Below are 144,179 nucleotides of genomic sequence, written 5' to 3'. Positions count from 1 at the left end.
AGAACAAGACAAGGACGGCATCCGTCTGCTGCTCTAAAGACTAACAGAAAGCTTGTAGGCCTGCTGTTATGAATGCTATCAGACAGTTAACTTGTAGGCCTGCTGTTATGAATGCTATCTGACAGTTAGCTTGTAGGCCTGCTGTTATGAATGCTATCTGACAGTTAGCTTGTAGGCCTGCTGTTATGAACGCTATCAGACGGTTAGCTTGTAGGCCTGCTGTTATGAATGCTATCAGACAGTTAGCTTGTAGGCCTGCTGTTATGAATGCTATCAGATAGTTAACTTGTAGGCCTGCTGTTATGAATGCTATCAGATAGTTAGCTTGTAGGCCTGCTGTTATGAATTCTATCAGACAGTTAGCTTCTAGGCCTGCTGTTATGAATGCTATCAGATAGTTAGCTTATAGGCCTGCTGTTATGAATGCTATCTGACAGTTAGCTTGTAGGCCTGCTGTTATGAATGCTATCAGACAGTTAGCTTATAGGCCTGCTGTTATGAATGCTATCAGACAGTTAACTTGTAGGCCTGCTGTTATGAATGCTATCAGAAAGTTAGCTTGTAGGCCTGCTGTTATGAATGCTATCAGACAGTTAACTTGTAGGCCTGCTGTTATGAATGCTATCAGAAAGTTAGCTTGTAGGCCTGCTGTTATGAATGCTATCAGACAGTTAGCTTGTAGGCCTGCTGTTATGAATGCTATCAGACAGTTAGCTTATAGGCCTGCTGTTATGAATGCTATCTGACAGTTAGCTTATAGGCCTGCTGTTATGAATGCTATCTGACAGTTAGCTTTGCCAGCTGCTCTTTTCTTCAGTTATTCGGTGCAGATGGCCTATTAAGGCATGTTGTTTTGAAGCAGGTTACCATGGCTCCCCTATAAATGGGTCTTCCTGGTTGGAACCCTAATGGATCGTCAGGTCATGTGACTGTTCTTAGTTTAACTGTACGGTTGTGGACCCACCTTAAGCTGGACTTGGTTGGGTTTTGTAATTCAAGATGAAGCTGACGTAGAAGCCTTTTGGACTGGTGTGCTCTGGTGACTGGGTCCGTCGGGCCCATGCTGGATTGATTACATCACTGTGTTTCTGGTGTTCTAGAATACAGGGCCTGTCCTGGAACGGCCTTGGTCTCACCCCTATGGTCCACAATATGTCATTCTGCTCATGTTCTAGAATGAGCATGTCTGTACCCTTTTAGTTTTTAAGTAGTACCCTGGCCAGGGATTAGACCATGTTAGTAAAAGTTAATACATCTTACCCTTGGTTTAAAAAAATAATAATAATAAGAGGGGGAAGAAGGAACATCACAAGAGGTGTTAGGAAATATTTTCTGATCTCCAACTCAAAAAAACAAATAGCACATGTTTTATTTTTAGCTGACATCCGGAGAGAGACATAGTCATATCATTCATCTAAAACCACCCTCACAAACCGACTGCAGTCAACACTTCTGTTCTGCGTGTGCATGTGCCTAGGCGTGCAAGTGTACATGCATATTCTTATATACGTCTGGTAAATAATTGTTGAAGATGGGTGACGTGACGCTTCAGTTCCTCTGCCTGCCCTGTGGTGAGCAATGGTGGGTATTTTCTAGATTAGGTCACTCCAGAACACACTCACTAATGACTGTTGGGAAATGAAGTTTTCTAGATTAGGTCACTCCAGAACACACTCACTAATGACAGTTGGGAAATGAAGTTTTCTAGATTAGGTCACTCCAGAACACACTCACTAATGACAGTTGGGAAATGAAGTTTTCTAGATTAGGTCACTCCAGAACACACTCACTAATGACTGTTGGGAAATTAAGTTTTCTGGATTATTCTACATTGACATGACACTACAACATTCAGACGCATCAGATCCCAACCAGATCCATGTATTTAAGAGAGCTGGCAATGCTGAATATGGTCTCTAATTCTACACATTCGGTTATATAGCATTAGTGAAATATTCCAGTGGAATACTAAAAAATGTCCTATGTCATGTTAATGAGGACCGAACACATCTCGGATACAATCTCTCAAGCACAGGCTCTCTCTGTAGAGACAGAAACCTGACGCTAGTGCTTCCCATTTGGAGAATTTAGGTCACACCTCTGGGGAACCATTTACTGTGGATTAAACATTTAGGCTAGGTCGTCACAAAATGTGTCGCTCCTCACGCTCACTGTCTGCACCCTAAAGTATATCTCAGTCACTCACAATCTGGGCAGAACGATCCATGAGCCTCCGTAGCAGGAGATGGGTGTTTGTGTTTCATGTCATGTTTATTAACTAGTGTTGCTACTTTGATTCAAGCACTTTTTTTCTTCACTGTATCATATCAGGATATTTTTTGAAGGTAGCTACAGTTGAAATTTGAAGTTCACATACACCTTAGCCAAATACATTTAAACTGAGTTTATCACAATTCCTGACATTTAATCATAGTAACAATTCCCTGTTTTAGGTCAGTTAGGATTACCACTTTATTTTAAGAATGTGAAATGGCAAAATAACAGTAGAGAGAATGATTTATTTCAGCTTTTATTTCTTTCATCACATTCCCAGTGGGTCAGAAGTTTACATACACTCAATTAGTATTTGGTAGCATTGCCTTTAAATTGTTTAACTTGGGTCAAACGTTTCGGATAGCCTTCCTTAAGCTTCCCACAATAAGTTGGGTGAATTTTGTCCCATTCCCCCTAACAGAGCTGGTGTAACTGAGTCAGGTTTGTAGGCCTCCTTGCTCGCACACGCTTTTTCAGTTCTGCCCACAAATTTTCTACAGGATTGAGGTCAGGCCTTTGTGATGGCCACTTCAATACCGTGACATTGCTGTCCTTAAGCCAGTTTGCCACAACTTTGGAAGTATGCTTGGGGTCATTGTCCATTTGGAAGACCCATTTGCGACCAAGCTTTAACTTCCTGACTCAAGTCTTGAGATGTTGCTTCATTATATTCACATAATTTTCCTATCTCATGATGCCATCTATTTGGTGAAGTGCACCAGTCCCTTCTGCAGCAAAGCACCCCCACAACATGATGCTGCCACCCCTGTGCTTCATTTTTGGGATGGTGTTCTTCGGCTTGCAAGCCTCCCCCTTTTTCCTCCAAACATAACGATGGTCATTATGGCCAAACAGTTCTATTTTTGTTTCATCAGACCAGAGGACATTTCTCCAAAAAGTACGATATTTGTCCCCATGTGCAGTTGCAAACCGTAGTCTGGCTTTTTTATGGCAGTTTTGGAGCAGTGGCTTCTTCCTTGCTGAACGGCCTTTCAGGTTATGTCAATATAGGACTCATTTTACTGTGGATATAGATACTTTTATACCTGTTTCCTCCAACATCTTCACAAGGTCCTTTGCTGTTGTTCTGGAATTGATTTGCACTTTTTGCACCAAAGTACGTTCATCTCTAGGAGACAGAAGGCGTCTCCTTCCTGAGCAGTATAACAGCTGCGTGGTCCCATGGTGTTTATACTTGCGTACTATTGTTTGTACAGATGAACGTGTTATTTTTTGGAAATTTGGAATTTGGCATTTGGAAATTGCTCCCAAGGATGAACCAGACTTGTGGAGGTCTACAATTCTTTTTCTGAGGTCTTGGCTTATATCTTTTGATTTTCCCATGATGTCAAGCAAAGAGGCACTGAGTTTGAAGGTAGGCCTTCAGGCATTTGGAAATTGCTCCCAAGGATGAACCAGACTTGTGGAGGTCTACAATTCTTTTTCTGAGGTCTTGGCTTATATCTTTTGATTTTCCCATGATGTCAAGCAAAGAGGCACTGAGTTTGAAGGTAGGCCTTGAAATACATCCACAGGTACACCTCCAATTGACTCAAATCATGTCAATTAGCCTACCAGAAGCTTCTAAAGCCATGACATCATATTCTGGAATTTTCCAAGCTGTTTAAAGGCACAGTCAACTTAGTGTATGTAAACTTCTGACCCACTGGAATTGTGATACAGTGAATTATAAGTGAAATAATCTGTGTGTAAACAATTGTTGGAAAAATTACCTGTGTCGTTGCACAAAGTAGATGTCCTAACCGACTTGCTAAAACTATAGTTTGTTAACAAGAAATTTATGGAGTGGTTGAAAAACTAGTTTTAATGACTCTAACGTAAGTGTATGTAAACTTTCGACTTCAACTGTATGCTTTGCAGAAAAGTGTATAAATCACATATAGATAAGTACAGGCTCTCTGGTGTTGGGACTGGCTGTATAAATTGCTCTGGGTACAAGCCTTCGATGACATATTTAATACGTCATCAATAAATCACGTATCACAGTTTGGTGGCTTTTATTTGTGTATAATTTGGTTCAAGGCAGATTATTGACTGGTTTATAAGGTAGAAATCATTTGTTTATATAGGTGAGTTATGGTCTCTGTCTACACTCTATTAATGTTGAATATGAGTATTATGTTATTAAAAACCAATAAAAGTGACAATGTCTAAAACGCTATTATTTCTGTGTCGATGTGCGCACACATTTACAGGTGTCAGTGTATGGCCCATAGAGGGCAACTTGGAGCTACACAAACAGCAAAGTACAAAAACATTCAATGTTTTGAGGGGCACCAACTCAAATCCATTCCCCTTTTCCAGGTGTATAGTTTATGGAACAGCAGCAAAGATTTAGATTCAGAAGCTGGACATAATCTGGTATATAGCTTAAAGGATACGTATTGGTGCATTTAAATCAACACCTGTATGTGTCTTACTAGTGGAGGCAGGTGAGATGCCTTTGGATATATGGTGTAATAAATTGTCATTAGCTTATTGGGTTGAAAGGCTGTGAGGTTGAGCATCCCACTGCTACTGTTCTAGATGACTGTTGGGAATATACTAGGAGACAAGGCAGTGGTTTTGGTTGGACAGTTGGAAAGCTTGCTGATGACAGTGGTTTAAGGGAGTTGGAGGTTGGCCTTCTCTGTGTTGATAGAGGATGTTCCTCCATGGTTACTCCCAAATCCTGTTGTTGATCTAACCTTGGTAGAGAAAAGGAAATAAGTCAGTGATGAAGGGAAACTGGATCTAACCTTGGTAGAGAAAAGGGAAAGAAGTCAGTGATGAAGGGAAACTGGATCTAACCTTGGTAGAGAAAAGGAAAGAAGTCAGTGATGAAGGGAAACTGGATCTAACCTTGGTAGAGAAAAGGGAAAGAAGTCAGTGATGAAGGGAAACTGGATCTAACCTTGGTAGAGAAAAGGGAAAGAAGTCAGTGATGAAGGGAAACTGGATCTAACCTTGGTAGAGAAAATGGAAAGAAGTCAGTGATGAAGGGAAACTGGATCTAACCTTGGTAGAGAAAAGGGAAAGAAGTCAGTGATGAAGGGAAACTGGATCTAACCTTGGTAGAGAAAAGGGAAAGAAGTCAGTGATGAAGGGAAACTGGATCTAACCTTGGTAGAGAAAAGGAAAGAAGTCAGTGATGAAGGGAAACTGGATCTAACCTTGGTAGAGAAAAGGAAAGAAGTCAGTGATGAAGGGAAACTGGATCTAACCTTGGTAGAGAAAAAGGAAAGAAGTCAGTGATGAAGGGAAACTGGTTGACATTTACATTAGTAGAAGTTATGTTGTTTTACCGTAAAGATGGACAGATGGATCCAAGGACCCAGATAGTGGAGCCCAGGAGCCTTTACCTTCCTGGATGTGATGTGCAGATATGTAGAACCCAGATAGTGGAGCCCAGGAGCCTTTACCTTCCTGGATGTGATGTGCAGATATGTAGAACCCAGATAGTGGAGCCCAGGAGCCTTTACCTTCCTGGATGTGAAGATATGTAGAACCCAGATAGTGGAGCACAGGAGCGTTTACCTTCCTGGATGTGATGTGCAGATATGTAGAACCCAGATAGTGGAGCACGGGAGCCTTTACCTTCCTGGATGTGATGTGCAGATATGTAGGACCCAGATAGTGGAGCCCAGGAGCCTTTACCTTCCTGGATGTGATGTACAGATATGTAGAACCCAGATAGTGGAGCCCAGGAGCCTTTACCTTCCTGGATGTGATGTGCAGATATGTAGGACCCAGATAGTGGAGCCCAGGAGCCTTTACCTTCCTGGATGTGATGTGCAGATATGTAGAACCCAGATAGAGCCCAGGAGCCTTTACCTTCCTGGATGTGAGCCTTTACCTTCCTGGATGTGATGTGCAGATATGTAGAACCCAGATAGTGGAGCCCAGGAGCCTTTACCTTCCTGGATGTGATGTGCAGATATGTAGAACCCAGATAGTGGAGCCAGGAGCCTTTACCTTCCTGGATGTGATGTGCAGATATGTCCAGATAGTGGAGCCCAGGAGCCTTTACCTTCCTGGATGTGATGTGCAGATATGTAGAACCCAGATAGTGGAGCCCAGGAGCCTTTACCTTCCTGGATGTGATGTGCAGATATGTAGAACCCAGATAGTGGAGCCCAGGAGCCTTTACCTTCCCTGTAGGATGCCTTTAGCCTTTACCTTCCTGGATGTGCAGATATGTAGAACCCAGATAGTGGAGCCCAGGAGCCTTTACCTTCCTGGATGTGATGTGCAGATATGTAGAACCCAGATAGTGGAGCCCAGGAGCCTTTACCTTCCTGGATGTGATGTGCAGATATGTAGAACCCAGATAGTGGAGCCCAGGAGCCTTTACCTTCCTGGATGTGATGTGCAGATATGTAGAACCCAGATAGTGGAGCACAGGAGCGTTTACCTTCCTGGATGTGATGTGCAGATATGTAGAACCCAGATAGTGGAGCCCAGGAGCCTTTACCTTCCTGGATGTGATGTGCAGATTTACCTTTTCCTGGATGTGATGTGCAGATATGTAGAACCCAGATAGTGGAGCCCAGGAGCCTTTACCTTCCTGGATGTGATGTAGTGGAGCAGAGCCTTTACCTTCCTGGATGTGACCCAGATATGTAGAACCCAGTGGAGCCCAGGAGCCTTTACCTTCCTGGATGTGATGTGCAGATATGTAGAACCCAGATAGTGGAGCCCAGGAGCCTTTACCTTCCTGGATGTGATGTGCAGATATGTAGAACCCAGAACCCAGATAGTGGAGCCCAGGAGCCTTTACCTTCCTGGATGTGATGTGCAGATATGTAGAACCCAGATAGTGGAGCCCAGGAGCCTTTACCTTCCTGGATGTGATGTGCAGATATGTAGAACCCAGATAGTGGAGCCCACCTTCCTGGAGCCTTTACCTTCCTGGATGTGATGTGATGTAGAACCCAGATATGTAGAACCTTTACCTTCCTGGATGATGTGCAGATATGTAGAACCCAGATAGTGGAGCCCAGGAGCCTTTACCTTCCTGGATGTGATGTGCAGATATGTAGAACCCCAGATAGTGGAGTAGAGCCTTTACCTTCCTGGATGTGATGTAGATATGTAGAACCCAGATAGTGGAGCCCAGGAGCCTTTACCTTCCTGGATGTGATGTACCTTCCTGGATGTGATGTGCAGATATGTAGAACCCAGATAGTGGAGCCCAGGAGCCTTTACCTTCCTGGATGTGATGTGCAGATATGTAGAACCCAGATAGTGGAGCCCAGGAGCCTTTACCTTCCTGGATGTGATGTGCAGATATGTAGAACCCAGATAGTGGAGCCAGGAGCCTTTACCTTCCTGGATGTGATGTGCAGATATGTAGAACCCAGATAGTGGAGCCCAGGAGCCTTTACCTTCCTGGATGTGATGTGCAGATATGTAGAACCCAGATAGTGGAGCCCAGGCCTTTACCTTCCTGTATGTGATGTGCAGATATGTAGAACCCAGATTTACCTTCCTGGATGTGATGTGCAGATATGTAGAACCCAGATAGTGGAGCCCAGGAGCCTTTACCTTCCTGGATGTGATGTGCAGATATGTAGAACCCAGATAGTGGAGCCCAGGAGCCTTTACCTTCCTGGATGTGATGTGCAGATATGTAGAACCCAGATAGTGGAGCCCAGGAGCCTTTACCTTCCTGGATGTGATGTGCAGATATGTAGAACCCAGATAGTGGAGCCCAGGAGCCTTTACCTTCCTGGATGTGATGTGCAGATATGTAGAACCCAGATAGTGGAGCCCAGGAGCCTTTCCTGGATGTGATGTGCAGATATGTAGAACCCAGATAGTGGAGCCCAGGAGCCTTTACCTTCCTGGATTTGATGTGCAGATATGTAGAACTTCCAGATAGTGGAGCACAGGAGCGTTTACCTTCCTGGATGTGATGTGCAGATATGTAGAACCCAGATAGTGGAGCCCAGGAGCCTTTACCTTCCTGGATTTGATGTGCAGATATGTAGAACCCAGATAGTGGAGCCCAGGAGCCTTTACCTTCCTGGATGATTGATATGTAGAACCCAGATAGTGGAGCCCAGAGCCTTTACCTTCCTGGATTTGATGTGCAGATATGTAGAACCCAGATAGTGGAGCCCAGGAGCCTTTACCTTCCTGGATTTGATGTGCAGATATGTAGAACCCAGATAGTGGAGCCCAGGAGCCTTTACCTTCCTGGATTTGATGTGCAGATATGTAGAACCCAGATAGTGGAGCCCAGGAGCCTTTACCTTCCTGGATTTGATGTACAGATATGTAGAACCCAGATAGTGGAGCCCAGGAGCGTTTACCTTCCTGGATGTGATGTGCAGATATGTAGAACCCAGATAGTGGAGCCCAGGAGCCTTTACCTTCCTGGATGTGATGTGCAGATATGTAGAACCCAGATAGTGGAGCCCAGGAGCCTTTACCTTCCTGGATGTGATGTGCAGATATGTAGAACCCAGATAGTGGAGCCCAGGAGCCTTTACCTTCCTGGATTTGATGTGCAGATATGTAGGACCCAGATAGTGGAGCCCATGAGCGTTTACCTTCCTGGATGTGATGTGCAGATATGTAGAACCCAGATAGTGGAGCCCAGGAGCCTTTACCTTCCTGGATGTGATGTGCAGATATGTAGAACCCAGATAGTGGAGCACAGGAGTGTTTACCTTCCTGGATGTGATGTGCAGATATGTAGAACCCAGATAGTGGAGCACAGGAGCAGGCGTTTACCTTCCTGGATGTGATGTGCAGATATGTAGAACCCAGATAGTGGAGCACAGGAGCAGGCGTTTACCTTCCTGGATGTGATGTGCAGATATGTAGAACCCAGATAGTGGAGCCCAGGAGCGTTTACCTTCCTGGATTTGATGTGCAGATATGTAGAACCCAGATAGTGGAGAACAGGAGTGTTTACCTTCCTGGATGTGATGTGCAGATATGTAGAACCCAGATAGTGGAGCACAGGAGCAGGCGTTTACCTTCCTGGATTTGATGTGCAGATATGTAGAACCCAGATAGTGGAGCCCAGGAGCGTTTACCTTCCTGGATTTGATGTGCAGATATGTAGAACCCAGATAGTGGAGCACAGGAGTGTTTACCTTCCTGGATGTGCTGTGCAGATATGTAGAACCCAGATAGTGGAGCACAGGAGCAGGCGTTTACCTTCCTGGATTTGATGTGCAGATATGTAGAACCCAGATAGTGGAGCACAGGAGCAGGCGTTTACCTTCCTGGATTTGATGTGCAGATATGTAGAACCCAGATAGTGGAGCCCAGGAGCGTTTACCTTCCTGGATTTGATGTGCAGATATGTAGAACCCAGATAGTGGAGCCCAGGAGCGTTTACCTTCCTGGATTTGATGTGCAGATATGTAGAACCCAGATAGTGGAGCCCAGGAGCGTTTACCTTCCTGGATTTGATGTGCAGATATGTAGAACCCAGATAGTGGAGCACAGGAGCAGGCGTTTACCTTCCTGGATTTGATGTGCAGATATGTAGAACCCAGATAGTGGAGCACAGGAGCGTTTACCTTCCTGGATTTGATGTGCAGATATGTAGAACCCAGATAGTGGAGCACAGGAGCAGGCGTTTACCTTCTTGGATTTGGTGTGCAGATATGTAGAACCCAGATAGTGGAGCACAGGAGCAGGCGTTTACCTTCCTGGATTTGATGTGCAGATATGTAGAAGACTGACAGATGAACTGTCAGAACACTCAGTTGAACTGTTGCTGATAATAGTTGCCCTCTGGTGGGTGGAGGACGTACAACCTGTTAGAATTATAGGATGCTCAGATTCTCTGTCTGGATTGGATAGTTTTTCATCTGGTAAATCTGATAGGAGGGATTTACTATTGGAGGTATTCATGTTATTATGGAGAGTTGAGACACTGGGTGTGATAGTGAGATTATGCTGGGTCCCAGCACATTCAGGTGTGGAAGGGAATGAAATTGTAGACCAGTTAGCTAAAAGAGCTTTGAAACGAGACATAATATATATTAATGTTCCACTGGGTAGAGGTGAGACCAAAGTTAAGATCAGAGACATTTTGAGAGATGCAGAAGACATAATATATATTAATGTTCCACTGGGTAGAGCTGAGACCAAAGTTAAGATCAGAGACATTTTGAGAGATGGGACTCTGAGCCCAATGGCCGGCGTTTTATATGCCCTCCAAAGAAAGGTCGGTGGACCAAGATTCAAAGGTCAGATCAGGTGTTTGCTCGACAGCGCTTAGGACATTGTCCATTGAACTCGTCATTACAACTGGTTAGCAAGCAAATAGTTTGTGTCTGGTCACGAAACAATGGAGCATGTGTTGTTATATTGTTGTAAGTATTTTTTATTTTTTTTTACCTTTATTTAACGAGGCAAGTCAGTTAAGAACAAATTCTTATTTTCAATGACAGCCTAGGAACAGTGGGTTAACTGCCTGTTCAGGGGCAGAACAACAGATTTGTACCTTGTCAGCTCAGGGGTTTGAACTTGCAACCTTCCGGTTACTAGTCCAACGCTCTAACCACTAGGCTACCCTGCTGCCCCCTATGTTGAAGAGAGGGAAAAATTGAAGTGTGGGGTCATTGCGGTTGGGGGAGTGGGAAGGGGAGGGTCTATTTGAAGTTAGTAGGGTTAGGATTTAGAAATGTTGCAAACTGTGATTGACCACACACTCCAGCCCAGTAGGTGGCGGCATGCACCTTTAACGTTGGTTTGCGGACCGCCATTATATCGTAGAAGAAGAAGTCCATTCGTTGCGGACTATGGTTCCGGCTAAAGAAAAAGATGGCGGATGTGGATCCTGAGTTCGAATCAAGCAGCGCGTCGAGCCAAGTTGATGAAGACGAATGTTCTGAATGGACAACGGTAGTAGTGAAAACTGTAACAAAAAGGAAATTGGCTCAAATTGGAGTGGAGGATATGTCTATGAATGATAATGAATCGCTTCTTGTTGGGATGCATATGTGGGAAACCCGTTTGAGGTGTCGAAAATTGTGAAAACGCTGGGAAAAAGTGGAGTACAAATGTATTAATTGTTTTTCTGAAGAACAGAGGAAGATTGCAGTGAGCCTGAAAATAATCCGAACAACAGAAGATTTGGGTTTTGAACTTCGCTGTAGAGCACCCGTCAAAGGAGTCATCTCAAGGGTGACGACAGACGTTCAGTTTGAATACCATTTACCTGAAGAAAACTCCTGCTGTGGTTGGTTCCCGGGTCTCCTGCTGTGGTTGGTTCCCGGGTCTCCTGCTGTGGTTGGTTCCCGGGTCTCCTGCTGTGGTTGGTTCCCGGGTCTCCTGCTGTGGTTGGTTCCCGGGTCTCCTGCTGTGGTTGGTTCCCGGGTCTCCTGCTGTGGTTGGTTCCCGGTGTCTGCCACTGGGTGAATAAAAAGAAAGTCTGAGGGACCTGTCATTTTTTGATAAAGAGCTTGTCGGGCACGCTCATAGTGTACATGGGGCATTAGGCGGCCGAATATGGCGGCAGATCAACGACCTAAACTGACCAAGATGCACCTCCAACAACAACAACACACAAAACCTCACATAATTCTGCCCACAAACAATTACAATTTCTCTCAACCAGTGGCATATGAGCTTTTTAGGTGTGTGCTTATGCCGCATTTGATAAGCAGTACCCACTGCAACATATTTTGCTTGTCCATTCCCTGCGCACCTCTCCAGGGTGGAGGGACGCATCTCTTAAGCGCTCCACCAATGTTTTTCATTAATCTAACGTAAATCATGTAGCAGAAATAGGATATGGTAGAAAGAGTGTGGCCTTTTCTATTGCCTACAGACTGGAAATAAAAATATAAATAATGATGCAGACACTTTTTACATCATGCAGGTTTCTCCAGATCAAATACCGGAACCTAAATGGAACTCATATCCTAAAAACAGGACAGGTCAAAGTGAAATGGACAATATGGAATGGACCAATCACAACTGTTGTCCAGGAGTTTCACTCCCATTGTCATGATCAGTGGTTTCAAGTTTATATCGGTCAATGTTTGACAAGCTGATCATAGCGAAACAAGACAAATACTTCTACATTTCCCACTATGTGTAAACACATTGCAAAATAGGCTCGAGAACTCATGATGAAGTTGAGTAGCTGATTTCAGAGCTTAAATAGACAAATGAATTAGTCACAGGAATCAGGACTAATAAAGCCAATGCAACTTCCTGTTTTACAAATGGTGGGCCTACCACATGGATGGGCATTCATAAAATTCCATTGCTGGATGACATTGTAGGCCACACCCCAGTAAGCACAAGCCGACATCTAAGTTTCATAAAGAATGTCATTTTAGGCAACACTGTAAGTTATACCTCAGTTAGCACAGGAGGATGTCTTTTTTTGGTGCAGTTCCGAACAGGCCTTGATTTCAACGTCCACAGACATAGATTTTTGATCCGGACCAAATTTGAACAAATCATATGTTAGGTTCAGTTTTTGTCCAGTCTAGACCATTCTTGATTTGGCCCAAACATAGACGTATATAAATTACTTATTTTCAACTTTCATTCAGAACCTGAAAATGAACCTGATTTCAACATCCATAAAATATGTTTGTTTTTCTGGAAAAGATACCTTTTCAAAATCCTGGAAAATTTTATTTAAACATATGGAAAATACCTTTTCACCTTCCATTCAGAACCTAAATTGAACCTAACTTGGTCTTGTAAATACGTATTTTAGATGTCATTTTAACGTCATTATGCTTACTGGGACTATTCTAGTTTTGTGCGGGGGCGAATTTTTTTGGTCTCGCCTATTCCGGCATAACGCCAAGGACTGGTGTTGTGCCGAAAATCTCCCCCCTGCCAGAATCCCCCATTCGCCGGAACGCGCACGCACTCAATTCTTCATTGCTGCGATTTGCTTGCTAGTTGAGATTTCTGATCACGTTAGGCTACGCCCTGGTGAAGTGTAGACCTCGCCGTGAAATGATTATTTTCAAGCCTTTATTAACGAACAATGCAGTTTTCAGAAAATATAGTTAAGAAAATATTTACAAAATAAACTAATCCAGACATCCTGGAGTGCCCTGTAAACGTGAAGGAGATTGAGGTGACAAAAATCAGCGGTCAATCGAATCTTTTATGCAGAAGCGATAAACAGAATTGAGAAAATAAGTGATGCTAGTGAATATGTGGTTGTGGACGCATCACAGTCTGTAGTAAATGTTTGCTGCCAGCCAAAAGATAGCCTGTGCGTTAAAAGGGTGGATTTTGTGGCGTTCATTTCCACAGTTATAAACTGTGCGGCACAAGTCTCAAATAAGTATAATAATAAGAATAAGAAACTGGACATTATTGTGTTTGCGCCAGACATTTTTGGGACTTAAGGATCTTACTTCTGAAGGCCCGCCTTCCCAGATTCCCCGTGAGCCTATGTATGGATCATATGGTTTATTTTTTTAACAGAAAGGTTGTTTGATTTAGTTTATTTTTTGTTAGTTTTTTGTTGTTGTTGGTATTTTGTTCCATTTTGGGGAATCCTGTTTTCCATCCCGCACAGCAGGTTGCCGGATGCACATTAAATTGTGCGATCGTCAATATACCATAGAAGAAGTCCATTCCACAAATAGAACAATGAGACAGATATTTCACCAGATGTATAAATGTAAAGCATCCGCTTGACGTTTAAACTCCCTACCAAATATGGTAGTGAGAGGAAGCCCAGTGGCCGGCAGTGGTAGAAGACGCAACGAGATGGATTTTGGCCAACATTCTGCACATTTTCTCATCGATTAAACATTTTTATCTCAATACAGTTTTCTGTTCCCAAAACTAGAATCTGTTGTAAACAGAGTGGACTACGTTTTGTAGACTTTAACATTTGCCAAAGTTGTAAAAAAATGCATTGTTTAGAAGGAACGCAAAGACGAATTTAGTTATTGCACACGCGCACTTCACCGAGTAGGGTTTCCTAACGTGAATATGCAGATATCTGCTAGAACGGGCGAATAGGATCTCATCTCAATATGACTCATTTGTTCCCATTGCAAATGGCAGGCCCTGGTCTATCTTGGTTTAGTTATACAAATATTTGCCCCATTGCCTTTAGGGAGCGTTCGACCTGGTTATCATGTGATTTCACGAAAACGAGTGACGTTTGGAAAACACACGTGACCGAAAGAAACGAACAAATTGCTAGTATTCACAGCACGGTCAGACTGTTTATGTGTTTACATGTCTATTTTCTCTTCTGCTTTTACCCACGGGGGAAAATATCGGGTTCTTTGAAAGGGATTCATCAAGGAAGGCATATCTTCAGGTACAATTATTTATTAATGCCAGCATTTAGTTCGGATCAAGAAACGTGTAGGACAAGCGTAACGTTACCCCTTTTACAAGCGAAGTCATTATTAGAAACACTGTAGACTTGGAAGACGACACAAATCTCTATATTTTATTTTATTCATTAAAATTGTTTGTTGTGTTTTATCGTTTCAAGAGTTGCATACTGGTTGTAGACAACATATTTATATAAACACATAACAGTAGCCTAAAGTAAGCATAGATTGAGTCAAGTGTTGTTCACCTGTCCCAACGTTAGATCATACAACCTGGTCGTTATAGCAATAGACGCCACACAAACCTCACAGTACTGCATTACCTTTCCTTTTGTGTGAGTGAGAACTTCATTTTCACTTCTGTATTCAAATGTCTTTTGTTTTTCAGAACATTGACCAACAATGGACCAGTCCTCTCGATTATTTTTTTAAAGGTTTTAGGAATAAAAAAGATATGAAATATATCCTTCTATCTATTTATTTGATGTTGCAGTGTTTTTATGGTAAGTTGTCCACTGCTATTATGGGTTTATGAACAGGTTCAACGTAGCAGTGTTTACTGCTGAGCATGTTTACTGCTGAGCATGTTTACTTTACTGCTGAGCATGTTTACATGTTTACTGCTGAGCATGTTTACTGCTGAACATGTTTACTGCTGAGCATGTTTACTGCTGAACATGTTTACTGCTGAACATGTTTACAGCTGAACATGTTTACTACTGAGCATGTTTACTACTGCTGAGCATGTTTACTACTGCTGAACATGTTTACTACTGCTGAACATGTTTACTGCTGAACATGTTTACTGCTGAACATGTTTACTACTGCTGAGCGTGTTTACTGCTGAACATGTTTACTACTGCTGAACGTGTTTACTGCTGAACATGTTTACTGCTGAACATGTTTACTGCTGAACATGTTTACTGCTGAACATGTTTACTGCTGAACATGTTTACTGCTGAACGTGTTTTACTGCTGAACGTGTTTACTGCTGAGCGTGTTTACTGCTGAGCGTGTTTACTGCTGAGCGTGTTTACTGCTGAACATGTTTACTGCTGAACATGTTTACTGCTGAACGTGTTTACTGCTGAGCATGTTTACTGCTGAGCATGTTTACTGCTGAACATGTTTACTGCTGAACATGTTTACTACTGCTGAACATGTTTACTACTGCTGAACATGTTTACTGCTGAACATGTTTACTACTGCTGAGCGTGTTTACTGCTGAACATGTTTACTACTGCTGAGCATGTTTACTGCTGAGCGTGTTTACTGCTGAGCGTGTTTACTGCTGAGCGTGTTTACTGCTGAACGTGTTTACTGCTGAACATGTTTACTGCTGAACAGTGCTGAGTTTCCCAAACTAGGGGTCAAGTTGAAAATGCGGTCGCAAGACAAAATTTGGGGCAGATTCTAGATGCGGTTGTAATTAACAGACCGGTTTCTGTTTTCTTCCTATAAATGTGGCTCTCTCTTTTTAACGTTCTAAGCTTAACAACATTATGATGCCTTTCACTGAAAGACACGACTCCGGAACACTTGTTTCCAGCTACTATGCCCACAAGACGTTAGAATGGCGCGGACAAGACCAGGCTCCAAATCAGAGGAGGAAAGAACATTGTCAATGATGGTGTTATTTTCAACACAGAAGATCATACAACGTTATTGCCTGATGGTCTCCTGAACTTCTCAGTACCTTTCGGATGCATTTCAGGGGCGGCAGGGTAGCCTAGTGGTTAGAGCGGTTGGACTAGTAACCGGAAGGTTGCAAGTTCAAATCCCCAAGCTGACAAGGTACAAATCTGTCGTTCTGCCCCTGAACAGGCAGTTAACCCACTAGGCGTTCCTAGGCCGTCATTGAAAATAAGAATTTGTTCTTAACTGACTTGCCTAGTTAAAAAAAGGTAAAAACTTCAAACCATACTGTCTTTTAGACTGAAGACTGATTGGTAATAAACTGTCATAGTCAAATTAAGAAAGGAACCATTGGCCGTTGATTACATAACATAGTGGGGTTACTGGCGGCTAGGTAACAAGTTATTGATTTACTGTACCTTGGCTGGGATAAGATACTGAAGTCTCTAGTTGCTCTCAGACAGTCTGTGTCTGTGGGCAGTATAGTGTCTTGTACTGACATACTGTATGTTATCTTCATTTACGAGTTTAACGATACAGTCCCTCTCTGTATCCCCTTTTGCCATCATAGCCCTGTGTACCCTCCCTGCTCCGGTCAATGTTACCATCGATTCTCTCAACTTCCACCATGTTCTCCGCTGGATCCCTGGGCCAGGCACACCACCCGGGACCATGTACAAGATCTTACACAGGTTGTCACCTCATGATTTTGTTTGTGTTTATCATATTGAATAATTCTACTACTGCATTGTGGTTAAGGTTTATGGACTTTAGACGAATGATGGAGATCTGATTCCCATGACACTTGGTATGACTGGGTTGTAAACGTGTGTCAGACGTTAGGTGTAGTAATGATCATGTCTCCCTGTCATGGCTTTTGATCCATCAGTACAGATCCCAACACATCTTGACCACCAAAGTCCATTTGATGTCACAAATCTGTCCAGTACTTTAAAAATATCCTCTCCTGTTGTCCTGGTTTCCAGTGGTTTGCAGAAGAGGATGTCTTCCTTAATTGACCCCCCCGTAAGCATAACGGACACTCACCAGGAGCTGTGCCAGGCTCGCCACGTCTGTTGACTCATCCAGCTGTAACGCATAGAATTCACTGGCTTGTATGCGAAGCAGTAATTGTTTCAACACATCTCCTGCCATGTCATTGATGCGTCGTGAAACAGTGTTGTTTGATGAAGACACTGTCTGTATCGTTGTTTTGGGCCTTTTCCCCCAGCATTGTCCCAGCCCATATCCGCGGCAGCAGGAAGAATTAAGTCCTCCACAATAGTATGGGGCTTCCCTGTCCCAGCCACTCGGTAGCTCACCATATAAGATGTTTCTAGCCCCTTCTTATTAATGGTATCTGTTGCTTTTATACATGTCTTACTACTCGAAAGTCATCTTAATTCTCGCTCAAAAAACTCCTGTGGCTTATTTTTCGAATTGTCATGTTTCGGTTCTAAATGTCTGCGCAAGAGTGAAGGTTTCAATCGAGAGAGTAACTGTTAATGTGATTGGATGAGTAACGGTGAATGTGATTGGATGAGTAACTGTTAATGTGATTGGATGAGTAACGGTTAATGTGATTGGATGAGTAACGGTGAATGTGATTGGATGAGTAACTGTTAATGTGATTGGATGAGTAACGGTTAATGTGATTGGTTGAGTAACGGGTAATGTGATTGGATGAGTAACGGGTAATGTGATTGGATGAGTAACGGGTAATGTGATTGGATGAGTAACGGGTAATGTGATTGGATGAGTAACGGGTAATGTGATTGGATGAGTAACGGCTAATGTGATTGGATGAGTAACGGTTAATGTGATTGGATGAGTAACGGTAATGTGATTGGATGAGTAACGGTTAATGTGATTGGATGTTAATAATTTGACAAGGCTACCTGTATTTGACATTGTGTTGTTATTTCGCCAGATGGTTGATCTTATTTTTGGCAGTGAAATGAGGCTACTCAGGTGAGGGGGAGAAAAAAAAACTCACCCAAATGTATAGCCCCGTTGGAAAAATATAAAATGTGCTGTTTGATTATAATATTTTTGGTCTATGAATCACATTTTTATTTGGCGTACCCCCGACGGCATTGCAGGTTTGGGAAAACCTGATATAGAGGATATCGCCGTAGTCTAAAATCGGAATGAATGTAGACTGAATTATTTGTTTTCTGCTATTTAACGAAAGACATTCCCTATTCCTAAAGACCTCTTAACTAACTCATCAATTTGCTTTTTAGAAAGATAGCTTTTTTGTCAATTCAGATACCCGGATATGTATAACCCTGGACATGATCAATGTGGGCATCATCTAATGTACATATGGATAAATCAGATACATTTCCAATATGGATAAATCATCAGATACATTTCCAATATGGATAAATCATCAAGATACATTTCCAATATGGATAAATCATCAGATACATTTCCAATATGGATAAATCATCAGATACATTTCCAATATGGATAAATCATCAGATACATTTCCAATATGGATAAATCATTTTGGAATATAATATATGCATGGATAAATACTCGTAAGCCATTATGGAACAGGAAAGACTACTTTCTGGTTGGAAATGTGGTTACACAACACCACTCTGAGATAGAATATATCTTGTTGAGGTCTGAAGGCCACATTGATTCAAAATTATAATGATTTGGAATCCAAAATGAACTCGCTGTATTTTGTCAATGAAGTAATTTAACTGGGTCTACTTTGTAATTTTATTCGCTACATTAAACATGTACCTCCTCGTTTCTATCCTAACAGAGAAGACAACATGACCCTACAGCTACAGCATCAAACCAACATGACAAATCAGAAGCTGGATCTGAAGTACCCCAAAGAAGAATACAGATTGTGTGTTCGGGCTTCCCACGAGCTCTTCGAGTCGCCCCTGACCGTGATCACCTTCACCCCCTACACACAGAGTACGTCTGCTGGTCATTCTGTCTTGTTAATAGGTGGATGACTATACTTCTGCTAGGGATTTTAACCAGATGTTTGTGTGAGGGCCATTCTTTGACATCACATAACACAATCTAGGCATGTATTTGTGTGTCAATGTGTCTTATAATATGTAATATAATATGTTGTTGTAAAATTAAATAAAAACATTTAAAAAAGTAAAATATTTAATTGTGAAATGATGCTACAGTATCATATCTTCCACAGCTGTTATTGGTCCTCCGACATTGTCTTTGGATGGATGTGGCAATTGTCTGGTAATCAACATCACACTGCCTGAGATGGAAACCATTCAAAATGTCTATGGGAGCACCGTATCCTTTCAGATCGACTGGAAGAGCGCAGGAGAGACTCGGGTAAAAACAACAATGCCTATCCTTTCCTGCCTCTCCTTTCCCTGTGTTTCCTGCCTCTCCTTTCCCCGTCTTCATTGTAGTGTCAAATTCTATACATATATATATATATATATATTTTTTTTTATGTTTTTTTTTTTTTTTTTTTTACAAATGATGTCCATTTAATGAGAATGAGGACCATTTAATCAAAAAACGAATACTCTTCGATCATATTCATTTTCAGATAAAAGAGACCCGTACAACTAATTTAAGTTATATGCTGGAGAACTTGAATGTGGGCACAGAGTACTGTGTGAGGGTGCATACGATGATCACCACCAACCAAAAAACACAGCTTTCTGAGTGGAAGTGTGCACACACCAGTATTGTGGAGGCTAACAGAGGTGAATATTGTCTATAGTTATGTTAGTCAATGCTTCATCCTCAGTTTTACCATGCCAGATATTAGGTCATGTGTTGGCATTGTGTTACTATTTTAAATATATTGCATGGAATTCTTTCTGTTATCAGGATTATTCTGTTCATTCAGTGCACCTTGGATTGGGGTATAACCATGACTTGTCCTCCCCCCCCAGTCCCTGCTGTTGTAGCTGGGGTGTCGGTTCTCCTCATTGTGAGTGGGGCAGGCCTGATGGTTCTCATGTTTGTCTTGTTCTACACTGGGTTCTTGTGCAAGTTGAAGGCCCATCTGCCTAGATCACTGGTGAGAAATGGCTCTATCTTGTAGCTAACCACACCCTACACTCTCACTTCATTTGTTTCAATTTAAAGGGCTTTAGTGGCATGGGAAACATATGTTTACATTCATCAAACCCATTTCTCACAACTCTCTCACTGTTTGTCTATGATATTATTTGTTTGGCTTTGCCATTGTTGATTTGTTGGTCCTGGATGTGCGTTTGAGGAGCTTAAGAAATGCAAAGCCAAAGTAAATTCCTGCAAATAACATTAACTTCAACTCATGCCCTGTTGTCCACATAAAGTTAAATCAGCTTCAGGCAGTGACATCACTGTGCTTTTCTCTGTCTAACACAGCCTCTCTCTTCTCCCTCTCCCCTTGCAGACTGCCCTGGTTGAGGGCTACCTAGTCACCCCAGAGAGAACAGTTCCTGACCTGGTCTCCATATCCTCTGAGCCAGAGCAACAAGGGAAGGCCCTCACAACAAAAGCACACCACAACAGAGAGAACTCGAACCGAGCAGGGGAGGAAGAAGAGGAGGAGGATGATGAAGAGGAGGGGGGAAACGGCGCGGTCTACATGGACCGCGATGCGGGGCTCTCCTTTGATAGCAGCTCCAGCACCATACAGTCCCAGGAAGCATCAGGGGCTAATGTTGCCCTTCTTAATGTAGCAGGGCATTCTGGGGGGTTGAGTTTTGAGACCGCAGCTGAAGAGGAAGTTCCTGTGGGTGTGGTGGTGCTTGGAGGTCAGGGTCAGAGCGAGGTCAAAGGTGAACTAACGAAGGTCATTTCCAGCCTAGACAGAGATCAACCCAGACCTCTGGGACTTGTAGGGTTGGGTGGAGAGGAGGAGAAAGAGATGAGTGAGGTGGAGAAAGAGATGAGGGAGGAGACCTCTGGTAATGTCAATCTGTTCTCTGTGACTCTGGGGGCTTTAAAGAGGGAGGAGGAGGAGGAGCATGAGACAGATGTTTTATTAGGCTGTTCCAAACAGGAGCAGAAGCCTCTACTTCCCATAGACTCCTTACAGAGGACATTAGGACTGGACAGCATGGGATCACAGGGTGAGATACAGGAAGGTACAGGCCTAGTACTGTCACGGGCAGACTGCACACACACATACTTTGAATATTCAGATAGACATGCTGTCAGCTGTACAAAGGCATACTCTGACTGCCTGGTAATGCACACTGGCACTGTGCAGTCTCACAATGAGACGGAGGAGGAGGAGGAAGAAGAAGACTTCTCAGGCTATATGGGACATTGATGCGTGCGTGCATAGCGTGGTTCATTCTGCGTTGTGTACTTTTAATTAGGACGCTGCCACAACTGAAGGTCTGCTAGTTTAATTATTTTTATTTGCCCTGCACACGAAGAGACAACACACATTATGTTAACCCTTGGCACAGTCCTAGCTCTCAGGCACCTGCACATGAAGAGACAACACACATTATGTTAACCCTTGGCACAGTCCTAGCTCTCAGGCACCTGCACATGAAGAGACAACACACATTATGTTAACCCTTGGCACAGTCCTAGCTCTCAGGCACCTGCACATGAAGAGACAACACACATTATGTTAACAGTCCTAGCTCAGGCACCTAGCTCTGAAGAGCACCTTGCTATGTTAACCCTTGGCACAGGTCAGGCAAAAGAGAACAATAAGACCCTGGCGCAGTCCTAGCTCTCAGGCACCTGCACATGAAGAAATAACAGATAACCTTGCTATGCCGAAGGTCAGGCAAAAGAGAACAATAAGAGGGATGGGCCAAACCAAAATATACAAAACTTTTACAATCATATGTACAATATTGATATGAAAAAGTGTTTGTACACCAAAGAAAAACATTAGCTATGCAGCTGTAATTACTTTTAAAAAAATACACTGAATTATTATTATCAAATTATTAACATCCCCTCTTGACCTGGCCTATTTGAATTGGTCCTTGTGTGCAACTTGGTGCATAATCTAGGGGAACAACATCACACTGCTACACATGCGTGCTGTGTAGGCCTACAGTGCAAGTGTCTTAGCCGATAATTGCACAGATATTCCACTTGGTTGGATATGCCTTCTATCACGTCCATTCCTTCCCAAATATTGTCTTCTGTTGAGAATGTGTGTAAAACAAAGGTATTCACACTTTCCCGATCCTCACCCCAAAACAAGGCTACAGCCTTAAAATGTCTCTACGTGTTATCAGGATTCTGTTCATTCAGATACACTTGATTTTTGAAATGATCTTTCTCAAAAACGTTTGTATATTGTCCCATACTATAGCATGTACTATTAATTTGTATTTTTGTTTGTTATTTGGTTACATTAATGCAGTTCCTCCACCCCGACTTTGAATACCACTGATGTGTCCGTTTCATTCATTGTAATGTACGTGCAATTTTATGAAAGAAGAATATTAGAGCTCAATGATCAAATCGTGACCCGGTTTTTGTGTAGAATGTGTTTTTTTTTAAGCTATTGTTTCTAAAAGTTATTATGTGGGAAATTCCTTGATACGTCGAGACTTGTGTGTCATGTTAAAGTACACTGCTCTCTAAAAAAGAAATGCTTAGTGTGAAACAATGTCCCCCAGGAAAAGCCAGTCCGTTCTTATAAAGATCTGTGGTTGGTTGCGCAACATTGTCGTCATTTCCAGCAGCAGCGTTGTTATGCCGCGTTCAAAACAACTGGGAACTCGGAAAAATGTGAGGTCGATGATCTTCATGTGAGAAAATCTGATATCTAGAAAGAGGCCCGAGTTTCCGATTTGGATGACCGTCCGAAATGATTTTCCCAATCGTAACTCCTTTTTTTAACGCCTGTAAATCGGAGATTTACGAGTTCCCAGTTGATTTGAACGCGGCAAAAACCTTTTTGTATTTCTACAAGCTGGCAAGGCAGCAGTTACGGAAAGCACCCCAATTGTGGCAGAGGACTGGCTCTTCTTGTTTGACTTTCTGTTGCCAACCAGGCAGAAATGTGAAATGTCATCTCATAACGGTAGCTATGTTTTATTGTAATTGCATTATGCTTGGCGTTATCAAAGGATATTCACTGTTTGGCCTAGGCTTTGTTAGCGAGAAGCTAACGGAATCATGGCATTAGTGGAACCGACAGCTAACTGTTGTTTTACTAGCGGTTATCGTGTTTTGTTCTTACTATCTCTCTGCACGTTTATTTTGGTAATGTTGATGTAGCTAGTTGGCAGGGGTGTAAAACATACTTTGAAGTACCATTTAACGTTACCCCCGTAAAACGACTTATCTGTTTTACTATTTTATATTTTTTGACAACTTTTACTTCACTACATTCCTAAAGAAAATTATGTACTTTTTTTACTCCATACATTTTAACCCTGACAACCCTAAAGTACATGTTACATTTTGAATGCTTAGCCAGGACAGGAAAATGGTCCATTTCACGCACTTAATCAAGAGAACATCCCTGGTCCTCCCGCCTCTGATCTGCGGACTCACTAAACACAAATTATTCAGCTTGTAAATTATGTCTGGGTGTTGGAGTGTTCCCCTGACGATCCGTAAATAAAAACTATACATTTATGCTGTCTGGTTTGCTTAATATATGCAATTTTAAAAGATTTCTACTTCTGATACTGAAGTATATTTAAAGTCAAATACATTTAGACTTTTACTCAAGTAGTATTTTACTGGGTGAATTTTACCCGAGTCTTTTTCTATTGAGGTACTCTGTACTTTTACTCAAGTATCCACCTCTGCTAGTTGGCCACCTGAAACGAGAATATGTGATATCAACTAGTTATGCCACATAGCTACAAAAGTTCCCATTTCCATTATCACAAAGCAGCAGATTTCTGTAAAAAGAGTTAAGGAAAAGAAACACATTCTGACACCACCCTGGTTGCAATAGCCTAATGTAGCTTACCAAATTAGTCTGTTTTTCCTTTATCTTTCCAAAATTCCAGCACAATGTTGGTTTGAGTTGTGAATTATGAACCCCAGACGCCCTCAACCACATAAGAATGAACGCAGTTAAACAGTACATCCAAAAGTCAATCATCCGATCCTTTGAAACCAAGTGAACAAACACCACACCCAAAGAGACAATGAAGCCCGTCTGTCCTTTTCAGCTAGAAGAGGATGGACATGAGAGCCACTGCACAGTGGAGTCAAGGTGGAGGATGTACGTGTCAGCTTGATTGACATGACACACCGAGTGTTGTGGCAATGGTGTCATGTCTCCAGTGATATGGATGGTTACCTGGTTACTACAGGCACATTCAGGTGAGACATTTTTGAATAGCTTGTCGTCCCTCTGCATCTTGTACAATATATATTTTCCTCAGTAATGTTACGGCTTCATAATTGTAGTCATCATTACTGTATTTCCGAGTGACTGTCCAGTGTGATTTCTTAGAAATAATGACCTATAATTAATTACATTATGAGTGAAATAGCATTTTTTGGGGGGATGGAAAAATAAATATGTTAAAAATAATCTTTCCTGTGTTTGAATGGTGTGGCTGTACCCCAACAACAAAATGGTGTGGGTGTAGGCCTATACTTTAAGTTGCTTTTATCAATAAGGCCTGAGTGGGTGTGGCATATGCAATATGGCCCGAAGGGGTGCGGTATTTGGCCAATATAGCACGGCTAAAGACTGTTCTTACACACGACACGAAGTGGAGTGCCTGGATAAAACTCTTAGCTGTGGTATATTGCCCCCCCCCCCCCCGAGATGCCTTACTGCTATTATTAAAGACTGGTTACCAATGTAATTAGAGCAGTAAAACAAGTGATTTTTGTGTCATAGTATGCTGTGGTATACGGTCTGATATACCACAGGTTTTCAGCCAATCAGCATCCATGACCCAAACGACACACTAAATAAAATGTTCTTCTTCCTCAGCTGTGTGTGATCTGCCTGCTCCAGTCAATGTGACTCTCTCCTCCAGACATTTTGTCCACCAGCTGAGGTGGGACCCAGGCTCGGGGTCCCCCAGGAGCGTGTACTACCGCGTGATGATTTTCTCAAGCAGGTATGATATAGGTGTGTCATTCTGTATGATGTAGGTGTGTCATTCTGTATGAGTATCTCTCTCGCTCTTTGATCCTCTCAGTTAAATAGGTCAAACTGCTTTCCCTTGATGTGTTTGCTCTTTGAATGATTCAGTGTTGTAATCACAACATATTGTCTGATTCTGGGTTAAACTTAGACCATTGTTTATATTCAGAAGTATCTTGTTTCAAGGAGTGATAGCGACTGGTTTTTTGTTTTACATCAGAAGTTAATGGTTATCTGTAGGAGCCAGATGGCTTTGGAATGTGTTGGGTGGACGGGAGGAAGTCACAGGATTGCTATAGGGGATACGGGTGGTGATCTGTGGGTTAGGAAAATGAGGGGTTGAGGTCAGGTCAGGTCCCCTTAAAGGGAGAAATGATGCTTTATTGCCCTATTACTTCGTCTTCCCGTCAAACCATTATAGATGTAAGGATTAGAGAGAAGGAGTTGTGCCTAAATTGGAGTGTATATACTAGTGGTGGTGGTGGAAACATGTTTTGTCTAATGCAGTTGTATTGACCCTCTGGGAAGAATAAATTTGGTAAAGCTTTCATAATGAGAATTATAACCAAACTATCATATACCTAGGTGAAGATAGACTTGTCAGAATATGACTTGGGAGTGTCTTCTTGTATTTTAGCTCAATGATACACACACCATACTAACTACCGTAATTTCTGGACTATTAAGCGCACCTGAATATAAACCGCACCCACTGTATAAAATCAAAAAAAGTGTATTTTGTACATAAATAAGCTGCACATGTCTATAAGCCGCAGGTGCCTACCGGTACATTGAAACAAATGAACTTTACACAGCCTTTAAACGAAACACGGCTTGTAACAGAAATTTAAAAAAATAGCAGTAAACAGTAGCCTACCAAGAAAGTCATTGGTCACTATCTTCCTCCTCCTGTGCACTGAAACCACTGAAGTCATCTCCTTCGGTGTCGGAGTTGAATAGCCTCAGAATTGCTTCATCCGATGTTGGATCGCTGCCCTCTTCAACACGCAGCGGTCCAGCCTTTTCGAAACCCGTTGATGATAGTGGATTTTTTGACAAAGCTCCACGCTGTCAGCAGCTCTATTTCCTTTTCCAACAGCCAGATCGATCGCCTTCCACTTGAAAGCTGCATCATATGCATTTCTCCGTGTCTTTGACATGATGAGGGTGACAAAATGACTACCGTAATCAGAATGATGAAGTTTGAGCGCGCTCGATTTACGTCACATTATGTGACGGTGCTCAGTTTTTTTGGCGGCATGAATCTTGTGAAAGCGGGGAAAAATCCATAAATTAGCCGCGTCATTGTATAAACCGCGAGGTTCAAAGCGTGGGAATAAAGTAGTGGCTTATAGTCCGGAAATTACGGTACTGTGTAATGGCCAACAAGCAAACAAATCAACTAGACTTGAACTTCTCTCTCTCTGTCTATCATTACCTCTCTCTTTTTTCCCCCTCATTTAAATTAGGGGTGGCCAGTCTTGGGAGGTGGTGGCTGGTTGTGAGCACGTGGAGTCCCCTCTGGTGTGTAACCTGACTAAAGCATTCTCAAGCCGTAGTCACACCTACTACAACAGGGTGTTCGCTGTGTCTGGGAACGAAGTCTCACCCCCGGGCAACCAAAACGGCTTTAAACCCATCGATGGCAGTGAGTGTCAGCGTTTCCTCAGTCACGCCCGAAAAGGAGAGCAGGCCAGTGCTTATCAGGGTTGTGGGGGAAGGAGGGGCCGGGAATGGAGTTTGTAGGGTTAATGTTATAATACTTTGGAGTTGTGTTCAGGAGCGCTAGCAGAACAACTAGTAGGGTGACACGTTCTTCATTTAAAAAAACATGTTCTCCCCTTTCTGGAGAGACTTTAAAACTGCTTGGTTGAACAGCAGCCACTAAGTGCTGTTTGTCCCTCTGTGTGTCCTGTAGCCCTCCTGGACCCGCCCGTGGTGAGTGTTAAGGCCTGCGGCAGCACTCTGTGTGTGAACCTGAGGCCTCCTGTGGATGGCTTGTGGGATGTCTACGACAGTTTCCGCTACAGCTTAAGCATCACAAGCAGCAGGCATGGAGCTAAGGTGAGGACAGGAAGAGCCAAACCTTTTGAAAATCTAAAACATGCCTACGGGTTGGAGCTACATGGTTCATTTTGATATTGAGTGACAGATTCACACACAGTATAACATCATCACTGCGTCGTCAGAGATGCTTTACTTATTGCATGCCATGTTCTCATTTCAGTGCTGAATAACTCTGTGTATTCAAGCATGACGCATTGGTTTGATTGGTTTCTGTTGTGTGTCCAGTACTCTGAGGAGATGACGTCTCTGAAAGAAAAGATTCTAAATAACCTGGCTCCAGGCAGAGAGTACTGTGTCTCCGTCAGAATAAGGGACAGCGAGGAGAGAAGCGACAAGAACTCTTCCTACAGCCAACCACACTGTGCCTTCACAGCTGCCAAGTACAACGCAGGTACACTGTGTGTGTGTGTGTGTGTGTGTGTGTGTGTGCGCACGTGTGGTGTGTGCGCGTGAGCACATATGTGGTCTTTGTGTTCTGACTGTCGATCTCTCTCCACAGATGCAGAGATCTCAGTGGTTTTGTGTTTGCTTGTGTTGTCTGGGCTGTTAACTACTACCCTACTGTACCGTACTGGATTCCTCTGTCTTAGACGACACCTTCCAGAAGTACTGGTAAGCTATAGACTGATACAGATAGATCTATTCTAGCCCTGGTTTCAATCAATCAATAAAATCTATTTTATAAATATCTTTTAACAACAGCAGTTGTCACAAAGTGCTTCACAGATACCAGCCTAAAACCCCAGAGAGAAAGCAAAGCAGAAGCACAGAAACTAGGAAAAACACCCTAGAAGGCAGGACATGGTTGGAATACTCGATCAGAAGGAGTCTGGGACTGGCCTCCCGAGTGGCGCAGCGGTCTAAGGCACTGCATCACAGTGCTAGAGGCGTCACTACAGACCCGGGTTTGATCCCAGGCTGTGACGCATCTGGCCGAGACCCGGATGACCCATGAGGCGGCTCACAATTGGTCCAGGTTAGGGGAGGGTTTGGCGTAGTCCTTGTCCCATCGTGCTCTAGCGAATCCTTGCGGCGAGCCGGGTGCATGCACGCTGACTTTGGTCGCCAGCTGTACAGCTGGCGTGTGCAGGTGGCGTGTGCAGCTGGCTTCCGGGTTAACCAAGCAGTGTGTCAAGAAGCAGTGCGTCTTGGCTGGGTTATGTTTCGTAGGACGCATGGCTCTCGACCTTCGCCTCTCTTGAGGAGTTGCAGCGATGAGACAAGACTGTAACTACCAATTGGATACCATGAAATTGGGGAGAAAAAGAGGTCTGGAACAAGGTAGAACTGACTGAAGAGTGTTAGGTCACAAATCTTAACATTAGCTCATGCTAAAATGTCCACAGGAGGCTCAGACAGTGGAGATTGACAGCCCTGCACAATTGATTTTTTAATCTTCAACATAGAAAATGCTACTAAAAATAACCCATGATTCACCAAACTATATTTTGAAAGGGGAAGCAGAGTACTTTAAGCACGTGTTTTTGTTTTAGTCCACTAGCCGACGATAATTGTATGGATTTTTTTTCTACTATTAATGTAAAATTAACAACTGTACAGAAAGACTCATGTGAAGGCCAAATTACAAAGGATGAATTTCTTGACTCAATTAAAGGCTTTATGTCAGAGAACTCCAGGGTTGGATTGGCATACCAGTGGAAGTATACCACACTTTTTAATATAGTCAGATGACCACGATTAGCATGTTTTAATAGAAATGGTAGATTACCAGATACTCAACAAGGTGTGATTTCATTATTACTGAAACAGGACCCAGGTGGTAAATATAAAGATCCAGTCCATTTAAACAAAATTGGAGGCCCCTTTACATGTCCGTGTTCTAGTCAAATGCATAGTGCATAGAATTAAAAATGTATTGTTTGATATTATTCAACCTAATCAGACAGATTTTTTTTTACATTGACGATACAATGGAGATAATATAAGATAAATACTGGAAACAATAGAACACTATAAAAAATAATCTGGGAAACCAGGCCTGGTATTCATAACTGACTTTAAAAATGATTTTGATTAAGTATGCCTGGAATTTATAAGCGATGAGACAAGATAGTAGCTACTAAACAATTGGATACCACAAAATTGGGGAGAAAAAGGGGTCAAATAAAAAAAATTAAAGGAATCTCAGACGACACGAAATAGAGGTTGAACAGGCTAGTAATAGGGGTTGCAACAATTTCGGCAGATCATTTTAGAAAGAAAGGGTCTAGATTGTCTAGCCCGGCGGATTTGTATGGGTCCAGATTTTGCAGCTCTTTCAAAACATCAGCTGACTGGATTTGACCCTGCCTATACCTAACAACCTGTTTTTTAAAAATGATATCATCAAAAAATATTCAAGTTTATCTGAAATGGCAAATCAGACCAAATGAAACAGGATTATTTATATATTGAAGATGAATTCGGAGGGCAGAAATGATTAAATATTGAAGGATTAGACCTCTTACTTAGAGCTTCAGTCATACAAACGTTATTTTAAATCTAGACTGGTTCTCTAGCAAATTAGTAAGAATGTCTCACCCCATGTTCAAGAATGGCCTTTTTCCCTTTTCAGATTACGATCTATTACTTTCGGATATTTTAAAATGAAATAATCTCCAAAATATTGCTATATTTAAGACAAGCCTTAGAAAGTTGGTTGCAATTTCAGTTTAATCCACCAGAAAAGACAGAACAAATAATAAAACAGATATTGTGGTTAAACTCAAATATATTAATAGATTAAAAAAATTAAAAAACATTACAAAAAAAAGTAGTCTTTATAAATGATATCATAAATATGACTGGTAGAGTTAAGTCACACATGCAGTTTACAGAAATACATGGAAATGTCTGCTCTACCCAAAGTTACAATCAACTAATTGCAGCAAAATAACGGCGGATTCAAAACTTAGAATTTGTCTATTTAAATTAGTATACAAAATTTGAATAAATAATTTTGTACATGTGTAGATTGTTTTTGGTCGCAGGTCCAGGATGGTTGGAGAAGTGCAACATTGACTTGGAACTAACTCAGCAGTTAGCACTACTGGGTGATTTGATAAATAATATAGTAATACTTTTAGCAATTAAAAAACAAATATTTAATATACAATCAGTAGAAACTATGAGAATAAGAAAGATTCAAAACTTTTGTGAACATCATAGCACAGTTGAAAAATATATGGCAAGTAAGAAATACAAAAGTGATTTTCTGAGAGGGGTTGTGTGGAGCTGAAGGATGGGATTAGAAACTACAAGATAACTAATGTAAAATATACTTTGTCCGTGTATATAAGTTCAGAACTTTTGTGAAACATAACAGCACAGTTGAAAAATAGAAATAAAACTGGATGGACTTCAGAGATCGATGGGAGGGGTTCGTGGTAGCTGAAGGATGGGATTTAAAAAATAAAATAAAAAACACACACGATAACTATTGTAAAATACGTTGTGTCAAGTAAAATGTATATACAGTAGTAAAATGTATATACATTTATATAGTATGTATAAACTGGAAGTAGAAGCCTTAGTGTTGTTGTCCATTAGTTTACTCCAATTAGAGGAAGAGTGGTAAAGTTAGGGGGAAATAATAAAGGAAAATATAAATATATTTTAATATATACAGTACCAGTCAATGTCTTCATTATTATTCTACAATGTAGAAAATAGTAAAAAATAAAGAAAAACCCTTGAATGAGTAGGTGTCCAAACTTTTGACTGGTACTGTATATGTTTACAACAACAAAAATATACAGGGGGATTGGAAGTGATGCAGACAATTACATTGATAGAAGCTACAATCTGTCTGCACTGTTAAAGCGGATCTACACCCTAACAAAAAGAAAGACAGCCCTGCACAATGCCGGAAAGAGCTGCAAGTCACGCACACACACACACACACACACACACACACACACACCCACAACCAACTGTGATGCATGTAATTGTGCTGTGCTCACAAAGACTGAAACGGCACCGTGTTTACCAGACAGCTGCAGCCCCAGGCTGCTGCAACCAACTTGGTTCAAACAAACGCCCTCTTGTTTCTCTCCTAGTCTCTTTATCGGATACATTTGTATACGGTGCATTCAGAAAGCATTCGGACCCCTTGACTTTTTCCACATTTTGTTACGTTACAGCTGTATTCTAAAGTTTTTATTAAATAAAACATTTCCCTCATCAATCTACACCCCGTAATGACATCACAATACCCCATAATGACATCACAATACCCCATAATGACATCACAATACCCCATAATGACATCACAATACTCCATAATGACATCACAATACCCCATAATGACATCACAATACCCCATAATGACAAAGCAAAAAACAAGTTATGAAACATTTTTGCAAATGTATATAAAGAAACGTATTTACGTAAAGAATTCAGACCCTTGGCGATGAGACTCTGTTTAGGTCCGGTGCATTCTGTTTCTATTGATCATCCTTGAGATGTTTCGATTAACTTTACTGGAGTCCACCTGTGGTAAATTAAATTGATTGGGCATGATTTGGAAAGGCTCACACTTGTCTATTTAAGGTCCCACAGTAGGCGGTGCATGTCAGTTTTTGCTTTGTCATTATGGGGTATTGTGTGTAGATTGATGAGGGGAAAAAACTAACGTGATACATTTTAGAATAAGGCTGTAACGCAACTAAATGTGGAAAAACAGTAATCCAACTCGGGCCTCTTTCTACACCTTTGTCTCTGAAGATCAATGACGTCATTATTTGACCTTGTATTTTTCAAAGTTCCCAGTTGTTTTGAACACAGCATTAAACCACTGCGGAATTGACATTAATGTGTCGTACAGTGGAGGGGGAGGTCTGATTTAAACCACACAACTGAATTAACATATCACACAGTGGAGGGGGAGGTATGATTTAAACCACACAACTGAATTAACATATCACACAGTCACACAGGAGGGGGAGGTATGATTTAAACCACACAACTGAATTAACATATCACACAGTGGAGGGGGAGGTATGATTTAAACCACACAACTGAATTAACATATCACACAGTGGAGGGGGAGGTCTGATTTAAACCACACAACTGAATTAACATATCACACAGTGGAGGGGGAGGTCTGATTTAAACCACACAACTGAATTAACATATCACACAGTGGAGGGGGAGGTCTGATTTAAACCACACAACTGAATTAACATATCACACAGTGGAGGGGAGGTATGATTTAAACCACACAACTGAATTAACATATCACACAGTGGGAGGGGAGGTCTGATTTAAACCACACAGCTGAATTAACATATCACACAGTGGAGGCGGGGGGTCTGATTTAAACCACACAGCTGAATTAACATATCACACAGTGGAGGCGGGGGGTCTGATTTAAACCACACAACTGAATTAACATATCACACAGTGGAGGGGGGGTCTGATTTAAACCACACAGCTGAATTAACATATTTACATTTACATTTATTTACATTTAAGTCATTTAGCAGACGCTCTTATCCAGAGCGACTTACAAATTGGTGCGTTCACCTTATGACATCCAGTGGAACAGCCACTTTACAATAGTGCATCTAAATCTTTTAAGGGGGGTGAGAAGGATTACTTTATCCTATCCTAGGTATTCCTTAAAGAGGTGGGGTTTCAGGTGTCTCCGGAAGGTGGTGATTGACTCCGCTGTCCTGGCGTCGTGAGGGAGTTTGTTCCACCATTGGGGGGCCAGAGCAGCGAACAGTTTTGACTGGGCTGAGCGGGAACTGTACTTCCTCAGTGGTAGGGAGGCGAGCAGGCCAGAGGTGGATGAACGCAGTGCCCTTGTTTGGGTGTAGGGCCTGATCAGAGCCTGGAGGTACTGAGGTGCCGTTCCCCTCACAGCTCCGTAGGCAAGCACCATGGTCTTGTAGCGGATGCGAGCTTCAACTGGAAGCCAGTGGAGAGAGCGGAGGAGCGGGGTGACGTGAGAGAACTTGGGAAGGTCACACAGTGGAGGAGGGGGGGGTCTGATTTAAACCACACAGCTGAATTAACATCACACAGTGGAGGGGGGAGTCCAGGCTAACAATGTGCCAATGAAAGATAGGTTGTTTCCCATCTGCTCACTGTTTGATTTGTTCTATCAGGAAGTGTTGACCACAGCGGTGCTTTTAGTATTCATGAGGTGACCTTAGTCACAGGCTCACACATGGTGTCAAAAGAGGCGCAACGCTCTGTTGATTTAAGACTTGTTTTGTTTTTTTAGTCTACGTAATCTACGTATTTAAAAACATTTTCGGTAGCCAATGGTCTTATTCTGTGGTACGTGTCTGACTACTCACCTCACAGATGAACTCTTATCTCCCCTCTGCAGAGCTCAATACAACACCACGAGGAGAGCCTATACACCGTGCCCTGTGATGAGAAACCATGTCCCTCGGTGCTTCCAGTGCCACCATCGCCCCCTTCAGGAAGCACTGGGAAGGACACAGAGAGTGAGGAAGAAAGCGAGGCAGAGACAGAGCGAAGCAGTGAGGGAGGACAAGGATACAAGACACGAGGGATCACTGCTGGTCTGACCTCTCATAACCCCCTCTCTTCCTCCTCTTCCTCTAGAGCAGAGGTGTTCCTACACCCCTATCTAAGCACACGCTCTCTGGCATCTCCCACTGACACTCAGACCACCGCTGAGACGCAGTCCAACCGCCCTCGCGTTCCTCTCTTCATAACCAGCGACCGGCAGCCTGAATCTGTGCTCAGGCCTGACGGCCTCTCAATGTCTCTATCAAACAACCATCTACCGTCTGGACCCTCACAAACCAGTCAGCTTACAGAGCCAGCTCGATGTGCCTCACGGGGACAGGACTTGAGCTTCAGTCTTTCCTCAGAGAGGGACACAGGGGGATTTCATCCGGAGGAGGAGGAGAGCTGCTTGGATGTCAACCTGCTGTCTGTAACCCTAGGTAGACATGAGGAGATGAAGGATCCAGAACCCCGCTCTCTGGGGGAGCCCACCACTCCCTTCCTGCCCTCTGACACTAAGTGTTGGGCCACAGAGCCTGCCATAACACAGACGCACACTGCTACCTCTGAGGAGGAGGAGGAAGATGAGGAGTATTTTGGTTACATGAGGCGATGAGAGAAGTAATTTGTTGCACAATTAACCATTCCATTTTTTATTTGCCAGGAGTTTTTTTAATTTGTTAATGAAAGCCATATGGTACCTACCTGTGGACATTCAGTGTACTCTTCTGGCATAAATATCAAGGTCCCAAGGTAGCCTGAAGTGGCTTCCTTGTCCTTCCTTTATTTTTGTTATAACCTTTATTTTACTAGGCAAGTCAGTTAAGAACAAATTCTAATTTACAATGACCGTCTGCCCCGGGAACAGTGGGTTAACTGCCTTGTTCAGGGGCAGAACGACAGATTTTTACCTTGTCAGCTTGGGGATTCGATCCAGCAACTTTTCGGTTTCTAGTCCAACGCTCTAACCACTAGGCTACCGACTGCTCCTTTATCTGCATTAGGTGAAAATAACTGTTTTATCTCTCCATCATATTGCTTTGACTTCTCTTGTATTTTCAGACCAGTTGAAATTTAAAAGAGAAAGAGCCAATGTATTTGCCTGACTACCCAGACTCCTCGCACCGGCCATATGCTACGCCACGCCCACGGACGTTAGTTTCTTCTCCGCAATGAGTCTGGATCCGAGTACCTCCCCCAACGATTTCTAGAATGCAAACACTTTCTAACCATTCTGATTGGTCCCAGAAACTGATGGATTGGACCAGAGCCAGAACGAACACGTGGATAAAGCGCTGTTTAGAAAATGTGTCATTGGGTTTTTGATACTCTGATTGGTCAGAGATGATCCAATCGCTGATGACTTTGTTTTGTACAACACCCCCCCCCCCCCCCCCCCTTGTGATGTCAGTTTGACTGAAGTATGTAGCGAACGACAGAACAGCGGAAGTATTTAGTTTTGAGTCGGCGGCCAACCAATAGTATTGATATGGACTGTACTATATTATTGCAGTTTTTTTTAAAGTATTTAGACATATAGAATTATGTTTTTTTTTTTTTTACATCATTAAATTGTTAGTTTTTCCCAATTGCTAAAACACAATTTTGAAAACTAGGCTGGTTTTATCCAAATACTTAACACAATTCACAAAACCACACACCCAAACTGCAAAAGGAAGCACTGCAACAAACTACATATATCAAAATGAAACATTAGCACAAAATGGCACACACTTCATTCATATTACCAGATTTGTCTAACCAACTACACTGTTGGGCGTAATGAAAAGCACTCTCATCTTTAGGATGCTTTGCCATAATACTAAAATAGTTCAAATTCTAGAAGATTCTTCAGATGCACATAAATATTTGCAGATACACACACATGCTGTTGAAACATTTTATTTTTCACCAAAACAAGTCAGTGCAACATACGCACAGCAGATATATTTACATTGGACTGAACCAAAATATGCTCACAAAAAAAACAGTCAACTGAAAAAGAAAAGTGCTGAAAAAAATATATAGAAAAAAAGAGGCATGAAAAATAATTAGGCAGCATCTTGCCGCACAGCTGGGTCTGGCCACAACGCCTCGTCCACATCACAGGCAATATCTTCCCTTGCCAGACATCGAGGGAAGAAGCGCCTTGAGTGCCTTATCCCTCCCTGAATCACGCCCACATCAATCTCATCACATGCCTCTTCCATAGCCTGCACAAGAGGCCTGTGCACAAAGGGCTGCCGGTCGTACACCTTCCACCGCCATGCCGAAAATAACTCTTCTATGGGGTTCAGAAATGGTGAGTATGGTGGGAGGTATTGCACGAGACATGGTGGGTGGTCAGCAAACCAGTTTTGGACTGGGGCTGCACGATGAAAGCTCACGCTGTCCCATACTACAACGTACTGGGTTCTTTGATGATCTGCATTATTCATACGCTCTGGTGGTATGAGAATGTTGTGGAGTCTGTCCAGAAATGTGAGAATATGGGCTGTGTTGTATGGTCCAAGGTTGGCATGACGGTGGAGGACACCATGCGTATTGGAGATGGCAGCGCACATTGTGATGTTCCCACCACGTCGGCCAGGAACATCTATAACGGCTCTGTGGCCAATGACGTTTCTCTCACTTCTTCTGGTCTCTGCTAGGTTGAACCCAGCCTCATCTATAAAGATGAACTCGTGTGGGATTGCATGAGCATCCATTTCCAGTACTCCCTGAAAACAAAGAACAAAAGCAGTCAATATGGTGTTATCCAGTACACTGGGAAACAATGCTGTGTGTAGTGTACTGCAGTCAATATGGTGTTATCCAGTACACTGGGAAACAATGTTGTGTGTAGTGTACTGCAGTCAATATGGTGTTATCCAGTACACTGGGAAACAATGTTGTGTGTAGTGTACTGCAGTCAATATGGTGTTATCCAGTACACTGGGAAACAATGCTGTGTGTAGTGTACTGCAGTCAATATGGTGTTATCCAGTACACTGGGAAACAATGCTGTGTGTAGTGTACTGCAGTCAATATGGTGTTATCCAGTACACTGGGAAACCATGTTGCGTGTAGTGTACTGCAGTCAATATGGTGTTATCCAGTACACTGGGAAACCATGTTGCGTGTAGTGTACTGCAGTACTTACTGTAATTGTACTTACATCCACATATGATCGTCTGACCTCTTTGTTTCTTTGAGAGTTTCTCTCAAACGGCACCTTTTTATAAAGTTGTTTCATTGTGATTGGGTTTGGCGTGAGAATGTGGACAGACTGACTCGTTGAACATGGTGTTGTCTTGGATGATGTGGCTTTGAATTTCTCGTCATCTGATTTCATTATTTTCCAGAACCAAGTTTACAATGGCAGCTTCCTGTACCCCGGTGAATAATGGCCCCTACTTCCACCATGGTTGGCCCCTTCCTCCACCATGGTTGGCCCCTTCCTCCACCATGGTTGGCCCCTTCCTCCACCGTGGTTGGCCCCTTCCTCCACCGTGGTTGGCCCCTTCCTCCACCGTGGTTGGCCCCTTCCTCCACCATGGTTGGCCCCTTCCTCCACCATGGTTGGCCCCTTCCTCCACCGTGGTTGGCCCCTTCCTCCACCGTGGTTGGCCCCTTCCTCCACCGTGGTTGGCCCCTTCCTCCACCGTGGTTGGCCCCTTCCTCCACCATGGTTGGCCCCTACCTCCACCATGGTTGGCCCCTTCCTCCACCATGGTTGGCCCCTTCCTCCACCATGGTTGGCCCCTTCCTCCACCGTTGTTGGCCCCTTCTTCCACCGTTGTTGGCCCCTTCCTCCACCGTGGTTGGCCCCTTCCTCCACCGTGGTTGGCCCCTACCTCCACCGTGGTTGGCCCCTTCCTCCACCATGGTTGCGTCTCTCAGTCCTTTAGAAAAACAAAACAAATAGGGCTTGGACAATGCAGCCTAAAGGTATTTCCCCCACAGTAGAGTAAATTCTACAGGAAATGTGTGCAGTTAGTGTTTGACATCAGCTGTTCATGAAGTAACTGATACACTATGACGTGGGGTGTACTACATAGTGTGAAAGAAATGTTGGTTACATACCTGTACTCCAGTCTCAATGTCCGGAGGACACAGGCGACAGTAACACGGCTCAGGTTGGGCTGCGCTCTCTGTCCAGCCTCTCACATTGTCAGCCCATGGTTGATGGGCAGCAGGGTAGCCTAGTGGTTAGAGCGTTGGACTAGTAACCGGAAGGTTGAAGGTTGCGAGTTCAAAACCCCCGAGCTGACAAGGTACAAATCTGTTGTTCTGCCCTGAACAGGCAGTTAACCCACTGTTCCCAGGCCGTCATTGAAAATAAGAATTTGTTCTTAACTGACTTGCCTAGTTAAATAAAGGTAAAATAAATAAAAATAAAAACATGATCAACTAAGGTTGCTCTGATTTCATTTGAAAGTTGTCTTTGGCCATGAATTCCTCTATCAGTTCTACCCCTACCTCTCACTCTTCCTCCCCCTCTCATTCTCTCTTCCTCCCCCTCTCATTCTCACCCTTCCTCTACATCTCTCTGCAACGGCTTCCATTGTTGTAAAACAAAAGGTGCTCACCTGTGGTCTTTTCATGGTGCTTACTTCCTGATTTGAAGTTGTAACAATGAACCATTGAGGTGTTTGGCCAGGTGGCACGTATTGGCCAATTAGTTCATGTAGTGTCATTTTGAATGGCAGTGTTTTGAAATGGCAAACATGTGACTTTATGTCAGATTGTTGTGTCTTACGCAGAGAACCGTGTGAAGTGCATTTAAAACGTGCCATTTAGAATTACAAAATGTGTGTAATGCAGAAAATGTGTTTAGACTTTTGGAGACTTGAGAAGAAGGTTTTGCTCTCTGTGTGTCAGGTTAAATAATTGTGCTGTTGCATGTCGTTTTAGTGTGTTAGCAATGTAAAGTACATATTACCTCGGCGGAGTTCTCAAGTTGCTAACTTGAATGTGAGAGCCATTATCAAAAGTTTAAATTAGGTTTACAAGTACTTTGGGGTTATATTATCGATGTTCACAGACAGCATTAGCCAGTAGTACTAATGCTAACGGGCAAACGTCAAGGGCATCATTGGTCACGCTATACAATACAGTATTCTGTACTTATTCAGAAGGTCAACATACTTTTTAGTGTTTATGCGATCATCGTAGTAGTACTTCTTTACTTTCTTTTTGCTATACTGTAAGAAACATTTAATCTGTTACATATTCAGGAAAAAGTCGTCCTTTTGAAGTGTGTATTATACAAATTTTGCAATCAACGTTTATCTGTAAAATAAATGTAATATTTGTTTAACGCCAATTAATTTTTTATAAATCTTATACATTTAAAAAAAAATCCTTAATGTTGTATGTAATAAAATATTTTTCTACCATCTTAACATTTTGTTTTATCGTTTGTTATAAACACAGTTAAGAAACTATTCAGTACAACATTAGAAGCTTTATGTTCATGACAGATATCCTTCAAACCACAGGAACACAACTAATACAGCAGACACTTCAAAATATTACATCAAAATGGACAGCAAAGAAATACACGGAGTCTACAAAACATTAGGAACACCTTCCTAATATTGAGTTGCACCCCTCAGATCAGTCAATTCGTCGGGGCATGGCCTCCACATAGTGTCGAAAGCGTTCCACAGGGATGCTGGCCCATTTTGACTCCAATGCTTCCAACAGTTGTGTCAAGTTGGCTGGATTTCCTTTGGGTGGTTGGTCACTCTCTATACACACAGGAAACTGTTGAGTGTGAAAAGCCCAGCAGCGTTGCAGTTCTTGACACTCAAACCGGTGCGCCTGACACCTACTACCATACCCCGTTCAAAAGCACTTAAATATTTTGTCTTGCCCATTCACCATCTGAATGGCACACACAATGTATGTCTCAAGGCTTATAAATCCATCTTTAACACGTCTCCTTCCCTTCATCTACACTGATTGAAGTGGATTTAACAAGTGACATCAATAAGGGATCATAGCTTTAATCTGGATTCACTTGGCCAGTGTGTGTCATGGAAAGAGCAGCTTCCGTTACCTACAGTATCTTATCTTCATTGTTCTCTGAAACATCATTTTCTTGACATGTTTGATTTGTGTATTATCTCTGGTACTAATATTTTGCTCGACTATAATACCTGTCTCTCTGGCTGGTGTCCTATTTAATACCTGTCTCTCTGGCTGTCCTGTTTAATACCTGTCTCTCTGGCTGTCCTATTTAATACCTGTCTCTCTGGCTGGTGTCCTGTTTAATACCCGTCTCTCTGGCTGGTGTCCTATTTAATACCTGTCTCTCTGGCTGGTGTCCTATTTAATACCTGTCTCTCTGGCTGTCCTGTTTAATACCTGTCTCTCTGGCTGGTGTCCTGTTTAATACCCGTCTCTCTGGCTGTCCTGTTTAATACCTGTCTCTCTGGCTGGTGTCCTATTTAATACCTGTCTCTCTGGCTGTCCTGTTTAATACCTGTCTCTCTGGCTGTCCTGTTTAATACCTGTCTCTCTGGCTGGTGTCCTGTTTAATACCCGTCTCTCTGGCTGTCCTGTTTAATACCCGTCTCTCTGGCTGGTGTCCTGTTTAATACCCGTCTCTCTGGCTGTCCTGTTTAATACCTGTCTCTCTGGCTGGTGTCCTGTTTAATACCTGTCTCTCTGGCTGGTGTCCTGTTTAATACCTGTCTCTCTGGCTGGTGTCCTGTTTAATACCTGTCTCTCTGGCTGGTGTCCTGTTTAATACCTGTCTCTCTGGCTGTCCTGTTTAATACCCGTCTCTCTGGTGTCCTGTTTAATACCCGTCTCTCTGGCTGTCCTGTTTAATACCCGTCTCTCTGGCTGTCCTGTTTAATACCTGTCTCTCTGGCTGTCCTGTTTAATACCCGTCTCTCTGGCTGTCCTGTTTAATACCCGTCTCTCTGGCTGTCCTGTTTAATACCTGTCTTTCTGGCTGTCCTGTTCTGTGTGACTGTCTTATCATTTTATATTTGTTTGTCTGCGTCTCCCTCCCTCTCTCTCTATATGTCGATATGTTTCAGTGGTGTGCCTGCCCCCAGTCTTTAGCAACGTGTCCATTGTCTCCTTCAACCTTGAGCACACTCTGACCTGGCTGCCCTGTTCAGGGACTCCTGCCAACACCCACTTCACAGTTCAGAGCCTCAGGTACGCTCTTACTCTTCAGTCCCATGCTTTCCTTTTCCGATCCTTCTAGTGTAGCTGCTGAGTAAGTGCTTTCATTTCAGCTGGTTACGTGGTAAAGGCAAAATACTGACTCACTGCAGTCTAGGACAGGCACACCACTGGTAGAAATAGAGAGAAGGGGGAAAAAAAAGTGATTTAATCCATGTAAGGGCTGTAAACGTGAAGAAGGGGTCTGAATACTTTCCGAATGCACTGGATCTCCTTCATTTGGAGGTTGTTGTTGTTTTACAGTGTAGAGATACGTCAAAAGGTACATATACCTAGAAAAGAAAGCAAGTTCTGAGAATCTGGTCCAAACCCTCTCACATTTTCTTTTGAATAGAACCTGACAATAACACCAGGACTGAGGATGACAAAGTAGATCAGTATTTAGTCTAATATACTAATATATACTAACATCCGGCACATTTTTCCTCTCTGAGGGGTTCTTTACCTCGTACTGCAGATGTAGATACGTGTGGTTTTTTTCCCACTACTTCCTCTCACCAGAACACTCACTGTTTGTGTTCAAGGAAACTCACCTCTCACTCTAAGAATTACACCACCACAAGTTCAGGGGGAGGGGGCTAATCTCTAACCCACAGGTTCAGGGGAGGGGGCTCATCTCTAACCCACAGGTTCAGGGGGAGGGGGCTCATCTCTAAACCACAGGTTCAGGGGAGGGGGCTCATCTCTAACCCACAGGTTCAGGGGGAGGGGGCTCATCTCTAACCCACAGGTTCAGGGGAGGGGGCTCATCTCTAAACCACAGGTTCAGGGGAGGGGGCTCATCTCTAACCCACAGGGGAGAGGGCTCATCTCTAACCCACAGGTTCAGGGGGAGAGGGCTCATCTCTAACCCACAGGTTCAGGGGAGGGGGCTCATCTCTAACCCACAGGTTCAGGGGAGGGGGCTCATCTCTAACCCACAGGTTCAGGGGGAGGGGGCTCATCTCTAACCCACAGGTTCAGGGGGAGGGGGCTCATCTCTAACCCACAAGTTCAGGGGAGGGGCTCATCTCTAACCCACAGGTTCAGGGGAGGGGCTCATCTCTAACCCACAGGTTCAGGGGGAGGGGGCTCATCTCTAACCCACAGGTTCAGGGGGAGGGGGCTCATCTCTAACCCTCAGGGGGAGGGGGCTCATCTCTAACCCTCAGGTTTAGCGAGAGGGGGCTCATCTCCCATCTCTAACCCACAGGTTTAGCGGGAAGGGGCTCATCTCCCATCTCTAACCCACAGTTTATTTATCAATAGGGGCAGCAGGTAGCCTAATGTTAGAGCGTTGGGCCAGTAACCGAAAGGTTGCTGGATCGAATCCCCGAGCTTACATGGTAAAAATCTGTCGTTCTAAACAAGTCAGTTAACCCACTGGTCCCCGGTAGGCCGTCATTATAAATAAGAATTTGTTGTTGACTGACTTGCCTAGTTAATCAAATCAAAATGTGGTACAGATAGTGAATCTAATACACAACAACAATGAATGAACAAAAGTCATAGGACAAATACTGTATCTCATGGAATGGTATTATAGCTACACATGGCTACGAATCAGACCGTTATGATGAGAACGATCAATGTAGATTACCTATATATGTAGCATTGTAAACATGGCTATAAACATTAACTATATGAACATTGATTACCTATATATGTAGCATTGTAAAACATGGCTATAAACATTAACTATATGAACATTGTGGGTCACCTCTACTGAGGAGCCAGGGCCGGAGTATTGTGTGACCGTGACCCTCAGTCTGTCTGAGCTCCACTGTGACTTTACCAGTTCTACAGCAACCAGCACAGGTAATGTACCAGGACCCAACAGCACAGATCAGACCACAACAGTTAACATTTTACATTATAGCCCCTAAACCCTTGGTGTCTGTCAGTGGGTTTCTATTTCACCAGGTAGGCTAGTTGAGAACACCTTTATTTAACCAGGTAGGCTAGTTGAGAACACCTTTATTTAACCAGGTAGGCTAGTTGAGAACACCTTTATTTAACCAGGTAGGCTAGTTGAGAACACCTTTATTTAACCAGGTAGGCTAGTTGAGAACACCTTTATTTAACCAGGTAGGCTAGTTGAGAACACCTTTATTTAACCAGGTAGGCTAGTTGAGAACACCTTTATTTAACCAGGTAGGCTAGTTGAGAACAAGTTCTCATTTACAACTGCAACCTGGCCAAGATAAAGCATAGCAGTGTGAACAGACAACAACATAGAGTTACACATGGAGTAAACAATAAACAAGTCAATAACTCAGTAGAAAAAAAAGAGTCTATATATTGTGTGCAAAAGGCATGAGGAGGTAGGCGAATAATTACAATTTTGCAGATTAACACTGGAGTGATAAATTATCAAATGGTCATGTACAGGTAGAGATACTGGTGTGCAAAAGAGCAGAAAAGTAAATAAATATAAACAGTATGGGGATGAGGTAGGTAAAATGGGTGGGCTATTTACCGATAGACTATGTACAGCTGCAGCGATCGGTTAAGCTGCTCAGATAGCAGATGTTTGAAGTTGGTGAGGGAGATAAAAGTCTCCAACTTCAGCGATTTTTGCAATTCGTTCCAGTCACAGGCAGCAGAGAACTGGAACGAAAGGCGGCCAAATTAGGTATTGGCTTTAGGGATGATCAGTGAGATACACCTGCTGGAGCGCGTGCTACGGGTGGGTGTTGCCATCGTGACCAGTGAACTGAGATAAGGCGGAGCTTTACCTAGCATGGACTTGTAGATGACCTGGAGCCAGTGGGTCTGGCGACGAATATGTAGCGAGGGCCAGCCGACTAGAGCATACAGGTCGCAGTGGTGGGTGGTATAAGGTGCTTTAGTAACAAAACGGATGACACTGTGATAAACTGCATCCAGTTTGCTGAGTAGAGTATTGGAAGCTATTTTGTAGATGACATCGCCGAAGTCGAGGATCGGTAGGATAGTCAGTTTTACTAGGGTAAGTTTGGCGGCGTGAGTGAAGGAGGCTTTGTTGCAGAATAGAAAGCCGACTCTAGATTTGATTTTAGATTGGAGATGTTTGATACGAGTCTGGAAGGAGAGTTTACAGTCTAGCCAGACACCTAGGTACTTATAGATGTCCACATATTCTAGGTCAGAACCATCCAGGGTGGTGATGCTAGTCGGGCATGCGGGTGCAGGTAGCGAACGGTTGAAAAGCATGCATTTGGTTTTACTAGCGTTTAAGAGCAGTTGGAGGCCACGGAAGGAGTGTTGTATGGCATTGAAGCTCGTTTGGAGGTTAGATAGCACAGTGTCCAAGGAAGGGACGGAAGTATACAGAATGGTGTCATCTGCGTAGAGGTGGATCAGGGAATCGCCCGCAGCAAGAGCAACATCATTGATATATACAGAGAAAAGAGTCGGCCCGAGAATTGAACCCTGTGGCACCCCCATAGAGACTGCCAGAGGACCGGACAACATGCCGTCCGATTTGACACACTGAACTCTGTCTGCAAAGTAGTTGGTGAACCAGGCAAGACAGTCATTAGAAAAACCGAGGCTACTGAGTCTGCCGATAAGAATATGGTGATTGACAGAGTCGAAAGCCTTGTCCAGGTCGATGAAGACGGCTGCACAGTACTGTCTTTTATTGATGGCGGTTATGATATCGTTTAGTACCTTGAGCGTGGCTGAGGTGCACCCGTGACCGGCTCGGAAACCAGATTGCACAGCGGAGAAGGTACGGTGGGATTCGAGATGGTCAGTGACCTGTTGGTGTGTGGTACTGACCCTTGGTGTCTGTCTATCTCTCTCTCAGTGTCTGTGGTACTGACCCTTGGTGTCTGTCTGTCCCTCAGTGTCTGTGGTACCGACTTCAACTGTATATATAAACTCAGCAAAAAAAGAAATGTCCCTCTTTCAGGAGCCTGTCTTTAAACTAAGATTAGTATTTTGATTTCCTGTCACACTCACACAGTCGACTCCTTTCTTTTTGCTGGTAACCCAGGCTGAAAACACTCCTAAAGCACCAGGAATATTCCATATTCCTACCAAGAAGTACAGAATATTCTGTACTTCTTGGTAGGAACAAAACGAAAATATAAATTTAATAAATATTCTTGTTTGTTTCCCATTATTCCCTGTCTAATTTTGACACCATAAATGACAAACAAGTCGATTTCCGTTTTTCAAATTCGGGAACAATAAATTAGCCTTTTTCCGTTTTGACTCAGAAATCAAAGTAACGAATGTAACGTTACAAAGAAGCAAGGTGAAGCAGCAGTTCAGGCAATCTTGCAAGTCAGAACAATACTTGACAAATACATTTCATTTTTATATTTGAAAAATTACTTGACAAGCAGTAGGCATTTAGTATTGTAATGACCTGACTAGATCATAAATTAACAATTGTCCAGACAGAGGCTTGAGTTTGCGAATTGACGGTTTATTGAACCAACTTTACACAGGCTACTGTTTGGGCCGTAGCACACGCCAAATAGATGACAGATAACCCACAAGCCAATCGTGACCTTCTCTTGTGAAGCCCAGACGTAAGAGAGAGAGAACAAAGGCTGAACCTGGTCTTAACTTCCAATGCCCAACCCCCCTCCACGGCACTCCGCCAACCACCAGGATGCCTGGCATCAGAACATTCCAGGCATTCCCGTGATTGGCAGATAGCAGGTTGATTGACATGTCGGACCCCGCGAACACCGGGTACTGGTCAGTACAACACAACCACCTCCTAGCCTAGCACATAACACACAGCTGTCTGTGCGGGTCGCTACACAGCCCCCCCACCACAAAGTCCCTCGTCCCCGAGGGAACAAACAAAGTCTCTGAAGCGACCCGGAGGTCTCCTTTGCCTGCGTGGCCGTGATGGTCGCAGAGTGCCCCTCTGGGAACCAGGGGATGAAGGCAGGGATATGGGGGACAAGGAAGCGGAACGGGTAATACAGTCCGTGGTTCTGGGGAACCACGCGGTGACACAGGGGGAGACAGGGGAGTGGGCTGTCTGGAGCCTTGTCTGCGGCACCTGAGGGTGGGTGCCTGGAGAATGTCATTGCCAGAGAGGGGAATTGTGGGGGTTCCTGGGGTTTGGGGAGAAGAGGCCCCTCTGTATGGGGCTAACCTGTCCCGGTGCAGTGCCACCTTTCTCCCCTGGGAGGAAGCTGCACGCGGTACACAACCTCCCTACCCTCTCCAGGACACTGCAGGGTCCCACCCAGTGACTGTCCAACTTGGGGCATCTGCCTTTTTTTCCTTAGGGGCTGTAGACCCAGACCAGCTCCCCAGCCACAAAGTGCCTTCCCGGGTGTGCACGTCATAGTTCCTTTTCTGCCTCACACCTGCATTCACCAGCTGCTCTCTGGCGAAGGTGTGGGCTGTCTCCAGGCGGTCCTGGAGTCTCCGGGCATACTCCGGCCCCGGAGGAACATGAGGGCTATCCAGGGGCCGACCAACGCCATCTCCGCAGGGTGCGGATCTCTCCCCAGCATGAGGAGGGCAGGCGTGCAGGAGGTGGAGTCTTGGACAGCGGAGCGGCATGCCATGAGGACCATAGGCAGGTGCTTGTCCCAGTCACGCTGGTGTTTGGAAGAGACGATGGCCAGCTGCTGTCCAAGCGTTTTGTTGAAGCGCTCCACAAGGCCATCACTTTGAGGATGGAGAGGAGTAGTGCGGGTCTTGTGCATACCCAGCCTCTCACACATGGTGGCGAACACACGGGACTCAAAGTTTCTGCCTTGGTCGCTGTGGATGGACTCTGCAGCTCCAAACCTGCTGAACATCCCCGCTGTCAGGGCGTGCCGACGATGGTCTCTGCCTCCTGGTCAGGCAGAGCATAGGCCTCGGGCCATTTTGTGAAATAGTCCATGGCCGTGAGCACCCAGCGGTTTCCACTGTCTGTGGTGGGGAACGGCCCAACTACATCCACTCCCACCCTCTCCATGGGAGCCCCCACTGGGAACTGTTGGAGCTGAGCATGAGAGCGGCCTGGGGGCCCTTTCTCGCTGTGCAGTTGTCACAGCGGCGACAAAAGTCCTCCACATCCCTCTTGTGCTGCCCCCAGTAGAAGCCCTGACGGAGACGGCGCAGTGTTTTTGTGACCCCAAAGTGTCCAGTCCCCACCCCCCATGAGTACTCTGGAGCACAGCCTCCCGCAATGCTTTTGGGACCACCACCTGCCACCTCTCCTCTCCCGTAGCTGACTCCTTCCATGCCCGCTGTAGCACGCCATCAGCCAGCCGCAGTCTCTCAAACTTCGACCACAACCCTTTGGTCGCGAGTGAGAGCGCTGTCACGTCTTCCCATGGTGGCCTCACCTGCGCCTCTACCCACTGTAGCACTGGCTGTAGGTCTGTGTCCCGTCCCTGCTGCTGCCGCCATTCAGCCACGTCGACAGTCTGCAGCTCACAGCAGACAGGCCCGCTCGCCCGACACACTGTGGCACAGACACCCTCCTCTGCCCGCAGCTCTCTCTCCCGTCCCTCTCTCCGTTCACAGTGGCGGCAGCCGTCTGCAGTACAGGGCCGACGGGACATGGCGTCGGCGTTGGAGTGGCGTGCCCCTGCCCTGTGCACCACCGTGAAGTCATACGGCTGAAGCTCCTCCAACCAGCGTGCCACCTGCCCCTCTGGCTCTCTGAAAGACATGAGCCACTGGAGAGCAGAGTGGTCAGTCCTTACAGTAAAGGGCAGACCACCCAGGTAGTACTTGAAGTGTTTGACGGAAGCCACAACAGCCAAGAGCTCCCGCCGGGTGACACAGTAGCGGCGCTCATGTTTGTCAAATGTTTTGCTGAAGTACGCCACCACTCTCTCCCCCTCTGGCCCCACCTGGGCCAGCACCCCACCCATGCCCACATTGCTCGCGTCTGTGTCCAGGATAAAGGGCAAGGTGAGGTCGGGGGCGAGCACGGGGCCTCGATCAGTGCACGTTTGAGGGTGTTGAACGCCTCCTCACACTCCACTGTCCAAGTGAAAGCCTTGTCCTTAGGCAGCAGGCGGTTCAGTGGAGCAGCAACGCTTGAGAAGCCCCGTACAAACCTCCTGTAGTACGAGGCCAGGCCCAGGAAGCTCTTCAGCTGACGCTGGTCGGTGGGGGTGGGCCAGTCTCTGACAGCCCCTACCTTGTCCTCCATGGTGCTGATCCCCTCCTTCCCCACTCGGTGGCCCAAGAAGGACACCTCTCTCCTCATGAAGTGGCACTTCTCGGGGTGGAGCTTCAGACCTGCGGCAGCCACCCTCTCCAGCACACGCCGTAGCGCCCCCAGGGCTGACTGGAAGGAGCTGCCATGGGCCAGGATGTCATCGAGGTATACCAGACACTGCTGTCGGGGGATGCCATCCAGCACCCTGTCCATCAAACGCTCAAAAGTAGCTGGAGCGTTGCACAGGCCAAAGCACAGGACCTTGAACTGCCAGTGTCCTCTGTTAGTGGAGAACGCAGTTTTGGCTTTGGCCTCTGGGGAGAGGGGCACCTGCCAGTAGCCACTGCGGAGGTCTAGTGAGGAGAACCAGGAGGACCCCCTAACCAGGTCCAGCGACTCGTCGATACGTGGTATGGGGTATGAGTCCTTCCTGGTTACCTCATTCAGCCGCCTGTAGTCCGCACAGAACCTCAGCTTGCCCCCCTTCTTCGGAACCATGACGACTGGCACCGCCCAGGGGCTGTCTGAGGGCTCAATGAAGTCTGCCCGCTGCATCTCCAACACAGCCTTGTCTGCCGCCTCCTGGCGTGCCAGCGGGATACGGCGGGGACGCATCTTGATGGGTCGAGCATCACCTGTGTCGATCTCATGCTGCACCAGAAGAGTCTGACCCACCTCTTCCTCACTCAACGCAAAGCTGTCTCTGAATTCAAACAGCAACTGCCACAACCGTTCCTGCTGCTCAGGGTCAAGACCAACACAGTTCCTCCCCATATCTCCCTCACTGCAGACAGTGTCCTCTCCTCTCCCATCTGGGGTAGCTGGGCTGGGGGTGCGGCCCGGGCTCACAGAGGGCTGTGTCATGGAGGTAGCTGGGGAATGTAACACACCGCCGTAGGTGACAGGGGGACTGGGGAAAAGTCACACACAGCTGTGGGGGAGGGCGCAGCCATGAGTCTCTGCTGCTTTAACTGTTGGAGTAAAGGGTTTGTTGGGTTGAGTGAATGTGACATTAGGGGGCCATGGTGACTTCCGTCCCTCCCTGGAAGCTCAGTGTGCCCCTATTTAGGTCTAACTGGCAGCCTGTGCTCCTAAGAAAGTCCAACCCCAGGATACAAGGGTCCTGCACAGCCGCCACCCACACAGGATGACGCACAGTCCTGCCCCCTACTGTCAGAGTCATTATTCCCTTCCCTTTCATGGGTGCCAGCTCACCTGTGACTGTGCGGAGCTGCACAGTTGTAGGCTCACACTGAGTCCAACCTGGCACAATATCTGGCCTCACCAGGGTTACTGTGGACCCAGTGTCCACCAGGGCGGAGCAGGGCACCCCCTCCACAGTGACAGGGACATGACAAAAGTCCCCAACACAGGTCCGGCCCACCACAACAACAGGCTCCCTCCGCTTGCCCTCGTCTGCTTCTGGGGGAAGTGGAGCCTTGCTTCCCCGTCTGTGCCGGTGGGCTCCTCCTGAAGATGATGGTGGTTGGGATAGAAAGCCAGGGGTCCGCACTACCCGGTCTATGCGGACCCCGAGCCGTTTCCCTGAGCTCTGGGGGACATGGGGCAATCTCGGCGCAGATGGCCTGGCTGGCCACAACCCCAGCAGACCCTGGGACCAGGGCTTGTGTTTCGTGCCGCCTGTAGCGACACAGCCCGAATGAGTTCTGTCATTTCGGCCACCCAAGCAGGCTTTTCCGGCTCCGGGCTGCTCTGCCCCCCCAGCTCGCACAGAGGGTGTGTCTCCCTGCACCCCCACCAAAGCCCCAGCTGAAGCCCCAGGCCACACCAGCTCCCTCTCCAAAGCCATCTCCAAGGCTGTCTGCAATGACTCAGGATGAGCCAGCTGGGTCTGTATGCGCAGCTCCGTAGGGGAGAGCGCCTGTATGAACTGGTCCCGTGCTAGCTCGCTCTGCACGGAGGGGGGCATGTGAGCATACGCCCGCCGAGAGAGGCTCTCAATGTCATTAGCTAGCACCCGTAGAGGCTCTCCAGGCTGCCTGCGTCTATTCCTCAGTTCGGAGCGCAGTAGCCCGGGCTGTACACACTGTCCATAGCGCCTCCTCAGTGCGACGTGTTTCCATTGGTCCCCACTAGTGACAGTAAAAGTAGATTATGGAATGTGTTAAATAAATGTAGCCTATAAAAGACTGTGAAATTATCACGAAATATCAACAACAACAAGTTCGTAAACCAGTCGTGATATTGAATGGTTTCAAACATTCATCTACAATCAAAGCCAATCGATTGACAGCACGTTGGTAGTCAATCGACGCCCTGGCTCTAGTGAGCACCATAATCATGCCTGTCCTCGGGGCTAATCAATATCAAACAGGACAGAGCTTCATCCGTGAGGCATAAAGCCAACTGCAGTGCCCTTTCTTCATCCGACCACCCCCTAAAATGAGCTAACAGTTCAAACTGAGCATGAAAAGCTTCCCAATCCGCCTTACCGGAATACTTCGGGGTCTTAACAGATACGGACGCAGCCGGGAACTGGGCGCCGCCATGTTTGTTTACATCCTGAGCCCCAGATTCCTCGTCACGCCGCGTCGACGTCGCCACTTCGGTCCGCCCACCAGAATCCGCGCGAAATACACTCGACGAAGCACTCATGCCCGCTTCAGCCACCATCACTCTAACGTCCTCCCTCAAGCGGCCTCTGCGCTCCGACGCCCTGGCGATCTCCTCAGACAGAACCCCGACGTCCATTCACACGCACCTCCTTGGCCATAATCGTCCCCTACCTCCACCTTCACTTTCGGATTCCCTCGAAGCATTTTCAATCCCCGTTCTCACCTACGGTAGCTAGCCACATAAGTCAGCTAGCTAGCTGGCTAACTTGTATCAACGTTTTTACTTCTGACACCAATGTAATGACCTGACTAGATCATAAATTAACAATTGTCCAGACAGAGGCTTGAGTTTGCGAATTGACGGTTTATTGAACCAACTTTACACAGGCTACTGTTTGGGCCGTAGCACACGCCAAATAGATGACAGATAACCCACAAGCCAATCGTGACCTTCTCTTGTGAAGCCCAGACGTAAGAGAGAGAGAACAAAGGCTGAACCTGGTCTTAACTTCCAATGCCCAACCCCCCTCCACGGCACTCCGCCAACCACCAGGATGCCTGGCATCAGAACATTCCAGGCATTCCCGTGATTGGCAGATAGCAGGTTGATTGACATGTCGGACCCCGCGAACACCGGGTACTGGTCAGTACAACACAACCACCTCCTAGCCTAGCACATAACACACAGCTGTCTGTGCGGGTCGCTACAGTATGAAATGTGGAGTGAATCTATATAGTTATGGCGAAACATCACGTGCCCTGTTTTCTATCGAACGTATCAGGCAATCATTTACTCGAAAAACACTGCTCATTCAATCATAATTTGTCGCAATAAAGTAAGACAAAATAAAGATCCACCCCTTTCGAACGGATACACATTTTGTCGATCTTTTGAAAATGAATATTATATCTGCCGTTTCCATTAAGGTAAAACAAGCCTAAAGGTTTTTTCCGACATCGACTAAACTTGGTTCAATAGAAACCTGCCCGGGCTTCTTCTGTATTTATATCACTCAGCTTGGTTTCGCTTCCCCGCAATTCTCCGCCCTTTCAGAAAGTACACAATAAACTCTCAAGAGCGGCCTGAAGCAAATATAGCGGAACATTTCAGTGTCGCTGGACAGCACAGAACATCTATTGGGCAACATGCAATCTACGGTGTTTACTATCTCGTTTGTCAAACTATTCTGCTTAACTTTACATGGAATGACAGGTCAGTATTTCTCTTTCGACTTTACCACAGCATAGTCTACCAACGTGCTGTCAATCGATTGGCTTTGATTGTAGATGAATGTTTGAAACCATTCAATATCACGACTGGTTTACGAACTTGTTGTTGTTGATATTTCGTGATAATTTCACAGTCTTTTATAGGCTACATTTATTTAACACATTCCATAATCTACTTTTACTGTCACTAGTGGGGACCAATGGAAACACGTCGCATGTTGGTCTCTGTTAGATTGACATACTGATGATGTAGGCTAAATATACACATAGACATAGGCTTAAGGTTTCATATACTATATGTGGTCAAGAGTGTTCATCTCGAGGAAGTGCAATGGGCTTAATTTATTTCTCTCTAAAAAAAAAAAAACTCTTAAAATCGGCCAATACATATAAAATACAATTTTCCTCATCAGACTCAATACCCTTGTGTATCTAAAGCCTGTAATCCCCCTGAATGATGTGTATTTGTCAATATGTTCAACTGTGTATAACTGTGCTTTTACAGCAGTGTTAGCTGAACTTCCAAGTCCCAGTAACATCAGAATTACCTCCATCAACATGGGACTAGTGTTGGAGTGGGATCCCCCTCAGAACCACACGGGAAACCTCACCTACAGATCAGAATACAAGTGGTAATATGAACACAACCAAACAACACAACCAAGTGAGGGTGAACATTTAAATATGGCACACTTCCTGCTGGGAAAGAGGAGAAATGACACACCCACAAGTTGTCGTCCCCAGAAGAATCTGTGTCATACACCCTCACACACACACACGCACACACACACACACACACACACATCAACATACACATCAACATACACTCACTATATCTATAAGGAATAGGTGCAACTATTTCACTTTTTTTTTTTATTTTTTTTACACAATACTTGTCAGAACGGGTTTCAGGCATACAAACAGCGTACATACACTGAACAAACAAACCACTTACAAACACTGGTAACAATAGTATTTTTTTTTAAAAATGTTACCTTTATTTTACTAGGCAAGTCAGTTAAGAACAAATTCTTATTTTCAATGACGGCCTAGGAACAGTGGGTTAACTGCCTGTTCAGGGGCAGAACGACAGATTTGTACCTTGTCAGCTCGGGGATTCGAACTTGCAACCTTTCAGTTACTAGTCCAACACTCTTACCAATAGGCTACCTGCTGGTTACTAGTCCAACGCTCTAACCACTAGGCTACCTGCTGGTTACTAGTCCAACGCTCTAACCACTAGGCTACCTGCTGGTCACTAGTCCAACACTCTAACCACTAGGCTACCTGCTGGTCACTAGTCCAACGCTCTAACCACTAGGCTACCTGCTGGTTACTAGTCCAATGCTCTAACCACTAGGCTACCTGCTGGTTACTAGTCCAACACTCTTACCAATAGGCTACCTGCTGGTCACTAGTCCAACGCTCTAACCACTAGGCTACCTGCTGGTTACTAGTCCAACGCTCTAACTAGGCTACCTGCTGGTTACTAGTCCAATGCTCTAACCACTAGGCTACCTGCTGGTCACTAGTCCAACGCTCTAACCACTAGGCTACCTGCTGGTTACTAGTCCAACGCTCTAACTAGGCTACCTGCTGGTTACTAGTCCAATGCTCTAACCACTAGGCTACCTGCTGGTCACTAGTCCAACGCTCTAACCACTAGGCTACCTGCTGGTTACTAGTCCAACGCTCTAACCAATAGGCTACCTGCTGGTTACTAGTCCAACGCTCTAACCACTAGGCTACCTGCTGGTCACTAGTCCAACGCTCAAACCACTAGGCTACCTGCTGGTTACTAGTCCAATGCTCTAACCACTAGGCTACCTGCTGGTTACTAGTCCAATGCTCTAACCAATAGGCTACCTGCTGGTCACTAGTCCAACGCTCTAACCACTAGGCTACCTGCTGGTTACTAGTCCAACGCTCTAACTAGGCTACCTGCTGGTTACTAGTCCAATGCTCTAACCACTAGGCTACCTGCTGGTCACTAGTCCAACGCTCTAACCACTAGGCTACCTGCTGGTTACTAGTCCAACGCTCTAACCAATAGGCTACCTGCTGGTTACTAGTCCAACGCTCTAACCACTAGGCTACCTGCTGGTTACTAGTCCAATGCTCTAACCACTAGGCTACCTGCTGGTTACTAGTCCAACGCTCTAACCACTAGGCTACCTGCTGGTTACTAGTCCAACGCTCTAACCACTAGGCTACCTGCTGGTTACTAGTCCAACGCTCTAACCACTAGGCTACCTGCTGGTTACTAGTCCAACGCTCTAACCACTAGGCTACCTGCTGGTTACTAGTCCAACGCTCTAACCACTAGGCTACCTGCTGGTTACTAGTCCAACGCTCTAACCACTAGGCTACCTGCTGGCTAGTACGCTCTAACCAATAGGCTACCTGCTGGTTACTAGTCCAACGCTCTAACCAATAGGCTACCTGCTGGTTACTAGTCCAACGCTCTAACCAATAGGCTACCTGCTGGTTACTAGTCCAACGCTCTAACCACTAGGCTACCTGCTGGTTACTAGTCCAACGCTCTAACTAGGCTACCTGCTGGTTACTAGTCCAACGCTCTAACCACTAGGCTACCTGCTGGTCACTAGTCCAACACTCTAACCACTAGGCTACCTGCTGGTTACTAGTCCAACGCTCTAACCACTAGGCTACCTGCTGGTCACTAGTCCAACGCTCTAACCACTAGGCGACCTGCTGGTCACTAGTCCAACGCTCTAACCACTAGGCTACCTGCTGGTTACTAGTCCAACGCTCTAACCACTAGGCTACCTGCTGGTTACTAGTGTTGGCTCTAACAACTAGGCTAACTGCTGGTTACTAGTCCAACGCTCTAACCACTAGGCTACCTGCTGGTTACTAGTCCAACGCTCTAACCACTAGGCTACCTGCTGGTCACTAGTCCAACGCTCTAACCACTAGGCTACCTGCTGGTTACTAGTCCAACGCTCTAACCACTAGGCTACCTGCTGGTTACTAGTCCAACGCTCTAACTAGGCTACCTGCTGGTTACTAGTCCAACGCTCTAACCACTAGGCTACCTGCTGGTTACTAGTTCAACGCTCTAACCACTAGGCTACCTGCTGGTTACTAGTCCAACGCTCTAACTAGGCTACCTGCTGGTTACTAGTCCAACACTCTAACTAGGCTACCTGCTGGTTACTAGTCCAACGCTCTATCCGGCAGGGTAGCCTAGTGGTTAGAGCGTTGGACTAGTAACCAGAAGGTTGCAAGTTCAAACCCCCGAGCTGACAAGGTACAAATCTGTCGTTCTGCCCCTGAACAGGCAGTTAACCCACTGTTCCTAGGCCGTCATTGAAAATAAGAATTTAAATAAAGGTTTAAAAAATAAAAAATAAAAAACACTAGGCTACCTGCTGGTCACCAGTCCAACGCTCTAACCACTAGGCTACCTGCTGGTCACTAGTCCAACACTCTAACCACTAGGCTACCTGCTGGTCACTAGTCCAACACTCTAACCACTAGGCTACCTGCTGGTCACTAGTCCAACGCTCTAACCACTAGGCTACCTGCTGGTCACTAGTCCAACGCTCTAACCACTAGGCTACCTGCTGGTCACTAGTCCAACGCTCTAACCACTAGGCTACCTGCTGGTCACTAGTCCAACGCTCTAACCACTAGGCTACCTGCTGGTCACTAGTCCAACGCTCTAACCACTAGGCTACCTGCTGGTCACTAGTCCAACGCTCTAACCACTAGGCTACCTGCTGGTCACTAGTCCAACGCTCTAACCACTAGGCTACCTGCTGGTCACTAGTCCAACGCTCTAACCACTAGGCTACCTGCTGGTTACTAGTCCACTAGTCCAACACGCTGGTTACTAGTCCACTAGTCCAACACTCTAACCACTAGGCTACCTGCCACCCCTCCACTCTAACCACTAGGCTACCTGTCACCTCTCCACTCTAACCACTAGGCTACCTGCCACCCCTCCACTCTAACGACTAGGCTACCTGTCGCCCCTCCACTCTAACCACTAGGCTACCCTGCCGTCTACCCCAATAATAACACAGTGGTGTCTTGTTTTGAACACAGGAAGAGCATCAGGAACAGCTACCGGGTCGTATGTTTGGACACAACTGCCCTATGCTGTGACTTCACCAGACATCTAAACAAATTTGGAGTGTACACTTTGCAAGTGAGGGCAGAACGAGAGGGAGAGACATCTCACTGGGTGGAGACTAAGGAGTTTGTCATGGATGAACACAGTGAGTTCATAGTTACCCATCTGTAACTTCAATCTACATAAGGATTTCATAACACATTCATAACCTACCTAATACATACATGGGCATTTCATAGTATTTTTTTTTTTTGCAGTGCACTAGAGATGGGTATGACAATGTAATAACAGGTACTGTTAAACTAGAGGTCAGGGCAAAGCAGAGTGTATCATTACAGACTGGGGCCTGACAGCTTTTGCTCTTTAATGGACTATGGTGATCCGCTAGCAGATGCCATGTCATTTCTTTACCCCTGAGAGGTCGCCACTTCCTTTCGGTCACTTTCTTTCCCATGTCTCTCTGTCTCTCTCCACAGCCACTTTAGGCCCTCCCAGTGTGACTCTAGTCTCCAGTGGTGCGAACATTGAAGTGAGCATCGAAGACCCAGTGCTCAGGATCTCTGAGTTTAAAGAGATCTACAATCATGCAACCTTTAACATCACCTACTGGAAGGAGGGCCAGGAGAAGAAGGTATGGTGGCCATTTTACTTTCCATCTGGGATTATACATTTGAAGTGTAATGTCCACTGCCTACAACCAGGGGATCTGAGGAATGGCGAAACAAAGTAAAGCAGTTTGCCTGACCTTTCACATCTGATGTCATAGTGACAGTAGCCAATAAGGAGTATGAGATGCAGGTTTAGGGTCTGAGCACATAAACTACTTTCCATCTGCCAATGGTGAACTTGATAACCGTAGGGGTGATCATCTGGTGACACATTGAGTACGGTTACATGCACACAATAATGGGATTATTGTAGATAGATTAATATATAATGGGATTATTGTAGATAGATTAATATATAATGGGATTATTGTAGATAGATTAATATATAATGGGATTATTGTAGATAGATTAATATATAATGGGATTATTGTAGATAGATTAATATATAATGGGATTATTGTAGATAGATTAATATATAATGGGATTATAGATTAATATATAATGGATTAATATATATATGGGATTATTGTAGATAGATTAATATATAATGGGATTATTGTAGATAGATTAATATATAATGGGATTATTGTAGATAGATTAATATATAATGGGATTATTGTAGATAGATTAATATATAATGGGATTATTGTAGATAGATTAATATATAATGGGATTATTGTAGATTAATATAATAGTTTGATATAGAACGTTTACATGCTTTGCAAGAAGGAACGATTTCCCTAATAATCCTCTTTTAACTTAGATACATCTGAAATCAGACTACCGGATGGCGCTCTGATAAATGCAGAAAATCGTCAATCAAAAATAATATTATACCACAGCAATCATGTTTATTTTTGGGAAGTATATTTGAGTTTGGACGTATAAAGTTTGGCTAACGCTTTTTTATTTTAAGGGGGTCCTTATTACAGTGGTCCTTATTAGTGGTCCTTATTAGTGGTCCTTATTACAGTGGTCCTTATTAGTGGTCCTTATAACAGTGGTCCTTATTAGTGGTCCTTATTGGTGGTTCTTATTAGTGGTCCTTATTAGTGGTCCTTATTAGTGGTCCTTATTACAGTGGTCCTTATTAGTGGTCCTTATTACAGTGGTCCTTATTAGTGGTCCTTATTAGTGGTCCTTATTAGTGGTTCTTATTAGTGGTCCTTATTACAGTGGTCCTTATTAGTGGTCCTTATTAGTGGTCCTTATTACAGTGGTCCTTATTAGTGGTTCTTATTAGTGGTCCTTATTAGTGGTCCTTATTACAGTGGTCCTTATTAGTGGTTCTTATTAGTGGTCCTTATTACAGTGGTCCTTATTAGTGGTCCTTATTAGTGGTCCTTATTAGTGGTTCTTATTAGTGGTTCTTATTAGTGGTCCTTATTAGTGGTCCTTATTAGTGGTCCTTATTAGTGGTCCTTATTAGTGGTTCTTATTAGTGGTCCTTATTAGTAGTCCTTATTAGTGGTCCTTATTAGTAGTCCTTATTAGTGGTCCTTATTAGTAGTCCTTATTACAGTGGTCCTTATTAGTGGTCCTTATTAGTGGTTCTTATTAGTGGTCCTTATTAGTGGTCCTTATTACAGTGGTCCTTATTACAGTGGTCCTTATTAGTGGTCCTTATTACAGTGGTCCTTATTAGTGGTCCTTATTAGTGGTCCTTATTACAGTGGTCCTTATTAGTGTTCCTTATTAGAGGTGTAACAATGAATGTTTGTTTTCCATGCTTGTGATAAAAGGTCAGGTTGCCCAATACATTCACCAACTTAGTGTTTAGTTTCTTAACAGCTGCGTACAGTTACAACTGTCACAAAGGTTGTGACCCCTCGTCGGTGCGCTGGGTGTCTCAATAGATTTTTTTTTATTCAATAGGCTCTGATTACTTAGCCATGAAAATGCACTGTTGTAAATATATCTCCACTCAATGTTATTGCTAGCGGTTGCCACCAAAATAAAGTGTACCAATCTGGGTTAACTTGGTCATCCCAGATGAGGAATAAATACCCTGTTTCATAACATATAACATTTAAATGTCTGCCTAAGTACAATGTAATTACTAGGAGTTACACAGGATGTAGATACACTTCATTTGAACTATCTACATCCTGTCTAGAGGTGTACTTACTTGTAACTAATGTAATGTAACTAACTACAGTACATGATCCATACGGACAATCTGGCCCTCCATTTTAAAGCTTCCGGAAGTTTAATTCCAGAATTCACTTCATTTCTGTACCTTGTTGTGAAGGGAAACTTCCGGAAGCTTTAAAATGAGGGCCGCTCAAGATGAACTTAATTTTATCTAGCTACAGCCTGTGTAAAACCTTAGTAATTACATTGTACTTGGGCAAAACATTAAATGTACTATGCTTTGAAACAATGTGGGGGGTTTTTTCACAGCTGGGATGGCACCCATTATTAGATCCCAGTCAGTGAGATTGCCTTACTGATCTGTTTTTGCCAGCTCAACCAAGTTAACTTTATTTTGGAGTCAAGTGCTAGCAACAACACTGAGTGAAGACACAGTATAGGATGAACAGTGCACATTCAAGGGTAAGTAATTAGAGCCTATTGAGCATAGGCTCCCTCACAGTGCAGTATCACCGCAGTACACTGCAGTATAAAGGCAGTTATAGTGCAGTATGACCGCAGTACACTGCAGTATAAAGGCAGTTATAATGCAGTATCACCGCAGTACACTGCAGTATAAAGGCAGTTATAGTGCAGTATCACCGCAGTACACTGCAGTATAAAGGCAGTTATAATGCAGTATCACCGCAGTACACTGCAGTATAAAGGCAGTTATAGTGCAGTATCACCGCAGTACACTGCAGTATAAAGGCAGTTATAGTGCAGTATGACCGCAGTACACTGCAGTATAAAGGCAGTTATAGTGCAGTATGACCGCAGTACACTGCAGTATAAAGGCAGTTATAATGCAGTATCACCGCAGTACACTGCAGTATAAAGGCAGTTATAGTGCAGTATCACCGCAGTACACTGCAGTATAAAGGCAGTTATAGTGCAGTATGACCGCAGTACACTGCAGTATAAAGGCAGTTATAGTGCAGTATGACCGCAGTACACTGCAGTATAAAGGCAGTTATAGTGCAGTATCACCGCAGTACACTGCAGTATAAAGGCAGTTATAGTGCAGTATGACCGCAGTACACTGCAGTATAAAGGCAGTTATAATGCAGTATGACCGCAGTACACTGCAGTATAAAGGCAGTTATAGTGCAGTACGCTCCAAAATAAATAAATAACTTTTTTTACTGCAGTACTTTTGCAGTGTAACTGCAGTTGTTCTGCAATTAATGTGTCCAAAATACCACAGTCGACTGCAGTTATTGCACTTTTACTGTAGTTTCTCAGGCATCCAGCACACCGACGAGGGGGTCACAACCTTTGTGACAGTTATAACTGTATGCATCTGAGAAGAAACAGGACACTGCGTTGGTGAATGTGGTGGCACACCGACGAGGGGGTCACAACTTACAAACAGTTATAACTGTATGCATCTGAGAAGAAACACGACACTGCGTTGGTGAATGTGGTGGCACAACGACGAGGGGGTCACAACTTTTGTGACAGTTATAACTGTATGCATCTGAGAAGAAGTGAAAACACACAAAGTTGGTGAATTTAGTGGGAAACCTGCCCATTTGAAACAAGCATGGTAACAACCATTCATTGTTACACCTCTGTAATTACATACTGCAACTACTACTAGGAGTTGTTACTGTTAACTCTAATAGTTGTTACAGTGTAAATGCACGGTTGATTGCGGTGTAGTAAAGATCCCTTTAAAAGGAAGTGTTACCGAAGTTTGTACTACTGTATGTGAAAGCTACTTCTGAGACACATACATTCAGTTGTTCCCGAACTCACTTAAATCGCGCTGAGGGAGGACGGCTCGGATGGTGCTAGCCCACGCGCAGATCAATTACACTGCTGGATCGCCGATTTACATGTCCTAATCATTTAAAAGATGGCTCAGAAAAAAAACAGATATTTAAATCGGCGTATGCTTACTTTAATTTTGACCGTACGCCAATTTTTAAGATAATCAGAGTAAGGTGTTTACATGACTATTGCATAATGTGCCAGCTGCCAATCAGTTTAATATGAAAGAATTACAATGTGTGTAAAACATACTCATTGCGTGGTGCTCACTGCTTCCTTAATTCTCCTCTATCACCCCCTGCAGGTCAAACGGATGAATGGCATCCAACTGCATGAAGTGGTGTTGGAGCTGGAGCAATGGACCAGGTACTGTTTTCAGGTCTGGGTGGTAACCGAAAGGTTCTTCAAACAAAGCCAGCCCAGCAACGTTACGTGTGAGAGCACCGCTAAGGGTGAGCGCCATCTCTCTCTCTTTCTTGTCCTCCCTTTTTCTACATCTGTTAAAAAACACAAATTATGACTATTAGATTGTTGCCTTCAATGATTCTCCGAGTACAAGTCTACTCTTTGCTCAACTCAATTCTTCGTCCCCGGTGTCCACTTTCCCCAACCCCAAACCGTCTGCAGGCAAGGACAGGCCCTGGGTGATGGCCCTGGGGATGTTTGTGGTGATGGCTGTGTCTGTGCCCCTGGTGGTTCTAGCATTCTGGCACTGCTACAGGGTGGTCAGCTTCCTCAGACCCAAGGTCAAGCTGCCTGGACATTTCACAGTGGTCAGTATGGCGCATGATCAGTGTGTTTTAATGACTAATACACTGTGTGTTTCTTTGTGTGTAGTAACTGTATCATTTGTTCTTTTGCAAACCCGTAAATTACATGTTCATGCTGCTGTTTAGGGGAAGAAAATGTAAAAAAGGACTGTCAATGAGGCTCTGTCTTTGGCTGAGTTCCATGTAATCAGTGTGTCCTGTTATATCTTGACATAATAATGAATGGTTTTAGTCTAATCTCTTGTGGACAGACTGCTTAAACATAAATGTGCATCTGTTCTGCCAGTGTAATCGATGTGAAATGGCTAGCTAGTTAGCGGTGGTGCGCGCTAATAGCGTTTCAACCGGTGACGTCACTCGCTCTGAGACCTTAAAGTAGGTGTTCCCCTTGCTCTGCAAGTGCTGTCGCGGCGTTTGTGCGATGCTTCGTGGGTGTCAGTTGTCTATGTTTTTATTTTACTAGGCAAGTCAGTTAAGAACAAATTCTTATTTTCAATGACGGCCCAGGAACTGCCTGTTCAGCTCGGGGATTTGAACTTGCAACCTTCCGTATACTAGTCCAACGCCCTAACCACTAGGCTACCCTGCCGCCCCGTGTGCAGAGGGTGCGAGCGCGGGTTGGGGCGAGGGGACGGATGAAAGTTAAACTGTTACACACGAACCTGGGCCGCTCGTCTTTTCAGATCGCTGCAGCTAGCGACCTTGTCAGCTCGGGGATTTGAACTTGCAACCTTCCGTATACTAGTCCAACGCCCTAACCACTAGGCTACCCTGCCGCCCCGTGTGCAGAGGGTGCGAGCGCGGGTTGGGGCGAGGGGACGGATGAAAGTTAAACTGTTACACACGAACCTGGGCCGCTCGTCTTTTCAGATCGCTGCAGCTAGCGACTGGAACGAGCTGCAACAAACACTCAAACTGGACAATTTTATCTCAATCTCCTCATTCAAAGACTTAATCATGGACGCTCTTACTGACAGTTGTGACTGCTTTGGGTGATGTATTGTTGTCTCTACCTTCTTGCCATTTGCGCTGTTGTCTGTGCCCAACAATGTTTGTACCCTGTTTTGTGCTGCTACTGTGTTGTTGCTGCCATGCCATGTTATTGTCTTTAGGTCTCTCTTTATGTAGTGTAGCTCTGTTGTCGTGATGTGTGTTTTGTCCTATATTTAATCCCAGCCCCCGTCCCCGCAGGAGGCCTTTTGCCTTATGGTAGGCCGTCATTGTAAATAAGAATTGTTCTTATTTGACTTGCCTAGTTAAATAAATAAAATATGACCAAATTTCACAAGGTTTTTGGTTAATTGAGATTAGTCTGAAAGGCCTTTAAGGCGTCCTCATGCTTCCCAACCCGAAACAGTTCAGAATAGTTCGTGCATATATTACAACATTTTGTGACTTTTTCGTTCGGTTTAGTCTCCGTCAAGAGTTGTTGTTTTTTTGGCTCTTTGTGCGCACAGGATTTTTTCTCAAGGCAAGCCGAAGTTGGTAGCCTACACACCTTGTCTGTGATTGATCAACAGTAGGGATTCTTAAATTAAGTGTTTATTGTCTTTCAACAAGAGACAAAGCATGCACATTTTTTTCACTTGAGAAATTCTGCACCAAAGATCTTAGATGTAAAATTGCGTGACTAAGATCTCTTCTGCAAAATAATGTCAAAATGAATGTTATATCTCTTGAGTTATATTAGATTCATTCTGTCTATTAATTCTAGAATTCTATTTAGATAGACAAACAGAACTATTGGTGTTTTTGTTCCAATTTTTTAAGTGAATATCTTTTAATTAAGGGAGTATGCGAGCACACTAATTCGGTTTTCAAGCTGACGCCTTTAGTGTGACCACTGTCTCCTCTCCCCTCCCCTCCCCACCCCATGCAGTACTTGTTGGATCCTCAGTGCTCCTCCATCCTGGCCTTGCAGAGCAGCCCCCAGCCTGATGAGGTGTACCATGAGGTCAGCATCATGCCTGCGGGGACAGAGACAGAGAGAGAGCGCCCTCTGGTGGACAGAACATAAAGCACATAACCAGACTGACTGACAATACAAAAGAAAGGCAGTGTTCGAGAGCATCAACACCGCGACTGACAGGCCGATCTATAAATAATATTAAGTTGTTGTTTATGATGCAAGGTGATTGGTTGATCAGTCAGTCTTGACTCGCCTTTAATGTCGGCTGCACCCAATCACAAAGATCTTGAAGTGGATGGGGAAGATATGGGTGAAAGACTGATGTGAGGAAGAAACGAAGACATCAATGGATGGCAGAGAAGAGGACGTATCTCTTAGTGAGAAATAATAGTCTAACTGCCATCAGGGATTTAGTTATTTATTTATCCCTGTGATGAAATTCTAAGAGAGATAATTTAGTGTAATGCAGGTGTCATCTACTAGATTCAGCTGCAGGCCCGATTTTTATCTCTTGGGGGTTTGGAAAAAAGAATTACAAATCATTTGTGATCGTATGCAAATTAGCCGCAAGAACCCAAACAAATATATTTGACTGAAACAATCATTTCAGACCTTGTTTCCATTTGTATACAATCACATGTTCCTCTCTATGATGCCTAAAATCACTACGAGCTGATTTCCTGCTGTTAAAAATAAAATAAAACATTTGACTGAGAACTTGTGATATCGTGAGTATAGGGCAATGGAATGGTGACCCACTATTCCACCAGAGAGAGTTCTCATTATGAGCTGACTGATACGACACACTCCAAATAATTTTATGGAAAATCAAGACATCATGACATCATCAGCAATGGGTCTACAATGGATTCTGAAAGTATTCAGCCCCCTTCACTTTTTCCTCATTTTGTTGCATTACAGCCTTATTCTAAAATGTATTAAAAATATATATTTAAAAAATCCTCATCAATCTACACATTTTGTATTTGTATTTACTAGGGATCCCCATTAGTTCCTGCCAAGACTCTTCCTGGGGTTTATAATGGATCCCCCATTAGTTCCTGCCAAGACTCTTCCTGGGGTTTATAATGGATCCCCCATTAGTTCCTGCCAAGACTCTTCCTGGGGTTTATAATGGATCCCCATTAGTTCCTGCCAAGACTCTTCCTGGGGTTTATAATGGATCCCCATTAGTTCCTGCCAAGACTCTTCCTGGGGTTTATAATGGATCCCCATTAGCTGCTGCCAAGACTCTTCCTGGGGTTTATAATGGATCCCCATTAATTCCTGCCAAGACAGCAGCTACTCTTCCTGGGGTTTATAATGGATCCCCATTAGTTCCTGCCAAGACAGCAGCTACTCTTCCTGGGGTTTATAATGGATCCCCATTAGTTCCTGCCAAGACAGCAACTACTCTTACTGGGGTTTATTATGGATCCCCATTAGCTGCTGCCAAGACTCTTCCTGGGGTTTATAATGGATCCCCATTAGTTCCTACCAATACAGCAGCTACTCTTCCTGGGGTTTATTATGGATCTCCATTAGTTCCTGTCAAGGCAGCAGCTACTCTTCCTGGGGTTTATTATGGATCCCCATTAGTTCCTGCCAAGACAGCAGCTACTCTTCCTGGGGTTTATAATGGATCCCCATTAGTTCCTACCAATACAGCAGCTACTCTTCCTGGGGTTTATTATGGATCCCCATTAGTTCCTGCCAAGACAGAAGCTACTCTTCCTGGGGTTTATTATGGATCCCCATTAGTTCCTGCCAAGACAGCAGCTACTCTTCCTGGGGTTTATTATGGATCCCCATTAGTTCCTGCCAAGGCAGCAGCTACTCTTCCTGGGGTTTATTATGGATCTCCATTAGTTCCTGTCAAGGCAGCAGCTACTCTTCCTGGGGTTTATTATGGATCTCCACTAGTTCCTGTCAAGGCAGCAGCTACTCTTCCTGGGGTTTATTATGGATCTCCATTAGTTCCTGTCAAGGCAGCAGCTACTCTTCCTGGGGTTTATTATGGATCTCCATTAGTTCCTGTCAAGGCAGCAGCTACTCTTCCTGGGGTTTATTATGGATCTCCATTAGTTCCTGTCAAGGCAGCAGCTACTCTTCCTGGGGTTTATTATGGATCTCCATTAGTTCCTGTCAAGGCAGCAGCTACTCTTCCTGGGGTTTATTATGGATCTCCATTAGTTCCTGTCAAGGCAGCAGCTACTCTTCCTGGGGTCCAAAACACCCACATTACATATAAAATAACAGATAAAACAGTGAACTACGTTTGTACTGAATGAACTAAAGATAAAACAGGACATCATATAACATCCCTACACCACATGTCCACAACATGTTCAATACCACCATACAACATCCCTACACCACCACATGTCCACAACATGTTCAATACCACCATCCCTACACCACCACATGTCCACAACATGTTCAATACCACCATACAACATCCCTACACCACCACATGTCCACAACATGTTCAATACCACCATCCCTACACCACCACATGTCCACAACATGTTCAATACCACCATACAACATCCCTACACCACCACATGTCCACAACATGTTCAATACCACCATACAACATCCCTACACCACCACATGTCCACAACATGTTCAATACCACCATACAACATCCCTACAACACCACATGTCCACAACATGTTCAATACCACCATACAACATCCCTACACCACCACATGTCCACAACATGTTCAATACCACCATACAACATCCCTACAACACCACATGTCCACAACATGTTCAATACCACCATACAACATCCCTACACCACCACATGTCCACAACATGTTCAATACCACCATCCCTACACCACATGTCCACAACATGTTCAATACCACCATACAACATCCCTACACCACCACATGTCCACAACATGTTCAATACCACCATCCCTACACCACCACATGTCCACAACATGTTCAATACCACCATACAACATCCCTACACCACCACATGTCCACAACATGTTCAATACCACCATCCCTACACCACCACATGTCCACAACATGTTCAATACCACCATCCCTACACCACCACATGTCCACAACATGTTCAATACCACCATACAACATCCCTACACCACCACATGTCCACAACATGTTCAATACCACCATACAACATCCCTACACCACCACATGTCCACAACATGTTCAATACCACCATACAACATCCCTACAACACCACATGTCCACAACATGTTCAATACCACCATACAACATCCCTACACCACCACATGTCCACAACATGTTCAATACCACCATACAACATCCCTACACCACCACATGTCCACAACATGTTCAATACCACCATACAACATCCCTACACCACCACATGTCCACAACATGTTCAATACCACCATACAACAATGTGTGCGTACTGTTTACATGTGTCTGTACCTTTTGTGTCTCTTCACAGTCCCTGTTGTTCCGTGAGGTGTATTTTTACCTGCTTTTTAAATCTGATTCTACTGTTTGCATCAGTCATCAGATGTGGAATAGAGTTCCATGTAGTCATGGCTCTATGTAGTACTGTGGAATAGAGTTCCATGTAGTCATGGCTCTATGTAGTACTGTGGAATAGAGTTCCATGTAGTCATGGCTCTATGTAGTACTGTGGAATAGAGTTCCATGTAGTCATGGCTCTATGTAGTACTGTGGAATAGAGTTCCATGTAGTCGTGGCTCTATGTAGCACTGTGGAATAGAGTTCCATGTAGTCATGGCTCTATGTAGTACTGTGGAATAGAGTTCCATGTAGTCGTGGCTCTATGTAGTACTGTGGAATAGAGTTCCATGTAGTCGTGGCTCTATGTAGTACTGTGGAATAGAGTTCCATGTAGTCGTGGCTCTATGTAGTACTGTGGAATAGAGTTCCATGTAGTCATGGCTCTATGTAGTACTGTGGAATAGAGTTCCATGTAGTCATGGCTCTATGTAGTACTGTGGAATAGAGTTCCATGTAGTCATGGCTCTAAGTAGTACTGTGTGCCTCCCATAGTCTGTTCTGGACTTGGGGACTGTGAAGACACCTCTGGTGGCATGTCTTGTGCGGTATGCATGGGTGTCCGAGCTGTGTGCTAGTATTTTAGACAGCTCGGTACATTCAGCTTGTCAACACCTCTTACAAAAACAAGTAATGATGAAGTCCATCTGTCTTCCACTTTCAGCCAAGAGAGATTGACCTGCGTATTATTAATATTAGCTCTCTCTGTACATTTATGTGCCAGCCGTGCTGCTCTGTTCTGAGCCAACTGCAATTTTCCTAAGTCCCTCTTTCTGGCACCTGACCACACTACTGCACAGTTGCCTAGGTGCTACAAAACTAGGGCCTGTAGGACCTGCCTTGTTGATAGTGCTGTTAAGAAGGCAGAGCAGAGCTTTATTATGGACAGACTTATCCCCATCTTAGTTACTGTTGTATCAATATGTTTTGACCATGACAGTTTACAATCCAGAGTTACTCCAAGCAATTTAGTCACCTCAACTTGCTCAATTTTCACATTATTCATTACGAGACGTAGTTTAGTGAATGGTTTGTCCCAAATACAACTCTTTTAGTTTTGGAAATATGTAGGACTAATTTATTCCTTGCTACCCATTCCGAAACTAACTGCAGCACTTTGTTAAGTGTTGCAGTCATTTCAGTCACTGTAGTAGCTGACATGTATAGTGTTTAGTCATCCGCATACATAGACACACTGGCTTTACTCAAAGTCAGTGGCATGTCGTTAGTAAAGATTGAAAAAGTAAGGGGCCTAAACAGCTACCCTGGGGAATTCCTGATTCTACCTAGATTATGTTGGAGAGCATTCCATTAAAGAACACCCTCTGTATTCTTTTAGACAGGTAACTCTTTATCCACATTAGAGCAGGGGGTGTAAAGCCATAACACAAGTTTTTCCAGCAGCAGACTATGATCGATAATGTCAAAAGCTGCACTGAAGTCTAACAAGACAGCCCCCACAATCAGTTTATCATCAGTCATTTAAGTGCCGTGCTTGTTGAGTGTCCTTCCCTATAAGCGTGTTGAAAGTCTGTTGTCAATTTGTTTACTGTGAAATAACATTGTATCTGGTAAAACACAATTTTTTTCAGAAGTAAGGATTGGTAACAGGCTGAGTGGTTGGCTATTTGAGCCAGTAAAGGAGGATTTACTATTCTTGGGCAGCGGAATGACTTTAGCTTCCCTCCAGGCCTGAGGGCACATGCTCTCTAGTAGGCTTAAATTGAAGATGTGGCAATATCGTTCGCTATTATCCTCAGTAATTTTTCATCCAGATTGTCAGACCCCGGTGGCTTGTCATTCTTTTTATTTAGTTTAGTCACATTTCTTAATTTGCAGTATGTTTGCCAATCAGCTGTGCAGCCAGACTTATTTGCCATCCCTTTTGCCTCATCCCTCTCAACCATACCATTTTCAAATTCCTCATCAATCCAAGGAGATTGAACAGTTTTTAGTCATTTTCTTAACTGGTGCTTATTAGTAACTGGAATAAGTAGTTTCATAAATGTGTCAAGTGCAGCATCTGGTTGCTCCTCATTACACACTACAGACCAGCAGCATCTGGTTGCTCCTCATTACACACCAGACCAGCAGCATCTAGTTGCTCCTCATTACACACCAGACCATCAGCGTCTGGTTGCTCCTCATTACACACCACAGACCAGCAGCGTCTGGTTGCTCCTCATTACACACCACAGACCAGCAGCGTCTGGTTGCTCCTCATTACACACCACAGACCAGCAGCGTCTGGTTGCTCCTCATTACACACCACAGACCAGCAGCGTCTGGTTGCTCCTCATTACACACCACAGACCAGCAGCGTCTGGTTGCTCCTCATTACACACTACAGACCAGCAGCGTCTGGTGGCTCCTCATTACACACCAGAGACCAGCAGCGTCTGGTTGCTCCTCATTACACACTACAGACCAGCAGCATCTGGTTGCTCCTCATTACACACCAGACCAGCAGCATCTAGTTGCTCCTCATTACACACCAGACCATCAGCGTCTGGTTGCTCCTCATTACACACCACAGACCAGCAGCGTCTGGTTGCTCCTCATTACACACCACAGACCAGCAGCGTCTGGTTGCTCCTCATTACACACCACAGACCGGCAGCGTCTGGTTGCTCCTCATTACACACCACAGACCAGCAGCGTCTGGTTGCTCCTCATTACACACCACAGACCAGCAGCGTCTGGTTGATCCTCATTACACACCACAGACCAGCAGCGTCTGGTGGCTCCTCATTACACACCAGACCAGCAGCGTCTGGTTGCTCCTCATTACACACCACAGACCAGCAGCGTCTGGTTGCTCCTCATTACACACCACAGACCAGCAGCATCTGGTTGCTCCTCATTACACACCAGACCAGCAGCATCTGGTTGATCCTCATTACACACCAGACCAGCAGCGTCTGGTGGCTCCTCATTACACACCAGACCAGCAGCGTCTGGTGGCTCCTCATTACACACCACAGACCAGCAGCGTCTGGTGGCTCCTCATTACACACCAGATCAGCAGCGTCTGGTGGCTCCTCATTACACACCAGACCAGCAGCGTCTGGTGGCTCCTCATTACACACCACAGACCAGCAGCGTCTGGTGGCTCCTCATTACACACCACAGACCAGCAGCGTCTGGTTGCTCCTCATTACACACCAGACCAGCAGCGTCTGGTTGCTCCTCATTACACACCAGACCAGCAGCGTCTGGTTGCTCCTCATTACACACCAGACCAGCAGCGTCTGGTGGCTCCCCATTACACACCAGACCAGGAGCGTCTGGTGGCTCCTCATTACACACCACAGACCAGCAGCGTCTGGTGGCTCCTCATTACACACCACAGACCAGCAGCGTCTGGTGGCTCCTCATTACACACCAGATCAGCAGCGTCTGGTGGCTCCTCATTACACACCAGACCAGCAGCGTCTGGTGGCTCCTCATTACACACCACAGACCAGCAGCGTCTGGTGGCTCCTCATTACACACCACAGACCAGCAGCGTCTGGTTGCTCCTCATTACACACCAGACCAGCAGCGTCTGGTTGCTCCTCATTACACACCAGACCAGCAGCGTCTGGTTGCTCCTCATTACACACCAGACCAGCAGCGTCTGGTGGCTCCCCATTACACACCAGACCAGGAGCGTCTGGTGGCTCCTCATTACACACCACAGACCAGCAGCGTCTGGTGGCTCCTCATTACACACCACAGACCAGCAGCGTCTGGTGGCTCCTCATTACACACCAGACCAGCAGCGTCTGGTGGCTCCTCATTACACATCACAGACCAGCAGCGTCTGGTGGCTCCTCACTACACATCACAGACCAGCAGCGTCTGTTGGCTCCTCATTACACACCAGACCAGCAGCATCTGGTTGATCCTCATTACACACCAGACCAGCAGCGTCTGGTGGCTCCTCATTACACACCAGACCAGCAGCGTCTGGTGGCTCCTCATTACACACCACAGACCAGCAGCGTCTGGTGGCTCCTCATTACACACCACAGACCAGCAGCGTCTGGTTGCTCCTCATTACACACCAGACCAGCAGCGTCTGGTTGCTCCTCATTACACACCAGACCAGCAGCGTCTGGTTGCTCCTCATTACACACCAGACCAGCAGCGTCTGGTGGCTCCCCATTACACACCAGACCAGGAGCGTCTGGTGGCTCCTCATTACACACCACAGACCAGCAGCGTCTGGTGGCTCCTCATTACACACCACAGACCAGCAGCGTCTGGTGGCTCCTCATTACACACCACACCAGACCAGCAGCATCTGGTGGCTCCTCACTACACATCACAGACCAGCAGCGTCTGGTGGCTCCTCACTACACATCACAGACCAGCAGCGTCTGTTGGCTCCTCATTACACACCAGACCAGCAGCATCTGGTTGATCCTCATTACACACCAGACCAGCAGCGTCTGGTGGCTCCTCATTACACACCAGACCAGCAGCGTCTGGTGGCTCCTCATTACACACCAGACCAGCAGCGTCTGGTGGCTCCTCATTACACACCAGACCAGCAGCGTCTGGTGGCTCCTCATTACACACCACATACCAGCAGCGTCTGGTGGCTCCTCATTACACACCAGACCAGCAGTGTCTGGTTGCTCCTCATTACACACCACAGACCAGCAGCGTCTGGTGGCTCCTCATTACACACCACAGACCAGCAGCGTCTGGTTGCTCCTCATTACACACCAGATCAGCAGCGTCTGGTGGCTCCTCATTACACACCAGACCAGCAGCGTCTGGTGGCTCCTCATTACACACCACAGACCAGCAGCGTCTGGTTGCTCCTCATTACACACCACAGACCAGCAGCGTCTGGTTGCTCCTCATTACACACCAGACCAGCAGCGTCTGGTTGCTCCTCATTACACACCAGACCAGCAGCGTCTGGTTGCTCCTCATTACACACCAGACCAGCAGCGTCTGGTGGCTCCCCATTACACACCAGACCAGGAGCGTCTGGTGGCTCCTCATTACACACCACAGACCAGCAGCGTCTGGTGGCTCCTCATTACACACCACAGACCAGCAGCGTCTGGTGGCTCCTCATTACACACCAGACCAGCAGCGTCTGGTGGCTCCTCATTACACACCACAGACCAGCAGCGTCTGGTGGCTCCTCACTACACATCACAGACCAGCAGCATCTGGTGGCTCCTCATTACACACCAGACCAGCAGCGTCTGGTGGCTCCTCATTACACACCACACCAGACCAGCAGCATCTGGTGGCTCCTCACTACACATCACAGACCAGCAGCGTCTGGTGGCTCCTCACTACACATCACAGACCAGCAGCGTCTGGTGGCTCCTCATTACACACCACAGACCAGCACATATTCTTTACATCATCAACATGTGAATCACTACAAAATGTATTGTATGACCTCTTATACACTATATTAGGCCCAGCCTTTGAAACGTTGGTTTTCCTAGATATGGGCTTATTATTTTGTGATCACTACATCCTATGGATTTAGATACTGCTTTAAAGAAAATATCTGCAGAATTAGTAAAGATGATTTAATTCCTGTGCTGTTTGTAAATACCCTGGTAGGTTGATTGATGGACAACCTGAACCTGTCACGCCCTGGTCTTAGTATTTTGTGTTTTCTTTATTATTTTGGTTAGGCCAGGGTGTGACATGGGTTTATTATGTGGTGTGTTTTGTCTTGGGTTTTTTGTAGGTTATGTGATTGTGGTATAGTGGGGTTGTCTAGAAAAGTCTATGGTTGCCTGGAGTGGTTCTCAATCAGAGCAGGTGTTTATCGTTGTCTCTGATTGGGAACCATATTTAGGCAGCCATATTCTTTGAGTGTTTCGTGGGTGATTGTTCTTGTCTCTGTGTTTGTTTGCACCAGATAGGGCTGTTTAGGTTTCACGGTTTATTGTTTTTTGTATACTGTTTGTGGTTTCATCTTTATTAAAGATGTATACAAATAACCACGCTGCATTTTGGTCCTCCTCTCCTTCACCGGAAGAAAACCTTAACAGAACCAGGTTACAGGCATTGGTTACAGTTTGAAGTGTTTTCTTGAGTGGGCAGCTTGATAAGCCAGTCAATATTTAAAATCGCCCATAAAATATACCTCTGTTGATATCGCATACATTATCAAGCATTTCACACACATTATCCAGATACTGACTGTACACTTGATGGTCTACAGCAGCTTCCCACCAGAATGGGCTTTAGGGGAGGCAGAGATGAACCTGTAGCCATATTACTTCAACAGTATTTAACATTATCCAGATACTGACTGTTAACACTTGATGGTCTACAGCAGCTTCCCACCAGAATGGGCTTTAGGTGAGGCAGATGAAGTAATATGGCTACAGGTTCAACAGTATTTAACATTATATTGTCTCTAAAGCTTTACAGGAAAGTGTTTCTGGATATAGATCGCAACACCACCCCTGTTAACATTTCTTTATTTTACAGTAGATGTTATAACCATGTATTGCTACCACTGTATCATCAAAGGTATTATCTAGGTGAGTTTCAGAGATAGTCAGAGTATGAATGTCATCTGTTACAAGCAAGTTATTGACTTCATGGGCCTTGTTTCTCAGGCTGCATATGTAAATATGGGCTATTTTTAGCACTTCTCTGGGTTGCTTATCAGAGGTAGACTTACTCATGTTATTTACATTGGAACTGATAGTGCAGGGTGAGCTGCACAAAGTGGTCTTCTGTGTGATGGAGAAGCGATTGGTGTACACACACACACCATTTTGATTGAGCTGTTGATGGGGGAGTATTGTATATATATTTGAATATATAAAGCTGTCCCATAATGTATACTTTTGGTGACAGTACTGTTTTTCTTCCAGAATCGCTATGTAAATAAACACCCTTGAACAGAAGTACTGTTTCAGCTCCGCCATCATTTTATTTAATGGAGGTCAGGCTTTTTTTTTCTCCCAGTTTTGCCTTCTGGCCTGCTCTACATCTTCCTACAAGGGTACACCGTCTCAGTGTTAACAAATTGACCCTGAATCCAACACTAACAAACGCCTAACCTTTACCCTAACCTTATCCCCTAGCTTAGCTAACGTTAGCCAAAACAAATTGACCCTGAATCCAACACTAACAAACGCCTAACCTTTACCCTAACCTTATCCCCTAGCTTAGCTAACGTTAGCCAAAACAAATTGCAATTCGTAACATCTGAAATGGACATCCACAAATGAATACATACCATACGAAACGTAACGTATGATACTCATTTGATTGTTACAGCTTTACGTTTACTATGTTCCGTCTATCCCTGAGTCCAGGTTGGAAGGACCTGTGGAAATAGAGGGGAGAGAGGCTGTCAAGATCAGGGATGGAGATATGCTATTAAACCTATTTGCATGGCCAGCCTTCCACTTTGCAAACCCAAAGCCTTCCTCTTTGTAACAACAAGTTACATACAACTCTCCTTCTGTGGCCTCCAACTGCTCTTAAATGAAAGCAAAACTAAATGTATGCTCTTCAACCGATCGCTGACCACACCTACCCACCCATCCAGCATCACTATTTTATTTATTTTACCTTTATTTTACTAGGCAAGTCAGTTAAGAACAAATTCTTATTTTCAATTTCAAACTACTCTGGACAGTTCTGACTTGGTATTTGTAGTTGTCCACATATTCTAAGGTGTCTGGCTAGACTGTAAACTCTCCTTCCAGACTCACATTAAGCATCTCCAATCCAAAATTAAATCTAGAATCGCCTTTCTATTTCGCAACAAAGCATCCTTCACTCATGCTGCCAAACCCTCATAAAACTGACCATCCTACCGATACTTGACTTCGGCGATGTCATTTACAAAATAGCCCCCAACACTCTACTCGGCAAATTGGATGCAGTCTATCACAGTGCCATCCGTTTTGTCACCAAAGCCCCATATACTACCCACCACTGCAACCTGTATGCTCTCGTTGGCTGGCCCTCGCTTCATATTCATCGCCAAACCCACTGGCTCCCGATCATCTATAAGTCTCTGCAAGGTAAAGCCCCACCTTATCTCAGCTCACTGGTCACCATAGCAGCACCCACCCATAGCATGCACTCCAGCAGGTATATATCACTGGTCATCCCCAAAGCCAATTCCTCCTTCGGCCACCTTTCCTTCCAGTTCTCTGCTGCCAATGACTGGAACAAACTGCAAAAATCACTGAAGCTGGAGACTCATACCTCCCTCACTAGCTTTAAGCACCAGCTGTTAGAGCAGTTCACAGATCACTGCACCTGTACACAGCCCATCTGTAAATAGCCCATCCAACTACCTCATCACCATATTGTTATTTATTTATTTTGCTCCTTTGCACCCCAGTATCTCTACTTGCACACTCATCTTCTGCACATCTATCACCCCAGTGTTTAATTTGCCATACTGGAATAATTTCGCCACTATGGCCTATTTTTTTTTTTTTATTTCACCTTTATTTAACCAGGTAGGCAAGTTGAGAACAAGTTCTCATTTACAATTGCGACCTGGCCAAGATAAAGCAAAGCAGTTCGACACATACAACGACACAGAGTTACACATGGAGTAAAACAAACATACAGTCAATAATACAGTAAAAAAAACAAGTCTATATACAATGTGAGCAAATTAGGTGAGAAGGGAGGTAAAGGCAAAAAAGGCCATGGTGGCAAAGTAAATACAATATAGCAAGTAAAACACTGGAATGGTAGTTTTGCAATGGAAGAATGTGCAAAGTAGAAATAAAAATAATGGGGTGCAAAGGAGCAAAATAAATAAATAAATTAAATACAGTTGGGAAAGAGGTAGTTGTTTGGGCTAAATTATAGGTGGGCTATGTACAGGTGCAGTAATCTGTAAGATGCTCTGACAGTTGGTGCTTAAAGCTAGTGAGGGAGATAAGTGTTTCCAATTTAAGAGATTTTTGTAGTTCGTTCCAGTCATTGGCAGCAGAGAACTGGAAGGAGAGGCGGCCAAAGAAAGAATTGGTTTTGGGGTGACTAGAGAGATATACCTGCTGGAGCGTGTGCTACAGGTGGGAGATGCTATGGTGACCAGCGAGCTGAGATAAGGGGGACTTTACCTAGCAGGGTCTTGTAGATGACATGGAGCCAGTGGGTTTGGCGACGAGTATGAAGCGAGGGCCAGCCAACGAGAGCGTACAGGTCGCAATGGTGGGTAGTATATGGGGCTTTGGTGACAAAACGGATTGCACTGTGATAGACTGCATCCAATTTGTTGAGTAGGGTATTGGAGGCTATTTTGTAAATGACATCGCCAAAGTCGAGGATTGGTAGGATGGTCAATTTTACAAGGGTATGTTTGGCAGCATGAGTGAAGGATGCTTTGTTGCGAAATAGGAAGCCAATTCTAGATTTAACTTTGGATTGGAGATGTTTGATATGGGTCTGGAAGGAGAGTTTACAGTCTAACCAGACACCTAAGTATTTGTAGTTGTCCACGTATTCTAAGTCAGAGCTGTCCAGAGTAGTGATGTTGGACAGGCGGGTAGGTGCAGGTAGCGATCGGTTGAAGAGCATGCATTTAGTTTTACTTGTATTTAAGAGCAATTGGAGGCCATGGAAGGAGAGTTGTATGGCATTGAAGCTTGCCTGGAGGGTTGTTAACACAGTGTCCAAAGAAGGGCCGGAAGTATACAGAATGGTGTCGTCTGCGTAGAGGTGGATCAGAGACTCACCAGCAGCAAGAGCGACCTCATTGATGTATACAGAGAAGAGAGTCGGTCCAAGAATTGAACCCTGTGGCACCCCCATAGAGACTGCCAGAGGTCCGGACAGCAGACCCTCCGATTTGACACACTGAACTCTATCAGAGAAGTAGTTGGTGAACCAGGCGAGGCAATCATTTGAGAAACCAAGGCTGTCGAGTCTGCCGATGAGGATGCGGTGGTTGACAGAGTCGAAAGCCTTGGCCAGATCAATGAATACGGCTGCACAGTAATGTTTCTTATCGATGGCGGTTAAGATATCGTTTAGGACCTTGAGCGTGGCTGAGGTGCACCCATGACCAGCTCTGAAACCAGATTGCATAGCAGAGAAGGTATGGTGAGATTCGAAATGGTCGGTAATCTGTTTGTTGACTTGGCTTTCGAAGACCTTAGAAAGGCATGGTAGGATGGATATAGGTCTGTAGCAGTTTGGGTCAAGAGTGTCCCCCCTTTGAAGGGGGATGACCGCAGCTGCTTTCCAATCTTTGGGAATCTCAGATGACACGAAAGAGAGGTTGAACAGGCTAGTAATAGGGGTGGCAACAATTTCGGCAGATAATTTTAGAAAGAAAGGGTCCAGATTGTCTAGCCCGGCTGATTTGTAGGGGTCCAGATTTTTCAGCTCTTTCAGAACTTCAGCTGAATGGATTTGGGAGAAGGAGAAATGGGGAAGGCTTGGGCGAGTTGCTGTTGGGGGTGCAGTGCTGTTGACCGGGGTAGGAGTTGCCAGGTGGAAAGCATGGCCAGCCGTAGAAAAATGCTTATTGAAATTCTCAATTATGGTGGATTTATCAGTGGTGACAGTGTTTCCTATCTTCAGTGCAGTGGGCAGCTGGGAGGAGGTGTTCTTATTCTCCATGGACTTTACAGTGTCCCAGAACTTTTTAGAGTTAGTGTTGCAGGAAGCAAATTTCTGCTTGAAAAAGCTAGCCTTGGCTTTTCTAACTGCCTGTGTATAACGGTTTCTAGCTTCCCTGAACAGCTGCATATCACGGGGGCTGTTCGATGCTAATGCAGAACGCCATAGGATGTTTTTGTGTTGGTTAAGGGCAGTCAGGTCTGGGGAGAACCAAGGGCTATATCTGTTCCTGGTTCTAATTTTCTTGAATGGGGCATGTTTATTTAAGATTGTTAGGAAGGCATTTAAAAAAAAAAATATCCAGGCATCCTCTACTGACGGGATGAGATCAATATCCTTCCAGGACACCCCGGCCAGGTCGATTAGAAAGGCCTGCTCGCTGAAGTGTTTCAGGGAGCGTTTTACAGTGATGAGTGGAGGTCGTTTGACCGCTGACCCATTACGGATGCAGGCAATGAGGCAGTGATCGCTGAGATCTTGGTTGAAGACAGCAGAGGTGTATTTAGAGGGGAAGTTGGTTAGGATGATATCTATGAGGGTGCCCGTGTTTAAGGCTTTGGGGGGGTACCTGGTAGGTTCATTGATAATTTGTGTGAGATTGAGGGCATCAAGTTTAGATTGTAGGATGGCTGGGGTGTTAAGCATGTTCCAGTTTAGGTCGCCTAGCAGCACGAGCTCTGAAGATAGATGGGGGCAATCAGTTCACATATGGTGTCCAGAGCACAGCTGGGGGCAGAGGGTGGTCTATAGCAGGCGGCAACGGTGAGAGACTTGTTTTTAGAGAGGTGGATTTTTAAAAGTAGAAGTTCAAATTGTTTGGGTACAGACCTGGATAGTAGGACAGAACTCTGCAGGCTATCTTTGCAGTAGATTGCAACACCGCCCCCTTTGGCAGTTCTATCTTGTCTGAAAATGTTGTAGTTTGGAATTAAAATTTCTGAATTTTTGGTGGTCTTCCTAAGCCAGGATTCAGACACAGCTAGAACATCCGGGTTGGCAGAGTGTGCTAAAGCAGTGAAAAGAACAAACTTAGGGAGGAGGCTTCTAATGTTAACATGCATGAAACCAAGGCTATTACGGTTACAGAAGTCATCAAAAGAGAGCGCCTGGGGAATAGGAGTGGAGCTAGGCACTGCAGGGCCTGGATTCACCTCTACATCGCCAGAGGAACATAGGAGGAGAAGAATAAGGGTACGGTAAAAGCAATAAGAATTGGTCGTCTAGAACGTCTGGAACAGAGAGTAAAAGGAGGTTTCTGGGGGCGATAAAATAACATCAAGATATAATGTACAGACAAAGGTATGGTAGGATGTGAATACAGTGGAGGTAAACCTAGGTATTGAGTGATGAAGAGAGATATATTGTCTCTAGAAACATCATTGAAACCAGGAGATGTCATTGCATGTGTGGGTGGTGGAACTAATAAGTTGGATAAGGTATAGTGAGCAGGACTAGAGGCTCTACAGTGAAATAAGCCAATAAACACTAACCAGAACAGCAATGGACAAGACATATTGACATTAAGGAGAGGCATTACCCCCCTTATCCTACCTCATTTGCACACACTGTATATAGACTTTCTCTATTGTATTATTTGACTGTATGTTTGTTTATTCCATGTGTAACTCTGTGTTGTTGTTTGTGTTGCTTTGCTTTATCTTATCCAGGTCGCAGTTGTAAATGAGAACTTGTTCTCAACTAGCTAGTGAATCTAAAGGCAATATTGGTCGTGCATATAGTACATTCGTCAAGTATTCAGACCACTTAACATTTTCCACATTTTGTTAATCCCTCAATCTACACAATAATGACAAAGCTAAAACAGGTTTGTAGAATTTTGTACAAATTCATAAAGTAACTTTTTACATAAGTGTTCAGACCCTTTACTTAATACTTTGTTGAAGCACCTTTGGCAGCGAATACAGCCTCGAGTCTTATTGTGTATGACGCTACAAGCTTGGCACATCTGTATTTGGGGAGTTTCTCCCATTCTTCTCTGTAGATCCTCTCAAGCTCTGTCAGGTTGGATGGGGAGCGTTGCTGCACAGCTATTTTCAGGTCTCTCCAGAGATGTTTGATCGGGTTCAAGTCCGGGCTCTGGCTGGGCCAACTCAAGGACATTCAGAGACTTGCAAAAATGTCTAAAACCCTGTTTTCGCTTTGTTATTATGGGGTATCCTAGGGGCATTGGCAAACACAATGTAAGTAACTTAATTGATGTCTCCCTAATTGCCCTGAATTCCTCTGATCCTACAGCTATTATATGCAGGAATCATGAGCCTATGAACCAGAGTTATACTGTTTTGGCTAACGTTAGCTAAGCTAGGGGATAAGGTTAGGGTAAAGGTTAGGCGTTTGTTAGTGTTGGATTCAGGGTCAATTTGTTTTGGCTAACGTTAGCTAAGCTAGGGGATAAGGTTAGGCGTTTGTTAGTGTTGGATTCAGGGTCAATTTGTTTTGGCTAACGTTAGCTAAGCTAGGGGATAAGGTTAGGGTAAAGGTTAGGCGTTTGTTAGTGTTGGATTCAGGGTCAATTTGTTTTGGCTAACGTTAGCTAAGCTAGGGGATAGGTTAGGCGTTTGTTAGTGTTGGCTTCAGGGTCAATTTGTTTTGGCTAACGTTAGCTAAGCTAGGGGATAAGGTTAGGGTAAAGGTTAGGCGTTTGTTAGTGTTGGATTCAGGGTCTAGGTCTAGTGTTGGGTCTAGGAGCTACTTTAACCATCATAGTTGGGTTGGGGTTAGCTGCTTTATTGGCTAATGCACCATATGAAAGAGGATAGATGTTATAATTGTACTCTAAACAACATGTTGAAAGCGTTGATGTGAAAGCATATACAGTACTGAGTTACCTTAAGAGGATCTAGAGGTGTGGCAATGGAGGAGATGGGGAACAAAGTGAAAATGACATGACTTGGGAACGCCTCTCAGAACCTCGGGCCGGAAGGGTAAGACTGGGCGAAAGCATGAGGTGTCTTCATTTTTGTGGAATCCAGCAGAAAAGTATAGAGTCAGGTGAAGAGAGAGTGAGAATCGTCATGATCTCAGACTTTGGTTTTCATGCATATATAATTATGCATTGCTTATCACGTTGTTAATACTGTTATGTTTTGTGTGTCTTTTTGTTGTTGTTTTCCAAGTCTTGTGCGACTCTTAGGAACCAGAAGAAGAGAAAAGGAGAAACACAAAAGCGTTCCAGCTGACACGGAACAAGACAGCAGGTTCAGCTGGAATGTCATTTTGCTGTGGGATGAGAGACGGAAATAAAATTGTGTGTGGTGTGATCATAGAACAGAGGCCATAAGGCTCTAAGCCTGTAAACCTCACGGCAAATGTTTGTCATCATTGTTTGTTCATTTATGATCATTTGTTCATGTTTTATTATCATTGTGCTTCTACACCTGCATTGTTGCTGTTGGGGGTTTTAGGCTGGGTTTCTGTACAGCACTTTGAGATATCAGCTGATGTACGAAGGGCTATATAAATACATTTGATTTGATGATTGTTTGTCCATTTATATGTAATTTCCAAGTTTATGTAAATTGAACATTAGGAAGCTATCTTTCCATAGGAGGGATTTGGGGAAACGTTGAACAGTGTTATACGCATAAACATAGTAGATAAATGAGTGGAAGAGACTGGGTTTTATGTCAGAGGTGAATGGTTCTCTGTAGAGAGAGAGAGAGGCTGTGGAATGTGCTGGGTGGACGGGAGGGAGTCAAGGTAGTGCGATAGGTGATACGGGTGGAAAGCTTTGGATTAGACGTCAAGGGGGTTGAAGACAGGTCAGGTCACCTTAAGGGAGACAGAACGGTTTATTACTCTATCACTTCGTCTTCCTGTCGAAACATAAGATGTAAGGATTAGAGGAGTACATACTTGAAGTCGTTGGATTCATTAAAACTTGTTTTTCAAACACAAATTTGTTAACAAACTATAGTTTTGGCAAGTTGGTTAGGACATCTACTTTGTGCATGACAAGTAATTTTTCCAACAATAGTTTAGACATATTTTTTCACTTATAATTTACTGTATCACAATTCCAGTGGGTCAGAAGTTTCCATACACTAACTTGACTGCTTTTAAACAGCTTGGAAAATTCCAGGAAATTATGTCATGGCTTTAGAAGCTTCTGATAGTGTATTTAACCATTTTAGTCAATTAGAGGTGTACCTGTGGTTGTATTTCAAGGCCTACCTTCAAACTCAGGGCCTCTTTGCTTGACATCATGGGAAAATCAAAAGAAATCAGCCAAGACCTCAGAAAATGGAAGACCTCCACAAGTCTGGTTCATCCTTGGGATCAATTTCCAAACGCCTGAAGGTATCACATTCATCTGTACAACCAATAGTACGCAAGTATAAACACCATGGGACCATGCAGCCGCAATACCGCTCAGGAAGGAGACACGTTGTCTCCTAGAGATGAGCGTACCTTGGTGCGAAAGTGCAAATCAATCCCAGAACAGCAGCAAAGGACCTTGTGAAGATGGTACAAAAGTATCTATATCCACAGTAAAACGAGTCCTATAATCGACATAACCTGAAAGGCTTCTCAGCAAGGAAGAAGCCATTGCTCCAAAACCGCCATAAAAAAAGCCAGACTACGGTTTGCAACTGCACATGGGGACAAAGATCGTATTTTTTAGAGAAATGTTCTCTGGTCTGATGAAACAAAAATAGAACTGTTTGGCCATAATGACCATCGTCGTGTTGAGGAAAAAGGGGAGGCTTGCAAGCCGAAGAACACCATCCCAACCGTGAAGCATGGGGGTGGCAGCACCATGTCGTGGGGGTGCTTTGCTGCAGGAGGGACTGGTGCACTTCACAAAATAGATAACATAATGAGGGATGAAAATGTGGTTATATCGAAGCAAGATCAAGACATCAGTCAGGAAGTTAAAGCTTGGTCGCAAATGCATTTTCCAAATGGACAATGACTCCAAGAATACTTCCAAAGTTGTGGCAAAATGGCTTGAGGACAACAAAGTCAAGGTATTGGAGTGGCCATCACAAAGCCCTGACCTCAGTCCTATAGAGAGTTTGTGGGCAGAACTGAAAAAGCGTGTGAATGGCCGACAAACCTGACTCAGTTATACCACTGTCAGGAGGAATGGGGCAAAATTCACCCAACTTATTGTGGGAAGTTTGTGGAAGGCTACCCAAAACATTTGACACAAGTTAAACAATTTAAAGGCAATGCTACCAAATACTAATGGAGTGCATGTAAACTTCGGACCCACTGGGAATGTGATGAAAGAAATAAAAGCTGAAATAATGTCCTCCACTATTATTCTGACATTTCACATTCTTAAAATAAAGTGGATGATCCTAACTGACCTAAAACATGGAATATTTACTGGGATTAAATGTCAGGAATTGTGAAAAATAGAATTTAAATGTATTTGGCTAAGGTGTATGTAAAACTTCAACTTCAAGTGTGTGTGTGTGTAATATGCACACACACAATCCAAATGTTGGCACTCCTTCTCACCAAACCTTACATCTATTATGGTTTGACAGAAAGGTAATAAACCATCATTTCTACTTTAAGGCAATCTGACCTCAACCCCTCATTTCAAAACACGTTTCCACCACCACCACCACTAGTATATACACTCCAATTTAGGCACAACTCCTTCTCTCTAATCCTTACATCTATTATGGTTTGACGGGAAGACGAAGTAATAGGGCAATAAAGCATTATTTCTCCCTTAAAGGGGACCTGACCTGACCTCAACCCCTCATTTTCCTAACCCACAGATCACCATCCGTATCCCCTATTTTTTTTTTTTTTTTTACCTTTATTTAACCAGGCAAGTCAGTTAAGAACACATTCTTATTTTCAATGACGGCCTGGGAACAGTGGGTTAACTGCCTGTTCAGGGGCAGAACGACAGATTTGTACCTTGTCAGCTCGGGGGTTTGAACTTGCAACCTTCCGGTTACTAGTCCAACGCTCTAACCACTAGGCTACGCTCACTTCCTCCCGTCCACCCAATACATTCCAAAGCCATCTGGCTCCTACAGATAACCATTAACTTCTGATGTAAAACAAAAACCAGTCGCTATCACTCCTTAAAACAAGATACTTCTGAGTTTAACAATGTTCCAAGTTGAACCCAGAACCTATCAATAACCTACGTGCGGCAACATGTTCACAATCACATCTTCCCGCCCCTGTGTGATTAATAAATTAACAGACTACACAGAAATATCTGTACAGTGTCAGTATACAATAAAAGGCCTGGGGCAAAGGGTAATGAGATGAGAGATACTTTCTTTAATATGAATGCAACTCCATTTGGAAGCAATAGTTTACAGCATGTTCAGTATTGTACAGCATGCCCAACGATATAAATTGCCACAATATTTTGGGAACACCATTCACTACTTAACTCACATTAGGTAAATATCACTCTGCGTCAGACGTCAGCTTGGTATAAAGCGGAGACGATAAACATTTGCATTGGCTGTGGTTATGAGGCTTTGACAGATGCAAGGTATGGTGATTTGTTAATGCATTTGGTTTCATGTCACTTCTTATCCAAATGTTATGCTGATTATTTCCTTGTTGAACTTTGACAAAACGTGGTGGAAAAACCTCTAGGCCAGGGCTGTTTATTGATGTCTCTCTTCCTGGAGATCTACCGTCCTCTAGGCCAGGGCTGTTTACTGATGTCTCTCTTCCTGGAGATCTACCGTCCTCTAGGCCAGGGCTGTTTACTGATGTAGATCTCCAGGAAGAGAGACCGTCCTCTAGGCCAGGGCTGTTTACTGATGTCTCTCTTCCTGGAGATCTACCGTCCTCTAGGCCAGGGCTGTTTACTGATGTCTCTCTTCCTGGAGATCTACCGTCCTCTAGGCCAGGGCTGTTTACTGATGTAGATCTCCAGGAAGAGAGACCGTCCTCTAGGCCAGGGCTGTTTACTGATGTCTCTCTTCCTGGAGATCTACCGTCCTCTAGGCCAGGGCTGTTTACTGATGTCTCTCTTCCTGGAGATCTACCGTCCTCTAGGCCAGGGCTGTTTACTGATGTCTCTCTTCCTGGAGATCTACCGTCCTCTAGGCCAGGGCTGTTTACTGATGTCTCTCTTCCTGGAGATCTACCGTCCTCTAGGCCAGGGCTGTTTACTGATGTCTCTCTTCCTGGAGATCTACCGTCCTCTAGGCCAGGGCTGTTTACTGATGTCTCTCTTCCTGGAGATCTACCGTCCTCTAGGCCAGGGCTGTTTACTGATGTCTCTCTTCCTGGAGATCTACCGTCCTCTAGGCCAGGGCTGTTTACTGATGTCTCTCTTCCTGGAGATCTACCGTCCTCTAGGCCAGGGCTGTTTACTGATGTCTCTCTTCCTGGAGATCTACCGTCCTCTAGGCCAGGGCTGTTTACTGATGTCTCTCTTCCTGGAGATCTACCGTCCTCTAGGCCAGGGCTGTTTACTGATGTCTCTCTTCCTGGAGATCTACCGTCCTCTAGGCCAGGGCTGTTTACTGATGTCTCTCCTCCTCTCCTCTCCTCCTCCTTATCCTCTGGATAAGAGCGTCTGCTAAATGACTTAAATGTAAATGTAAAGAGGGTTGGGCAGCCCTGCTCTAGGTGGAAGTTGTTCCACCTCAGCGAACAAACCATCAGAAAGAGGAAGAGAGACATCAATAAACATAGACCTTCAGGGATTCAGTTCTTGTTTAAGACCCAGGGGCCCAATCAGTAACAGTTGGACCAAAGCACCTTTCAAAACAAAGATGAAGTCAAATAATAAGGTATCAGAGAGAAAACATGACACTTCCTGATGTCAGATTCTATAAGAATCATAAAAGGACAAAACTAATTAAATGTTTCTAAAAGTAACACAATAATTTTTTAAAAAAAACAACAGGCACTCAGATGTGACTATGTACACACAGGACATTCAGTACTTACACTGACACACACACACCAAATACGCTACTGCCAATGTACTGTCTATCATCTATACTAAGCACGCACACACACAGGACTCTCATAGACATTCAGTACTTACACTGACAACACACGCCCACACACGAAATGCACTGCTGCCAATGTACCGTCTTATCTATCCAAGGCACACACACACACGACAGGATTAGTTTTGAAGATGAATTAACCAGAACCATTCCTTTTCAAGAAAATGTCTTGACAGGAAAAATAGGTAGATTTTTTGGGGGATTGAAATGGTTAAAACTGATACCCTGTTGTTTAAACACAATGAGCTACCCTGTTTCCCCCTGGATTCACACACTTCACAGGACGCTAAAATGGAGCGACGGTCTCAGATTTCACTGGGAACAGAAAGTACGCCCTTGGCTGTGACCAGCCGAGTCTTGAGATGAGATAAACGTGTTCCAAACTACACTAAAACATAAGGTGAATGCACCAATTTGTAAGTCGCTCTGGATAAGAGCGTCTGCTAAATGACTTAAATGTAATGTAAATGTAAAACATGTCCGTCATTACACCGGCCATCGAAAAGCAAGATGGACTGGGGTCTTTTAGACAACTTGAAGTCAAATGGTCCTCCCCCCCATACTAAATCTGACATTTTAAAGCTTGTTTCTATACCCTTGAAAAAAAAAAACACAGCTACATGGGATTCATTAAGTCCACTGATGATACAGTCCCAAAATGCTTTGCATGTCAACAGATACGTTTTCTAAATATTGGGACTTTCAAGAAGCAAAGTGTCACTTGGCACACAATGATGCATTTTACATCATGTGACACTTTGCTTCTTGAAAGTCCAATATTTTGAAAACGTATCTGTTGACATGCAAAACATTTTGGGACTGTATCAACAGTGCACTTAATGGAACAATATCATAAGATAGTTTTGGAGTAGATGTTTCCTTTAATGAAGGCAGGACAGGTGACGATGAGTCTTTGGCTCAGAGACGTCATCGTCTTCAGTGTCCTTTGAGGAAAAGCAGCAAGACGGAGACTTGAGAACATTCTGTGCAACCATTCTCATTTCCTCATTACAAATCGCCAACCATCATTGATGCTTTCCACTCAGCTCTCCTCTCTCCATTTCTCCTCAGACGCAAACATCCACAATCCCCTCGTCCAGATCTCTTTCGTCAGCCGACTCTCTCCCCATCTCCTCCATCTTGACCTGCTCTAGTGTCTGCCAGGAGTCCACTTCCTGGTCTCTCCTGATTGGCTCCCCACCACTACAACCCTGCTGGGCGGAGCCTCCCTCTGTGGAGTAGATTCCAGAGTCTCCGCTGTCCTGGCGGATGTGCCTGCCGCTGTCCTGCTCCAGCTCTGAGGGGGGCGCTGTGAGGGGAGGAGGGACGTGTATCTCCAGTAGCACCACCTCAGGATAGATGGTCAGCTTATCACAGCACAGCTCCGCCTCTGAATCAGCAGTGAGGAGGCGGGGCATGTCGGAGCCAGGGGAGGAGTCACAGAGGTACTGGGGGGAGGGGAAGAGCGAAAGATAAATTGTCATTGCTTATTCCCAACCACCCTGAAACACACAGACACACCCACCAACCAAGAGGATGAACGGTACACCTGGATATGACTGTTATAATGTTTACTGTTGAGTAAGCGTTTGAGGCCTACCTCCTGGATGTGTGCAGGCAGCTGGATAGAGGGGTAAAAGGTGTTTTTGAGGACTCTGTAGAACCTGAAGAAGGCGTAGGAGGGAAGCAACACGAGCAGGAAACACACCATCATGGAGACCAGGAAGTACAGGAAGATCTGCCAGTACGGGGTGTCACCTGAGGACGAGAACAGTCACACTTTAGTGGCCTTATTATGCAATTACTCCTGTAAAACACGCTCTCTGGCATCTCTACACACACATTATACAGGTAGGTAATTTGTCAAGCAATTTGGAAACCAATCTCCAAGCCTTTAGTGTGAAGTGTTCATTCCTACCCTCCGTCTGCATGCACTGGGGTTCTGTGTAGCTGCTAGTCTTGTTGTAGTAGTCGTAGCGAGACTGGATCATGACACAGTACCACGTCCAGGCCTCCAGCTCAGGCAGCGTCACCAGGTTGTTGCTAGAGTCCAACACTTTAGGCTTCAGACCCTGAACATCCAATAAGAACACGTTATAAAATCAGACAGTGTTGGGATACGCTGCCCTCTCTTGCACTACCCCCCCCAGATGTTCCACTTATTTCACCCATTCCAGTAGGAGCACATGGATTCTAGTGGTGAACTCATCATCAAGCCCTTCACAAGTTGAATCAGATGTGCTAGTCCTGAATACGCCTCAACAAGTGGAACGGTTGGGGGTACTCCAGGAACGGTTTGGGACATAGAGATGATATATAAATCTGGTGTAACACAGGGACACAGCAGAAGGGTTATTGATGTTGTTTCAACTGGAAGAGTTCCAGAGAACATGGAACAACTGACATAGAACACTTCAAAACCTTCCAGAATACAAAGCACCAACCAGTTCCCTGCATACAAATTTGTCGTTCTGCCCCGAACAGGCAGTTAACCCAATGTTCCTAGGCCGTCATTGAAAATAAGAATTTGTTCTTAACTGACTTGCCTAGTTAAATAAAAAAGGTAAAATAAAAATTAATAATGCTAAATAACTCACGGACACTAGAGAAGCTAAACCAAGTTTAATTCTCCCCAAAGGGTCGTTACAGCGGTGATTCGGACAACAACAACAAAAACACAAGCATCTCCTAGGCTGAGTCTCCTCTTCCACAACCTAACAGCCAATGCATCTCTGTTGTTAGACAGAACCTTGGTGATATCGGTTCTTCCTCACCTCATCTGACCTGACCTCTACCCCAAAGTGCTCACTCCTCCCCAACTCACGGCTGTCATGGTTATTGATACCAGACTGTGTCTCTTCTCCTCCCAGAGGATCCCTGATGGCTAACAATAACATATCCTGACATAATGTAAACGTTACGTTACCCTCTCTCCCTCAGTGACATATCCTGACAATGTAAACATTACATTACCCTCTCTCCCGCAGTGACATTGTTAGGTTCTAAGATCTCCACCCATCTCCCCTTATCAATGCCTGCCACATGTAATCACTCAACAGGGGCGGCCGGATAGCCTAGTGGTTAGAGCGTTGGACTAGTAACCGAAGCTGACAAGGTACAAATCTGTCGTTCTGCCCCTGAACAGGCAGTTAACCCACTGTTCCTAGGCAGTCATTGAAAACAAGAATTTGTTCTTAACTGACTTGCCTAGTAAAATAAAAAAATATTCCAAGCTTATAGTTGTCTTACTAGAGAGACCCATTAACTCCTCACTCCTTTACATACTACGAGTCTGATCTATCATGTCTTTAATATCGCAATGTTCAAAGTCTACCCCCAATCCAACAATAGGAACACAAGTGTGTTTTTCTATCTTTAAGTGTGTTGTTTAGAATGTTACATGTTGTAGTTTCTGGTATTTTATAGCAGTTACAGGGTTACTGAGGGGAGGCCCAGGTTACAGCAGTCCCAGGGTTACTGAGGGGAGGCCCAGGTGACAGCAGTCCCAGGGTTACTGAGGGGAGGCCCAGGTGACAGCAGTCCCAGGGTTACTGAGGGGAGGCCCAGGTGACAGCAGTCCCAGGGTTACTGAGGGAGGCCCAGGTGACAGCAGTCCCAGGGTTACTGAGGGGAGGCCCAGGTTACAGCAGTCCCAGGGTTACTGAGGGGAGGCCCAGGTTACAGCAGTCCCAGGGTTACTGAGGGGAGGCCCAGGTGACAGCAGTCCCAGGGTTACTGAGGGGAGGCCCAGGTGACAGCAGTCCCAGGGTTACTGAGGGGAGGCCCAGGTGAAAGCAGTCCCAGGGTTACTGAGGGGAGGCCCAGGTGACAGCAGTCCCAGGGTTACTGAGGGGAGGCCCAGGAGTCTTTAGAGGCCACAAAACAAGGCAGAAGGTTGTGCCAGTACCTGAGGGTCATCAGAGCGGCTCCAGTACAGGATGCGGTAGTACAGGTAGAGGACGTGTTCCTTCATGGAGTGCTGGGTGCTGCTCACGGGGTCAGAGATGGTCACGTCCAGCAGGTTCCCCACAGGAGCCATCGTCACCCTGGACGGTGGGCCCAACGAAGCTAGACAGGGGGAAGAACAGATAAGACCTAAATAAACTCAAGAGTTACAATACAGCCAACTCCAGAGTCCTGGGAATGATTGTTGGTGAATGACAGATAAACTGTTTGTGAGTGAGTGTAGTTGTGTGTGTGCGCGAGGATAGTGTTGTGTGTGTGTGTGTGTGTGAACACTTCACTCTGACCATTGTACTCGCCCTAGCAGAGCTGGTTAGGCTGGTTTCATGTTATCCAGAGCGTTGGTGACTAACTACGCTAATGGAAAGAATGTAATTATGCTTTTTTTTTTTGCGGACGTTTACTGACACCGGTGTTCAACAGGTATTACGAGTTCATAAATTCATCATTTATTCTGCGCTCTGGCACAAGAGTGCTCTGAAATCGGAGTAGCTAGCCAGAGTGAATTAACAATGTCCATTGAGAACGCACAATGACTATAGCACTTAGCTAAGCATGACGTGAATAATCAAGTCAATAAACGTTAGGTAGTTAGATAGAATATAGTTAATATACTGGCAAGTCCAATGTATTAGTAGCCAACTAAAGTTAGGTAGCTAGCTAAGCTCACAAACCAGTACATACTGCTTTAATATGCTATGTGGTTCGTAAGGATAGCGTAGCTAACAAAATGTGTAACTTTTTTGAAAAGTAATTACTTTATGACATTACTCAACATTTGTCATAATTAGTTAAAGCATTGAATTGGTATCCTCTCTCGTCAGACCTCGGCTGCATATTTTCCACCATTTACTACAAATCTGAAAATGTTGTGAAGCCACACCCCCTTTTCTGAGGAATTGCATTATGGGCCCTAAAAGCACAGAAATGGTTTTCTACTGCTTGTATACTTTGTTTAAAATTCAGTACAACATCCGGGAACTTTTGGCATACCAACTACATCCACACTATGACCAATAAGCAGACTACATACTCAATTTAAGTCACTGATAGTACAGTTCGATCAGTCTGTATGAGTATTCGAACACAGCTTAAGTGTCACAAGTTACAGATACATTTGAAGATTAGAAACAACTGCAGCTATCACAAACAGTGTCGTCGCTCAGCGTCTTAAAAACAGGCAAAGACACTAACTCCCATAACTTTAATATCTTTCGAAGCATATTTCAGGATGAAGGCATTAAGGGAAAAAGATGCCTTCCCCACCTCAGATCTTAGGAACAGACAAGGACCGCAGCGACTGAACGAAGACTGTATTGAGTGACTGATCTGGTCAGTAATGAACAGAGATACAAAGGGAGTTGTGTACCAGTGTACCAGTGCTTTAGCCTCCTGGTGGAGAGGTACATTGCACCATGGGTAATTGATGTAGCATTTGTCATGAATCTTGAAGCACCATGATACACTCTGGACTTAATGTAAGGTACTTGGAGGCCTGCATATAGACAATATCACCATAAATCGAGGACCGATAGATAAAGTGCTTTGAACAAGATCCTTTCTGACAGACATTGAAAAGCAAGATTTGTTCCTAAAATAGAAACCCAATTTCAACGTCAGTTTCTTCGTCTGGTTATCAATATTGTTTCAAATTCAGCTTTTCATCTAACCAATTCCCAAGATACTTATAGGTGACCCTATCAAATGTGACGCCATCTGTTAACTTGAAGAGAAGAAAAATAATCATACATTTAGTTTCTTGCATTAAGCACAAGTGTCAATTTGAAAAGATGCCTCTGAATAACATCAAAAGCCAACTATAAGTCCTGAAAAGCGATCTCAATATTATCATTGTGATTTATAGTGATATATGTGCATGCAGAGCAAACAACAAGCTACACCAGAACTCACTACTGTAATGGTCCAGGTTACACAGTGGCTCACTACTGTAATGGTCCAGGTTACAGTGGCTCAGTGGCTCACTACTGTAATGGTCCAGGTTACACAGTGACTCACTACTGTAATGGTCCAGGTTACACAGTGACTCACTACTGTAATGGTCCAGGTTACACAGTGACTCACTACTGTAATGGTCCAGGTTACACAGTGACTCACTACTGTAATGGTCCAGGTTACACAGTGACTCACTACTGTAATGGTCCAGGTTACACAGTGACTCACTACTGTAATGTTCCAGGTTACACAGTGACTCACTACTGTAATGTTCCAGGTTACATAGTGACTCACTACTGTAATGTTCCAGGTTACATAGTGACTCACTACTGTAATGTTCCAGGTTACATAGTGACTCACTACTGTAATGTTCCAGGTTACAAAGTGGCTCAGTGACTCACTACTGTAATGTTCCAGGTTACAAAGTGGCTCAGTGACTCACTACTGTAATGGTCCAGGTTACAAAGTGGCTCACTACTGTAATGGTCCAGGTTACAAAGTGGCTCAGTGGCTCACTACTGTAATGGTCCAGGTTACATAGTGGCTCACTACTGTAATGGTCCAGGTTACATAGTGACTCACTACTGTAATGGTCCAGGTTACATAGTGACTCACTACTGTAATGGTCCAGGTTACATAGTGACTCACTACTGTAATGGTCCAGGTTACATAGTGACTCACTACTGTAATGGTCCAGGTTACATAGTGACTCACTACTGTAATGGTCCAGGTTACATAGTGGCTCAGTGACTCACTACTGTAATGGTCCAGGTTACAAAGTGGCTCAGTGACTCACTACTATAATGGTCCAGGTTACAAAGTGACTCACTACTGTAATGGTCCAGGTTACAAAGTGACTCAGTGACTCACTACTATAATGGTCCAGGTTACAAAGTGACTCACTACTGTAATGGTCCAGGTTACAAAGTGGCTCAGTGACTCACTACTGTAATGGTCCAGGTTACAAAGTGGCTCAGTGACTCACTACTGTAATGGTCCAGGTTACAAAGTGACTCACTACTGTAATGGTCCAGGTTACAAAGTGACTCACTACTGTAATGGTCCAAGTTACATAGTGACTCACTACTGTAATGGTCCAGGTTACAAAGTGACTCAGTGACTCACTACTGTAATGGTCCAGCTTACATAGTGACTCACTACTGTAATGGTCCAGGTTACACAGTGGCTCAGTCACTCACTACTGTAATGGTCCAGGTTACACAGTGGCTCAGTGACTCACTACTGTAATGGTCCAGGTTACAAAGTGGCTCAGTGACTCACTACTGTAATGGTCCAGCTTACATAGTGACTCACTACTGTAATGGTCCAGGTTACAGTGGCTCAGTGACTCACTACTATAATGGTCCAGGTTACAAAGTGACTCACTACTGTAATGGTCCAGGTTACATAGTGACTCACTACTGTAATGGTCCAGGTTACAAAGTGACTCAGTGACTCGTGTTTGCATCTCAATGTGAAAAATGAAAAAAAAAAAAAAAAACTGTTTGCATGTTCTTCACAAAGAGGGCAACAGATGCTACTGAGCCACATGTCTGTGTCAGGGAAGAAGCTCCAGGTGGTATCTGATTTTAAGTACCTTGGCATCATACTTGATTCCAACCTCTTTTAAAAAAAGCATGTGAAAAAGTTCATTCAAATAACCAAATTCAACCTAGCTCATTTCCGATTTATACAAAATTGTTTGACTACAGAGGTAGCAAAACTGTACTTCAAATCTATGATACTCCCCCACTTAACATACTGCTTGACTAGTTGGGCCCAAGCTTGCTGTACAACAGACCTATTCAGTCTGTCAAAAAGCAGGCTCTCCAAGTGCTTGATAGAAAGCCCAATAGCCATCATCACTGTTACATCCTCAGAAAGCATGAGCTCCTGAGTTGGGAAAATCTTGTGCAATACACCAACGCATGTCTTGTATTCAAGATCCTAAATGGCCTGGCTCCTCCCCCTCTGACTCAGTACTTCTGTTAAACAGAAAACCCAAACATATGGCAGCAGATCCACAAGGTCTGCCATGAGAGGTGACTGTATAGTTTCCTTAAGGAAAAGCACCTTTAGTAAATCAGTTTCCTCTGTGAGAGCTTCCCATGTCTGGAATACACTGCCATCAGACACACATAACTGCACCACATATATCACACTTTCACAAAATGCTTGAAGACATGGCTAAATGTCAATCAGACTAGTGAACATAATCCCTAGCTGTGTATTACCGCTTTCCATGTTGTCTGTAGCTTGTGAGGTATGGAAACACTGTTGCTTTTATGAATTTTGTCTTGTTGCTTTTTGTCCTATGTTGCTCTGTCTGTATGCCACGTCTTGCTTGTCCTATGTTGCTAGTCTATATTGTAATTGTTTTTAATAACCTGCCCAGGGACTGCGGTTGAAAATTAGCCGGCTGGCTAAAACCGGCACTTTCACTGAAACGTTGATTAATGTGCACTGTCCCTGTAAAAAATAAAATAAACTCAAACTCAATCAACACACACTTGTGGCTGTTGGTGTGTTAGTGAGTAGGTGTTGGTGTTTAAATGTGTGAATGTTCGCAACTGTGTTGATTTTCTTCTCTCATTTAGTTTTTCCATCTGTGCCCAAGTCTGTCTGCCTTCTCCCATTCCTCTCACCATCGATATCAGGGCAGAAGTCTTTGTTGACCCAGTCCGAGTTGACTCCGCCTGCGCTGGCTCGGACTCTGAGCACGTACATTCCCAGGTAGTGCAGATCAGAACCTGTGAGGTCACAGCGGGTGCGTGTGGTCCTTTCACACACACGGCTCCAGTTCTTCTTCTTCATCTTCATCTTGTACTTCCTGTTGGGGAGTGAGCGAGAGGGTCAGTGATGAGAGGCAGTCTTGGCCTACTACCAGATCGTGACTCTCATGGTGGTAAAATAAAGCAGACGAGTCACTGTTTGGGTGTAGGAGGTGAACTACAGTATCATGTGACATGTAGGAGGTGAACTACAGTATCATGTGACATGTAGGAGGGGGAGGTGAACTACAGTACAGTATGTGACATGTAGGAGGGGGGGTGAACTACAGTATGTGACATGTAGGAGGGGGTGAACTACAGTATGTGACATGTAGGAGGGGGGTGAACTACAGTATGTGACATGTAGGAGGGGGTGAACTACAGTATGTGACATGTAGGGGGGAGGTGAACTACAGTATGTGACATGTAGGAGGGGGGGAGGTGAACTACAGTATGTGACATGTAGGAGGGGAGGTGAACTACAGTATGTGACATGTAGGAGGGGAGGTGAACTACAGTATGTGACATGTAGGAGGGGAGGTGAACTACAGTATGTGACATGTAGGAGGGGAGGTGAACTACAGTATGTGACATGTAGGAGGGGAGGTGAACTACAGTATGTGACATGTAGGAGGTGAACTACAGTATGCCATGTAGGAGGTGAACTACAGTATGACATGTAGGAGGTGAACTACAGTGTATGACATGTAGGAGGTGAACTACAGTATGTGACATGTAGGAGGGGGAGGTGAACTACAGTATGTGACATGTAGGAGGGGGAGGTGAACTACAGTATGACATGTAGGAGGGGAGGTAAACTACAGTATGACATGTAGGAGGGGGAGGTGAACTACAGTATGTGACATGTAGGAGGGGAGGTGAACTACAGTATGTGACATGTAGGAGGGGGAGGTGAACTACAGTATGTGACATGTAGGAGGGGAGGTGAACTACAGTATGTGACATGTAGGAGGGGGAGGTGAGCTACAGTATGTGACATGTAGGAGGGGGAGGTGAGCTACAGTATGTGACATGTAGGAGGGGGAGGTGAGCTACAGTATGTGACATGTATGTGACATGTAGGAGGGGGAGGTGAGCTACAGTATGTGACATGTAGGAGGGGGAGGTGAACTACAGTATGTGACATGTAGGAGGGGAGGTGAACTACAGTATGTGACATGTAGGAGGGGAGGTGAACTACAGTATGTGACATGTAGGAGGGGAGGTGAACTACAGTATGTGACATGTAGGAGGGGGAGGTGAACTACAGTATGTGACATGTAGGAGGGGAGGTGAACTACAGTACAGTATGTGACATGTAGGAGGGGAAGGTGAACTACAGTATGTGACATGTAGGAGGGGGAGGTGAACTACAGTATGTGACATGTAGGAGGGGGAGGTGAACTACAGTACAGTATGTGACATGTAGGAGGGGAAGGTGAACTACAGTATGTGACATGTAGGAGGGGGAGGTGGATGTGACATGTAGGGGGAGGTGAACTACAGTATGTGACATGTAGGAGGGGAGGTGAACTACAGTGTGACATGTAGGAGGGGGAGGTGAACTACAGTGTGACATGTAGGAGGGGGAGGTGAACTACAGTATGTGACATGTAGGAGGGGGAGGTGAACTACAGTATGTGACATGTAGGAGGGGAGGTGAACTACAGTATGTGACATGTAGGAGGGGAGGTGAGCTACAGTATGTGACATGTAGGAGGGGGAGGTGAGCTACAGTATGTGACATGTAGGAGGGGGAGGTGAACTACAGTATGTGACATGTAGGAGGGGAGGTGAACTACAGTATGTGACATGTAGGAGGGGGAGGTGAACTACAGTATGTGACATGTAGGAGGGGAGGTGAGCTACAGTATGTGACATGTAGGAGGGGGGAGGTGAGCTACAGTATGTGACATGTAGGAGGGGGAGGTGAGCTACAGTATGTGACATGTAGGAGGGGGAGGTGAGCTACAGTATGTGACATGTAGGAGGGGGAGGTGAGCTACAGTATGTGACATGTAGGAGGGGGAGGTGAACTACAGTATGTGACATGTAGGAGGGGAGGTGAACTACAGTATGTGACATGTAGGAGGGGGAGGTGAGCTACAGTATGTGACATGTAGGAGGGGGAGGTGAGCTACAGTATGTGACATGTAGGAGGGGAGGTGAGCTACAGTATGTGACATGTAGGAGGGGAGGTGAGCTACAGTATGTGACATGTAGGAGGGGGAGGTGAGCTACAGTATGTGACATGTAGGAGGGGAGGTGAGCTACAGTATGTGACATGTAGGAGGGGGGAGGTGAACTACAGTATGTGACATGTAGGAGGGGGAGGTGAACTACAGTATGTGACATGTAGGAGGGGAGGTGAACTACAGTATGTGACATGGAGGGGAGGTGAACTACAGTATGTGACATGTAGGAGGGGAGGTGAACAACAGTATGTGACATGTAGGAGGGGGGGAGGTGAACTACAGTATGTGACATGTAGGAGGGGAGGTGAACTACAGTACAGTATGTGACATGTAGGAGGGGAAGGTGAACTACAGTATGTGACATGTAGGAGGGGAGGTGAACTACAGTATGTGACATGTAGGAGGGAGGTGAACTACTATGTGACATGTAGGAGGGGAGGTGAACTACAGTATGTGACATGTAGGAGGGGAGGTGAACTACAGTATGTGACATGTAGGAGGGGGAGGTGAACTACAGTATGTGACATGTAGGAGGGGAGGTGAGCTACAGTATGTGACATGTAGGAGGGGAGGTGAGCTACAGTATGTGACATGTAGGAGGGGAGGTGAGCTACAGTATGTGACATGTAGGAGGGGAGGTGAACTACAGTATGTGACATGTAGGAGGGGAGGTGAACTACAGTATGTGACATGTAGGAGGGGGAGGTGGACTACAGTATGTGACATGTAGGAGGGGGAGGTGAGCTACAGTATGTGACATGTAGGAGGGGAGGTGAGCTACAGTATGTGACATGTAGGAGGGGGAGGTGAGCTACAGTATGTGACATGTAGGAGGGGGAGGTGAGCTACAGTATGTGACATGTAGGAGGGGGAAGTGAGCTACAGTATGTGACATGTAGGAGGGGGAGGTGAACTACAGTATGTGACATGTAGGAGGGGGAGGTGAACTACAGTATGTGACATGTAGGAGGGAGGTGAACTACAGTATGTGACATGTAGGAGGGGGAGGTGAACTACAGTATGACATGTAGGAGGTGAACTACAGTATGTGACATGTAGGAGGGGGAGGTGAACTACAGTATGTGACATGTAGGAGGGGGAGGTGAACTACAGTACAGTATGTGACATGTAGGAGGGGAAGGTGAACTACAGTATGTGACATGTAGGAGGGGGAGGTGAACTACAGTATGTGACATGTAGGAGGGGAGGTGAACTACAGTATGTGACATGTAGGAGGGGAGGTGAACTACAGTGTGACATGTAGGAGGGAGAGGTGAACTACAGTATGTGACATGTAGGAGGGGAGGTGAACTACAGTATGTGACATGTAGGAGGGGAGGTGAACTACAGTATGTGACATGTAGGAGGGGAGGTGAGCTACAGTATGTGACATGTAGGAGGGGAGGTGAGCTACAGTATGTGACATGTAGGAGGGGGAGGTGAGCTACAGTATGTGACATGTAGGAGGGGGAGGTGAGCTACAGTATGTGACATGTAGGAGGGGAGGTGAACTACAGTATGTGACATGTAGGAGGGGAGGTGAGCTACAGTATGTGACATGTAGGAGGGGGAGGTGAACTACAGTATGTGACATGTAGGAGGGGGAGGTGAACTACAGTATGACATGTAGGAGGGGGAGGTGAACTACAGTATGACATGTAGGAGGGGGAGGTGAACTACAGTATGACATGTAGGAGGGGGAGGTGAACTACAGTATGACATGTAGGAGGGGGAGGTGAACTACAGTATGTGACATGTAGGAGGGGAGGTGAACTACAGTATGTGACATGTAGGAGGGGGAGGTGAACTACAGTATGTGACATGTAGGAGGGGGAGGTGAACTACAGTATGTGACATGGAGGTGAACTACAATATAGTATGTGACATGTAGGAGGGGGAGGTGAACTACAGTATGTGACATGTAGGAGGTGAACTACAGTATGTGACATGTAGGAGGTGAACTACAGTACAGTATGTGACATGTAGGAGGGGAGGTGAACTACAGTATGTGACATGTAGGAGGGGGAGGTGAACTACTGTACAGTATGTGACATGTAGGAGGGGGAGGTGAACTACTGTATGTGACATGTAGGAGGGGGAGGTGAACTACAGTATGTGACATGTAGGTGGTGAACTACAGTACAGTAGGTGACATGTAGGAGGGGGAGGTGAACTACAGTACAGTATGTGACATGTAGGAGGGGGAGGTGAACTACAGTACAGTATGTGACATGTAGGAGGTGAACTACAGTATGTGACATGTAGGAGGTGAACTACAGTATGACATGTAGGAGGGAGGTGAACTACAGTATGACATGTAGGAGGGGGAGGTGAACTACAGTATGTGACATGTAGAAGGGGGGTGAACTACAGTATGACATGTAGGAGGGGAGGTGAACTACAGTATGTGACATGTAGAAGGGGGGTGAACTACAGTATGACATGTAGGAGGGGGAGGTGAACTACAGTATGTGACATGTAGGAGGGGAGGTGAACTACAGTACAGTATGTGACATGTAGGAGGGGGAGGTGAACTACAGTACAGTATGTGACATGTAGGAGGGGAGGTGAACTACAGTATGTGACGTGTAGGAGGGGGAGGTGAACTACAGTACAGTATGTGACATGTAGGAGGGGGAGGTGAACTACAGTACAGTATGTGACATGTAGGAGGGGAGGTGAACTACAGTATGACATGTAGGAAGGGGAGGTGAACTACAGTACAGTATGTGACATGTAGGAGGGGGAGGTGAACTACAGTATGTGACATGTAGGAGGGGGAGGTGAACTACAGTATGTGACATGTAGGAGGGGAGGTGAACTACAGTATGTGACATGTAGGAGGGGGAGGTGAAATACAGTATGTGACATGTAGGAGGGGGAGGTGAACTACAGTACAGTATGTGACATGTAGGAGGGGGAGGTGAACTACAGTATGACATGTAGGAAGGGGGTGAACTACAGTATGACATGTAGGAGGGGAGGTGAACTACAGTATGACATGTAGGAGGGGAGGTGAACTACAGTATGTGACATGTAGGAGGGGAGGTGAACTACAGTATGACATGTAGGAGTGGGAGGTGAACTACAGTATGTGACATGTAGGAGTGGGAGGTGAACTACAGTATGTGACATGTAGGAGTGGGAGGTGAACTACAGTACAGTATGTGACATGTAGGAGGGGAGGTGAACTACAGTATGTGACATGTAGGAGGGGGTGAACTACAGTATGACATGTAGGAGGGGAGGTGAACTACAGTATGTGACATGTAGGAGGGGGAGGTGAACTACAGTATGTGACATGTAGGAGGTGGGAGGTGAACTACAGTATGTGACATGTAGGAGGGGGGGTGAACTACAGTATGACATGTAGGAGGGGGAGGTGAACTACAGTATGTGACATGTAGGAGGGGGAGGTGAACTACAGTATGTGACATGTAGGAGGGGTCTGCGGGGGTGGTGTGAGTGCATCTGGTGACTTACGCCATGTACTCTACAGTGAAGGTAACAGAGTTGCCTGTGGTCGTCTGGTCCCAGTCCCACGTCAGTACATACTGTGTGTTCAGGGTGAGCAGAGTCAGGTTCTGAGGTTGAGGCAGTTCTGCAAGCACTGGAACACAGAGAGGAAAACAAGCAGACCGGGTCACTGAATAGTTCTTCACTGTTTGGTACAGTGTTGTTTACATGGTACATGATGGGAGTTGGATATAATCAACTGATTCAGCCGCAAACTTTGAAGTTAAAATAGACTAAACATTTGCATAACTTAGGCTGTTGGCCAGGGTGTAGGTTTATGACAGTCAAATACCTCTTTCCCCCTTTTTCCTCTCTCCACCCTACTGATGTTACATATGCAAACCCATTTGGAAAACAGAGATTCTGGGAACATCAGAAGGTGGGGGGAAATGAACTATATTCAGGTAATCTGACCAATTGAACATATGCGGTGGTACTTAATGAATATGATGTCAGTTCAGTTGTCATCTCAGACATTCTCATCAATGATAAGATGACAAACTCTACAGTGGAAAGTCTACACATCAGAGTTATCGGATTAACATGGAATTGTTGTTCAATTTAAAATGTTTGAATAAGAAATTATTAATGATGGGATGAAATGTGATTTTGGCTTCTAAAATGTGAGATTTGGGTTTCCATAAGGTAGGGCTCTGCTCAATCAGTGGCCCTCCCCTGTGAAGGTACATGGACTATAAAACTTTTCAAAAACACCCTCCTCTCCCTTCCTATATAAAGCCTTAACGACAATATAACCTCCTGTTCCGAGGATGTGAGGACGACGGTCCGATGTCAGAATGGTTCAGGTAATAACTACAGAACGAAGCCAACATCAGCGTGAGCTTTGGTTGCGAATGGTATGACCTTTGAACTCTTATTCACTACAGAAGTGATACCTCCTAGGCGTTGAGTTAGCAACAGCAGCTGCAAACGCAGGTTAGGAAGGAACAGACAGAGTATCCCATCTACCACACAACAACGTATCCAATTTACCAGCAGAGACATTCTTCAAAGGACTCGGTTGGGCAACACGGCCTTCCATCTACCACCAACCTACCGAAGCTCAGAGTAAATATTTATTGTATTTTCCTTTTCCAAATGGGCAGTAATTTATAATGCATAAGATACTGTATTTACGATAGCATAGCTTCACCCTTTGTTCCACAGTCTTCCCGCTGTTTCACTCAAACCCAGCCCCTTTTCTTTTGTGTAACCAGCTGTCATATCTGTTCCGCCCGCTTAGGGATGTTTTCCTTTATGACGTAATTTGTCATCAAGTTATGATTTAATTATGTGTATGTGTAATTCTGTGTGATTAGTTAGGTATTTAGTAAATAAATAATTAAACCCAATTTTGTATTGCTGATTCAACTTGTTAGCCAGGGTTCGTGCAGATAACCAAGAATTTACAACTTTCAGATGAGACTGAATTAAGATGATTAAATATTGACTGCTATTGATGTAAAATATTACTAGGTCTTTAAGAGTTTATTTGGAAGATAACCGCTCTATAAATATTCTTTCGTGGTGCCCCGACTCTCTAGTTAATTACATTTACATGATTAGCTCAATCAGGTAATATTAATTACGGAGAAATTATTTTATAGAATAGCATAGTCATAATATCACTTAATCCGGCATAGCCAAATACACGACACTGTATTTCTTCACAGCCAACCACCAATTCACATGTCCTGTGGACAACATGAAATATTCAACAAAGAGGAATTGATCCAATATTTAAAAATCTCTGAAGAACAAATAAGCAAACACACCCGTGGTGAGAAAGAAACAATAGACTGGCAACAATGACAGTGACCTCACTAGCCAGCCAGCGTTTCTATTGGCCGATTCCACGCCTGGGTTTCTATTGGCCGATTCCACGCCAACGAGAAATATTTTCAGTATGTCAGAATGTTCTTGTAATTCTCACATAGGAACAGCATTGGGAGGAAGGATGTTTAAAATGCGGTTTACCTATGTAGCAAACTATTATTATTATCATTTAAACATGATTAAAGTGGCCATTTAAGACCCTAATGATCTGTAAACCGTACATTGTAGACATCTTGGCGTCATTATAACTCCTTGTTGTGTTCTCTCAAATATGGAGTATGTCTAGACTATTTTAAATAAAAATAATTGTCACATTTAATCAACATTAAAAATACTGATATCTCAAAGGACACTTTTCGATTTAGCTTATTTTTTTAGAGACATACCGTTTGTAAACAATATACTCCTCTTCAGAAAAAACATTTCCAAAGTAGTACTTTTAATGATATGATCCATCTATTACATAGAAATGGACATTATAGATCATTAACCAATCACAGCCCTCCTTTAGGATTGCAAATTCAGCAAGTCACCAGCAGATGGATAGACTTTGAATCCATTTTCCCATTCACTGTGTTGGTGGTGCTCATAAACAGATTCACACAGAATTAGCAGAGCCCACTCTGGAAATTTGATGTACTTGTGGAGTGTTCAAATTGGTCGGAAGCCGAAAAAGGAAATTCCTGAGGACAACAATGCGAACTCCACCTATGCTCTCCAGTAAACATTAAATCACATGGTTTTATCTGGTTGCTCTGTGACTGCAATAACGTGAGAACAAAATTTGACTTCAATAAAGTTGCCAATGTCTTTGCAAATGATCCAAAACAAGCCACGTATAGCAACATGCTTCAAATGAAAACTCAAGATGGAACAGCAGGCTATAGGCTCATTACACACGAAAGAGAATTGTCTACATATCGAACCCAAGACCGTCATATCCCAGGGCAGTGACGCTAGGCGGTACGCTACAAACCCTGTAATAGATGCATCAACTTGATTTAAAAATTGTCCGTCTGGTGATGACAGCACATTTTTTTCCAAAAAGTTGGGTTTTCAGTACTGATTGAATGTTTAGTCATCTTTGGTTATTTATTTTTTCCTTAAAAACAGTTGTTGGGTTCAAAGACACTCATTTTATCACATCGCTAACAAAGTTAGTAAGCGTGGAGTTTGACTGCACACGTCACACGAGCAAGGGATGAATATTATGATGTTTGACCATCTTTGAGATGTTTCTGCAACTTGGGAGTCCACTTGACTGGACAAGATTTGGAAAGGCACACCTGTCTAGATAAAGGACCCACAGTTGATAGAGCATGCCAGAGCAAAAAAACAAGCCATGAGGTCAAAAAGGAGCTCAGAGACAGGACTGTGTCAAGCCACAGATCTAGGGAAGGGTCCCAACAGAAATTCTGGTCCCCAAGAACACTGTGGCCTCCATCATTCTTAAATTAAAGAAGTTTGGAACTACCAAGACTCTTCCTAAAAGGTGGCAGCCCGGCCAAACTGAGCAATCGGGGATCTGACCAAGAACCTGATGGTCACTGACAGGTCTCCAGAGTTCCTCTGTGGAGATGGTTGTCCTTTTGGAAGGTTCTTCCATCTCCGCAGCACTCCACCAATCAGGCCTTTACAGTAGTGGCCAGACAAAAATAAAAGGCACATGACAGCCCGCTTGCAGTTTGCCAAAAGGCACCTAAAGGACTGACAATGAGAAACAAGATTCTCTGATCTGATGAAACCAAGATTGAGCTTTATGGCCTGAATGCCAAATGTCTGGAGGAAACCTAGCACCATCCCCACGGTGAAGCATGGTCGTGGCAGGATAATGCTGTGAGGATGTTTTTCAGCACCAAAGACTGGGAGTCTAGTCAGGAGAGGCAAAGATGAATGGAGCAAAGTACAGAGAGATCCTTAATGAAAACCTGCTCCAGAGCCCTCAGCACCTCAGACTGGGGCGAAGGTTCACCTTCCAACAGGACAACGACCATAAGCACACAGCCAAGACAACACAGTAGTGGCTTCGAGACAAGTCTCTGAATGTCCTTGAGTGGCTCAGACAGAGCCCGGACTTGAACCCGATTGAATATCTCTGGAGAGACCTGAAAATAGCTGTGCAGCAACACTCCCCATCCAACCTGAGAGCTTGAGAGGATCTGGAGAGAAGAATGGGAGAAACTCCCCAAATACAGGTGTGCCAAGCTTGTAGCATCAAACCCAAGACGACTAGAGGCTGTAATCGCTGCCAAAGCTGCTTCAACAAAGTACTGAGTAAAGGGTCTGAAAAATTGCTTTGTCATTATTGGGTATTGTGTAAACGGATTAAATTGTAAAAAAAAAAAAAATCATCAATCTTCCTTTGCATCTCATCCAACTGGTGTTACCTAGATAGTTGCTTACGCAACAGTATCAGCTAGCATCTGAGTTGGTCGACCGGTTTAGAACTCTGAGATAGGGCTGAAAGATGTCAGCATTGTTAGGAATGCTAAAAAAAAGTTTAGTTAGTTTTAGTTTTTAAATGATCAGAAATGTGCCCATGAGAGAGACACATTGTGAATTTAATAAAAATGGTTGCACCAAAAACCTGTTCAGTTCAAATGGATTTACTCTCTATATATAAAAAAAAATATATATTTTTATAAGTGCCCGAATACCCTAATGCTAGCGACCTTGTCCGAATACCCTAATGCCTGCGACCTTGCCCGAATACCCTAATGCTAGCGACCTTGCCCGAATACCCTAATGCTAGCGACCTTGCCCGAATACCCTAATGCTAGCGACCTTGCCCGAATACCCTAATGCTAGCGACCTTGCCCGAATACCCTAATGCTAGCGACCTTGCCCGAATACCCTAATGCTAGCGACCTTGCCCGAATACCCTAATGCTAGCGACCTTGCCAGAATACCCTAATGCTAGCGGCCTTGTCCGAATACCCTAATGCTAGCGGCCTTGTCCGAATACCCTAATGCTAGCGGCCTTGTCCGAATACCCTAATGCTAGCGGCCTTGTCAGAATACCCTAATGCTAGCGGCCTTGCCCGAATACCCTAATGCTAGAGACCTTGCCCGAATACCCTAATGCTAGCGACCTTGCCCGAATACCCTAATGCTAGCGACCTTGCCCGAATACCCTAATGCTAGCGACCTTGCCCGAATACCCTAATGCTAGCGACCTTGTCCGAATACCCTAATGCTAGCGACCTTGCCAAAAATCTGGTATAATGGTTCTCTGTAACAGCCGGACGGATCATGACGAGAGGCGGTGTTTCGTGTTCCGCCTGTCAAGTTGATTTGCAAATGTTCATGGATATTGGTGTCATATTGGCTTAGATTTGACAGTAGAGAGATTTTAATTTAACAATTGAACTGCAAAAACAATGCACACTATAGTTGAGCCAACAGAAACGACTATAATATTGTTCCAGAAAAAGGGGGTGTTTCTATTGATATATATTTTTATATATATTAACAAATTCATATTAACATTTTTACTTAAGAATCAAGACAGGCTTCTCCATATGTTAGAGTACACTATAAGGAGTATAATGATACAGTCATCATAAGGCATGTATATATATCTTAAAACAGCCTAAATTTGCCACTTTCATCATAATCCCCCCCCCCAAAAAGTGTACAAATTTAAAAAGCATTTCAAACCTTCTTTCCCCCCCCCCCCCAAATAATGTACTTGAGAATGTGTGTGCGAGAATGGCCAGAACAAAAGCAGAGATATTCTCCTGCTGGTGTGGAAAAACCTTGTAGAGCTTGCTTGACTGAGACCCAATGCCTCAACAGGATGTTGCATCAGATGGGGGGGGGGCATCTAATTTAGAGGGAACAGTTCCCCTAACATCTGTGTGTGCTAAGCTTCAGTGCACCCTCGGACTCAAATCTGTATCTTTTTTTCCTCTTTCTAAATCAAGGGGGGGGGGCACAGCCTGCTAAACCAAGTATAACTATAAGAAATCTAAGATGTGTCAAATTATATCCAGCTCAGGGTCTCCAGCTATGCATTTGATTTGCTAACTAAGTGGCTAGATGTCAAGATTAAGTTTATTGGTCACTGTGGAGACATTCAATCCAATCCTGGATCGAGATCCTCCTGTTGCCTCATTTGTTCTGTGCATGACTATGACTGGTTATGACGTTTCCTCTAACTCAGCCTTTGCACTCCGAAACAGAGTCCACGGTGTTGGGAGTTATAAAAAAAGTATGAGGGTGTGACAGAAAGCTAACCATGGTTTCGGGAATCATCCCAGGTTATAAATAGCTGGTCTACAATGAAACCAGTTAAACTGCTGATGACAATGTAAATAACAGTACATTGAACATGAAGTATGACACATCCAAGATCCAGAAAGTGACTCAACCATAAAGGAATTGTACAGCGTGGAGAACAGCATAACTTTCCAAACTGTCACTGGAGCACTGAAACAGATTTGGAACATTGGAATTCAGGAAACACTAGGCTAAGGGTCTGCTGACTTTAGTTCCTCTTCCCTGACCTAACCTCTCCAAGTCTATTAAAAGGTTGCTAGAGGGTCTTAGGCTACAGGGCAATTCCACGGTGACAGCATTAAACTGTGACTCAAGATTTTTCACTTAAAAATGAATGCCAAATGAATGCCAAATGAATGCCAAATGACTATTGAACTACAGTAAATAAAGTGGATTTACACCCAGTAACAGAATTTAATTACAGGTCTCTGGTCTGTACTACACAGAAATGCATAATTAATTATGGATATGAATGTTATTCTCTTCATGGTGATGTATCCTATGCAGGGCTCTACAGTGTCGACCATTTTACGCGCATATGGGAATAAATATTTTGCTATGTGACGAGGATCGTTTTTACACCGGAGCACCAATGCGCAAATATCCTAAAATATGTGTGTTGTCCGGACCAAATCTGAACCAAGCATCGACATCTATGTTTTACAATTTTGGCCATAAAAGTACAGCTCCGGCGGCAGGGTAGCCTAGTGGTTAGAGCATTGGACCAGTAAGTGAAAGGTTGCAAGTTCAAATCCCTGAGCTGACAAGGTAAAAATCTGTTGTTCTGCCCCTGAACAAGGTAGTTAACCCACTGTTCCTAGGCCATCATTGAAAAGAAGAATTTGTTCTTAACGGACTTGCCTAGTAAAATAAAGGTAAAAAAAAACACACACAAAACACAGTGTACTCAACTCGTGTGATCTAATGTGTACTGTAATGTACTGCTTTATTGTACTCTACTGTGCTGTCCAAATTTGTGAACCCAACAATGGTGTGACTATGAATTCCAAATGTAGCCAATTCAATGGCAGAAATTCCATTACCGATTTGGTCATGGAACTGTTTTAATCAATGAATAATTCCTAAACAAAATATCAGTAAAACAAATTGATAGTAACAAGTAAAGTTAGAACTTCTGTGACCTTTCATTATCCTCCCTCATGAAAGACACATTTTAAAATACACCACATGGCCAAAGGTATGTGGACACCTGCTAGTCAAACATCTCATTCCAAAATCATGGGCATTAATATGTTGTTGGTTCCCCCTTTGTTATAGCAGCAGTCTCCACTCTTCTGGGAAAGGGTTCCACTAGATGTTGGAACATTGCTGCGGGGACTTGCTTTCATTCAGCCACAAGAGCACTTGTGAGGTCGGGCACTGATGTTGGGCGATCAGGCCTGGCTTGCAGTCGGCATTCCAATTCATCCCAAAGGTGATCGATGGGGTTGAGGTCAGGGCTCCATGCAGGTCAGTCAAGTTCTTCCACACGATCAACAAGCCATTTCTGTATGAACCTCAGTCTCCCGAGTGGCGCAGCGGTCTAAGGCACTGCATCTCAGTGCTAGAGGCGTCACTACAGACCCTGGTTCAATTTCAGGCTGTATCACAACCGGCCGTGATTGGGAGTCCCATAGGGCGGCGCACAATTGGCCCAGCGTCGTCCGGGTTTGGCTGTCATTGCAATTGTTGCAACCCCTATTACTAGCCTGTTCAACCTCTCATATCGTCTGAGAGACCCAAAGATTGGAAAGCTGCCGCGGTCATCCCCCTCTTCAAAGGGGGAGACACCCTAGACCCAAACTGTTACAGACCTAGATCTATCTTACCCTGCCTTTCGAAGGTCTTCCAAAGCCAAGTCAACAAACAGATCACTGACCATTTCGAATCCCACCGTACCTTCTCCACTATGCAATCTGGTTTCAGAGCTGGTCATGGGTGCACCTCAGCCACGGTCAAGGTCCTAAACGATATCTTAACCGTCATCGATAAAAGAGAATACCGTGCAGCTGTATTCGTCGACCTGGCCAAGGCTTTCGACTCTGTCAATCACAACATTCTTATCGGTAGACTCAACAGCCTTGGTTTCTGCCTCGCCTGGTTCACCAACTACTTCTCAGATAGAGTTTGCATGGCTTGTTGTCCGGACCTCTGGCAGTCTCTATGGGGGTGTCACAGGGTTCAATTCACATGCAGACTTTTCTCTGTATACATAAAACAACATCGCTCTTGTGGCTGGTGATTCTCTGATCCACCTCTACGCAGACGACACCATTCTGTACACCTCTACCCTAGTAAAACTTCGTAAAGACTTAGGCGTTGTCATTTACAAAATAGCCTCCAACACTCTACTCAGCAAATTGGATGCTGTCTATCACAGTGCCATCCGTTTTGTCACCAAAAGCCACATATACTACCCACCACTGCGACCTGTATGCTCTCGTTGGCTGGCCCTCACTACATATTCGTCGCCAAACCCACTGGCTCCAGGTCATCTATAGGTCTTCGCTAGGTAAAGCCCCGCCTTATCTCAGCTCACTGGTCACCATAGCAGCACCCACGCGTAGCACGTGCTCCAGCAGGTATATTATTTCACTATATTGTTTTTTTGTTGCTCCTTTGCACCCCAGTATCTCTACTTGCACATATTTCACTCCAGTGTTTAATTGCTAAATTGTAATTTAACTCTTTAAAAAAAAAAAACGTTATTTAACTAGGCAAGTCAGTTAAGAACAAATTCGTATTTTCAATGACGGCCTAGGAACAGAAGGTTAACTGCCTGTTCAGGGGCAGAACGACAGTCAGCTCGGGGATTTGAACTTGCAACCTTCAGGTTATTAGCCCAACGTTCTAACCACTAGGCTACCCTGACGCCCCGACTGACTCTGTGTTGTTGTTTATGTCACACTGCTTTGCTTTATCTTGGCCAGATCGCAGATGTAAATGAGAACTTGTTCTCAACTGGCCTACCTGGTTAAATAAAAGGTGAAAGAAGAAAAAATAAAATTAAAAAAACTCAATGTAAGCGTGAATCGATTCCCAATTGCGGCACGGTTCTAGAAACAAATCCATTTACTTGCATATCACATCAAAATCAATACTTACTGTACACGGTTTTAAAAGGTGAACGCAGTTGCAGCCGACATTATTTTTCAGTGTATAAACAAAGACAGACGCCGCAAATGTGTAAACACAGTTGTTCAGAGAAGCTGATAGCGAGCTACTTAGCACGGGTAACGTCAGTCTGTCCGTTTCCCGTTAACAAGCGCTGTAACGTGAAAATATGGCCGTCTGGCTAACAGACTAAGCAGCTCTGCTAGGGCGAAAGAAAAATGGTCAGAAGGAAGAAGTAACTAGCATGTGTGGTCTGAATGCTTGGAGCAACCCTTACACCTCGAACCAGAGCACTCCGAATGTATTAAAAAGGTACATCTGACAATGCTCTGAATTTTCTAAACCACAGTGAATTTACTTACACTCCCAGTGTAGGCGAAGACATAACAATATTGTATCCATATACATCATCGGGTCGACATCTATATTCATGTAGTTAACACACGGGTTTCAGCCACTGACGTACCACCCGCCATTAGAAACGAATGTTTAAATAGCTCTGTTATTACAAATCAAGTCGATATAAACCCACCGAGTTTGACCTAAGGCAACGTTAGCTATCCATTTACAGGGATCTCTAACTACAGCTAAGCTAGCTAGTTGCTGTACTTACCATTGGTTATTGGGAGAGACCAGAGGAGAACGAGTGCAAAGCCCACCTTCATGATGAATAATGATTATTTAACAAGTAATCCAACGGTACGTTTTCCCCCAAAAAACTACATTCGCAGATCGTTCATCTTCCCACTCCCAGCTTTAGTTGCTGTGGCCAGTTGATTTGGTCCCGGTTCAAGGGAACATCACCGGATAAACAATCCGATATGGACGCCAACGAAATGACTTATATGGAGACGTATGAATGACGTCGAAACTCAGTAACTTTACTCTGATTGGTCCTACGTGATTACGTTTTTTGTACGTAGTTTGCGACACAGTCGTCAAGACATGGATGAGATCAATGGATAATCAGATATTGGTAAACACATAGAAGGATAGTTAGATATATAGCTAGCTAGTTAGTTTGCAACAATAGTTTAATTTATTTTATTTTATGCTTGGTAGATTATTTTGTTTAGTTTTACAAGGTTGGTGAAATTCAGGAGGGAGAATGTAACAGTTGTTAAAATGCTTTGTGAATTTCACCAGGTTCATATATTAATATAGCATGTTGATTTGTTATTATGCATGCTTGCAAAAATAATTAAAGAGCAGCAGTAAAATAACAGTAGCGAGGCTATATACAGAGGGTACCAGTACAGGGTCAATGTGTGGGGGCACAGGTTAGTTGAGGTAATTGAGGTAATATGTACAAGTAGGTAGAGTTAAAGTGACTATGCATAGATAATAAACAGAGAGTAGCAGCAGTGTAAAAAAAGGGGGAGGGGCAATGCAAATAGTCTGGGTAGCCATTTGATTCGCTGTTCAGGAGTCTTATGGCTGGGGGGGTAGAAGCTGTTAAGAAGCCTTTTGGACCTAGACTTGGAGCTCCGGTACCGCTTGCCGTGCTGTAGCAGAGAGAACAGTCTATGACTAGGGTGGCTGGAGACTTTGACAATTCTTAGGGCCTTCCTCTGACACCGCCTGGTATAGAGGTCCTGGATGGCAGGAAGCTTGGCCACTTCCTTAATATTAGATTTCATGCAACAGCTGTTATTTACAAATGGACACAGGCCGCCACCCCTTGTCTTACCCGATACAGCTGTTCTATATTGCTGATGCACCGAAAACCGAGCCAGCTGTATGTTATCCATGTCGTCGTTCAGCCACAACTCAGTGAAACATAAGATATTACTGTTTAATGTCCCGTTGGTAGGATAGTTTTGATCGGAGCTCATCCATTTTATTACACAATGATTGCATGTTGGCTAATAGGACTGATGATAGAGGAAGATTACTCACTCGCTGTCGGATCCTTACAAAAACCCCAACCTACTTCCCAGATATCTTCGTCATAAGAATGATGGGGATTTGGGCCTTGTCGTGTGTCTGAAGTAAATCTTTTGCGTCCGACTCGTTAAAGAAAACATCTTGTCCAGTACGAGGTGAGTGATCGCTGTCCTGATTTCCAGAAGCTCTTTTCGGTCATAAGAGATGGTGGCAGAAAGATTATATTCAAAATAACTTTTTGATTAGCACAATTGATTAGTAGCCCCCGTAAAACAGCAGCCAGCAGCAGCACCGACAGTATATCCAGCACAATACTGTGACTTCGTACAACAAGAGGCTGTTGAACGAGAGCAACTTACCAACCCCAGCGCCTACAAAGAGAGGTAGTTGAAATGAAGGCTACATGTAATGCAGATGCTGTAGTATATTTAAGCAATAAGGCCTGAGGGGGTTTGTGGTATATGGTCAATATACCACGGCTAAGGGCTGTTGTTATTGCACGACGCAATGAGGAGAGCCTGGATACAGGCCTTAGCCGTGGTATATTGGCAATATACCACAAGCCCCCAAGGTTTCTTATTGCTATTATAAACTGGTTACCAACTTAATTAGAGCAGTAAAAATACATGTTTTGTCATGCCCGTGGTATACGGTCTGATATACCATGGCTTTCGGCCAATTAGCATTCAGGGCTCGAAACACCCAGTTTATAATGTCCATTATTAAACCCTTAACCATCACCCCAACGATGCTCATGTCTTCATTTGGAGAATTTTAAGAATGGTATTTCTTTGTACATTACCAAAAAGGGTAAAATTTTGACTTCAAAGACACTGTTTATCATGTACAATGCCTGGATTAAAATAAAGAACATGAACGGATTGAACATTGCAGTATGAACAACTGCAAAAGAAAGTCATTTCACATTTATTACAGCACCTACTGGGGTAAAAATATTACTATATTATGTTGACTTGAAATGTGTATCTAATGACTGTTATTAAAATGCCTGCATGTGGGTTCAATCCCTTTTGTAGGGAATTTAACAAAAGTGGCATTCACAAGAGTTGCATGGCCACACCTCTCCTCACTCTCCCTAGTTATTTAACATACAGTTCATGACACTGTTCAGTGAACTACAAGATATCCTGTCCTTTTATCGATGTGATCTAAATACCCTAAGCCGGCCCAGCGTCGTCCAGGTTTGGGCGGGGTAGGCCGTCATTGTAAATAAGAATTTGTTCTTAACTGAATTAAAAAGAATGACATTCCCAGGTTATATTCAAAGGGAATGTGAGTGGGTTTGACCACATTCTCAGAACTTGCTTTCTTTTCTAGGTATATTCCACTCGGAAAGTATTCAGACCCCTTGACTTTTTCCACATTTCGTTACGTTACAGACTCATTCTAAAATTGATTTAAAAAAATGTTTTTTAACGTCAATCTCACCTGAGTATTTTGTCCCTGGCGCACCTCATTAGAAGTCACCTAATTTTGAACGACCAAGGCCTACCTGAGCCCCGTCACTAGTCCGACGCATCTGGCAGGTGATCTCCCTGAAGAGGAGCTGTGTGTGTGTGTGTGTGTGTGTGTGTGTGTGTGGGGGGGGGGGGGGCAGAGAGCGCTGTAGGCCCCTGGATGTAAGGGGAGTGACCTGCAGTGACCAGGCAGTTCCCACAGCCTGACACGGACACCACTAGAGCAGACTAAAGTTTCACTCAGTTGGACTTCTGGCTAAGGGTGAAGGCCTGAACACGGGCCTGACAGTAACAGAAGGAATCCTTGAACTTGTTAAAGAGGTCATATGGCTGGTTGGTCTTCAACCTGGCACAATCCTTCACATGAGTTCTTCCTGGAGGAGGGAACGAGAGACAAAGTGAAATAGAGTAACCGAGAGTGAGATATAGAGGGGAAAATAAAGCTAAGGACAATCAAATCTAAACTGTCCTAGATTGTATCACTGCAATTGTGCAGTATTTTGCCTTTACCACGTAACCAGCTGAAAGGAAAGCACTTACTCAGCAGCTACACGAGAAGGATCGAAAAAGGAAAGCACTTAACTCAGCAGCTACACTAGAAGGATCGAAAAAGGAAAGCACTTACTCAGCAGCTACACGAGAAGGATCGAAAAAGGAAAGCACTTACTCAGCAGCTACACGAGAAGGATTGAAAAAGGAAAGCACTTACTCAGCAGCTACACTAGAAGGATAGAACAAGGAAAGCATGGGACTGAAGAGTAAGAGCGTACCTGAGGCTCTGAACTGTGAAGTGGGTGTTGGCAGGAGTCCCTGAACAGGGCAGTCAGGTCAGAGTGTGCTCAAGGTTGAAGGAGACAATGGACACGTTGCTAAAGACTGGGGGCAGGCACACCACTGGAACATATAGACATATAGAGAGAGAGGGAGGGAGACGCAGACAAAAAAAATATAAAATGATAGACGTAAAGAAAATGTTTCAGAGAATACAAAGAATGAAGATAAGGTAGGTAACGGAAGCTGCTCTTTCCATGACACACACTGGCCAAGTGAATCCAGATTAAAGCTATGATCCTTTATTGATGTCACTTGTTAAATCCACTTCAATCAGTGTAGATGAAGGGGAGGAGACGTGTTAAAGATGGATTTATAAGCCTTGAGACAATTGAGACATGTATTGTGTGTGTGCCATTCAGAGGGTGAATGGGCAAGACAAAATATTTAAATGCCTTTGAACAGGGTATGGTAGTAGGTGTCAGGTGCACTGGTTTGAGTGTGTCAAGAACTGCAATGCAGCTAGGTTTTTCACGCTCAACAGTTTCCTGTGTGTATCAAGAATGACCAACCACCCAAAACATAAATAAATAAATAAAACTGGCAAGTGTCTACACTGACATTTTCAACCTCTCCCTGACCGAGTCTGTAATACCTACATGTTTCAAGCAGACCACCATTGTCCCTGTGCCCAAGGAAGTGAAGGTAACCTGCCTAACTGGCTACAGACCCGTAGTACTCACGTCGGTAGCCAAGACGTGCTTTGAAAGGCTGGTCATGGCTTACATCAACACCATCATCCAGGAAACCCTAGACCCACTCCAATTCACATACCACCCCAACAGATCCACAGATGATGCAATCTCAAATCACACTGCCCTTTCCCACCTGGACAAAAGGAACACCTATGTGAGAACACTGTTCATCGAGAGGTATTGCCATGTTGAATGCACCGAGCTGTCTGTCTAAACTACTGGCACACAGCTCTGACACTCATGCATAGCCCACAAGACATGCCACAAGAGGTCTCTTCAGTCCCCAAGTCCAGAACAGACTATGGGAGGCACACAGTACTACATAGAGCCATGACTACATGGAACTCTATTCCACAGTTCTACACAGAGTCATGACTACATGGAACTCTATTCCACAGTTCTACACAGAGTCATGACTACATGGAACTCTATTCCACAGTACTACATAGAGCCATGACTACATGGAACTCTATTCCACAGTTCTACACAGAGTCATGACTACATGGAACTCTATTCCACAGTTCTACACAGAGTCATGACTACATGGAACTCTATTCCACAGTACTACATAGAGCCATGACTACATGGAACTCTATTCCACAGTTCTACACAGAGTCATGACTACATGGAACTCTATTCCACAGTTCTACACAGAGTCATGACTACATGGAACTCTATTCCACAGTACTACATAGAGCCATGACTACATGGAACTCTATTCCACAGTTCTACACAGAGTCATGACTACATGGAACTCTATTCCACAGTTCTACACAGAGTCATGACTACATGGAACTCTATTCCACAGTTCTACACAGAGTCATGACTACATGGAACTCTATTCCACAGTTCTACACAGAGTCATGACTACATGGAACTCTATTCCACAGTTCTACACAGAGTCATGACTACATGGAACTCTATTCCACAGTACTACATAGAGCCATGACTACATGGAACTCTATTCCACAGTTCTACACAGAGTCATGACTACATGGAACTCTATTCCACAGTTCTACACAGAGTCATGACTACATGGAACTCTATTCCACAGTTCTACATAGAGCCATGACTACATGGAACTCTATTCCACAGTTCTACACAGAGTCATGACTACATGGAACTCTATTCCACAGTTCTACACAGAGTCATGACTACATGGAACTCTATTCCACAGTTCTACACAGAGTCATGACTACATGGAACTCTATTCCACAGTTCTACACAGAGTCATGACTACATGGAACTCTATTCCACAGTTCTACACAGAGTCATGACTACATGGAACTCTATTCCACAGTTCTACATAGAGTCATGACTACATGGAACTCTATTCCACAGTTCTACACAGAGTCATGACTACATGGAACTCTATTCCACAGTTCTACATAGAGTCATGACTACATGGAACTCTATTCCACAGTTCTACACAGAGTCATGACTACATGGAACTCTATTCCACAGTACTACATAGAGCCATGACTACATGGAACTCTATTCCACAGTACTACATAGAGCCATGACTACATGGAACTCTATTCCACAGTTCTACACAGAGTCATGACTACATGGAACTCTATTCCACAGTTCTACACAGAGTCATGACTACATGGAACTCTATTCCACAGTACTACATAGAGCCATGACTACATGGAACTCTATTCCACAGTTCTACACAGAGTCATGACTACATGGAACTCTATTCCACAGTACTACATAGAGTCATGACTACATGGAACTCTATTCCACAGTTCTACACAGAGTCATGACTACATGGAACTCTATTCCACAGTTCTACACAGAGTCATGACTACATGGAACTCTATTCCACAGTTCTACACAGAGTCATGACTACATGGAACTCTATTCCACAGTTCTACATAGAGTCATGACTACATGGAACTCTATTCCACAGTACTACATAGAGTCATGACTACATGGAACTCTATTCCACAGTTCTACATAGAGTCATGACTACATGGAACTCTATTCCACAGTACTACATAGAGTCATGACTACATGGAACTCTATTCCACAGTTCTACATAGAGTCATGACTACATGGAACTCTATTCCACAGTACTACATAGAGTCATGACTACATGGAACTCTATTCCACAGTACTACATAGAGTCATGACTACATGGAACTCTATTCCACAGTTCTACATAGAGTCATGACTACATGGAACTCTATTCCACAGTACTACATAGAGTCATGACTACATGGAACTCTATTCCACAGTTCTACATAGAGTCATGACTACATGGAACTCTATTCCACAGTTCTACACAGAGTCATGACTACATGGAACTCTATTCCACAGTTCTACACAGAGTCATGACTACATGGAACTCTATTCCACAGTTCTACACAGAGTCATGACTACATGGAACTCTATTCCACAGTTCTACATAGAGTCATGACTACATGGAACTCTATTCCACAGTTCTACACAGAGTCATGACTACATGGAACTCTATTCCACAGTTCTACATAGAGTCATGACTACATGGAACTCTATTCCACAGTTCTACACAGAGTCATGACTACATGGAACTCTATTCCACAGTTCTACATAGAGTCATGACTACATGGAACTCTATTCCACAGTTCTACACAGAGTCATGACTACATGGAACTCTATTCCACAGTTCTACATAGAGTCATGACTACATGGAACTCTATTCCACAGTTCTACACAGAGTCATGACTACATGGAACTCTATTCCACATCAAGTAACTGATTCAAGCAGTAAAATTACATTTAAAAAACAGATAAAAAACACCTTATGAAACAGCGGGGACTGTGAAGCAACACCAACATTTGGCATAGACACACACACACGATAACATACACATGGATTTAGTACTGTAGATATGTGGTAGTGGTGGAGTAGGGGCCTGAGGGCACACAGTGTGTTGTGAAATCTGTGAATGTATTGTAATGTTTTAAATTGGTATATAATTGCCTTAATTTTTATGGACCCTAGGAAGAGTAGCTAATGCTTTGGCAGCAGCAATTTTTTTTATTGTTATTATTTTTTATTTTACTAGGCAAGTCAGTTAAGAACAAATTCTTATTTTCAATGATGGCCTAGGAACAGTAGGTTAACTGCCTATTCAGGGGCAGAACAACAGATTTGTACCTTGTGAGCTCGGGGGTTTGAACCTGCAACCTTCCGGTTACTAGTCCAACGCCCTAACCACTAGGCTACCCTGGCATATCAGGAGATGTATCCACAACTTTAAGCTACATAGTAATTTGACAGAGGTAATGAACTGGCTATTGTTCAGTAAAGCAATTGATAAAACAGGACCATGTTGGAAAAACAAGTTTATGTCAATATTACACAGGTAAACTAACTGTTACAGAAACCAGGAATACAGACCGGCTGTATGTTATATACCTACTGACCAAAGAAGATGTTTTAAAATCTATTCATTTTTTTCAATGAATATATTGTTAAAGTAAAGGTTTAACAAAGAAATGCAGACAGGGACAACATTGCTACAAGACAAAACGGCTCACTCAATCATGCCTAATAGTGTTGTAAGTATAAAAGCAATGCTTGCTTTCATAAAATCAAAAAAGCTTGGAAAGGTAGTGGAATTGGGTAGGATGAATGCAATACATTACCTTCTATGCAGCACAAAACACATTATTGTGGGAGCACCTCTAAGACTATGAATTTGGCTGTTTTCTTTTATTAAGGTTTGAATCCTAAGCAACTTTCCTACACATCGTTTGAAGTACAATAAACCAACATAGCTACTTTAGTAGATCAACGTTGTGTGCTGGAAATCCTTTGTAGAGCATGGGTGGAGAACGCATTGCGGTGCTCAGGAATTCTCTTTTTCGGCTTCAGACCCATGCTTACTTTTAACTTTAATGTTGTTTTTTTTGTTTTGTTTTTATACTCTACATCACATGCCCAGAGTCGGTTCTCTCTGTTTATGAACACCACCAACACAGTGAATGGGAAAATGGATTCAAACTCTATCCATCTGCTGGTGACTTGCTGAATGTGCAATCCTAAAGGAGGGCTGTGATTGGTTAATGATCTATAATGTCCATTTCTATGTAATAGAATTTTCGGCTTCCGACCAATTTGAATACTCCACAAGTACATCAAATTTCCAGAGTGGGCTCTGCTAATTCTGTGTGAATCTGTTTATGAACACCACCAACTCAGTGAATGGGAAAATGGATTCAAACTCTATCCATCTGCTGGTGACTTGTTGAATGTGCTATTTTTATTTTGTTTAACCTTTTCTTTTACAAGGCAGTTAAGAACAAATTCTTATTTTCAACGACGGCCTAGGAACAGTGGGTTAACTTCCTGTTCAAGGGCAGAACGACAGATTTGTACCTTGTCAGCTCGCGGATTTGAACTTGCAACCTTTCGGTTACTACTCTAACCACTAGGCTACCCTGCTGCCCCAATCCTAAAGGTGGGCTGTGATTGGTTAATGACCTACAGTGCATTTAGAAAGTATTCAGACCCCTTGACTTTACCACATTCTGTTACGTTACAGCCTTATTCTAAAATGGATTAATTAAACATGTTCCTCATCAATCTACACACAATATGAAGCAGAAGGTAGCCTATTGGTTAGAGCGTTGGGCTAGTAACCAGCAGGTAGCCTATTGGTTAGAGCGTTGGGCTAGTAACCAGCAGGTAGCCTAGTGGTTAGAGCGTTGGGCTAGTAACCAGAAGGTAGCCTAGTGGTTAGAGCGTTGGGCTAGTAACCAGCAGGTAGCCTAGTGGTTAGAGTGTTGGGCTAGTAACCAGCAGGTAGCCTAGTGGTTAGAGCGTTGGGCTAGTAACCAGAAGGTAGCCTAGTGGTTAGAGCGTTGGGCTAGTAACCAGCAGGTAGCCTAGTGGTTAGAGTGTTGGGCTAGTAACCAGCAGGTAGCCTAGTGGTTAGAGCGTTGGGCTAGTAACCAGAAGGTAGCCTAGTGGTTAGAGCGTTGGGCTAGTAACCAGCAGGTAGCCTAGTGGTTAGAGTGTTGGGCTAGTAACCAGCAGGTAGCCTAGTGGTTAGAGCGTTGGGCTAGTAACCAGCAGGTAGCCTAGTGGTTAGAGCGTTGGGCTAGTAACCAGAAGGTAGCCTAGTGGTTAGAGCGTTGGGCTAGTAACCAGCAGGTAGCCTAGTGGTTAGAGCGTTGGGCTAGTAACCCGAAAAGTTGCTAGATTGAATCCCCGAGCTGACAAGGTAAAAATTTGTCGTTCTGCCCCTGAACAAGGCAGTTAACCCACTGTTCCTAGGCCATCATTGTAAATAAGAATTTGTTCTTAACTGACTTGCCTAGTTAAATAAAGGTAAAAATTGTGTTTGCTTATTGGTTCTTCAGAGATTTTAAATATGGTATCAATTCCTCTTTTTTTGTATATTTCATATTGTCCACAGGACATGTGAATTGGTGGTTGGCTGTGAAGTAGTGATGAAATACAAAGCCTAAAGTATGCAAATGTTTAGTCTATTTTAACTTCAAAGTTTGCTGCTGAATCAGTTGATAATATCCAACTCCCATCATGTACCATGTAAACAACACGGTACCAAACAGTGAAGAACTATTCAGTGACCCGGTCTGCCTGTTTTGTGTTCCAGTGCTTGCAGAGCTGCCTCAACCTCAGAACCTGACTCTGCTCACCCTGAACACACAGTATGTACTGACGTGGGACTGGGACCAGACGACCACAGGCAACTCCGTTACCTTCACTGTAGAGTACATGGCGTAAGTCACCAGATGCACTCACACCACCCCCGCAGACCCCTCCTACATGTCACATACTGTAGTTCACCTCCCCTCCTACATGTCACATACTGTAGTTCACCTCCCCTTCCTACATGTCACATACTGTAGTTCACCTCCCCTTCCTACATGTCACATACTGTAGTTCACCTCCCCTCCTACATGTCACATACTGTAGTTCACCTCCCCCTCCTACATGTCACATACTGTAGTTCACCTCCCCCTCCTACATGTCACATACTGTAGTTCACCTCCTACATGTCACATACTGTAGTTCACCTCCCCCTCCTACATGTCACATACTGTAGTTCACCTCCCCCTCCTACATGTCACATACTGTAGTTCACCTCCCCCTCCTACATGTCACATACTGTAGTTCACCTCCCCTCCTACATGTCACATACTGTAGTTCACCTCCCCCTCCTACATGTCACATACTGTAGTTCACCTCCCCTCCTACATGTCACATACTGTAGTTCACCTCCCCCTCCTACATGTCACATACTGTAGTTCACCTCCCCCTCCTACATGTCACATACTGTAGTTCACCTCCCCCTCCTACATGTCACATACTGTAGTTCACCTCCCCCTCCTACATGTCACATACTGTAGTTCACCTCCCCTCCTACATGTCACATACTGTAGTTCACCTCCCCCTCCTACATGTCATACTGTAGTTCACCTCCCCTCCTACATGTCACATACTGTAGTTCACCTCCTACATGTCACATACTGTAGTTCACCTACATGTCATACTGTAGTTCACCTCCCCCTCCTACATGTCATACTGTAGTTCACCTCCCCCTCCTACATGTCATACTGTAGTTCACCTCCCCTCCTACATGTCATACTGTAGTTCACCTCCCCTTCCTACATGTCACATACTGTAGTTCACCTCCTACATGTCACATACTGTAGTTCACCTCCCCCTCCTACATGTCACATACTGTAGTTCACCTCCCCTCCTACATGTCATACTGTAGTTCACCTCCTACATTACATACTGTAGTTCACCTCCCCCTCCTACATGTCATACTGTAGTTCACCTCCCCTTCCTACATGTCATACTGTAGTTCACCTCCCCTCCTACATGTCACATACTGTAGTTCACCTCCCCTCCTACATGTCACATACTGTAGTTCACCTCCTACATGTCACATACTGTAGTTCACCTCCCCCACCTACATGTCATACTGTAGTTCACCTCCCCCTCCTACATGTCACATACTGTAGTTCACCTCCCCTCCTACATGTCACATACTGTAGTTCACCTCCTACATGTCACATACTGTAGTTCACCTCCCCTCCTACATGTCATACTGTAGTTCACCTCCCCCTCCTACATGTCATACTGTAGTTCACCTCCCCCCTCCTACATGTCACATACTGTAGTTCACCTCCCCCTCCTACATGTCACATACTGTAGTTCACCTCCTACATGTCACATACTGTAGTTCACCTCCCCCTCCTACATGTCATACTGTAGTTCACCTCCCCTCCTACATGTCACATACTGTAGTTCACCTCCCCCTCCTACATGTCACATCAGTTCACCTCCTACATGTCACATACTGTAGTTCACCTCCCCTCCTACATGTCATACTGTAGTTCACCTCCCCCCTCCTACACATACTGTAGTTCACCTCCCCCTCCTACATGTCACATACTGTAGTTCACCTCCCCTCCTACATGTCACATACTGTAGTTCACCTCCCCTCCTACATGTCACATACTGTAGTTCACCTCCCCTCCTACATGTCACATACTGTAGTTCACCTCCTCCTCCTACATGTCACATACTGTAGTTCACCTCCTACATGTCACATACTGTAGTTCACCTCCCCCTCCTACATGTCATACTGTAGTTCACCTCCTACATGTCACATACTGTAGTTCACCTCCCCTCCTACATGTCACATACTGTAGTTCACCTCCCCCTCCTACATGTCACATACTGTAGTTCACCTCCCCCTCCTACATGTCATACTGTAGTTCACCTCCCCCTCCTACATGTCATACTGTAGTTCACCTCCCCTCCTACATGTCACATACTGTAGTTCACCTCCCCCTTCTACATGTCATACTGTAGTTCACCTCCCCTTCCTACATGTCATACTGTAGTTCACCTCCCCTTCCTACATGTCATACTGTAGTTCACCTCCCCTTCCTACATGTCACATACTGTAGTTCACCTCCTACATGTCACATACTGTAGTTCACCTCCTACATGTCACATACTGTAGTTCACCTCCCCTCCTACATGTCACATACTGTAGTTCACCTCCTCCTCCTACATGTCACATACTGTAGTTCACCTCCTCCTCCTACATGTCACATACTGTAGTTCACATACTGTAGTTCCCTCCTACATGTCACATACTGTAGTTCACCTCCCCTCCTACATGTCACATACTGTAGTTCACCTCCCCCTCCTACATGTCACATACTGTAGTTCACCTCCCCCCTCCTACATGTCACATACTGTAGTTCACCTCCCCCCACCTACATGTCACCTGTAGTTCACCTCCCCCACCTACATGTCCTGTAGTTCACCTCCCCCTCCTACATGTCACATACTGTAGTTCACCTCCCCTCCTACATGTCACATACTGTAGTTCACCTCCCCTCCTACATGTCACATACTGTAGTTCACCTCCCCTCCTACATGTCACATACTGTAGTTCACCTCCCCCTCCTACATGTCACATACTGTAGTTCACCTCCCCCTCCTACATGTCACATACTGTAGTTCACCTCCCCTCCTACATGTCACATACTGTAGTTCACCTCCCCCTCCTACATGTCACATACTGTAGTTCACCTCCCCTCCTACATGTCACATACTGTAGTTCACCTCCCCTCCTACATGTCACATACTGTAGTTCACCTCCCCTCCTACATGTCACATACTGTAGTTCACCTCCCCCTACTACTAGTTCATGTCCTACATGTCACACTGTAGTTCACCTCCCCTCCTACATGTCACATACTGTAGTTCACCTCCCCCTCCTACATGTCACATACTGTAGTTCACCTCCCCTCCTACATGTCACATACTGTAGTTCACCTCCCCCTCCTACATGTCACATACTGTAGTTCACCTCCCCCTCCTACATGTCACATACTGTAGTTCACCTCCCCCTCCTACATGTCACATACTGTAGTTCACCTCCCCTCCTACATGTCACATACTGTAGTTCACCTCCCCCTCCTACATGTCATACATGTAGTTCACCTCCCCTCCTACATGTCACATACTGTAGTTCACTGTACTGTTCACCTCCCCTCCTACATGTCACATACTGTAGTTCACCTCCCCTCCTACATGTCACATACTGTAGTTCACCTCCCCTCCTACATGTCACATACTGTAGTTCACCTCCTCCTCCTACATGTCACATACTGTAGTTCACCTCCTCCTACATGTCACATACTGTAGTTCACCTCCCCTCCTACATGTCACATACTGTAGTTCACCTCCCCTCCTACATGTCACATACTGTAGTTCACCTCCCCCTCCTACATGTCACATACTGTAGTTCACCTCCCCCTCCTACATGTCACATACTGTAGTTCACCTCCCCTCCTACATGTCACATACTGTAGTTCACCTCCCCTCCTACATGTCACATACTGTAGTTCACCTCCCCCCTCCTACATGTCTCCTACATGTCACAGTTAGTTCACCTCCCCCTCCTACATGTCACATACTGTAGTTCACCTCCCCTCCTACATGTCATACAGTTCACCTCCCCTCCTACATGTCACATACTGTAGTTCACCTCCCCCTCCTACATGTCATACTGTAGTTCACCTCCCCCTCCTACATGTCATACTGTAGTTCACCTCCCCTCCTACATGTCATACTGTAGTTCACCTCCCCCCTCCTACATGTCACATACTGTAGTTCACCTCCCCTCCTACATGTCACATACTGTAGTTCACCTCCCCTCCTACATGTCACATACTGTAGTTCACCTCCCCTCCTACATGTCACATACTGTAGTTCACCTCCCCTCCTACATGTCACATACTGTAGTTCACCTCCCCCTCCTACATGTCACATACTGTAGTTCACCTCCCCCTCCTACATGTCACATACTGTAGTTCACCTCCCCTCCTACATGTCACATACTGTAGTTCACCTCCCCTCCTACCTCACCTACATGTCTGTAGTTCACCTCCCCTCCACATGTCACATACTGTAGTTCACCTCCCCTCCTACATGTCACATACTGTAGTTCACCTCCCCTCCTACATGTCACATACTGTAGTTCACCTCCCCCCTCCTACATGTCACATACTGTAGTTCACCTCCCCTCCTACATGTCACATACTGTAGTTCACCCTCCCCCCTCCTACATGTCACATACTGTAGTTCCTCCCTCCTACATGTCACATACTGTAGTTCACCTCCCCTCCTACATGTCACATACTGTAGTTCACCTCCCCTCCTACATGTCACATACTGTAGTTCCTCCCCTCCTACATGTTCACATACTGTAGTTCTCCCTCATACTGTAGTTCACCTCCCCCTCCTCACATACTGTAGTTCACCTCCCCCTCCTACATGTCACATACTGTAGTTCACCTCCCCCTCCTACATGTCACATACTGTAGTTCACCTCCCATGTCCTGTAGTTCACCTCCCCCTCCTACATGTCACATACTGTAGTTCACCTCCCCTCCTACATGTCATACTGTTCCTCCCCTCCTACATGTCACATACTGTAGTTCACCTCCCTCCTACATGTCATACTGTAGTTCCCTCCTACATGTCCTACTAGTTCACCTCCCCTGTCATGTCATACTGTAGTTCACCTCCCCTCCTACATGTCATACTGTAGTTCACCTCCCCCTCCTACATGTCATACTGTAGTTCACCTCCCCTCCTACATGTCACATACTGTAGTTCACCTCCTACATGTCACATACATGTTCACACTATACTGTAGTTCTACATGTCAGTTCACCTCCCCTCCTACATGTCATACTGTAGTTCACCTCCCCCTCCTACATGTCATACTGTAGTTCACCTCCCCCTCCTACATGTCACATACTGTAGTTCACCTCCCCTCCTACATGTCACATACTGTAGTTCACCTCCCCTCCTACATGTCACATACTGTAGTTCACCTCCCCTCCTACATGTCACATACTGTAGTTCACCTCCCCCTCCTACATGTCACATACTGTAGTTCACCTCCCCTCCTACATGTCACATACTGTAGTTCACCTCCCCCTCCTACATGTCACATACTGTAGTTCACCTCCCCCCCTCCTACATGTCACATACTGTAGTTCACCTCCCCTCCACATGTCACCTGTAGTTCTCCTACATGTCACATACTGTAGTTCACCTCCCCCCTCCTACATGTCATACTGTAGTTCACCTCCCCCTCCTACATGTCATACTGTAGTTCACCTCCTACATGTCACCTGTAGTTCACCTCCCCCTCCACATGTCACATACTGTAGTTCACCTCCCCTCCTACATGTCACATACTGTAGTTCACCTCCTGTAGTTCCCTCCCCTACATGTCACATACTGTAGTTCACCTCCCCTTCCTACATGTCACATACTGTAGTTCACCTCCTCCCATGTCACATGTCACATACTGTAGTTCACCTCCCCTCCTACATGTCACATACTGTAGTTCACCTCCCCCTCCTACATGTCACATACTGTAGTTCACCTCCCCTCCTACATGTCACATACTGTAGTTCACTCCCCTCCTAGTTCACCTCACCTCCCCCTCCTACATGTCACATACTGTAGTTCACCTCCCCTCCTACATGTCACATACTGTAGTTCACCTCCCCCTCCTACATGTCACATACTGTAGTTCACCTCCCCTCCTACATGTCACATACTGTAGTTCACATGTCACTCCCCTCCTACATGTCACATACTGTAGTTCACCTCCCCTCCTACATGTCACATACTGTAGTTCACCTCCCCTCCTACATGTCACATACTGTAGTTCACCTCCCCTCCTACATGTCACATACTGTAGTTCCCCCCCCACCTACATGTCACATACTGTAGTTCCCCCCCCACCTACATGTCACACTGTAGTTCACCTCCCCCTCCTACATGTCACATACTGTAGTTCACCTCCCCCACCTACATGTCACATACTGTAGTTCACCTCCCCCCTCCTACATGTCACATACTGTAGTTCACCTCCCCCTCCTACATGTCACATACTGTAGTTCACCTCCCCTCCTACATGTCACATACTGTAGTTCCCCTCCCCCACCTACATGTCACATACTGTAGTTCACCTCCCCCACCTACATGTCATACTGTAGTTCACCTCCCCCTCCTACATGTCACATACTGTAGTTCACCTCCCCTCCTACATGTCATACTGTATTTCACCTCCCCTCCTACATGTCATACTGTATTTCACCTCCCCCTCCTACATGTCACATACTGTACTGTAGTTCACCTCCCCTCCTACATGTCACATACTGTAGTTCACCTCCTCCTCCTACATGTCACATACTGTAGTTCACCTCCCCTCCTACATGTCACATACTGTAGTTCACCTCCCCTCCAACATGTCATACTGTAGTTCACCTCCCCTTCCTACATGTCATACTGTAGTTCACCTCCCCCTCCTACATGTCACATACTGTACTGTAGTTCACCTCCCCTCCTACATGTCACATACTGTAGTTCACCTCCCTCTCCTACATGTCACATACTGTAGTTCACCTCCCCTCCTACATGTCACATACTGTAGTTCACCTCCCCTCCTACATGTCACATACTGTAGTTCACCTCCCCTCCTACATGTCACATACTGTAGTTCCCCTCCCCCACCTACATGTCACATACTGTAGTTCCCCTCCCCCACCTACATGTCACACTGTAGTTCACCTCCCCCTCCTACATGTCACATACTGTAGTTCACCTCCCCCACCTACATGTCACATACTGTAGTTCACCTCCCCCTCCTACATGTCACATACTGTAGTTCACCTCCCCTCCTACATGTCACATACTGTAGTTCCCCTCCCCACCTACATGTCACATACTGTAGTTCACCTCCCCCCACCTACATGTCATACTGTAGTTCACTCCCCCTCCTACATGTCACATACTGTAGTTCACCTCCCCTCCTACATGTCATACTGTATTTCACCTCCCCTCCTACATGTCATACTGTATTTCACCTCCCCTTCTACATGTCACATACTGTACTGTAGTTCACCTCCCCTCCTACATGTCACATACTGTAGTTCACCTCCTCCTCCTACATGTCACATACTGTAGTTCACCTCCCCTCCTACATGTCACATACTGTAGTTCACCTCCCCTCCAACATGTCATACTGTAGTTCACCTCCCCTTCCTACATGTCATACTGTAGTTCACCTCCCCCTCCTACATGTCACATACTGTACTGTAGTTCACCTCTCCTCCTACATGTCACATACTGTAGTTCACCTCCTCCTCCTACATGTCACATACTGTAGTTCACCTCCCCTCCTACATGTCACATACTGTAGTTCACCTCCCCTCCTACATGTCACATACTGTAGTTCCCCCCCCCTCCTACATGTCACACACTGTAGTTCACCTCCTACATGTCACATACTGTAGTTCACCTCCCCCTCCTACATGTCATACTGTAGTTCACCTCCCCCTCCTACATGTCACATACTGTAGTTCACCTCCCCCTCCTACATGTCACATACTGTAGTTCACCTCCCCCTCCTACATGTCATACTGTAGTTCACCTCCCCCTCCTACATGTCATACTGTAGTTCACCTCCCCCTCCTACATGTCACATACTGTAGTTCACCTCCCCCTCCTACATGTCACATACTGTAGTTCACCTCCTACATGTCACATACTGTAGTTCACTTCCTACATGTCACATACTGTAGTTCACCTCCCCTCCTACATGTCATACTGTATTTCACCTCCCCTCCTACATGTCATACTGTATTTCACCTCCCCCTCCTACATGTCACATACTGTAGTTCACCTCCCCCTCCTACATGTCACATACTGTAGTTCACCTCCCCTCCTACATGTCACATACTGTAGTTCACCTCCCCCTCCTACATGTCATACTGTAGTTCACCTCCCCTTCCTACATGTCACATACTGTAGTTCACCTCCTACATGTCACATACTGTAGTTCACCTCCTACATGTCACATACTGTAGTTCACCTCCCCCTCCTACATGTCACATACTGTAGTTCACCTCCCCTCCTACATGTCACATACTGTAGTTCACCTCCTCCTACATGTCACATACTGTAGTTCACCTCCCCTCCTACATGTCACATACTGTAGTTCACCTCCCCTCCTACATGTCACATACTGTAGTTCACCTCCCCCTCCTACATGTCATACTGTAGTTCACCTCCCCTTCCTACATGTCACATACTGTAGTTCACCTCCTACATGTCACATACTGTAGTTCACCTCCTACATGTCACATACTGTAGTTCACCTCCTACATGTCACATACTGTAGTTCACCTCCTACATGTCACATACTGTAGTTCACCTCCCCCTCCTACATGTCATACTGTAGTTCACCTCCCCCTCCTACATGTCATACTGTAGTTCACCTCCCCCTCCTACATGTCATACTGTAGTTCACCTCCTACATGTCATACTGTAGTTCACCTCCTACATGTCACATACTGTAGTTCACCTCCTACATGTCACATACTGTAGTTCACCTCCTACATGTCACATACTGTAGTTCACCTCCTACATGTCACATACTGTAGTTCACCTCCTACATGTCACATACTGTAGTTCACCTCCTACATGTCACATACTGTAGTTCACCTCCTACATGTCACATACTGTAGTTCACCTCCTACATGTCACATACTGTAGTTCACCTCCTACATGTCATACTGTAGTTCACCTCCTACATGTCATACTGTAGTTCACCTCCTACATGTCATACTGTAGTTCACCTCCTACATGTCATACTGTAGTTCACCTCCCCCTCCTACATGTCATACTGTAGTTCACCTCCCCCTCCTACATGTCACATACTGTAGTTCACCTCCTACATGTCATACTGTAGTTCACCTCCTACATGTCATACTGTAGTTCACCTCCCCCTCCTACATGTCACATACTGTAGTTCACCTCCCCCTCCTACATGTCACATACTGTAGTTCACCTCCCCCTCCTCCATGTCATACTGTAGTTCACCTCCCCCTCCTACATGTCATACTGTAGTTCACCTCCCCCTCCTACATGTCATACTGTAGTTCACCTCCTACATGTCACATACTGTAGTTCACCTCCTCCTCCTACATGTCATACTGTAGTTCACCTCCCCCTCCTACATGTCACATACTGTACTGTAGTTCACCTCCTACACCCAAACAGTGACTCGTCTGCTTTATTTTACCACCATGAGAGTCATGATCTGGTATTAGGCCAAGACTGCCTCTCATCACTGACCCTCTCGCTCGCTCCCCAACAGGAAGTACAAGATGAAGATGAAGATTCAGAACTGGAGCCGTGTGTGTGAAAGGACCACACTCACCCGCTGTGACCTCACAGGTTCTAATCTGCGCTACCTGGGCGCGTACGTGCTCCGAGTCCAAGCCAGCGCAGGCGGAGTCAACTCGGACTGGGTCAACAAAGACTTCTGTCCTGATAAAAACGGTGAGAGGAATGGGAGAAGGCAGACAGACTTGGGCACAGATGGAAAAAATAAACTAAATGAGAGACGAAAATAAACACAGTTGCAGACAGTCACATTTAAACACCAACAAAACAGGCTATTTTAAATCACCCATATTGAAAAAAATGTAGAACAATTAGACACCCGATAACCCACAACTACACACTCATGTATCAATCTGATTGTTGGATTGTGTTGTTGAACAAACTCCCTCACGACGCCAGGACAGCGGAGTCAATCACCACCTTCCGGAGACACCTGAAACCCCACCTCTTTAAGGAATACCTAGGATAGGATAAAGTAATCCTTCTCACCCCCCCCCTTAAAAGATTTAGATGCACTATTGTAAAGTGGCTGTTCCACTGGATGTCATAAGATGAACGCACCAATTTGTAAGTCGCTCTGGATAAGAGCGTCTGCTAAATGACTTAAATGTAAATGTAAACACACACAGCCACACACACACACACACAGCCACACACACACACACACACACAGCCACACACACACACAGCCACACACGTCAGAGTTAGTTATAAAAGTCCATCTTTAATTATATGAGCTCTTATCACAATCCTGTGACTCTCAGATAAATTCAGTGTCTCCCCAGTGAATTTTCTGAGAGTCCCCTTACAATGCAACTGAGTTCCTTTAATAGCAAAGACACCCATAGTCAGACAGCATAGACATAATTCATCGTTCAGCTTTGTCTCCTTTCATAAACCAAATCCTCCATATCAACAGGCATATATCAAATTGTCATTGATGTACAACCCACTCTAAACACAAACTCACGGATAGGAGAGTGACCCTACAGGTCAACAAAGAGGGAGCATAGAATGATTCCAGACACTGCAACCCCTCCTTTCCCCACTGGGAAAGTTAGGGAGTATAAGATATGTTTACACATGATGACACTTTGACCTCTCCCCTCTCATGTGGCCCATGCAACTTAGTCCTGACATAGAACAGATAACTGCCAATGGCCACCACTATAGTACAACAAAATACATTCTTATGAGAAGTAACTTACACACATTTGATGAATATTAAACATCTTACAAATGTTACCAACATATTCTGATAATTCCACGACAATTCACAACAAGTGTAGCTTTAATTCAGTACCATACATGTGTATTTTAATGAACGTTTGAGTTTTAACGAGTGTTATTAGCATTTAGCGTAGCCCATTTGCATTTCCAGATGTCTAGATGGGACGCCTGCGTGTCGGATAGGAGCAAGAGGTTAAGCATGTATTTACTGTAGCAAAAATGACTTAACTAATTTTTGACCAAATGAGCAGTTACTGCCAGTTTTGCTTGGTAGGGCAGTATAGTACAATTACTGCAATAATGTTGTTGTTTTTTCTTCTAGATGCTCACTTTCTATTGACTTGTCAAAGGCCTTTGACACTATTGACCATGCCCTGCTGTTGAATAGACTAAATAAATGTTTAAGTGTTGATGCATTGTATTGGTTCCAAAACTACCTTTTGACAGAACAGTGTGTAGCACAGCAGGGTATGGAATCTGAGTTTCGAAGGCTTATGATAGGCGTCCCCCAGGGCTCCACTTTATGTCCGATCTTTTTTACACTATATAAATTACATAGGGAAGACTGACTGCAAATCTGTATGCTGATGACACAATGACTTATTCTTGCACATTTGAGATCGCTTTTCTGGACTTATAGTTGGCTTTTGATGTTATTCAGAGACATCTTTTCAAATTGAAGCTTGTGCATTTTTTTCTTAAATTTAGTTGGAGTCACTTTCAGATTTTAACTATGAAAGGCAAATTGATAGGGTCACCTCCTATAAGTATCTTGGGAATTAGTTGGATGAAAAGCTGAATTTTAAACAGCACATTGATAACATTGACGAAGAAACTGTAGTTGCAATTGGGTTTCTATTTTAGGAACAAATCTTGCTTTTCAATGTCTGTCAGAAAGGATCTTGTTCAAAGCACTTTGTTATCGGTCCTCGATTATGGTGATATTGTCTATATGCAGGCCTCCACAAGTACCTTAAACTCTGGACACAGTGTATCATGGTGATTTAAGATACGAAACAAATGCTACATCAATTACCCATGGTGCAATGTACCTCTCCACCAGGAGGCTAAAGCACTGGTACACTTTTGTATACAAAGCATTGATGGGACAACTCCCTTTGTATCTCTGTTCGTCGCTGACCAGATCAGTCACTCAATACAGTCTTCCTTCACAGTCGCTGCTGTCCTTGTCTATTCCTAAGGCTAGAACTGAGGTGGGGGAGGCTAGGACCGAGGTGGGGGAGGCTAGGACCGAGGTGGGGGAGGCTAGGACCGAGGTGGGGAAAGCCCCATAATGCCTTTATCCTGGAATATGCTTTGAAAGATATTAAAGTTATGGGAGTTAGTGTCTTTGCCTGTTTTTAAGACGCTGATCGACGACACTCTTTGTGATAGCTGCATTTGTTTCTAATCTTCAAATGTATACACTGCTCCAAAAAATAAAGGGAACACTAAAATAACACATCCTAGATCTGAATGAATGAAATATTCTTAAATACTTTTTTCTTTACATAGTTGAATGTGCTGACAACAAAATCACACAAATTATCAATGGAAATCAAATTTATCAACCCATGGAGGTCTGGATTTTGAGTCACACTCAAAATTAAAGTGGAAAACCACACTACAGACTGATCCAACTTTGATGTAATGTCCTTAAAACAAGTCAAAATGAGGCTCAGTAGTGTGTGTGGCCTCCACGTGCCTGTATGACCTCCCTACAAAGCCTGGGCATGCTCCTGATGAGGTGGCGGATGGTCTCCTGAGGGATCTCCTCCCAGACCTGGACTAAAGCATCCGCCAACTCCTGGACAGTCTGGTGCAACGTGGGGTTGGTGGATCAAATCAAATCAAATTTTATTTGTCACATACACATGGTTAGCAGATGTTAGTGCGAGTGTAGCGAAATGCTTGTGCTTCTAGTTCCGACAATGCAGTGATAACCAACAAGTAATCTAGCTAACAATTCCAAAACTACTACCTTTATAGACAAGTGTAAGGGGATAAAGAATATGTACATAAAGATATATGAATGAGTGATGGTACAGAGCGGCATAGGCAAGATACAGTAGATGGTATTGAGTGCAGTATATACATATGAGATGAGTATGTAAACAAAGTGGCATAGTTAAAGTGGCTAGTGATACATGTATTACATAAGGATGCAGTAGATGATAGACTACAGTATATACGTATACATATGAGATGAATAATGTAGGGTATGTAAACATTATATTAGGTAGCATTGTTTAAAGTGGCTAGTGATATATTTTACATCCTTTCCCATCAATTCCCATTATTAAAGTGGCTGGAGTTGAGTCAGTGTGTTGGCAGCAGCCACTCAATGTTAGTGGTGGCTGTTTAACAGTCTGATGGCCTTGAGATAGAAGCTGTTTTTCAGTCTCTCGGTCCCAGCGTTGATGCACCTGTACTGACCTCGCCTTCTGGATGATAGCTGGGTGAACAGGCAGTGGCTCGGGTGGTTGCTGTCCTTGATGATCTTTATGGCCTTCCTGTGACATCGGGTGGTATAGGTGTCCTGGAGGGCAGGTAGTTTGCCCCCGGTGATGCGTTGTGCAGACCTCACTACCCTCTGGAGAGCCTTACGGTTGTGGGCGGAGCAGTTGCCGTACCAGGCGGTGATACAGCCCGACAGGATGCTCTCGATTGTGCATCTGTAGAAGTTTGAGTGCTTTTGGTGACAAGCCGAATTTCTTCAGCCTCCTGAGGTTGAAGAGGCGCTGCTGCGCCTTCTTCACGATGCTGTCTGTGTGGGTGGACCAATTCAGTTTGTCTGTGATGTGTACGCCGAGGAACTTAACTTACTACCCTCTCCACTACTGTTCCATCGATGTGGATAGGGGGGTGTTCCCTCTGCTGTTTCCTGAAGTCCACAATCATCTTCTTAGTTTTGTTGACGTTGAGTGTGAGGTTATTTTCCTGACACCACACTCCGAGGGCCCTCACCTCCTCCCTGTAGGCCGTCTCGTCGTTGTTGGTAATCAAGCCTACCACTGTTGTGTCGTCCGCAAACTTGATGATTGAGTTGGAGGCGTGCGTGGCCACGCAGTCGTGGGTGAACAGGGAGTACAGGAGAGGGCTCAGAACGCACCCTTGTGGGGCCCCAGTGTTGAGGATCAGCGGGGTGGGGATGTTGTTGCCTACCCTCACCACCTGGGGGCGGCCCGTCAGGAAGTCCAGTACCCAGTTGCACAGGGCGGGGTCGAGACCCAGGGTCTCGAGCTTGATGACGAGCTTGGAGGGCACTATGGTGTTAAATGCCGAGCTGTAGTCGATGAACAGCATTCTCACATAGGTATTCCTCTTGTCCAGATGGGTTAGGGCAGTGTGCAGTGTGGTTGAGATTGCATCGTCTGTGGACCTATTTGGGCGGTAAGCAAATTGGAGTGGGTCTAGGGTGTCAGGTAGGGTGGAGGTGATATGGTCCTTGACTAGTCTCTCAAAGCACTTCATGATGACGGAAGTGAGTGCTACGGGGAGGTAGTCGTTTAGCTCAGTTACCTTAGCTTTCTTTGGAACAGGAACAATGGTGGCCCTCTTGAAGCATGTGGGAACAACAGACTGGGATAGGGATTGATTGAATATGTCTGTAAACACACCAGCCAGCTGGTCTGCGCATGCTCTGAGGGCGCGGCTGGGGATGCCGTCTGGGCCTGCAGCCTTGCGAGGGTTGACACGTTTAAATGTTTTCCTCACGTCGGCTGCAGTGAAGGAGAGTCTGCATGTTTTAGTTGCGTGCAGTGTCAGTGGCACTGTATTATCCTCAAAGCGGGCAAAAAAGTTATTTAGTCTGCCTGGGAGCAAGACATCCTGGTCCGTGACTGTGCTGGTTTTCTTTTTGTAATCCGTGATTGACTGTAGACCCTGCCACATACCTCTTGTGTCTGAGCCGTTGAATTGAGATTCTACTTTGTCTCTATACTGACGCTTGTTTGATTGCGTTGCGGAGGGAATAGTTACACTGTTTGTATTCGGTCATGTTTCCAGTCACCTTGCCCTGATTAAAAGCAGTGGTTCGCGCTTTCAGTTTCACGCGAATGCTGCCATCAATACACGGTTTCTGGTTTGGGAATGTTTTAATCGTTGCTATGGGAACGACATCTTCAACGCACGTTCTAATGAACTCGCACACCGAATCAGTGTATTCGTCAATGTTGTCGTCTGACGCAATACGGAACATATCCTAGTCCACGTGATGGAAGCAGTCTTGGAGTGTGGAATCAGATTGGTCGGACCAGCGTTGAACAGACCTCAGTGTGGGAGCTTCTTGTTTTAGTTTCTGTCTGTAGGCAGGGATCAACAAAATGGAGTCGTGGTCAGCTTTTCCGAAAGGAGGGCGGGGCAGGGCCTTATATGCGTCGCGGAAGTTGGAATAGCAATGATCCAAGGTTTTTCCAGCCCTGGTTGCGCAATCGATATGCTGATAAAATTTAGGGAGTCTTGTTTTCAGATTAGCCTTAAAATCCCCAGCTACAATGAATGCAGCCTCCGGATATATGGATTCCACTTTGCAAAGAGTCAAATAAAGTCAAATAAAGTTTGTTCAGAGCCATCGATGTGTCTGCCTGGGGTGGAATATATATATATATATATATACAGCTGTGATTATAATCGAAGAGAATTCCCTTGGTAGATAATGCGGTCTACATTTGATTGTGAGGAATTCTAAATCAGGTGAACAGAAGGACTTGAGTTCCTGTATGTTGTTTTGGCCACACCACGTCACGTTAACCATAAAGCATACGCCCCTGTCCCTCTTCTTACCAGAAAGATGTTTGTTTCTGTCGGCGTGATGCGTGGAGAAACCAGCTGGCTGCACCGTCACCGATAGCGTCTCTCCAGTGAGCCATGTTTCCGTGAAGCAAAGAACGTTACAATCTCTGATGTCCCTCTGGAATGCTACCCTTGCTCGGATTTCATCAACCTTGTTGTCAAGAGACTGGACATTGGCGAGGAGAATGCTAGGGAGTGGTGCACGATGTGCCCGTCTCCGGAGTCTGACCAGAAGACCGCTTCGTTTTCCCCTTTTTCGAAGTCGTTTTTTGGGGGTCGCTGGCTGGGATCCATTACGTTGTCCTGGGTGAAAGGCAGAACACAGGGTCCGCTTCGCGAAAGTCATATTCTTGGTCGTACTGATGGTGAGTTGACGCTGCTCTTATGTTCAGTAGTTCTTCTCGACTGTATGTAATGAAACCTAAGATGACCTGGGGTACCAATGTAAGAAATAACACGTAAAAAAAAAAAAAAATGCATAGTTTCCTAGGAACGCGAAGCGAGGCGGTCATCTCTGTCGGCGCCGGAAGCGAGACATGATGTCCCAGATGTGCTCAATTAGATTCAGGTCTGGGGAACTGGCAGGCCAGTCCATAGCATCAATGCCTTCCTCTTGCAGGAACTGCTGACACACTCCAGCCACATGAGGTCTAGCATTGTCTTGCATTAGGAGGAACCCAGGGCCAACCGCACCAGCATATGGTCTCACAAGGGGTCTGAGGATCTCATCTCGGTACCTAATGGCAGTCAGGCTACCTCTGGCGAGCACATGGAGGACTGTGCGGCCCCACAAAGAAATGCCACCCCACACCATGACTGACCCACCGCCAAACCGGTCATGCTGGAGGATGTTGCAGGCAGCAGAACGTTCTCCACAGCGTCTCCAGACTGTCACGTCTGTCACATGCTCAGTGTGAACCTGCTTTCATCTGTGAAGAGCACAGGGCGCCAGTGGCGAATTTTCCAATCTTGGTGTTCTCTGGCAAATGCCAAACGTCCTGCACGGTGTTGGACTGTAAGCACAACCCCCACCTGTGCACATCGGGCCCTCTCATACCACCCTCATGGAGTCTGTTTCTGACTGTTTGAGCAGACACATGCACATTGGTGGCCTGCTGGAGGTCATTTTGCAGGGCTCTGGCAGTGCTCCTCCTGCTCCTCCTTGCACAAATGCGGAGGTAGCGGTCCTGCTGCTGGGTTGTTGCCCTCCTACGGCCGCCTCCACGTCTCCTGATGTACTGGCCTGTGTCCTGGTAGCGCCTCCATGCTCTGGACACTACGCTGACAGACACAGCAAACCTTCTTGCCACAGCTCGCATTGATGTGCCATCCTGGATGAGCTGCACTACCTGAGCCACTTGTGTGGGTTGTAGACTCAGTCTCATGCTACCACTAGAGTGAAAGCACCAGCAGCATTCAAAAGTGACCAAAACATCAGCCAGGAAGCATAGAAACTGAGAAGTGGTCTGTGGTTACCACCTGCAGAACGACTCCTTTATTGGGGGTGTCTTGCTAATTGCCACCTGTTATCTATTCCATTTGCTCAACAGCATGTGAAATTTATTGTCAATCAGTGTTGCTTCCTAAGTGGACAGTTTGATTTCAGAGAAGTGTGATTGACTTGGAGTTACATTGTGTTGTTTAATTGTTCCCTTTATTTTTTTGAGCAGTGTATATAACTTGTGATTTTTTTTTTTTATTTAAATTTTTAATTTAATTTTTTAGTCAGTTAAGAAAAAATACTTATTTACAATGACAGTGGGTTAACTGCCTGTTCAGGGGCAGAACGACAGATTTGTATCTTGTCAGCTCAGGGGTTTGAACTTGCAACCTTCCGGTTACTAGTCCAACGCTCTAACCACTAGGCTACGCTGCCGCCCCTCATACTCAATACTCATACTAACCATACTATTTTTGATGTACATGCTTATTTGGCATAGTATGGATTTTTATTTAACCAGAGAAGTCAGTTAAGAACAAATTCTTATTTATAATGTCACCCTACCAAAAGGCCTCCTGCAGGGACGGGGGTCTGGGATTAAAAAGAAATACAATATAAATATAGGACAAAACACACATCACTACATAAAGAGAGACCTAAGACGACACCGTAGCAAGGCAGCAACACATGACAACACGGCATGGTGGCAACAACTTGGTAGCAACACAAAACATGGTACAAACATTATTGGGCACAGACAACAGCACAAGGGCAAGAAGGTAGAGACAACAATAAATCACACAAAGCAGCCACAACTGTCAGTAAGAGTGTCCATGATTGAGTCTTTTTGAATTAAGAGATTGAGAACTGTCCAGTGTGAGTGTTTGTTGCTGCAGCTAATGACTGAAAAGAGGATTGACTCAGGGATGCGTGTGCTTTGGACCTTTTATCAGAATGTGACTGGCAGAACAAGTGTTGTATGTGGAGGATGAAGGCTGCAGTAGATATCTCAGATAGGGGGGAGTTAGGCTTAAGAGGGTTTTATAAATCAGCATCAACCAGTAGGTTTTGTGATGTGTATACAGAGATGGCCAGTTTACAGAGGAGTGTATCCTATAAGGAGCATTGGTGGAAAATATGATGGCTGAATGGTAAAGAACATCTAGCTGCTCGAGAGCACCCTTACCTGCCGATCTATAAATGCTGTCTCCGTAATCTAGCGCGGGTAGGATTGTCATCTGAATCAGGGTTAGTTTGGCAGCTGGGGTGAAAGCGATTACGATAAATCTAGACTTGGTTTCCTCTAACTTTAGCCTGCAGCTTTGATATGTGCAGAGCACAGTGCACCATCTTGCCATACTCCGAAGTACTTGTTTGAAGTGACTACCTCAAGCGTTAAACCTTCAGAGGTCGTAATCACACCGGTGGGAAGAGGGGCATTCTTACCAAACCACATTACCTTTTGTTCTGAACACCTCCAAAACAAGGTTAAGGTCAGAGAAAGCTTGTTGTAGAGCATTTAACACAAAATCCGGGGAGGGGCTATCTGAGTAAAAGACTATCATCTGCATATAAATGGATTAGAGAGCTTCCTTCTGCCTGAGCTATGTTGTTAATGTACATTTTTGAAGAGCGTGGGGTCTAGGATTGAGCCTTGGGGTACTCCCTTGGTGACCGGCAGTGGCTGAGACAGCAGATGTTCTGACTTTATACACTGCACTATTTAAGAGTCAGTAAACGAGGCCAAAGACCCCTCAGAGACACCAATCCACCTTAGCTGGCCCACAAGAATGGAATGGTCTACCGTATCAAAAGCTTTGGCCAAGTCAATAAAAATAGCAGAACAACATTGCTTAGAATCAAGGGCAATGGTGACGTCATTGAGGACCTTTTTAAGGTTGCAGTGACCCATCCATAACCTGAGCGGAAACCAGATTGCATAACCGAGAGAATACTATTGACATCAAGAAAGCCAGTCAGTTGATTATCGACAAGTTTTTCCATCACTTTTGATTAAACAGGGCAAAATAAAAAAATTGGCCTATAGCAGTTAGGATCAGCTTGATCTCCCCCTTTTTAAATAAAGGATTAACTAACTGTGGCTCCCATCAAAGCAATGGGAACCTCCCCAGAAAGGAGAAACAGGCTTGGCAATGATAGGTGTAAGAACCTTTTTTTTTTTTTTTTTAAGAAATGGTCTAATCCATCTGACTCACGTTTTTTTGGGGGTCAAGTTTAAGGAATTCCTTTAGAACCTCGGACTTAGTGACTGCCTGCAGGGAGAGACTTTGTAGCGGGGCAGGGTAAAAAGAGGGAGAAGCATCGGGGATAGTCGCATTAGAGGGGTGGGAGATGAGGAAATGTTGGACGGGCAGAGCGGCATGGCTGAGTCAAATAGGAACCCTGACTTAATGAAATGGTGATTTTTTTAAAAAGCTCAGCCATGTTCTTGTCAGTAACAACCACATCAACTTTAAGGAACATGGGCAGCTGTGAGGAGGAGGGTTTATCCTCCAGGTCTTTAACTGTTTTCCAGAACTTCTTTGGGTTAGACCCACAGAGCTAGAACTGCTCCTTAAAGTAACTAACTTTGGCCTTCCGGATAGCCTGAGTGCACTTGTTTCCCATTTGCCTGAACGATAGCCAGTCAGCCTGAGTATGTGTGTGCTGAGCCTTTCGCCAAATGCAATTCTTGAGGTGGAGTAACTCTGCAAGATCGCGGTCGAAACAGGGGCTGAACTTTTTTTTTTTTTTTTTTGTAATTCTCATTTTCTTTATGGGGGCGTGTTTGTTAACAATACCATTGAAAATATCAAAAAAGAAGGTCCAAGCGCCTTCGACAGAGGGGATCAAGCTGTCGCTATACCATTTTACAGATATAGTTAGTATGACAATTCCCAGATGTGGTCCTAAATTTGCTGAAGTATACACGCAGAGGACACTATTTCCGTACTTTAGGGCCCATAATGCAATTCCTCAAAAAAGGGTGTGTGGCTTCACAACATTTTCAGATTTTATGTATTTGGTGGAAAATATGCAGCCGAGGTCTGACGAGAGAGAATACAAATTCAATGCTTTAACTAATTATGACAAATGTTGAGTAATGTCATAAAGTAATTACTTTTCAAATAAGTTACACATTTTGTTAGCTACGCTATCCTTACGAACCACATAGCATATTACAGTGGTATGTACCGGTATGTTAGCTAGCTACCTAATGTTAGTTGGCTACTAATACATTGGACTTGCCAGTATATCAACTATATGCTATTTAATTTAGTTGTGTTGTCTTAGTGTGTTCTCAGTGGACATTGTTAATTCGCTCTGGCGATCTTAAAAAAAAAATTATAATAATAATTTAAAAAGCATGATTAAATTGTTGCCAGCAGCACAGTTGGTTACCAACGCTCTGGATAACATGAAACCAGCCTAACCAGCTCTGCTAGGGTGAGTAAAATGGTCAGTGAAGTGTTCTCTCATTTGTGTCTGGATGTAGCTAGCAAGCTAGCCAACATTAGCCAGTTACAACGGCACCCAAGCTGAGGTCAGAACACTTGGATCAACCCTAGCCCTCCACCAGAGCGTCCAGTGTGCGCTCTGAGCGCTTATCAACAGATCATCTGACAACACTCTGAATTTAGGAACGCCCAGAGCGTGCTCTGCCACTCCCAGATTGAATTTAAGAACACGCCCAAAGTTGTATGATGTCCTAGCTAATAATTTGTTATTCTAACAATCTAGCAAGCGGTTGCAAAGCAACAGCATCAACTTCCGGGATAGACGGGTGAAGCACTAGTACGCTCAACTGAAAGAATACCATTTAGTTTACAGTATAATAAAATAAAAACAATAGTATGTAGTGTATATACAGTATGTTAGTGTGGGTATTCGAACACAGCTTTTTGTATGTTTCTGTAAATTTTCTGGACACGCTGCTATTTCCCTGTTTTGCCTTCTTGTCAGGTCGCCCCTCACAAAATAGGCTTTTAACCTCAATGGGTCTTACCTGGTTAAATTAAATATAACTCACACACAGCGACATGCCAACACGCACAGCCACCCTCACACACAACTAGCACAGCCACCCTCACACACAACTAGCACAGCCACCCTCACACACAACTAGCACAGCCACCCTCACACACAACTAGCACAGCCACCCTCACACACAACTAGCACAGCCACCCTCACACACAACTAGCACAGCCACCCTCACACACAACTAGCACAGCCACCCTCACACACAACACGCACAGCCACCCTCACACACAACACGCACAGCCACCCTCACACACAACACGCACAGCCACCCTCACACACAACACGCACAGCCACCCTCACACACAACTAGCACAGCCACCCTCACACACAACTAGCACAGCCACCCTCACACACAACACGCACAGCCACCCTCACACACAACTAGCACAGAGACCGTTAACCTGTCCTTCACCAATAATCATTCCCAGGACTCTGGAGTTGTCTGTGTGGCGACTATTGATTATTAGTGAGTTTATTTAGGTCTTATCTGTTCTTCCCTCTGTCTAGCTTCGTTGGGCCCACCGTCCAGGGTGAAGATGGCTCCTGTGGGGAACCTGCTGGACGTGACCATCTCTGACCCCGTGAGCAGCACCCAGCTCTCCATGAAGGAACACGTCCTCTACCTGTACTACCGCATCCAGTACTGGAGCCGCTCTGATGACCCTCAGGTACTGGCACAACCTTCTGCCTTGTTTTGTGGCCTCTAAAGACTCCTGGGCCTCCCCTCAGTAACCCTGGGACTGCTGTAACCTGAGCCTCCCCTCAGTAACGCTGGGACTGCTGTAACCTGGGCCTCCCCTCAGTAACCCTGGGACTGCTGTCACCTGGGCCTCCCCTCAGTAACCCTGGGACTGCTGTCACCTGGGCCTCCCCTCAGTAACCCTGGGACTGCTGTCACCTCGGCCTCCCCTCAGTAACCCTGGGACTGCTTTCACCTCGGCCTCCCCTCAGTAACCCTGGGACTGCTGTCACCTGGGCCTCCCCTCAGTAACCCTGGGACTGCTGTCACCTGGGCCTCCCCTCAGTAACCCTGGGACTGCTGTCACCTCGGCCTCCCTCAGTAACCCTGGGACTGCTTTCACCTCGGCCTCCCCTCAGTAACCCTGGGACTGCTGTCACCTGGGCCTCCCCTCAGTAACCCTGGGACTGCTGTCACCTGGGCCTCCCCTCAGTAACCCTGGGACTGCTGTCACCTCGGCCTCCCCTCAGTAACCCTGGGACTGCTTTCACCTCGGGCTCCCCTCAGTAACCCTGCGTCTGCTATCACCTGGGCCTCCCCTCAGTAAACCTGGGACTGCTATAAAATACCAGAAGCTACAACATGGTGTAACACTAAACAATAAACTTAAAGATAGGAACACGTGTGTTCTAATAAGGCTTTCAATGCAGGTAACTGGTTGGTGCTCTGTATTCTAGAAGGTTTTGAAGTGTTCTATGATGGTGCTCTGTATTCTAGAACACTGCAAAACCTTCTATGTCAGTTGTTCCATGTTCTCTGGAACTCTTCCAATTGAAACATCAATAACCCTTCTGCTGTGTCCCTGTGTTACACCAGAGCAGATAGAGATGATTTATATATCATCTCTATGTCCCAAACCGTTCCTGGAGTACCCCCAACCGTTCCACTTGTTGAGACGTATTCAGGACTAGCACATCTGATTCAACTTGTGAAGGGCTTGATGATGAGTTCACCACTAGAATCCCATGTGCTCCTACTGGAATGGGTGAAATAAGTGGAACATCTGGGGGGGGTAGTGCAAGACAGGGCAGCGTATCCCAACCCTGTCTGATTTTATAACGTGTTCTTATTGGATCTTCAGGGTCTGAAGCCTAAAGTGTTGGACACCAGCAACAACCTGGTGACGCTGCCTGAGCTGGAGGCCTGGACGTGGTACTGTGTCATGATCCAGTCTCGCTACGACTACTACAACAAGACTAGCAGCTACACAGAACCCCAGTGCATGCAGACGGAGGGTAGGAATGAACACTTCACACTAAAGGCTTGGAGATTGGTTTCCAAATTTCTTGACAAATTACCTACCTGTATAATGTGTGTGTAGAGATGCCAGAGAGCGTGTTTTACAGGAGTAATTGCATAATAAGGCCACTAAAGTGTGACTGTTCTCGTCCTCAGGTGACACCCCGTACTGGCAGATCTTCCTGTACTTCCTGGTCTCCATGATGGTGTGTTTCCTGCTCGTGTTGCTTTCCTCCTACGCCTTCTTCAGGTTCTACAGAGTCCTCAAAAACACCTTTTACCCTTCTATCCAGCTGCCTGCACACATCCAGGAGGTAGGCCTCACAAACGCTTACTCAACAGTAAACAGCATAACAGTCATATCCAGGTGTACCGTTCATCCTCTTGGTTGGTGGGTGTGTCTGTGTATATAAGGGTGGTTGGGAATAAGCAATGACAATTTATCTTTCTCTCTTCCCCTCCCCCCAGTACCTCTGTGACTCCTCCCCGGGCTCCGACATGCCCCGCCTCCTCACTGCTGATTCAGAGGCGGAGCTGTGCTGTGATAAGCTGACCATCTATCCTGAGGTGGTGCTACTGGAGATACACGTCCCTCCTCCCCTCACAGCGCCCCCCTCAGAGCTGGAGCAGGACAGCGACAGGCACATCTGCCAGGACAGCGGAGACTCTGGGATCTGCTCCACAGAGGGAGGCTCCACCCAGCAGGGTTGTAGTTGTGGGGAGCCAATCAGGACAGACCAGGAAGTGGATTCCTGGCAGACACTGGCGCAGGCCAAGATGGAGGAGATGGGGAGAGACGTCATATCATGAAAGTCCAATATTTTTGGAAACTTGTCTGTTGACATGTTTAACATTTTGGGACTATCAAATACCTAAAACAATATTTTAATGGATTATTTTATTTATGCAGCAGGATGGCATGTTATTCATGTGATTCTGGTCTTTTAGTATACCAGTACACTGTCAGCTGCCTGGGTTGGCCTGGGAATCCCATGTTGCTGTGTGTTTTTTAAGGGTGTAGAAACATGCATAAAAAGTGTCAGATTTGGTATGGAGGCGCATTGACTTTAAGATGTCTAAAAGACCGCAGTCCACCTTTCTTTTCTATGACTTGGGTATAGAAGCTGTTCAGGGTCGTGTTGGTTCCAGACGTGGTGCACTGTGGTTGCTCGAGTCTTTCACAACGTCAGCAACGTGGGGACTTGCTCTTGACACCGCCTGGTATATTGGTCCTGGATGGCAGGGAGCTCTGCCCGAGTGATGGACTGGGCCGTACGCACCCTGCGTTGTAGCGCCTGGCGGTCGGGTGGCTTGTAGTTGCCTTTCCAAGCGGTAATGCAGCCAATCAAGATTATTTCGATGGTGCAGCTGTAGAACAGCCTCCTGAGGTGTAGAGGTGCTGTCATGCCCTCTTATCAACTGTGTGTATGGACCTTAAGTTCTTAGTGATTTGGACACTGAGGAACTTGAAGCTCTCGACCTGCTTCACTACCGCCCCATTGATGTGGATGGGGGCGTGTGTTCGCCCCTCCGTTTCCTCTAGTCCATGATCGGTGTCTTCCTGTGTCTTGCTG

General features: G+C 44.8%; 5 protein-coding genes and 2 pseudogenes across 7 annotated transcripts in view; 5 read left to right on the top strand and 2 right to left on the bottom strand.

Annotated features, from left to right (window-relative positions):
* Nucleotides 1–4,456, top strand: part of LOC115117102 (exosomal polycystin-1-interacting protein-like) — an 8,312-nt gene extending 3,856 nt beyond the window's left edge. For both annotated transcript variants that reach the window (XM_029645562.2, XM_029645564.2), the window contains one exon: nucleotides 1–4,456. This exon is cut by the window's left edge and continues 1,164 nt beyond it. The gene's annotated coding sequence lies outside the window, so the exon portion shown is untranslated.
* Nucleotides 4,457–14,341: 9,885 nt separating this feature from the next.
* Nucleotides 14,342–21,812, top strand: LOC115117101 (interferon lambda receptor 1-like). Its single transcript, XM_029645561.2, has 8 exons — nucleotides 14,342–14,563; nucleotides 14,971–15,085; nucleotides 16,789–16,909; nucleotides 19,000–19,160; nucleotides 19,405–19,553; nucleotides 19,777–19,936; nucleotides 20,129–20,256; nucleotides 20,617–21,812. Exons 2-8 carry the CDS (start codon nucleotides 15,037–15,039, stop codon nucleotides 21,499–21,501), a joined length of 1,653 nt encoding a protein of 550 aa, XP_029501421.2. The 5' UTR covers nucleotides 14,342–14,563; nucleotides 14,971–15,036; the 3' UTR covers nucleotides 21,502–21,812.
* Nucleotides 21,813–22,002: 190 nt separating this feature from the next.
* On the top strand, nucleotides 22,003–39,218 carry LOC115117100 (interferon lambda receptor 1-like). 2 transcript variants are annotated; one of them, XM_029645560.2, is made up of 9 exons: nucleotides 22,003–23,232; nucleotides 24,341–24,494; nucleotides 25,120–25,249; nucleotides 26,745–26,923; nucleotides 27,194–27,339; nucleotides 27,568–27,733; nucleotides 27,842–27,954; nucleotides 33,683–34,452; nucleotides 34,894–39,218. In XM_029645560.2, the coding sequence occupies exons 2-8, from the start codon at nucleotides 24,446–24,448 to the stop codon at nucleotides 34,445–34,447; spliced, it is 1,548 nt and encodes a 515-aa protein (XP_029501420.1). In that variant the 5' UTR covers nucleotides 22,003–23,232; nucleotides 24,341–24,445; the 3' UTR covers nucleotides 34,448–34,452; nucleotides 34,894–39,218. The 2 variants fall into 2 exon arrangements, with proteins under 2 accessions (XP_029501420.1, XP_029501419.1); XM_029645559.2 differs by having other exon boundaries at nucleotides 33,683–39,218.
* A 12,316-nt stretch (nucleotides 39,219–51,534) lies between these two features.
* LOC115117099 (interleukin-10 receptor subunit beta-like) lies at nucleotides 51,535–64,194 on the top strand. Its single transcript, XM_029645557.2, has 7 exons — nucleotides 51,535–51,913; nucleotides 52,436–52,562; nucleotides 56,005–56,177; nucleotides 56,509–56,663; nucleotides 60,854–61,001; nucleotides 61,177–61,322; nucleotides 63,199–64,194. Exons 1-7 carry the CDS (start codon nucleotides 51,847–51,849, stop codon nucleotides 63,334–63,336), a joined length of 954 nt encoding a protein of 317 aa, XP_029501417.1. The 5' UTR covers nucleotides 51,535–51,846; the 3' UTR covers nucleotides 63,337–64,194.
* Nucleotides 64,195–83,607: 19,413 nt separating this feature from the next.
* On the bottom strand, nucleotides 83,608–109,784 carry LOC115117098 (interferon alpha/beta receptor 1a). Its single transcript, XM_029645556.2, has 7 exons — nucleotides 109,576–109,784; nucleotides 99,699–99,825; nucleotides 93,895–94,079; nucleotides 89,241–89,401; nucleotides 87,252–87,405; nucleotides 86,934–87,091; nucleotides 83,608–86,781 (listed from the first exon to the last, which is right to left on the bottom strand). Exons 1-7 carry the CDS (start codon nucleotides 109,625–109,627, stop codon nucleotides 86,401–86,403), a joined length of 1,218 nt encoding a protein of 405 aa, XP_029501416.2. The 5' UTR covers nucleotides 109,628–109,784; the 3' UTR covers nucleotides 83,608–86,400.
* A 2,542-nt stretch (nucleotides 109,785–112,326) lies between these two features.
* Nucleotides 112,327–113,231, bottom strand: LOC115117092 (interferon alpha/beta receptor 2-like; annotated as a pseudogene).
* Nucleotides 113,232–113,757: 526 nt separating this feature from the next.
* On the top strand, nucleotides 113,758–143,447 carry LOC115117094 (interferon alpha/beta receptor 1b-like; annotated as a pseudogene).
* The last annotated feature ends 732 nt before the right edge of the window (nucleotides 143,448–144,179 follow it).

The sequence above is a fragment of the Oncorhynchus nerka genome, linkage group LG3 (genome assembly GCF_034236695.1).
Source record: "Oncorhynchus nerka isolate Pitt River linkage group LG3, Oner_Uvic_2.0, whole genome shotgun sequence".
In the NCBI taxonomy this organism is placed as follows: domain Eukaryota; kingdom Metazoa; phylum Chordata; class Actinopteri; order Salmoniformes; family Salmonidae; genus Oncorhynchus; species Oncorhynchus nerka.
This window is presented reverse-complemented; position numbering and strand designations above follow the sequence as displayed.

Excerpts from the sequence above, each read along its gene's own strand:
- LOC115117099 (XM_029645557.2), top strand. The coding sequence starts at position 51,847 with ATGCAATCTACGGTGTTTACTATCTCGTTTGTCAAACTATTCTGCTTA. Across the intron at positions 52,563-56,004 it reads TACAGATCAGAATACAAGTG|GAAGAGCATCAGGAACAGCT; the intron begins GTAATATGAACA and ends TTTTGAACACAG. Across the intron at positions 61,002-61,176 it reads GTGTGAGAGCACCGCTAAGG|GCAAGGACAGGCCCTGGGTG; the intron begins GTGAGCGCCATC and ends AACCGTCTGCAG.
- LOC115117098 (XM_029645556.2), bottom strand. The coding sequence starts at position 109,627 with ATGAAGGTGGGCTTTGCACTCGTTCTCCTCTGGTCTCTCCCAATAACC. Across the intron at positions 87,406-89,240 it reads GCCGCTCTGATGACCCTCAG|GGTCTGAAGCCTAAAGTGTT; the intron begins GTACTGGCACAA and ends TTGGATGTTCAG. Across the intron at positions 86,782-86,933 it reads TGCCTGCACACATCCAGGAG|TACCTCTGTGACTCCTCCCC; the intron begins GTAGGCCTCAAA and ends CCCTCCCCCCAG.
- LOC115117101 (XM_029645561.2), top strand. The coding sequence starts at position 15,037 with ATGAAATATATCCTTCTATCTATTTATTTGATGTTGCAGTGTTTTTAT. Across the intron at positions 16,910-18,999 it reads ATGTACAAGATCTTACACAG|AGAAGACAACATGACCCTAC; the intron begins GTTGTCACCTCA and ends CTATCCTAACAG. Across the intron at positions 20,257-20,616 it reads CCCATCTGCCTAGATCACTG|ACTGCCCTGGTTGAGGGCTA; the intron begins GTGAGAAATGGC and ends CTCCCCTTGCAG.
- LOC115117100 (XM_029645560.2), top strand. The coding sequence starts at position 24,446 with ATGTCTCCAGTGATATGGATGGTTACCTGGTTACTACAGGCACATTCA. Across the intron at positions 24,495-25,119 it reads GTTACTACAGGCACATTCAG|CTGTGTGTGATCTGCCTGCT; the intron begins GTGAGACATTTT and ends CTTCTTCCTCAG. Across the intron at positions 27,340-27,567 it reads GCAGCAGGCATGGAGCTAAG|TACTCTGAGGAGATGACGTC; the intron begins GTGAGGACAGGA and ends TTGTGTGTCCAG.